Source organism: Centroberyx affinis, unplaced genomic scaffold (assembly GCF_046629955.1).
Source record: "Centroberyx affinis isolate AG114_WGS23_722 - 3 ecotype Tasmania unplaced genomic scaffold, CSIRO-AGI_Caff_v1 ptg003169l_1, whole genome shotgun sequence".
Taxonomy (NCBI): Eukaryota; Metazoa; Chordata; class Actinopteri; order Beryciformes; family Berycidae; genus Centroberyx; species Centroberyx affinis.
The window spans coordinates 7,745-151,923 of NW_027281222.1; the positions used below are offsets into that span (position 1 = coordinate 7,745).

Sequence of the window (144,179 nt, forward strand, 5' to 3'; positions counted from 1 at the left end):
ATATAACAATGTGTGTAGAGTCTCTGTACTGTACATGATCTATTCAGCTGCAAGGCCGCTTAAGTATTTGAGCAGGCTCTTTTCCTGCTGTTTGAAACTGAAACAGGCTTAGAGGAGATTTAGGGATCAAGGTGTGTTTATGTGAAATCCTAAACCTTCTCAAATGTGGGCTATTTTGCCAAATTCCCCTGAATACTAGCTCGTGTGGCGGAGCCCTTTTGACTCTGAGTGGAATGTTGATCTGAGAGGAAGGGGGAGACAGGTGAGAGGTGAGGGCAGGAAATCGATTTAGTCCTGTGTTGCCTGAATAATGAATAAGATACTGTGTCCAATGATTGGAGGGCCATAGTTGGACGGCGTGAGGAGGAGAGAGAGATTTGCAGAAATGTGTGTGTTTTGTGTGCACAGCACATGGAGTTGAGCATGCGTTGTGTGTGTTGTTGTGGAACGCTGGTCATAGTCAGGATTACATGACCTCTCTAGCGCAGTGCCTCAGGGACCAGCGTAAAACTCAGCATCCTCTCAGAGTGGGCTATACCCCCCCATCCCCCAACCCCCCAACCCTTACCCTCAGCCTGCAGTGCCGACCCCCAGCCCTCACCTTACTCCACCCTGCCCGGTATGCCTCGCTTAGAGGCTCAGCTCGCTTTTGAAGCTGGACACAGCGGCCACATGCTGCCCACTGGATGAGCTTTCTGTGTCCCCCATTCAACCACTCCAGTATCAGTTAACAGCTCCCAGAGATTTTATATTCTGTTTTATTCTGTGCAAAAGCTTGGCGAGGCGTCATGGGGGCTGATGGAAGTGGTGCTGGTGGGGGGGTGGGGGGGTGGGGTGGAGTGGGGAAGTGCCAGACAAGAGAACAGAGGGCTTTGGGGAGAGTGAGCTCCACAAGCCTGCAACGTTCTGCAACCTTAACTGTCACTGCAGAAAGAGCAAGAACTTATTCTGTACCCAAAATACTTACCATTAAGTCCCTCTGAACCTCTGGGAGCTCTCTGCTGTCACCGCCGCCCTTGGCTGGCTTTTAGGGGGTGTTTTGCTTGGATGTTTTATTGACATCTGGGTGAAAAAGTGGCACATTCTGTGGCGCTGGTGAATTGTAACAGATTTGAACTTCTGACACTGTCAGGGAGTGTGATGGGAGCAGACACTGGGCAGCGTGGGGAGAGTAAGGGAGCGGGGACTTTCAGATGGGTGGGGTCACCAGCATGCTTTAGTCACGCCACTGTACGGGATGAGATCAGCTCCTTAGACTCACAGCCTCGCCACCACCCACCTTACCTCTCCCACATTATGCCCTTTGAGAGGCTGCAAACACACTACAGATATTTATATACATCACTTTCAAACGCTTTTTTCCAGCCTCAAAGAAAACACAACATGCAGAAATGGAAAGGAGGGGGGGCTATACTTGAGTAATGCCCTGTGAGTGACCTTCTCTCCCTTTTCACAGCTACATACACATGCCTCTGTCACTATTACTTTCACATCAACACACACCACACACCACACACCACACACACACACACACACACACACACACACACACACACACGCACACATGCATGTACACGTACATGATCATGAGGATGTTCCCCGCATCTGCAGTGTTGTTTGTATGTGTGCGTGTGTGTGTGTGTGTGTGTGTGTGTGTGTGTGTGGCTTTGTGTATGTGTGATAGTGATGGGGTGACAAAGACAGGGCTAATATTGGCTGTTAATATTTGATGTGCTGAGAGGAGCTTAGTGTGTGTTTTTCATCAGGATATTCCTCACCCTGTCTCTCTCCCTCTCTCCCTCCATCTCTTGCTGTGTGTCGGGTCAGAGATTGTAAAGAGAATTTAGATTGCTTAAAGAAATGGATGGTGCCGTGTAATCTATTTATACCATTGATTCATCTTTTTTTTATTCAATTGTGTTTCCTTTTGAAACAGTACACCAAGCTATATCTCTTCTCAGAGAGGAGCAGCAGCTCCTTCAATGTTTATCGACATCTTCAATTAATATACAGTAGGTATGGTAGGACAGCTATCACAATGAGTTTCATTGTTTGCTTTGTTTGAATCTGCAGTTAGGGTTCCCTTTTCATGGAAAGTTGTACAAAATCCAAAGATATTTTTTTCTTTCAAAGATCCCAGAAGACACCGTATTTGATGTCATTGTTTGTTACAGAAAGGAAAGCAGTGTGTGCTGTAGCCCAAATAATTGGTGGAGGATTCTCAGCAGGGGAAGGTAAACTGACAGCGACACCAGGGGTGGAAAGCTCGGCATGGTGCCGTATTCCTTTCAGCACTCCAACTAAAACTACATACCGTCTGCAGTTCCACAGAGCACGAGTGAGAGCTCCCTGACTAGAGGAGCAGAGAGCCATTGGCAAACCCAAACGCTGATTCCCCCTCTACTCCCATTAATCTTTTATATCCAGGGCTAAATATGAGCTGAGCTGATGTGACGCTGTGTCTGTGTCAGGGGCAGACTGAGTAGTGGGGAGGCCTGTTGAGGTTAAGTGCTCTGGTGTCTGCTACTCAGGGGACAGGAGGAGGAGAAGGAGGGAGGGGAAGGTTCTGGGGGAAAATCAAGGGCGGGAGGAGAGGAGACGGGGGATATGTGAAAGATCATCCCAACGGAGAGACCTCAAAGCAGGGGCAATAGGTTTTATGAGTTTGGCCTCGGTACCACACGTGTGCATACTTACACAGATACATGCACACACACGCACACATACAGGTGGTGTGTCTCAAACAAAGGCTTTCCTAATCCAGACAGCTCTCGTGTTTCTGTCTTCAAAGATCCCCGGGCTCCTCTCAGAAGGGGGTAGGGATATTATGCTGGCTATTGAAATCCAAGAGAAGTTTGTATATTTTTTAAATTCTTACAGCAGAGGTTTTGATTTCTGGGCTACTGCAGATCTTCAGGGGGTACTGCTACAGTGCTACAGCTTTTTCAAAGGGTTGTATGATTCTATTGTTGGTGAAATTTTGAAGGGAGTGCTGGGGATGCAGTGGAGCGTACAGTAACTCTCTCTCTGTCTCTCTCTCTCTCTCTCTCTCTGTGTCTCACTCCACACACACACACACACACACACACACACACACACAGACACACTCATGAAAGACTTAGCAAAAAGTCCCTGCTGTGATGTTAGATTTTGCGTTACGGGATGCAGATGAACCTTGTGCGTGTGTGTGTGTGTATGTGTGTGTGTTTACAGAGCTGAATACAACACAGTAGAACATATCCTGATCATCATATCAAACAATAATGAGAAGGAAAGGCAACAATGTTCTCTGCCACGCTCCATTAACAAAAGCAAAATCCATAATCGTATTCATTTTCCAGCAGCTTTATTTAATAAAGTGGAATAGGGCCTGGTACCTCCATTACCATAATGCTACTTAACATTAATCTTGGTCATTAAAGAAGTCTGCTGCACAATCCTCAGACATCCAAGTTGTAGGAATTAGGGATGAACTAAAGAAAGTGAGGTGCTTGAAAAGATAATATTGAGTCTGGGCCCCATAGAGTGTTTCTCAAGTAGGGGGACTATCTGCGGAGAGATGAAATCCAAGCCCTCAAGTATCTGGGAGCATTGATGCTGCCAAGTGTATCTTGCTGTTGGAGGTGAGGTTTTGATCTGGCACTGCAGATGTAAATAACTCATTAGGAAGGGAGCAGGATGCCTGCTGACTGGCAGGGACAGCAGGGGTGCTGGGGATAGCTGGGAACATGTTAACACACTCCCCTGCTCCAGCTCTATCTCTCTTGCTTAGTCTCCTACTCCTCTTTAATCCGCTCATCAGCCACCAGAGGCTTACTTTGGAGATGTTAGGGGTATCACTGTGTCTTTCTCACACTACCGACTCATTCTTCCACTGTCTTCTTTACCCGCTGATTGAGTCTGAACCCGCTTTCAACTCCCCTTGTTGCTCCTCTCCTTTCCGTTTTAGTCGTCCTTTTCATCCTATACCTTCTCACCTCTTTACCTTTTTTCTCTCCGTCTCTTCTTCACTCTGTCTCTCGTCGTGCTAACTTCTCTCACACGTTCTTCCCCTCTTAATCAATCCCCCCTTCAGCTGCTTCTCCACATTCTGCATTTCCTTTTACACTCTGTGTCTCGTTCTTTCCTTTGAAGAGGATGTCAGACGGTGCTTCCTCATACGGAGCCATTTCCATTCACCACCATCACTCTGGGGAGGCGACCTCTCCGTGTACCTCCTTTTTCCTCTCTACCTATCTTTGTATCTGTCTGTTACCTCAGGAATCCCCATTGCTTCACATCTCCTTCTTCCCAGCTACATAACAAAGGAATGGGCCTGCTCATTCAATTTCCATGTCCAGTCCAAGGATCAGTAAACAACTATTATTTGAGGCTTTGATTATGGTGACAGTGTGGAAAGACTATGAATTGTGAATTGTGCAGTATAGTTCAGAATACAGCGCGATGCATCACATGCTGCCCTTGAGCAAATGCATTTGACCTTAGCCGCCTAAGAAATATAGACACTTCATGAATATTGCTGCAGGTTTCAATGCTTACTACGAACACGACTATGAGTCATAAGGTGCTTTAGCTGAAGAGGGGGGAGTCACAGATCCATTTTTACTTCCGTTGTGATCAATAATTAGTGCTCTCACCAAGCAGAAAGAGTTGCCATTGGTGATTTATTGATTAGAGGTAATAGTTCATGCATGCTAATGAGTGGTGTGATCCATAAAAGTGGAGTTTTACAGTGATCATCTTCAATACTGATATCTGGGCAGCCTGAGGACGACATGAGGTAGAACATAATAAGGTTTTCTCTCTGATCCCACCAAGCAATTTTGTGTTTACCCCTAGAGTTTCATCAGTGCAGCAGTTATTTTTTTGAGGATAGAATCATCTGCATTTTTTAAATATTGACTGATGAATTTTAGGAAGCAAAATCTTTCCAAAATGGATATGTAGCGTTTTGAAATGAAACCCTTCAAATAAGCGAGCTATTTTCCACTGAGCTATTTTCCACTGAAGTCAGTAACGGGGAAAACCATTCTCTTCAAGTGAAAGAGTCTGTCAGAGAGGATGTGTATCTATATCTTTTATTACATTCATCTTTGCTGTTCATATGATTTCTACTTTGACTTGCTTTTTTATCAGCCCTCTAGACCCAATTTATATTCAGCAGAAAATTCAGTTGAGGTGTCTTCTCTGCTCCCTACTTCCAGTCAGTCAGTCGGTTGAGCTGGGATTAGTGTCTCTTTGTCCCCCTGACTGGCAGACCAGAGTCCGTGACAGACCTGAGAGGCACCGGAGCCCCGTCAGATCAACCACACTAATTAACTTGTTTAAACAAACTGGGAGAGAGAGGAAGGAGAAAAGCTTTCAGAGTCCCCTTTAAAAAGCCATTACCAGGGAACTGGGAGGAGAAGTAGGGGACACATGGGGGTGGTGTGCACTTTTATCGATGGGCTGGAACCTGTGTCTTTTGTGCGCGTGTGTGTGTGTGTGTGTGTCCCTGTGTGTGTGTAGGGGCCAGATGGGGAAGATTATGGGGCTGCGTATGTGGCGCAGGCCTGTCAGGAATGAGGAGCTCTCTGAAGAATCCCAGACGTGAACAACTTAACCTTTAACCCCTGTATACCAGACCTAATCAAAGATCACAAACACAGATTCTACAAAGAAAGAATACAGACAATAGAAGGAGTATAAAAGAGACAAAAAACAAACACGCCTAAAGGGAAAGTCCTTGACCACAGCATACCAGCTTTGTATTTAGCTGTATTTCGCTCGGTGACTGACTTGTCACTGTTGCCTCTTCATTCAAACGCAGTGAATCAGCCTTTCTGCTGCTGCTCCCAGACCGCCGAATAAATGAACCTTTATTTCTTGAGGCTGCGCGCACGATGATAAAATGTCAGTGTCACCTACCAAGCTGTTTCTACCGCAGTCATCGGTTTTGCAATAGTGATCAGCTCTGTAGTATCTGATTTAGTTCCTTTACAGTGATACTGTGCAGTCAACCACCTCATTATAAAGTCTCATCCACGTTGTTATCACCGGCGCTAATGAGCCCAGCTTCTACCAATACGCCGACAAACTCTCCTCTCCCACAACAAACACAGACCTTCGCTGGGATGAGTATTTGATGGGTGTCACCTGTTCCTGTACCTCTCCTCTTTGCTTTGCTGTGTGTGTGTGAGTGTGTGTGTGTGTGTGTGTGTTAGCCGGCATTGTAATTAGAGGAAGGGCTATTATCCTGTAAAGATGTTTTCCTTCACAGACCAGCGGAACACTCGCCTTGAGGATTTTGCGGAGTTAATAATAGAAACGTTCAGGTTGAATAGAAGCGGCATTTCCACAGGGCTTCGTTCAAGTAATAAAAAAGCCCCCGTCAGTATGCAGTGGACGATCACACACACACACACACACACACACGGACACAGAACATAGCATACACTGTCAGAAAATATGGTACAAAGTTGTATCTTTGGCACTGGGGCTCTACCTTTTACAGATCGAAGGGACAAAAGGTACAAATCTGTACCTTATTTTCTGAGTGTACAGACAAACACAAAAACACATTGACATGTAAAATCAACTCTTCCTTAAGTGTTATAATTTCTTTGTTTTAAAAAAAACTCCTCCACTCTGTTCTAAATATTTTTTGTTATAATTGGTCACAAAGTTATATTTTTCACCATATACTGTTAATGGTCATATGGTATTATTACTGCGTAGCATTGAGTGGCAAACACAACCCATAACACATGTACACACGCACACACACACACACACACACACACACACACACAGACACACACACAGATGCACAGACGCAGACAGGAGACAAAGCCATGTTGAGTCTCGGGGATGCCTCAGTGTGATGTATGATCTTCATTTCCCCCCTGTGGGCCGTCTCCAGCTCAGCATCAGCCATAAGACAGACAGAGGAAATGAACGTTGGGGAATTTATCTCCCATGCTGGCATTGTTTCTGCCTTGTGAGCTCCGAATTAACACATTTATTAAAGCGCTGGGTTGAGACCTCCACTTATTACCGGGCAAAACTGCTGAGCAGGGATTGTGTGTTATGTGTTTCGTGAAAGCTCAAATTGAAATGAAAGCTGTAGATTAGTGAATTAAAAGGTTGGAAAATTAAAAGCAGGCTATCATCGCTGCCATCATCCTCAGATTTACACTGATGGTCACAAAGAACACTGGAACACACACACACAAATTACGTGTGAATTTGAATATATACTGTAGATATATATCTGTGTGTAATACTAGTCATAAAATAAATATAAATTAAGCTTCAGCTTTTCTGTGTCATACAGGAATTCAATGCTGTCATCATTTGTCACCTCAAAGCCAGTCAGAGTAAAAGACACATTCTAGGGTTCAGCCAAGGTCTTAGCTTTCAGAACTGTCTCTCCCTGGAGTATTTTGTGTCATTTTCTGCGTTTTGTGTCTGTGTTTTCGTATGGGAGTGTGTTTCCCAACTTGACGATGGTTTGGTCGAGTTCCATATGGAATTGTCACATCATTGTAAATTTTGGCAGGAACACATGTGCTACATGAGGGAACGATAAAGCATCCGGAAAGTCAGTCGGTGCAGTGTGTGTGTGTGTGACATAATGAGTGTGTGTTGGATGACGTGGAGTCCCAGCAGGTCAGTGTGTATCTCTCTGAGTCTATTGGAACTATTGGAACAAACTGAAGGCCACACCGAGCCAGAGAACAGTTGTTGTCGAGAAAGCAGTAGCTCGCACAGAGGAACTGTGAATATGACTATAGCCTCATGGGTGCAGTTATGACCCCCTCACACACCCTGGGCAATTGCAATCACCCCTACACACAGGCAGCCAATCACGTCATCCCTGACAGAATGTTAAGTAAGTGGCAACAGTCAATTTTATAAACAATCTTAGCGAGACTGGAGAACCTCTCAGTAGCTCCATATCACGCAAACATCAGCACCACCTCCAATCAAGGTTTAGAAAGGGAGCAGAGCAGGAAATACTGCTGATTAATGATTGGATGGGCTCATAAACTCAGAGAGCAGATTTTGCCAGCAGTTGAATACCAGTGGATTCATTCTTGATCAGACTCAGATGTGCTGGCTGTTTAGCTGCTCTGAAGGTACAGGCCCCGTTGTTCGAGAGGCTTTCTAAGTCTCTCTCTCATTTCCTGTGGTGCTTCCTGTGCCTTGCCTAGCGACTGCGCCGCCTTTATCTTGGGGCTGTATGATGAAGCAGTGGCTTTGATTTGACGCCTGAGCAGCAGTCTTTAACTTTGCCCTCCAGCCCTCTTCTCTCCTCCACCCTGGCCCGATGTCCCAGGGGCTCCTCATCTCCTGTCTCTCACTCCGTCTTCCACCCTGCCTCCATCTCTACCCTACGGCTGCTGTAGTCAGCCAGGCTAATGGAGCAACTTACTGGCCCTTTAAATCTTAACGGCGCTGGTTAACCCTTTATTGATGTTCCCAGACCCCTCAGCTGCCTGCAGGCTGGCCAGACTGTAAATCTACTACCTGGGCTTGATCAGCTGCTCGCAGAGGGGCTTTGACTGAAGACAGGCTTGGTCATTAGACAAAACAAAAAAGAAAAAAAGAAAGTAACCATTGTCATTTGTCACAAATTGAACAGTACGGATGTGTTTTTCTCTGCCAGTCCTTTGTTCTGCTTTACAGCTGTTGCTTTCTGATGTCTGCCACTTTAGGAGCTGAGACACGCTAATAATTATATGGTTTGCTGGTACAGACAATGACAGAAGTAGAAATGAAAGTGAAGTAAAAGTGCTGTACACAACTGGAGTGTCCTCAAATCTATATCTCATTGGTTTTAAGTTGTTTTTTTTGTTTTTGTTTTTTGCGAAATATTATATATATGTATATTTTTTAAAGATTTATTTTAGGCATTATTGATAGAGACAGTAAGTTATGGGAGAGAGCGAGGGGTGGACATGCAGCAAATTACCACGGGCTGGATTTGAACCTTGGTAGCTGCGGGAAGGACTGAGCCTTATGGTACGTGCTCTACTCGGTGAGCCACCGGGGGCACCCAGGGGGCACCCAGGGGGCACCCAGGGGGCACCCAGGGGGCACCCAGGGGGCACCCAGGGGGCACCCAGGGGGCACCCTGAGGGCACCCTGAGGGCACACTTATTATATTTAAGAGGAGGGTACGCCTCAAATGAACCATGACCTTTGTGTCCACCACATTACAGTAGATGGATGAATGGTCTTGGCAGTCTTGTCCGTACATACCTTATGGACATCACTGGAAGTACATGCTTTCAGTTTCTCTACATCACAGTACATAACTGGATCAGCCTAAAGCTGAGGTGTGTACACATCGGTTGTAACCTTATGACACCCATTCACTACCATATGAGTGAGGGACGGACAGAAATGGACAGAAGAGGAGGGAGAAGAAAGAAAGAATGTGTCAAAGAAGGTTGGTTGCGACTGAAAGATGACAGGATCGTAGATCATATGTCTCGGATCATTTCCCCTTCCAAATTGGAGTTTATGGTTTGTAGATTCTACTGTAGTGAAGTACTTATTTTCTCAAGCAGATGTTAGCAACTGATTGATTTCTTCTTTCTCCACAGAACATCTCACAGATGCTCACTCTGTGCTCCTCCACTGTTTGTAATACGGAGACAGACTAAAGCCTTAAAACCATAGGCAGATCTCCCCTGAGGCACGTAGAGCTTTATGTAGTCTGGAGCGCTTGTCCAAATATCTAATATCCCATCTCTGGTCTTTAGGGTACATCCCACCCCGCTTCCCTCTCACAGATGGGATATCTCCTTTCCCCCCGAGGCCCTGGACCAAAGGAAATGTGTTTACCCAGAAGAAAATATGCTGGGTCAAATGCAATATTGCCGCTGACCCACCCCCATCGGTGTACATGTACCCACAAAGTCCATCTACACGACAGGTGGCCTCATCTGTGGCCCCGCAATAAAGCCCACAAGACTGCTACTTCTTTTCCTTTTTTTTCTCCCGCTTTGCAGCCTTTTCTCCAGTCCCAAGGCCAGCCGTATCCTTTCACCTCAGGCGAAGGAGGTCTGATGGTCTGGGACATGTTAGCCAGCTGCCAAATGAAAGGGGATAAATCAGGCAAATGAAAACAAATAGAGCCAGGTCTGCTTGACTCTAATTAAACCCGGTTCCCCAACTCTGTAAACTCTACTATGTTCTACCTACGTGACTGTGCTCCTGGAAACATATGTTCCTCCTGAGTTCCTCCATCTCTGAAACAGAGCCACGTGCGTGCGGCTGCACAGGTTGATAGGGGGCAGAGGCATGACTGTCTCTGGGGGGCTCTCACTGTGCAATTCACATCGATACTTGATTCTATATCCTCTATCAATCAGCGATGAAATTGATGTGTCAAGTGAGGCATACTGTGGCAGTATTGATCAATACATTGAGAAGAAACCAACAATTCAGTTGACTTTAGACACATTTGTACTCACCCAGTGTTCCCAGTAATGGTTTCTTTGGAATCCCTGCTTTCACAAGCCACTTCAGTACTGTTAGGAGAGGATGTACTACATTTTGTTTGTATGCACTGCGAGAAGTTATACTTGTGCTAATTTATGTCTGTTTATGTCTCTCTCTCTCTCTCTCTCTCTCTCTCTCTCTCTTTCCTATGTTTGTTGGATCTGGTGCCTTTCATTGATTCCTCTGCGTAAAGGTAAGAAAAAAAAAATATGTTTTTTGCCTGCATAAAACTTCAGATCTATATTATTAGTAACATCTGGAATATCTGGAACAATCCCTGGTGTTACTTAGAGGGGGAAAGGGGAAACAAAAAGCTGCACAACTCCAGTATGAATTATACATGCACCCAAAACCATTGGCTTGGAGATGGAACTTACATCATTGGAGAGCGAGACCAATGAGCAATGGCTGGCAACTAACGTAATGGGCTGTAGGCACTGGCTTACATGAACCTAATGCCTCCACCGGCTCATCTATAAACTGAATGAGCCCTTACATGGCATGTGTCACTCTGCATCACTCACACTTTCTCATTTATATTATAACGTCTGTAACAGGCACAATTTCATCTATAATGGGTCTATTTAGGAAGATGGGGCTCTGGGTGGTGCATATTTGTGTATGTGTTTGAGCAAAAAATCAAACATTACAATATTGAAATAGAAAAATTTCCAATTTCCTTATTCAGCTAATGTGAAAGTGACATAAATGAACCTATGTGGATCTGGGTTTATGAGAAGAAGGTAGTGGATTAGAGTTCTTCAGAAACAGCTTAGATAGACCTCTGTTTCCACAGAACATCCGTATCTGTAGCCCACTGGTTAGCTGAAAGAAAATAATAAGTTGCCAATCCCCAGTAATCCTAGTCATCACAGGGCTCAGGGGTTCCTCTCTAGTTTAATACCAGAGAGTAGCTCAGTTGTCCTACAGTGGGAAATAGAGGTGCCCTCCAGCAATAAAGGTTTCCACTCTGCCAGAATGTATCTGTACACTGCTGCACAGGGAAAACAGGAAGGCTCACTGACCCATGGACCAGTTCAATTAGCATTCGCCAACGACACCTGCTCTCACCACCACCCCACAGTTCTACGGAGTGCGTTCAAGCATAGTGTGTGTGTGTGTGTGTGTGTGTGTGTGTGTGTGTGTGTTTTGTCGGTGTTACTGCACATCTCCATGAAATATTAAAACATAAGGCTGGGGTGTGTGAGTGCACTGGGGTTAGACCTCCCGTTCCCCTCTCTCATCAAAAATAAAAGAGGAGGACGGCAACTGTGAAGTATTGGGAAGATGGAGAGATGAGAGAGGAGGTGGGAGGAGAGGATTTCAGAATGGATAGAGGAAGAGGGCAGGAGAGGACAACACTAGTAGACCAAGTGGACTAAAGATTGAAGTAATTAGGAAATTAATTGAATGAAAGTAAACACATTTAGGACAAACTTTGTGAGTTAGGAGTTTTCTCTAGCTGAGAGTATGTGTTTTTGAGTTTTAGAATATGAGCTGTAAACCTTGTAACACTTGCTGCCATACCAGGTTCGTTTTAACTTGAAGTGCTGAGAAGAGAAGACAGATAGAGTGTAGTGGAGTGAAGGGTAAAGGTCAGAAAGTGGAGCCACCCAGCTCGTAATGGCTTTAACCTCTGACTCCTAGCCATGTCCTGAGTCGTCTCTTAATGCAGCATGACTGACAGCTATGCAGCTCCTCACATTCTTCATGTCTCTTTCTCTGGCAAACAGAGGAGACACTGAAATACAATTCATGCCCAAAATATGTAAATTAAAGTTACAGATTTAAACAGCTATGGTTTTAAACAGCTATACAAGGCCACAGCATTCTAATTTTACTTTTTCTTTTTGATGACTCACAGTCTCCCGGAATCCTGAGATTTAAATTGCACTGTAACCCTCATTGCTAAGTTTGGAAAGTGTATTTCCAGGAAGCCCCCTATTGTAGTGTGACATTTGTGCTCCCTGGGAGCCCTGTGATCATCCAATCCCAGCTAACTCCCTAATGGAGCAGAGGACTTCAAAGGAGACTAATTGTTATCTATTTGTTTGTTAATGTGCCTCTTGTTTGGTGCTGTTGGGAACAGATGTGGCTGATGAGCTTTGTGAAGTAGCGGAGATATGCAGCGGGATGAGCCCAATCAGTAGCGCAATTATAACTTCTGGAGTACATCATCTGCCTGAGCTGAGAAAAGAAAATCAAGTTGTTGTTGTTTCTGATTTGCTGCGGATGGCGCACCTTGAGTGCGCCTTCTTCACAGTTTGAGAGCTGCAGAGTTTTCAATAGAAGAGACTTACTCATTGGGCCCACTTCAGCAGAGGAAACATTAAGGATGATTGAGGATGGGAGCATGTGTGTATTAGGGAACATCTGGCCTATAGCCTGCCCAGCCTGTAAGAAACTGAGAGGAGAGGAATGGATGGAAGAAGGGAGGTATGTAGTGAAGTGTGGGACTGAAATGTGGATGGATTTGTTGCTGAGGGATGAGGGGAGGAGAAGTACTCCTGACCTCCTACCTGACCCTGCGTGGTGATGCCTGGGGGCTTCTATAAAGGCCATGACCCCAGAACTCACTGTGGTAGCTGCCTGTGTTTACGCTTAGCCTTTGAATCATTCTAAAAGGGCTTCTTCTGATTCTTAAAAAAAAAAATGCTTTGCAGATATGTTATCTTAGTGTAGTCACTACACTAAGATAACATATCTGCAAAGCATTTTTTTTTTCTTACACACTACACTGTAGTGTGTAAGAAAAAAAAAAAAAAAAATCAACTGCAGAGGCCCAAATTTTGTATCCCAAGTTCTTAGTCAATTCTCTGGAAAAGTTGTTACAGCATATAAACCTGGTCTTTGTAGATAATTATCAAGTAAAATAATTACACATTTATTTTGTGTCACACCCTTTCAAATGAACTTCTTTCTGGGTGACTTCACTTTAGCCTTCAAGATAAATTATTTCTTTTTTTTTTTTTTGGGGGGGGGAAATACACTATGCATAAATGCATTCTTCTCCACTAAAATAAGTGTGGGATAGCCTGATGAAGCTGTATGTAAATCCCGTAGCTCATGCCGATCATCCATAAAGATCCATTTTTGCATTTGAGTCCATAGTCCTGGGCCTTGTGTGTGCAGTTACAACAAGTTTTTCGCTTTAGCTTTGATGACCTCCTTGCAGTCTCCAGCACCTCGTGACCTTTAGTATATGCTGTTCACAAAGCTTTATCCTTTTTTTTTTTAGAAATGTGCCCTATGTTTAGACAACTTTGTCACAGCAGATTGCAGAGGTGCTCACACTATGCATGGGGAAGCAACGCATAGAGTGTCGTTCAGAAGAGGACTCCTGTCGAGCGGAGAGTCATCGCAGCAATTTTCTCTCTGAGTAGTGTGTGTGGCCTTTGGCACAATGCGGTTTGGCATCAGATCCTGGATGGCACCCGAGTGCACAGGGTCTTGAGGTTATGTTAAAGCGCCACACAGCTTGGCAGCAGAGGACACAAGCTCCTCTGCCACGGCTGCAGCACAGAAACATATTAGACTGTAGTGTAGTCTAAAATACAACACATATTCAAGTTGATACAGTCACCAAGGCTTGACAAACATATATCTCCCTGGAAGCATTCTGTGGGGATGTTTGGGCGGAGTTGCATTATTAACCTAACATGAAATGCTTGTTCTTTGCTCAATTCATGCCCCAGTGAATTTATTATGCTTCTGTTTATTCTTAAAAAGAGTTAAATACACGTTATTCTCCCCATGTTATATTTCAGTCCCTGAGTAGGCTCTCATTATACAGTGAATGCTGATTTGCTTTTTAAGTGATGACTCTCCTTACAAATGTAATACCGTGAGGCAAAGCAGCCAGGATTTATGTGGATTTATTTAGTACTGTATCTTTCCTGAGAATCCTTTCTTTGCTTTGCCTCCTCCTCCACCTCCCTTCTCGCTGGCTCATGTTTTGTCACACTCTCCCTCCATTCATACTTCCTTATCCCCCATTATGCTCTGCGTCTACTTCTCCCTCCCTCCTCCCTCCCTACCTCCCTCAATCACTCTCTCCCTCCCTCAGTCAGTCAGTCAGTCAGTCAGTCCTTATCATGTAGTAAAGTGACGGTCTATGCGAAAGGATAGGGTGCACGCTCTCCCTCTCCCTTCCCTGATTACAGTCATGGAAACCCCCAGCTGAACCTCAGCAGAGACCCAATCCAGAATCCTCCAATGAAACACAAATCTCTACAGGCTGTCTGGAAGAGGCACACATCTAAATTGCATTTTTACTGCACAACACATTGGAGCCCAACACACTTCACACCTCTGCCGTGCTCTGAATGGAGAATGGGCCCTCTACCATATGTGGTGATGCGTGCGTGTGTGTGTGTGCTTGCTTGTATGTGTGTGTGTGTGTATCACGCTTGTCTGTTTATGTATGCAAGTTTGTGTGCGTTCATACCCCTGCATCACTGTGTGTACAGTGTGTGTGTGTTTGTTTGCATGTCTGCATAGTGTGAAAAGCCCTAGTTTGTGGAGTGCAATGTGCTGAGTGTGTCCTCTCCAGTGTGTAGGAGATAATGGCGGCAGGGAGAGAGGCTAATGTACAGTCCTATAAACAGTAATGGATCCTGTGGGGATAGAGGGCTGATATGAGGCTTGTAGGCGACTCTCATGGTATATTGCCTTTAATATGATGGCATTGACACACAGCACAGCACATGATAGGCAAGAATGTTTAGAGGAACAGCAGGAATATGACATGACTATATTAAAAAGACATTAGGAAAATATGACCCGAGCTCTGTGACAGCCTCGGTGCCGAGCCACAGTTCCCTTGTCAGCACATGGAATGACAGAAGATCGCTTTTGGATTCTAATAGCTTTCGGGCGATTCCAGTGTGCAGGAGATACAGTGTAATGTGATGGTAATTGTATCAGTGTCTTCTCCCCAGGACTGTGCCGTTAATCTGGATGTACATTTTTCTACCTAAAACATCGGCAAAAGCACAAGGCCTCCGGTACGTGTCCTCCTCTCGGGTGCTGCATTAGAGGGCACCGGGCACAAGTCCCCCTCTCGGCTCTCAATAGTCCCAGTGATTAGAGCAGAAAAGTTATGATAATGTTTAGGGTAGTCAGGGGCGGCGGTGCTCGCATGAGCGGATACACCATTAATCATGCTGTCTAGAGCGGAGGGAGGCAGGGATGATGGGGGGGGTTCGGAGGGGGTCGGTGTTGGGGGCAATGACAGTTTGGCAAGGTGATGTGAGCCGAACTACTGGCCTGTGGAGTCCTCCTGCCCCCATTTTCTTCCATCTCACCCCATCTCTCCCTCTGTATCTCTCTGTTTTCTTTTTATTATCTCTCGCTCTCTCTCTGTGTCTGTCCGTCTGTCTCTCTCTCTCTCTATCTCTGTCTCTCTGTCTCCCTCTCTCTCCCCCCTTCTCTCTGTTTTTCCAGGCATATTTTCATCCCCTCTATTAAGGCACTGTGTTTACCCCCTGGTGTGTGTCTCCTGGGCCTGTCTGTCACTCACACTACTGAGTGTTAGGCCCCACATGTCATGAGGAGACAGGATATATTGAATTTAGAGGTGTGTGTGTGTGTGTGTGTGTGTGTGTGTGTGTGTGTGTGTGTGTGTGTGTGTGTGTGTGTGTGTGTGTGTGTGTGTGAGAGAGAGAGAGAGAGAGAGTGTGTATGTGTGTTTATGTGTGTCTGTACATGTATGTCTATGTGTACAGTGTGTGCATGTGTGTTTATGTGTATGTGCACCTGTGTGTTTGTTGCTGTATGCTGTGCATGCCTCAGTCATGAGTTAATTGTAATAAGATCACTGTGTAGTCAGACTCAGAATGAAGACTGGCACCTTAGAGCAGACGTTTCTTGTGATGGTCAGCACTTTTTCTGCGATTACTGACTAATATGATCCTACAGTGGCTGTCATCATAGCAGTCTCTCATCATGCATATCCTTGCTGTCGGTTGAAAACCATGAAAGGGGATTTTCATTTCTTAACTTCAACTGAAGGATTCCATGCTTCTGCATGGGTTGAGAAAATTCTATGACCCTTGGGTTTATTTAACCTTTTCAAAACCAATTAGATGAACTCAAAAATGCATGGTCTTCAAGGTGAGAAGTCGACATTTTGGAGATACAAGCTTTTGACCTGACAACAGTGATATATTTTATATATATTTATCTTGCATTAGTACTGGAGTGGACACTGTTAGTGCACATAAACACATAACTCATGTCTCATACGTGACTGGTTGCTATGTAATTACTTACACCTTCTGACAGCAGTACAAAATTCATTTTTCTAAATTATTTCGTTCTTGGGTGAAGTGACTTTGAATGTCAAGCGCACTGTGCTGCATGTAGCGCATGTGCTAAAAACATCAATTATGGTTGCATCTGTGGAAAACTGATATTAACCGGAAACAGCTCTGGTCATTCCATTTATACAGCCGCAGGGATGATTGGTTTTTAGGAAAACATCCTTCACCAGGTTTTCAAACGTTCTGAAAAGTTCATCCCTCTATGTCTGCTCTTTCATCTGTCAGCCTGATTTCTCTGTGAAGTTTCTCCCTTTTTTTGTATGTGTGCATTAGTGTGCGTAAATGTGTATATGTGAGCCATTGTGTATACATGCGTGTGGGAGTGCGTGCGTGCGTGCGTGCGTGTGTGTCTGTGTGCGTGTGTGTGTTTATATCTCATGACTGAGGGCCATGTGTGTAGGAGTGTGTCACAGTGACATCAAGGGCTTGCCATAGACACGGAAACCCCAGGGGGTTGCATCAGCATGGCAGCCAGACACCCTGGTATCTGATGTGATTGTCATATTTAATGTTATTTAACCTTTGAGCCTGGCCTATTTTAAATAATCAAAGATCTAAAATGCCCACAGAGGTGTAATTAGAACATGCAGTAGTCATGTCTGAAAAATTACAAGCATTTTTCAGATTTGAAATTCTTTATCTCTTGGACATTTTATTTTGTCTTTTTTTCTCTCTATCTCTGCATATTTCCCTCTCTCTCTTTCTCTCTCTCTGTCTCTCTCTCCCTCTTTCTTTTTCTCTCTGGTTTACTAGGGAGGCTTCTCTGTCAGTCGTGTTTTAAACACCTGCTTTGAAAACAGAGATCAGTCGTGTGGAAAAGCCCAACAGAAGCCTTCAAGGGCTGCGGATCACAGGCAAAGTCAAATATTTGGGTATGGAGCGGCAGGGAGGTGCGGAGAAGAAATCTTTTCATCCCTCCCTCCCAGATGAGGATTTCTGCAGCTGTCAGAATGCATCTCAGGGTTTTGGGAAATGAGTCCCGGCAGGTGACAGGGAGAGATACACACACCAAAGAGGCTGATTACAATATCCCTCTGTTAGGCCACGCGGCTCACCATTGTTGTCTTAAAGGGAAATATCACTGAATTTTAGGCTTCAACTATAGTGCTCCCACTGTATAACCGCAGACAGTTTGGTCTGTATCAGTGAATATCTCTCTGTCTGTTATTGCCTGAAAGATGAAAGAAATTGTCCCACCACACCAATATCACACAGATCTACAGCTGCATAGAAAATGAACGGGAAAAGATCGTAAATAGGCAGCTGTGAAAGTACCAAAGATTTTTCTATGGGGATGTGGAGACATTAATAATGAGGCTACAAACAAATAGCCTTTCCATAATTTAAAGCCGATTTGGATGCAAGTGAGATCTCTAGAAAGACCTCATTACAGTAAAACATCTGTAAAGTCTGAAAACTGTAAAAAGTACCGAATTAACACTGTAGCCAGCACAGAATAATGGTGTTTGAAGGCTGTTAGACAATCCAATTGCTTGCTTTGTCCTTTTACAGTACTTTAAGTTCTTTTACAGCACATAAATAATACCACTGCTAGTATGCTTTGTACTCAAATCCACATTACAGGTTTATATGTTAGGTATTATTGCACTGTTAATCAAGCCTTGCTGGAGCACCAACTCCTTTCTGTTTCATCTTTTACAGTCTTTACATTCCTCTGTGAAACCACAAACCTCTCTTCTCTCTGCAAAGTGTTAGTCTCTCTGTTTGAGCTCACTGATAAGACTATAGGCCTCGGATTAAAGTCTTAACGAGGGAGACAGCGAAGAGGAGAGAGACTAGTTTAGAAATATCCCGCTGATTTACTCTGTCTAAAAATTTGAGGGAGGAGAAAGTAGAAGGACTCAGCCGCAGAGATGGAAGGAGGTTGGAAAGACATGAATGACATGGAGCCGCAAGATTAGTGTCTTCTGTTTAAGTGTAGCATTTAATTTATTTTTAACAATTATCACAGTGCATGTTAAATGCTGACAAACAGATATAAAAGAGGACAATCTGCATTGCCAGGCGAGGTTCTGAAAGAAAATAGTTTGGATAATTGGCTGAGTTTCTTTCAGTTTGTCTCTTGCCTGCTGTCATCTCTCTGCTCCAGTATCTTAGATATCTGCCACTGGGGAGTGTCACAGAGAGATATGCGGAGCAGATGAGAAGGGTCAGCCTCCGCTTTGCAGACTGGAGCTATCGCTATCAGTGGCTATTTATCTGTGTTTCCCTGTGGCTGACAGGGAATGTGGCTGAGCCTGGCTCTGGCTGGACTCCGTCCTTGGGAGTGGGTGAGCGGACAAGCTGGGAGTCAGACAGATGCCCTCAGCTCACCACAGATCATTAATGCATGAGGGAGATGGAGATGGGCAGTATCCTCTTCCACTGGAGAAAAGGTCACAGCCAGTGGAGACTGCAGAGGAAAGAGAACATGAGTTGGGAGTGCAGGGGGATGCGAGGGATGAAAGATAAAGAAAAGAGAGGGAGGACAGAAAGCAGGACTGTGGGGAAGAATTGCGGAGCGTGTTGATGGTATGTCTTTGCACACGTGTGTTTCTGTGTGTGTGCGGGCGTGCTTGTGTGTGCATGTTTGTCAGCAGTGCAGCCTCCACCCCAACCTTCATCACAGTCACCTTTGTTCTCCTCTTCCATCTCTACGACACCGATAAACCATTTGCACTAACAAGCAGTTACGCACAATCTCAACTACTACATTTTCCCATTTGCCCCGCCGCTTATTTAGTTTGCCGGACATTAACATTTTAAGCCGTCGGTGAAAATTTGTGTGCATGTGTTGTGAGTGTGCACATTCCACATCAGATGCTGGAATCCGCTCTGCTCAAGCGTGGCAGTGTAAATGGCTGTTGTGGCTGGGAGGTCGGCGTGTTGTGGCTGGCTGTGCCTCCCTCTGCTCAGCCAGCCTCCGTGTGTCCATGGGGGGCCATCACTTGCTTTCTGTGGCCGGATGGCTGAGGTGCAGGGTGGAGGGTGGGGTGAGGAGGTAGGAGGGTGGGTGGGTGGGTGGGTGGGGGGGGGGCACACATACTTGCTCCTCGTTGCCCTTCCATTATATGTGGTTGACCTATTTCACCAGTGAGCGGCAGAGGAGAGGAGGGAGCTGGGAGGGGTACGGGGCAAAATCACAGGCTGACAGAAGTCCCCCGGTGACTATAGCTGGGTGTGTGATTCCCTAATGCAGTGAAACCCCCCCCACACACACACACACACACAACAAACACAGGCACGCACACACACATACACTTCCCTCCATCCCACCAAGTGTCATTCCCACTTAACCGGTCCATTAACACAGAAGGTGTGAGGTCTGTTTTTGTGTGTGTGTGTGTGTGTGTGCCTTCATACTCGTGTATTTGTGTTTTCTACAGTATTCTCAACAGATACACATACAATCCATGTTTTTTCAGTGCTTCATCCAGCGCTCTCCACAGTAAGTAAAGAATTAACATGTTGTACAACAGCAGGCTTGTGTAACAGTATTAAGATTTTAACAGCATTAAAGCCATATCTAACACTTGAGCTGTTGGGCTCAAAGCAGCATAATAAATTGCTGTAAAAGCGGATAGAGTTTGTGTTGCGTGTGTGTGGGGGGAAGGGTTAGAGTGTGTGTGTATGTCTGTGGTGGCATGCATGTGTGTGTGTGTGTGTGTGTGTGTGTGAATGTCATAACCCTGAGGGCCAGATATAGAGTCATGTCTATTAGCTGGCTATTGCGGCTGTGGTCTTGTTTTTATTATCAGCATCATAACGCTGGTGTGTGCTCCCTTTAATATATCACCTCCTGCTCTCTCTCCACTGATCCTGGGGCTAAGATTTATGATTCTACATTACATCTGCCTTGTCACATTAATTTAGCCATCACACGCGCACACGCACAGACACACACACACACACACACACACCATCAAAGCCTGCATTAGGGCCTACACCCATATATGACAAGGGATATTATGCGGGCACGGTGTATTAAGGCATACAGTAAATCCTGAGCCTCTCATTTCCCATCACATCTCATCTGAGGTCTTTAGTAGATGGCCGCAGGTATATTCAGCTCAGCAGCAGGGACGGGGACACAGGAGAGGATAACAGGCTTTTTAGCCTTCTATACTAGAGAGGGAGAGAGAAAATATAAGGAAAAAAAGGGAATTTCTTAAAGCACTGTATGCCTTTTCATGGTTTCTCACCCAGCAATCTGATTGATTGAGGGAGGGAACAGGATTTAGGGGGTTGACGTGTACGTGGAGGCTGTGTGTGTGTGTGTGTGTGTGTGTGTGTGTCTCAGGGGAATAAGCAGGCAGCCAGCCTCAGTGACAGACATGGAGAATAGACTGTGCTCTGGGGACTGTGTCTCACACATTCTGACACACTTCCAGTCTTTAGTGTCCTTCAGCTAAAGTGCTGCCAGGCATTTTGTGTGAGGAGGCTTGGACATTTGAGTGCTTTAGGATGTTTCTGTGTGAGGTGTGCATGTGTGTGTGTGTGTGTGTGTGTGTGTATCAGTGTGAATTTATGTGTGAAGTGTATTTTTGGTGTGTGTGGGGTGGTATATATACTCTCCTGTATAATGTCAGTCTACTTTGTATTGAGTGAATAACACCGACTATGAAGGATTGACTGGGTAATTGCCCTGTCTTGCTGTTGTTTGGTTTGGCAATTATCATAGTCATCATCTATTCATCTATTCATCATCATGCCTCCATGTTTAATAGGTGTAGAAAATGCCCTCTACAGCTTTGTCTTTGTGTACGAGAATTGGAGAGTTGGGGGTGGGGGGTGCGTTTATAGAGACTGAATCGACTGGAAGAGATCGGCAAGATTTGGTAGGCTGGTGAATGTGTGTGTGCGTGTGTGTGTGTGTGTGTGTGTGTATATGTAAATACATGTGATTCTGCCTCTGTCGGTGTCACTACTTTGTGCAGCCTTGTGTAAGTAAGGCCGATAAGCGGATAAGCAGCTGTGTTCCACTGACTCTCGTGTCCTCGCGGGGTCGTTATTGATGCAGAGAGTGAATTGGTCATCGTTAATTTTCTGTGATATTTAGCCCTCCTCTGATTTGCAAATTGGGTGCAGTGGTGGTGAATACTAAAGAAGAAACGGCACGAGGACAAGAGGGGGGAGATTTTTCCCTCTCTCTCTCTCTCTAAATCTTTTTCTCTTTGCCTGTTGCTCTTTTTTTTGGGCTGTTTTAGATCAGAGACGGTAATATAAATAGTTTAATTAGAGCACTCAAACTACACACTGAGATTCATCAAAAAGAGTGAGTCAACAGTCCTGGTAAACCATTTTTTAGGCTTTTTTCACAGGAGAAATACAATGCTTCCTCTCTGAGGACATTCAGTTTCATTTTCCCCCAGCGAGATGTCATTTTGATCTCATTGTTAGATTTCAAGGAACTTATCTCAAGGAGTGTCTTTTTTTGGGACTTTTGTTCTCTTGCCAAGTATGAAACAAATGTTGAAATATTCCTATTGAGCGTGTCAGATATACCTACTGATGAATGCAACACATTGTAATGATTAGCAGCACACCAGCAAGTTTCAAGAGTTTATATGTGTAATACTTTATAGTGGAGTATTTGATTATAATCTTAACTTTAGGAAAACATTGTCCTCCGTCCTTATTGTTGTCTTTCTCTGTGTCTGTGTATGTTTGGTATTCCAGTCCTTTGGCCTTTCCTGGGTGGCAGAACAGGGCTGCCCGCTGCTCTGGGCCAATTAGCCAAAGTAGAGGCACTGCATCATGCTATTGGGCACAGTGAGGGGTCAGAGAGTACGACATGTCTCCTCTGACAGGCACTGCTCCGCTCCATAGCCCATGGTCAGTGTGGGGTAGGGTGATGGCCCTGTCTGGCATTGGGCACCCAGGGGTGTGACGTGTGACAAGTGAACAGGCATGCCAGTTTGTGCAAAAAGGACCAGTCATTATGACAGCTAAAGTGAACTCAGGCAGGGGCTTCTGTATGCAGTGGATGCAATTGCTTTAAAACAGTGTTAAAGTGTTTGTGCATCAGTGAGTATATCTGTGTGTGTACTTGGCGGGTGGTGGATGGGCGAGAGGGCATGGGAGCATGACATATTCATATTGACACCTGTCACTGAGGCCATGAAGCAGAAAGGTAGCATCAAACCTGCATCAAGGCCCATAGTTAATTGGGCTTTATATTGGTATTCTCTGTGTTTGAACCCCTGTTGTATCTCTCTGGAAGGTGTTACGTCGGCCCCCCGGTGCTTCCTCGCTCCCCTCTCCCCTCTCGTCTTTCCCCTGGACTCTCTCTCACCCTGCTCACACAGCGATGTCGGTGCCGCACCGCACCACACCGTAAATTAGTCCCGGGTGGTGACATGGTGCTTGCTGGGTAATTTGGACAATGGGGCGTTTGACAGCTCACCCATCACAGCTACAGCGCCCCAGGGAGCCACTACTCCTCCTGAGCTTTTCTCTCTCCTCACACTCTCCTCTCCTCCCTCAGCACTGATGGAGTGACTCTCTAAGTAGCAGCATCATTCTCCAATCAACCACCAAAATGGCTTTTCATCCAGGAGGCAGAAATGGGAGGGGATGGGGGAGAGAATGGGAATATACAGGGAGAATGGAGCTAAAGTGGAGCTGCTGGAGACTGGAGTAGAAAAACAGGGAGAAATACTGTAGGAAATAAATAGATTAAAAGCACACCCATGTGAATAAGAATAGAGATAAAAGAGTGATTTCCGATAAAAGAGCATCTGTTCCTTTTCCATACATCTAAAAGCTTTTTATTGGTTATCTGAAGCTATCTATTACCCACCCCAGTAACTCACAACTAACCAATTCACACACACACAACACGCACTCACAACCCCCCCCCAAAACCCAGCTAAATGCTTTGTAACTGATGATAAATAGTTCCTGTGCACCAAAACAATGTGAAATTCCTTGGTCTGAGCTGAAGAGCTTATACATCCCTCTTTGAACATACCTACAAAGAATTTTATAGAAAACGTATAATGGCATTTTTCCATCTCTTGCTTTTTGTTCACAAGCTTTCTTTTTCTACTACTCAGTGACACTGTTTCCATGGCACCCTGGGAATTAATTTTTCATTTCTGCAGACTTAGATGTTAAATCCCATGGCAATAAGAATATAACGCATGGCCTTGCGCTATCTCCTGGTGCTAAATGTAGATTTTAACCAGTTGAATAGGTTTTTCATATCTTGACTGTACTTCCTTCAAACATTGCAGGTAGTTAATCAAGCATCTTTCTGTCCTCATTATGCCCAAGTGGGGCCCGTAATGACATGGAAGAGCAGCAGTGTCGATTTCCACCCCGCTTTGTCCTCCTGTCTCCGTCTGTGTGCCTTTTAGGAAGATCACTCAGCTATCTCTTTAGTTGTCACAAACACTCTCTATCGAATTCTCTCTCTCTCCCTCTCTCTCTCTCTCTCTCTCTCTCTGCCTCTCTCTGCCAGTCATGGACTAAATAAGGTCTATGTTCACTTCTGGTTAGCCCATTATCACACTGCAGTGACCTTGCCGTTGCTGGCACTGTGATGTGACTGGACAGACCGTGGCCAAGGCCTAGCATGACCCTGGCATCCACCAGCCGCCCCCCTGCCAGATTTCGGCCAGAGAGGGCGGAGTGAAGGTCAGGGTCAAGGACCAGAGCGAACGTGCAAACACCTTCTATCAGAAAGAGATGAAAGAGATGAGTGGTGCAAACAGCAGAAGAGTAAAAACCGCAAGAAAAATGGGGTTGTGCTCTGAGCTTGATTACACAACTTGCTGACCACTTTTATTGAGTAGATTTTCCTCGTTTCTGTGTACAGAATAACCTCAGGGCATCGGGGAGAGAGATGGAGGAAAGGGGAGAGAGGCAGAAGCAGGGAGAGGTTTATCTCCTCAATGTCCATTTCTCATTAGGTAGATTTTAAAATGCTTATCTCCAGGCCCACCACTCCACAGTACCACTCCTGCTCTCTGTTCAGCCGCCTGCTCACGCCTTACCGCAGTGGGCTAAATCAATTTGTGCAGATTCATTTTTCCAATTACATCATTTACCCTGGTAAAGATAAGACACATGAATTGGACTTCTCCAGAATGCCCCGATTGAATTATTCATTTGGTTTATTTGACTCGGTGTGTACACTCTCTCCAGGTCGTTGCGAGGCAGGCCTGTAATGGGATGACTAGGAGCTGTGAACTGATTGGACGGTGCCGCCTGTTAACAGCAGAGTTTTGGAGATTTTTCGTATGGTTTGCTTTTCTTGACTTCTCGCCCCCTCCTAGTCTGTGTGATGGCAGGACTTCCTAGAGATGAAATATGAGTGTGTTTAGCGCTCCTCAACAGAGAGGCCCAGATAGGACAAGACAGGGGAGGGGTCACTGGCCCCTAACACTAATCAATAAATACCTGCTGCAGCCAAGCGTTAGAGGGGCCCCGCAGACAAAGTGTGTAGACACATTAGTGTATACAGAGCATCGAGCTGGAAATAGACAGGAGAATGGAGGGAAGCCTGCACTCATTTGGTCTGTTTTGTTTAAGGTGAGCTTCTAAAGGATTCTGCATTTAAAACAATAGCCATACATATCGATTTGAGCCAGTGGGGTCTATGGGTCTTTACTTAATCCAATACTAACAAGTATTGACTGGTGAGAGCCTTTACCATTGATTTATGTTGACTCAATATAATGGGGAGGTGTGTTCCCAGCTCATTTATAGGTATATCTGATTGGCAGTCTATTTATCCTGCTTCAATTGACATAACAGCTGAGTGGTTTGTTATTCTGCTTGACCACTCAGCTGTAAACCACCTCACGTCCCTCCCCACTGTGGCATAGCAAAACATTGCTTAGTAAAACTCCCCGTTGTCCATCTCTCCAGCCCACCACTTATCATCCTCTCTCTGCATCTGGGAGAGAAACGGACAGACTGGACGACGACAAGGATGAGAGGAGAGAATTGAGGGAAAAGTGAATGGGAGAGGGCAAGGAAGGGATGAGAGGAGGGAGAATGTTAATAGGGATGGAGAGAAGAGGACGATTGGGAATAAACAGGAGAAATGAAGAGGGAAAAGATTTATGCCAGCGCTCATGCTTGTTCATGCTTGACTCTCCCCTGACGGAAGGGAAACATTGGCCCCGTTGATACAGTGCTTTCCTTGGGACAATAAATCTGCTTGAGCACAGATTGATAGAAAAGAGCTTATCTTGCACAGTGGTGTCAGAGCCCAGCATTCACTAGCTGTTATCACACACACAGGCAATATATGATATAAGAAATACAGTCTCACAAACAGCCCCACATACAGAAAGACAGGCATATAGTGTACTGAATATATACAGCATAATGCATATATCTTTATGAGACTATTTCTTATATGTATCGTATCGTATTGTTTTTTTTGGCAAACCAAAATAGATTTTCAGTTGAACATAAGTCAAACTGTATGCCGTAGAATACATTTTTTTCTTTCTTCAGATTGATGACTCAAGACAAATCCATTGCACATACTGGTTTTCATTTTCACATTGGTACATTCTGAATTTTATGCAAAACCTATTTTTCGCTGTTTCTCCCACAAAGCTCCCACAAAGGCGAAGACATGCAAACAGGATGTGAGGCATAATTCCTAAATGCTTGATGTTAAAGCAACCAAGCTGCTGTGAGGACATATTTGGCCTATGGGCTTGGACCCTGCTAATGGCCGCTTGTGGATATATTTTGATCTTTTTCTGCTGGGTTATGTTGGATGAATAGGATACAGTTTCCAAAAACAATGCTGACATTTCAGTGCCATAACTATGATCCAGATAGTGCCAACATTAACAGCCAAATACAACATAGATTCACAGAAAAGCTGCCTAATAATTTGTGTTCTCATCAGATAGTATTGTCTGTGTTCTGCCCATGTTTTTCACTTGCTTGAATAGTCTGGCAACTAACAATGATGATTATTTGTAAAAATGTTTACTTAAAAGTATAAAAAAAAACAGTGTAAATTTAGTAACAATGTAAATCGTGGGATTTGTTTGAGTTCATGTAGGCTAAAAGAGTTAATTGATATACTTGGATATAGGTAACGTGATGAAAGAGAACCTCTGAACAAAATATTTAATTCATGCATTGACTTACATACAGTTAGAAAATGACCAAGCTACTTCCTGGTATGTGGATGTACAGCCTACCAAACTCGAGTTGGTTGATGCTTGTTTGATTCTACCGTACTGCCTGGTGTACAAGCGCACATTGGATTTCTCTTGCAGGGCTTTCAGGCCTCTGCACTGCATAAACAGCACATGCCATGATTTCCCTAAGCACTGCGCATGGCAAAAAGCGTTACGCACACATGAATGTACAAAGAAAGAAAGAAAAAAGAAAGAAAGAAGCAAACAAACAAACAAACAAACAAACGCATGAAGGCACACACAGAGCCCGGCTTTTACAGAGGTGCTCCTCCTGCAGCACCTAATAACTGCACATGTTGCTGTAAGCCACTTGTCTGGTGATGGGAATTATTATTGTTCTGTTTGCCAGTAAGCTCCTCCACACTCTTGTGGAAAGCAATGTTATGATCTTGCTTCACTACATTACTATAAATGCTAGTTAAATGTACTGCTTTCAACTGTTGATTCTGACTCAAACAGGACTGTGAATCATGAAGAGTCCAGTCAGAGAGGAGCAGCTGAACTCATCCCAGCCTGCCTCTGGTCTGGATTTCTAATGTACTGTAGATGAGGCAGTCATCAGATCCAGTGTTCCCAATATACAATATAAGTCATTCATGTCAATATGATTCCTGTAAGATTAGCTGTATACTGATTCTGCAGCGGTAAGGAGTAACTAGTAGCTCTTCAGAGGGTATTAGCTTATTATCAAAGTATATTTGTGCTGCATTTACTGTACAGCACTGCACCTGGCCAGCCAGCACTCCTCTCTTACAGCTAGTCATCGTGCCCCTGTTGTGTCTTAGATTTACTGAGGTGATATTCCACCTCCTCACCTAGACCGCATTAAAGGAAAATATTGGCGATATAAGCCTGCAGGAGAAACAAGGCACATAGGAAACCCTGGCTAATTGGACAGATCAGTTGGATTTAGGCAATAAGCACGCTGTATACCAGAGAGGTTTGTCCTGTGTGAACCAACCCCATATGTTTGATGTAAGTTTGTGGTGTGTGTCTTGGGTGGGATGGGGTGGTTGTCTGCCTGCCTGTGTAGCAGTTTGTGTATTTATGGAAAGCTGAGGGTCGTTTTTTGATGTGAAAAGGCAAATGTATTTTGCCTGGCCTCTGTGTGTGCGTTTATATTAGAACCTGGGATATGTTTTATATCTGAGTGTGTACTTTAATATTGACCTGTCTTTCAATAACTTTCAGTGCTGAAGTGACTTGAGCATATTCAAGCTATCATAGGAAAATAGTGAAAACAAAATATACAAAAAACTTTTTTGTTCATGCCATTGATTTAACGTTGTTAAATGTTAAATCAATGGCATGAAATCAAAATGATTAAGATATTGTTTTATGCATTTAATTGGACAGTTTTTGTTGATTAACAGTATGATCATGCTAGCAAATGAATTTTAAGTGGCTTAATTTCCTCTTTTCTGATTGTTGTATAACAATTAACCAATATGAAACTTAGACAGTGAGGCAGAATTGAGGCAGGAACCAAAACATATGAGTAACAATCTATTTTCCATCATTAGGCAATATAAAATTGAGGCAGGTCTGTATATACTTTAGCATTTCACAAAATTAGGAAATGGAAAAAGTTTGGATAAATATTTGGTTGTTCACATTTAGTGCATAGAGCCTGACTCTCTGTCTCTCTGTCTCTCTCTCTCTCTCTCTCTCTCTCTCTCTCTCTCTCAAACACACACACACACACACACACACACACACACACACACACACAGATACCACTTAGCTGATAACAATTTTCTTGGAGTCAGACCATTATTTAGTTTTTAACTTTGGTCCGAAGTTAAAAACTTTTTTGTCTCACTTGCACCTCATTTTGAAGCAGCAGTTTAAAGTTTTGTGTATCTCACTGAACACTGCTTGTTGCTTTGACTTGACGTCTTCTGCATAGTTCATCTGCATAGAGTGCATACAACAGCACTCATGGCCGCCGCCCTGCTGGTTGGAGTACCATATAGCAACCGATAATAGAACATGGGAAAATCTAATTGAAAACGGCTCTAAAACTCATTTTACAGCTTGTTTTCAGTTCTGGCAGCTTTTGTGCTCACCAATTATGCTTTGCGGCCGGCCAAAAAAAACTCTATGCAGGAAAAACCCTGCCTGTCCCAGTGTTATGAGCCTGGTCTGGCTTTTATTTGGTCCTGTCCCAACTGTAACCAACCCTTCTTACTGCTCCACTCACACAGCCCTGGTGTCTACTCACCTAAGAGGGGCTGGCTGCTAAGAAGCTGACTCCTCTCACCCTGATATGCACACTCACTTCTGTATGAAATGAGCTATACTGTCCTTGGATTCATTCTAAGTATTCTTTTAAATTGCTTTTCTTGCAGAACATGCAGTACACTGTGGCTATTTAGATTCCACATTTATAACCTGATGCATTCGTTGACAATGAGACAAATTCATTCATTCATTCATTCATTCTATTTCTGGGGCAATATGCAGCCCATTTTTCTTCAAAACTTTTTTATAGTTGGGATGTGGAGCTGATATAAAATTCAGCTAATATTCAATTTGAGTCTTAAAATATTCAGTAATAAGACTTACAATATGAATTAGGAAAACTCACCCCAATTACAGAGCAAAATACAATTTGAATAAAAGTGCTGCGAGGACATATTTCATTAAAATTTAAACACTCAATATGGTGGCAATTTAGAAAATTTCTGATTAAAATCAAACCATAGAATTACAAATGCTTGGGAAAATCCATATTGCATATCAAACAGAGGAGGCATATGCTGTATTAATGTGCCTATTAAAGGAATATAATGACACTAAATAAGAGTGGAAGAATAACTTAGATTTCAAAGCATATTTCTTCAAACTGAAGAAGTGTTAGAGGATCAGATTAGTGAGTGTCTATGTGTAAACAGCTGTGTGTTTCCACCATAACCCCGTCACCTTGAACACAGGCATGCTGAGACCCCTGAACTATTTTATAATGAACCGTTTTCTATGATAGCCATTCTGCAGTGGTGAGAGTGATGACATCTTTCACTGTCTTCCTGATGCATATGAATGGAGGGAGAGAGACAGAGAAATAGGGAGGGGGAGCAGAGAAAAAGTCGTGTTTCTCTTTGAGCTTTGAGCTTCTTGTTGCTCAATATTCCATTCACCAGAGGGAGGGGGGAGGTAATGGGGGGTAGTGGGTGGGTGGGTGTGGGGGGGTGGGGGGGGTGATTGGTACGAGTCAGGGTCTTTCATTTTGTCATGTGGTTTCTTTTTTCATTTCTGGGCTGATTTTCACTGGAGGGCTAGTTCCATTCTCTTGAATTTATTATTTCTTGCACTGAGGAAGTTGATGAATTCGAATATCTGTAAGTGAGTTTGTGTGCGCTTGTGTGCATTAATGTGTGCGCGAGTGCATGTGTGTGTCTGTGTGTGTGTGTGTGTGAGTGTGTGTGAGTGAGTGTGTGTTTCTGTGTGTAAGGGAGCCATGCTTTCATGCCTGTTTCAGATCTCTCTGCCTCACAGTTCGACAGAGCGAGGGAGCCAGGAGGGAGGGAGAGATGGAGAGATAATGGGAATGCAGGGTGAAAGAAGGCTAACACAATCTTTAATGAGTTTCCTTGGCTGTCTTTGCCTGTTTCTGGGTCAGGGTCCCTGGGCGTGGGTGGACTGAGGACTATGGAGCAGAGCAGAACAGACTATGCCAAGGTCTGCAGGAACATATTTCTGCGTTAAAGAGTCATCACCTGCATAAACAGAGAAGCAAAAGCTCTAAAATTTTATTTCGTGTTTAGGCGGCAAGACATAAATTGGATCAAAAAAGCAAAGAGCTGTGCTCTTCATGATGCGTTATGACCCTTCATTACACACACACACACACACACACGCTCACACACACACACGTGCCGAAGGGAGGTCACTCTTAAAAGGTCAGAGGTCACTGGAGCTTTTACTGCCTCTACTCAATTAGCAGCAGATTAGGAGCTGAGGAAAGAGAGGGGCAAATTTGAACTCATTCTGATGAAAAGCAGTTACTCTCCTGGACACACACACACACACACACACACACACACACACACACACACATACACACAAACATACACATATATACTGCAAGAGCACACACCAGACATACACACATTTTTATACACCCGCCCACACATACATTTTCATAAGCAAGTGAACATAGTACACAGAAAATCCCTCCTCCCCCACGGTGAGGATGGCTTTGGTCATTTTTCTGATGGAGTCTCCCCACCCCTTTTATTTCCTAGCGATCAACTTCAATCTGTGGCAGGTATGGATGGAAGAAGAGATAACATTAGAGAGACATCACGGGGGAGATATGCCCCAAGCCAAGGCATTATTTACTGCTCCCACAGCATCTAGGAGACAACCTCTGTCAGACAACAAGGCTCCAGCGTGTCCACACAGGGGAGGGAGACGGGAGATAGAAGGACATGGAGGAATTACTGATGGACTGATAAACTCTTTTGTTATCTGAATGGCCTGCCTTCCTATTTCTGTCCTCCTGTGTTCTGTTTCTGTCTGTCTGCCCACCTCCATTTAGTTGTCTCAATCTCTGTCTGTCTGGCTTAATGTCTGTCTCTCCTTCTCTCTCTCTCTCTCTCTCTCTCTCTCTCTCTCTCTCTCTCTCTCTCTCTCTCTCTCTCTCTCTTTCTCTCTCTCGCCTCACCTTCTGTTTCCCACTGTATCTCTGTCTCTATTACTCTTGGTTCTTTCTTTCACACTTGTGAATAATTGATGTCTACCGGTTCGATGGTAAGAATAGAACAGTTCTGGAGGTGACAAATGGGGTGGCGAATAGGCTTCATCCTCCTCTCTTCAAAGAGTTAGAAAGTTAACTGTGCTTGCTTGTGGGCGTGTATGCCCATTCATTTGTGTGCTTGTGATCTTTTGCCTCTGTGAGCATTTGTGTGTACATATGTGTGTGCGTGTGCGTGTGTGTCTGTTTGTGTGTGTGTGTGTGTATGTGTGTGTGTGTGTGTGTGTGTGTGTGCGCGTATGCTCACAGTTGTGTGTATGTGATTTAAGACAGGGAGATGAAAGGGAGTTGTAATTACAGGGAAGCGTATCTGTCTACTGCAGAAGTATCCGAGGAATGGCACAAACTGGGCCAAAAGCCTGAGGTCATTAGATCTGCTGCATGTGTGTGTGCATGCGTGTCTGTGTGTGTATTTTAGTGTGAGAGAGAGAGAGAGAGACAGAGAGAGAGAGAGAGAGAGAGAGAGAGAGGGAGTATGGGAGACAGAGAGAGATCAGCTTATAACTTCAGCTCCTCAGAGTCAACCTCTGAACTCTGCTTCTCATTATTGGCTTCCCCTCTCTCTCGTTTCTCAGCAGTAGCTGGCTGTGGTTAGACCAAGTAGGGCCCGGTTTCTGTAAATCCATCCTGCCTTACTGCCCGAGAGGAATCCCAGAATTTCCTGAGCTCTAAAATACACTTGTGTAAACATTCCAAAATATCAAATGATAGGGATTTCACTGTGTGCTATGCGAATGGATAATCCCATGAAAAGACCTTGGTTATAATACACTGTCCCACTGTCTCTTGTCTGCTTTCCTTTCTCTCCCAACCCATCCTTCCCTTCTCTCTATATATTTCTGGGACTTTCTGTCTCTATTCTCAACTTCTCTCTCCCTTTTTTTATTTCTTCTGTTTCTCTCTCTCCCCCTGCTTCCATCTTGTTGCCATCTCTCTCTTCCCAGTTGACGATGACTTCCTGGGACTCGGCGAGCTGCCGGAAACCTTCCCTTCGGACCCCCCGGAGCCGCTGCCCGTGTTCCTGATGGAGCCAGAGGAGGCCTACATAGTGAAGAACAAGCCGGTCAACCTGTACTGTAAGGCCACGCCCGCCACCCAGATCTACTTCAAGTGCAACAGTGAGTGGGTTCACCAGAAGGAACATACTGTGGAGGAGAGGGTTGACGAGAACTCAGGTCAGTGACTGAATTAGCTATGTACACATTCAAGAAGTGTGCACCCACACACACACACACACACACACACACACACACACACACAAGATAAGAGTCATTGGACCACAGCTGCTTATCTGCTTACCAGCCTTACTTACACAAAGCACAAAGCACTGAGAGAGGAGGAATCACATGTATTTACATACATGCGCGCACGGACACAACCACACACACACACACACAAACACACACACACACACACACACACACACACACACACACTAGTCTAGTAAGGTTACATGCATGGGATTACCCCCTTGTTTTGAAAAAATAAATCGAGATCATGAATTATTCAAGAAATTATTTTCTGATTTTATGCCCCTTTCCACTTTCCCTGAAAAAATAAACCCATACACGGTCATAATAAGGATGGGGCTTCTTCTTTACATAGACATTTATTCCATACTTAACAAAGGCCCAAAGGATTGGCTGGTTGACAAGAGCAAAAAGCTCAGTAGTGTCACAGGATTGGCTGTCATTGTGAATAGAGACCGTTCATCATTAGGACTGAATAATAAATAATGATTCATTTCTCCATCTCACTGTCTCAGACTTTCCCTGTTCCTTTCCCTCTCTACTCTGGGAGAGTGCAAATGCGGTTATAACCTGTGTTATGCAAGCAGACAGGATCAGTGTGAGGCAAACTTTGGTCTGGCAAGAGAGCAAGGCCAGCCGAATATGCTTGATCATAAAGTGGTGACATCCCCATACATGCAGGAAAGTCCTGGCTCAGAGCATCTGGACCTAGGCAGGTTTTTCCTTTCTGTTGGCTGTAGCTCTGTGGGATACTAGAACTGCCACTTGTGTGGTGTGTGTGTATGTCTTGGTGTGTTTGTGTATGTGTATGCATGTCTGTGTGTGTGTGTGTTTCTCTGCGCGTCTGTGAGCATCGAGAGGCTGAAGTGAAGCTCCAGCAGCTGTTTCTAACAGAATTCAGCCCCTGCAGGCACCAGAGCCATTACACACAACAACCCAGCACTGATTGGCTGCATTCAGCTGCCGTACTTGGAAATTGAGTTCTTTCTGTTGCCCACAGGTACCAATCACACCACATTTACCCTTTTTATCCTACTGCTTTGCCACACACATCTGCACGCTCACACACAGGCACACTGACAGTTGCACGCTCACTTTAATGTGAACATTTAAGCACACAGGCATGCACACACATATGCACACACACACACAAGGATTATAATAGGCACACTAAGAATTGGAAAGCATTCTCCCTTGCATTTTGTGCCTGAGACACTAAGCTAACAGCACACACAGAGCATGAATGAACTTTCAAAACCTCAGCATTACAGAAACAGCAACCTGCACAGATACAAAAGGAGTGTTGCTAAACAACATAAATTCCAAACAACTTCCAAAAACCTTTCTTGTTTGACCTACTGTACTTTAAGAGGAGGGGCACTGAGTTGTTTTATAGCGGTTCTGAGGATGTGTTTTGTAGCTTTGACTACGGAAAAGAAGAGATTAAAAGGTAGCAGTAGCTCTTAGCCTTAATGTCAGAAGGTTTTGTGCTAAAAGCATCAACATGGAAAACATCCCACACATCATGCACACACCTACTCTACAGAGCTGCATCCAGAGGCTATCTACTGCATATACTGTATATTCATTCATGTGTGCACATGCACCACACACACACACACACACACACACACACACACACACACACACACACACACACACACACACACCACTAGAGCCCACTGCTTGTGTGTTGCCTCTCTCTGCCCACTCTATTCCTCTCTAATTTCCCCAGATTGACAGAAAAGGAACCCAGATAGAAACTGGCCTGCCTGGTCAATACTACTGATAGTACAGCCGGAGGAAATATGATCTGATACTCTCTCTCACTCTCTTTCTCTCTCTCTCTCTCTCTCTCTCTCTCTCTCTCTCTCTCTCTCTCTCTCTCCTTCATGTTGGAGAGAAACGCATATGAACGTATGAGAGATGGTGAGATTAGGAGAGTGAGAGAGAGACAGACAGAAACTGGGAGTGATGGTGTTCATTCTAGACAGCAGGCTCCATCCATGGCTTCTTTATCCAGATCTGTTTGATGCACTCATAGTGATATGGAGACACTGAAACTGGGCTGCTATTCAGCATAAGTCTAAACCCACTTTTGAACTGTTGTGCAGTTTAATTGAACCATTCATCATGGCGATCATGCCAAGCTTAAGTCATTATATGACAAATGCATTTCTATTGGAACAAGGAGATTCCACTGCACATCAGCTTCTTTGGAAGAAACCAGGCATTCAGGTGCCTCTCAGGCGCAGGACATGACAACAAAAATGAATTCACTGGAGCACACAGACAGTTTGGCCCTTTATTGAAGGTGCAATGATTAACGTTTCAATGTTACTGCATGGTCATCAGAAGTAATCACGTAATCGCGTAATCACTATCGACAACACAATTTTCAGTTTTTGTAACTCAACGCATTGTAATTTGAAAAAAAAAAAAATCATAATTCAAAAAAATACAAGTGACACAAAAAATATCACAAACGTGTAAAACTGATTACCACTTGAAGTGGTGTAATCGGTTGTAATCAGGAGAATACATTCAGAAAATAATAGACCATTTCACTGCATGTGATTATCCTTTGAACAGCAGCTATTTACCACAATAAAATGACAGGGAACAGACACGTTTGTAAAAAATTGATGATTTTTATTGTTGACAGAATGAATGTCTTGTCACCTGAGGTAAATACTTGTCATTAAAAGTTCAATTCATAAAAGTTCAATGTATCTTGGTGGCTCAGTGGTCTAAGGCATGTATCATGTAACCATGACCTCCTGGTTTTGAATCTGACTCAGGACCTTTTATGCATGTCATCCTCTCTTTCCCAATTTTTCTTGTCTCTCTCTCTACTTTGAACTATCTAATAAAGGCAAAAATGCAAAAATACAATCTTTAAAGTTCAATTATGAAGCAGCTGGAAACAAGATTTATTCAAGATGTGACCATGAACCACCTTGATATGAACTGAGACCTGTTCTGCTCATAGATTCAGATCAGGAGATCAGGATTCAGATCGAGAGTTCAAAGTGTTACTTAACAGGAGGTAAGGAATGGAAAGTTGGTGGGGAGGAACAAGGCATCTTGCTTGGCAATTTTTAACAAAGGGTCTTCCCTTTTTTGTGTGGTATTAAAAATATTGATCATTTTAAATATCAAAGGCCAGTGAACAGTTAGCTTTAGATACTCAACCCTCATCTGAACACTGTAGTATTTACCTCCTAGTGTTGAGGGCAGGTTACGGTCTCCTGTGAGCAGAGGGGCATTGATCTGAGCAAACGAGCAGCAAATTAATTATAAGTAGGCGCAGCTAGCGTAATACACACTGGAGACAGCTTGTCACTCTCTCTGAGTTATGAGTGAGAAGATCAAACAGGAGTGCTCTTCATCTGGCCAGATAATCAGAGCACTTACCCCCTCCCTCCCTGCCTTATGACTCTTGCCCCCTCTGCCTGACTGGTCTGATCAATAAAGCTAGCTAGTGCTAACACTAAGGAGCTAGCCTAGCTCACGTTAATGACCACATTAATAATGAATCATCTCCAATGAGGCGCCCTACACCACCCAGCTATTAATGGGACATATTGTAGAATCATTTCTACTGCTAATGGCCACTTTGAGAGGGTGTGAAGTAGTCCCTCATCGCTGGCCCTGATACGGTCCACACAGGGAAGGCCGCTTGCTTTGCACCTCGAGTGGAATTTTTCCTCTGTTTTGGTTTGTGTTATCATTGTAATGCTATACACGGTATACTTAGATTAGCTAGCTGAGCAAACATATAAGATCATTGGATGAGGTCAGCAAGCTTATTTCAGAGCTCTGCTCTTCTGATGGCGTGATCTCTGCCCCTCCTGATCTGTTTGAAGTACAATACATCGGGAAAAGACTTTAATCCCCCTTTAGTAATGGTCATGAAGTCATGAATGACTCTTAAAGAAGACTTACAGTTAGAAGTCATCATCACTTAATGCCGGTTTACGGTAGAGACGTCCTGCTCTTACAAGAGCCCCTAACTACATCTGACACATATTTCACCGCTATAGAACCGTCTTCAGAAACAGTCAGAGAGAAAAATTTAACTGAATCTGGCACGCTTTTATACCCAGAGAGAATTCATATCTTCTTATTGTTACCACTATTGATTTTCCCTCTGCTACTTTGTGTGATGTTCTCCCAACATGACTTCCATTTTTGATGTGTTCTCAAACTTACACATGCTCACACACATTCACAAGGATCCTCACACACACAGGCAGAGACCCCCTCCACACCTCTCCTACGCTTTCCACACACACACACACACACACACACACACACACACACACACACACACACAAAACACTCACTCAGATATACACATAAACACACACACTCACTCAGGCCTACACGTACACAGACACACACACTTGCACACACACACACACAAAAACACTCACTCTGACATACACACAAACACACACATACACTCGCTCAAACCTCCACAGACAAACACACATACACACTTGCACACACATTTACACACACACACACACACACACACACACACTCACTCACACACACACGCACGCACGCACGCATACACAATAGCCGTAGTTGTTCCTCTGCCTGTCGGCACACAGTGTAAATTTTGCATGAGCGCTAAGCTGGTGTGTGGGATGTCACTGTGCTTGGTGTCTGTGCCAGAACAAGGAGGCTGTGTAAATGCACTGAACCTGAAGTAAAATGGCATGTGTATTTTTTAAGCTTCCATTCTCTCCTAAAACACCTTTGCATCTTCGCATAAACTAGGAATTCAGACACCTATCCACCTACTCTGCCGACAGTAGAATACATCCTTGTCTCTCTGTACCCTGTGGCAATTGTGGCCATCTAGAAGAAGAAGAAGAGTGAGAAATTATAATTAAAATACACAAAAGTATACTGACAAAAATTCACAGCTCGAATGCTGTTATCACATTTAGCGAGAAGGAAAGTGCTCGAACAATTATTGTACATAATAGTGCATTTGGCTTATTTCTAGTTGTTTCATTCTAGTCATATCTACCATAGCAGCTACAAGCAAAATTCCAAAATGTTATTCATATAGCATTTGTATGCTTCATGATATCTTCTATGTCACAATATGTCTGTCACATTCACTACAACACATGACAGGGAAGATTGGATGCATTCATGCCTCACTTGATATAGCATTTATAGAATGAAATGTTCAGGAAAACTGTATTTAAGCCTTAACGGAACATATCTCTTTAACAGTGTGGGTGCAGTAATTGTGTTTTGCAGTTAACAAACCATAACAGTCTCTAATAGATCGATTTGTTATTGTTGCTTGAAAATCAATACAATTCTCTCTATAAACATCAGTATTCCAAAATCCTTTCCTAACATAATTGTACTCCGATACTCAATAACCATCCTGATACAGTAATATCCGTAGAAATAAATTTTTTGGTTGTGACATTCGCTAGTAAGCCAAGAGAAATCATACAGTTGACAAATGGGAAAATAAGCAGGGTGAGATAGGGGTGTGGGGTGGAGAGAAGAGAGTTGTCTTTTGATACCAAATAGAGCTATACTCAGTGGCCACTTTATTAGGTAGACTCCCTGTTTATGCAAACATCTTGCGTGTCTATATAGTGAGTCACATGGCTGTGACTCAGTATATAAAGCATGCAGACAGGGTTGAGAGGCTCAGTTACTGTTTGACTAAAGGTTGGAACAAGCTGATTGTCGATTGTTTAACGAAAACTAATTGTTGATGCCAGTTCTGCTCCACTTCCAACATGTTTGGATTTTTGTGTCTAGAGTTTACCAAGAATTGTGCAGTGAACAAAAGTAGCAGCGCTGTGGGCGAAAACGTCTTGTTGATGCGAGAGGTCAGAGGAAAATCAGGGGAAAAGACTCATTCAAAGATTCAACCTAATAGAGCACCTTTGAGATGAGGTGGAATACGATGTTTGCAGCATGAATGTGCTGCTGAAAAATCTGCAGGAACTGAGTGACGCTATTGAGTTAGCATGAACACCAAGATCCCTGTGGAGCGTTTCCAGCACCTCATTGAATCCATGCCTCAGAATTCAGGCCGTTCTAGAAGCAAAAGGGAGTCCCACCTGGCACTAGCTAGGTGTACCTAATAAAGTGCCACTGGGTGTATATTTAAGGTGCCCCTGATTAACTCCACAAGCTTAGGACATATTGAATAATTCACGCTTACTACCATCACCCCTGTTCACTTTACGTAGGGGAAAACGACCTTGATAGATATAGAGTGAGATGACATCAGACATATGAAGGGAACAAAAGAGGAGAGATTAAAAGAAGTGTAAAAGGAGGCAGAGGACCATGTTAGCATGGAGTATGAGAGGGACTTTGGCTCAGCATACCATCTGTCCTCCCACTTTATTACCACATAGAAGATACACCTAGGACTCCATTCGCCTGCCCATGACCGATGATATAGACTGAATGGAAGTGTTAAGTCTTAACACACACATTAATGTATAATGTGTGTGTGTATGTGTCCTTTTTACTATAGTCTTGTTATGTTACTGGCATTATTCTCTCTCTCTCTCTCTCTCTCACTCTCTCTATCTATTGCACTGCATGGTCATACCACCTCCATCCTGACAAATCTTTATAATTCAGTAAGTGATAAAAGGATGAAGGATTGACAAAGGAAATAAGTCAACATAATATTGAGTGACAAGCAGCCATACCTGCATAACAACAAATACAAACATGCGTGCGATCAAATCGTACGCTCACACGCGCACATACACATATACAGACGTGCACAGACATACACACACTGTAGCAGCGGCGTAATCTGTGCTAGAGGGGCAGCTGTGGGTAGAGGCATTTGTGTAGGGGATGATTTGTTTGTTTGGGTCCTGGCACCCGGATGAGCAGTAATCAGAGGAGTTAGCAAACAGGATTGTGTTAGCCATGACGCCGAGAATCCTCCCCCACAGGGCCCCGACCCAAACAGCTCAATGCTCCGGCACCAGAATCTGGGCTAGACTGGCACACACACACACACACACACACACACACACACACAAACACACACAGACACACACAGACACAAATACCCATTGCCAAAGAATGTGATGTGAATGTTACTGATCTGTTTGCCTGGATAGACAGTAGCACCATCATCTCTCCCAGGTGTGAGAATATAACACTGAGATGTTGTGTAGATTGTGTGGGGGAGGCATGTGGGCAACATGTGTGATTTTATGATTTTGGCCCTGCTTGTTCACTCCGTCCGATGCCCTCTTCTCCCCGGGGCTGAGTCTGAGATGGGACAACATCCATTCCACTTTATTAAGCGATCAATTGACTCAAATGGGTCTGTTTTGGCCCCACATCCCCCACTGTTGTCTGTGTGTCCTGTGTTGATGCGTACTGACTTGATCTCTCTCTCTCTCTCTCTCTCTCTCTCTCATTGTCTTTCTCTCACTGTCTCTTTCACTCTCTCCCTCCTCTTCACTCATTCTCTTTCTGTCCTCGGTCATGAATACTCTCTCTCTGTCTGTCGTTCCCATCCTTGGCCTCTCTCCTTCTCGTGCTCTTTCTGCTTCACCCTCCCTTTTCGATCCTTTTATCATTCCTCCCAGGCCTGGTAGTGAGAGAGGCCAGTATAGAGATCACTCGGCAGCAGGTGGAGGAACTTTTCGGGCCGGAGGACTTCTGGTGTCAGTGTGTGGCCTGGAGCTCCGCTGGGACCACCAAGAGCCGCAAGGCCCATGTCCGCATTGCCTGTGAGTATTCTTCCCTCCCTCCCTCTGTTCCTTCGTCCCACCATTCAAATCTTTATCCTCTCTCCTCCTTGCATTCCTCTCTCTCTCTCTCAACAGCCAAAGCAAATCTCATGACTGATATAGACTGAGGAGATGCGTCTCACTTTGCGTAGGACTTTGTATATGACATCTGATTTATAAATACTGGAGATAGTAGTAGTCAAACAAGGGTTTAACTAACATGGGACTCAAGTGTCCTTTTGAACTTGATTTGGTTAAAAGCCTGCAGAATCTGAATCAGTTTCCTTGTGTACAGTATAAACTTGGAGAAACAGTGCGGGGGAAGGGGAGAGCTGCAGAGTATACACAGCACAAAGGCTAAGAAACATGTTTATGTCAGTGTTTCCTCTTTTTCCTGTAGGTGGTCCTCATTTGCTCTCTGCCTGTGTTTGTACTCCTACCGAAAAACATACACAATTGTTTTCAAGTAATGAGAAACATTCTGTTGCCTCTAAAGTTTGGACTCGTTTTTTAGCGGTTCCCCCAAAGGACATGCCAATCAAAATGTGAAAGGTAATGAAAACCCAGAGGAAAATCCAGCGAGGAAAGCAGAGCTGTAAGAGTTTTTTTTGCGTGACATTAAGGCAACACAGCTGCAACACAACGCGTATTATGTAACACAGCTGCTTACCCATTGTTGTCAAGATTTCACCTGAAGGGAGTTCTTTTATAATATCAACAAGATAGGCGCACATTCAACTCCTGCTTGTCGAAATCATTTCAAGGCATTGTGACTGACGTGTCCCGCCCAGCTTTGCCATCTCTGCTTTGTCTCGTGGCACATGGAGCAAAAGCTACATTCTGCTGCAGTATGCATTGCACTGTGCCTCAATACACTGTGCTGGATAGGGGTGACACTTGGGCTTAGTGTTTGGTTGGCAACCCAGTGCCAGTGTCAGAATGATCTCATCTTCAATAATACCACATAAGGTACAGCACAGTACAGTACAGTGCAGTCAATAACCTGACCCCACCTTATCTACTCCACTTAGAGCCGCACCAAGGTCTGCAGCAATCATATACCTGTCCCTCTCTATCTTTAGCTCACCTAATTCTCGCTGTTTCTTTCTCCACACCCTCCTATTGCTATCTGTCTCCATCTCTACATTTCTTTCCCTCTCTCTGTCCCTCTCTGTCTCTATTTTCCTCTCTTTTCACGTACGGTTCTCTCTGTATTCCCTATATATGTATTCCCTCTCTTTCAAACACCAATTGCTCTCTCTCTATCCTACTTCTGCTACTATGCCAGCCTGGTGAATCACACACAGGCATGTCTCTCAGTCTCCCACAGAGCCCACTCCTGCTGCTCCACCCCCTATAATCATCCATGATGAGCAGCCTGCCAGCACTAACCTATCCCTCAAATCACAATGGACCCCTCTTCCCCTCCCATTAGCTTCTGCTGAATGGATTAGCTCCTCTACTGGGCTCCCTCTCCAGGCGGGCTACTTGTCAGAGCCAGACTCTATCCCCTCAGACTAATGGAAACTGGGCTTGTTTTCCTCTCCTCTCCCATCATCTAAACATATATGGTTTAATCAGAGGCTGAGTCAGAGCCAGCGCTGGTGAGTTAAGAGGTTGCGTTGTTGCCGAACAGTGATCAGTGCAGGCTTGCAGACTAGCAAAGGCAGTGCACTCTGGTCTAGGTAAGGGTATTGTCTAATTGGAAGAGTAGCTGTGTGTGTCTGTGTGTGTGTGTCTGTGTATGTGTGTAAAGAGTCTGTTGCAGCAAGAGATAATATGTCTGGATTCCTTGTGATAGCCTTTCCTTGATGTGACCTCCACAAAGAGGTTTTGTTTGGCCTTCATTCTTGGGGTACAGTAATTGCTTACCACAGAGAGCCAATAAAACTATGCATACAGAAGCAAATGAAATAAATGAATCGAACCAACCAAAAATACCTGTCAAAAGATTAGAGGAACTCATCGTTTTAATGGGGAAGCTGGAAGTGGAATTCCTTGTGTGTTTGTGGCCTTGTATGGTTTTTCACGAACTAGTAAAAACTCAAATTCACCTTGGTAAGTCTGTTGTTGCCATTCCTGGTTTACGTTTGCATCATTGCTTAATGGTTTATTAAGAGAGGGGGAAAACGTATCCAAACTGTGAGGCTGGTGTCATTTAGCATGACAAGTAGCCAAACGCATCCACTTAAGGTAATGGTTGTCAGATGTGCATCTATCTGGGGCCCAGGAGGCTGGAGGTATTTGTGTGCTGAGGAGGGAATGGTGTGACTCCCACAGGAATGTCTACTGGGCCGGTCCCACACCCTACTGTGCTCCACAGCCTTACAGCAGCCCAGATAGGGTTATGAGGAGGGAGGAAGGGAGAGAGACAGAGAGGAAACAGCTTAAAACCAAATCCAGCAGTAATGTAAGGTTCAAAATCATCACTTGAATGCCACTTTTTTCTCTTTTTTCATCTATCTCTTTCTCCCTCTGTCTCTCTTCAATTCAAATTCAAATTCAAAGAAAAATTAAGAATAATGCCAAAGCATTTACAGTTTACAATACACAATGATGAACACAAAACAGAGAAAAGGCGAGGCTATTAATTAATTTTATTATTGTCACTGTACTTCAGCCTATGGCATGCTGACATACTGTGTACATGGCAGCAAGGCCAATGGTTCCCTCCCTTAAGGAGGATTTGTATTCTCTCCTACTATCTTAACAGTCATTTATTTTTTTAATTGGACTTAAGCATATTTAAGTGTGTCACACTGTAATAGAAAGTGTGCCTGATTCTCTTTCTCACCTGTCATACTATGACTACATATTATTTTATCTCTTGAAAGCAATATTTACTAGTAAGGGTCAGCAACAGTAGGATGACATATCTGTCTGTCTGACTGTCCTGCCTGTCTGTCTGTCTGTCTGTCTATACAGGGTCAGCCTATCTCAGCCTATTACAAATTAAAGTTGTAAATAATAGCAATACTACTACTACTACTACTTCAAATAATAATTAGAAGAAGAAAAATGAGAATAACAAGAATTATTCAACTTAATTAGTTGCTTTTGAGTATTATTTTGATATTGTTCAAAGTTTTAAACATATTTTTGTGAAAAAATACTATTTCATCCATGCCATTGCCCATTTATGCTATCTCCTTCTACATAACTTTACATTAGAACCATTCAACTTGGAGAACGGTAAACACTGTGCATGTATGTGCAGTATAAACATTGTTTACTCAAACAAATAACATCACTTATTTCAGTTACAATTTATCAGTTGGAAATATAAATAAATCTTAGAGAAAACAGAATTTCTCAAAAAAAACTTGCAATTATCACAACCAACAATAGGTGATTTTAGTGCCCATTGATTTTGCACAATATACACTTGATCAAGTTTGCTTTTGCATATCAGCAGATATTTTTTAACTTTCACGCAGTCTTCAGTTAGATTCTTACTTACTCTTAACGTGTTGCCAGTTTTGTCCTCTTGTGCTGAAATCACATTGATTGTTTTTTTCAGTGAGATGTTGTGGAATAATTTGTGGAGTAAGAACGCATCAAAAAGGGACTTGCTCTCTAGACTTTTTAAAGGTCGCCACTGGATTTATTATCTGGCCTGAATCGTTTTCCAGTATCTTTATTGTATTTACAGACAAGCAGGTCAACTAACATAACTAACAACTAACAGAAAGAAATGTAGAAAAAGAAAGAATAATTGAGATTCCTTTTCAATTGGCGAGGCAGGTGTGCATGTCACATCCATATTTATAAAGGAAGGTCTATGTAAAATATAAACCATAATGACTCTTATTTGAAATCTTTGTTTTTCAAAATAAGCAAATCTTCATGATAGTCATACCTGCTTTGAACGATTTGTGCTTGTTGCTTTCAGCTTGTTTTTAGAGCTCTGGACACATGACATCTGTTAGAGATGTGGTAATTAATTGGTGTGATTTTGTTTTTTTTTGTTTTATTTTGGTTTCCTTTCCTTTCCTTAAACATTTATAAATTCATGTAACTGCTTGGGATGCGAAGATGAATATTGAAATCTGGTAACTTGAAAGTACTATCTTATTTTAACATCATCATTTCTCTCTCTCTCTCTCTCTCTCTCTCTCAAACTGTTTGTCCTTGGATCAGATTCCCTAAAGCTATGTCATGGAATATGTCTTTCCAATCATTCTGTACACTGTTCCATCTTTTAATTTCATAGCAGACCTTTATGGAAATTTCTTTCAATGCAAGACTCACCATTTCAGCTTTTATAATGCATTGAAATTTTGAGTTATTACGGCATATTCCCCCGAAGACACACATACTCTTGGGTGGAATTGGGCCAGGGATTCTCATTGAATTTGTTATTTTCAAGGTTCATTTTTTAAAATAAGAAATTAACCTTAAAATGACTGTAGGTATTCTTCGGGGCTTCTTGGTGTAGCCTGATGATGTATTCTGTAATAGGAACACTAGCTTCTCCTGTAGGGGATTTGGAACAGTTAGCTGAACAATGAAATACCTCTATTTCAGTACAGCATCTCCTTCTGTGATAGCGTTTGAACACAAATAGAGGAGGTGATAAAATCAGTCGAAGTTTAACCTCAATCCTGGATCAGGTTTTAGAGGCTGTCAGTCTCTTTATTGCAGGTATTGAAGCCTACTTAGGGAAATGAAAGTAGTGTAAAATATATCGCTTGACTTGAGCTCTAGAAGGAGCTGCTCCATCATCTCTCCCAGGTCCAATTTTGCCTCCTCCATACCATATCCATACATATGCATACTTCAGACTCTCTCTTGCTCTCTGTCAGCAGTAGACACTGAGGAACAGTTATTCTCTATGATAGATATGGTCATGGCCTATCACACTTAAAACACCCACTGTACTCTTAGAGCATCAGGCATATTTTGCCCTGACTGCTTCGACCTTTTAAGAACAACTTTGGATGAACATTTTGTGGTTCTGCCATAACATCCGCTTCACTGCCCATCTGTTGCTGCTTCGAGGTTTGATCCACATGCAAAACTAGGCTTTTACCACCCCAATTCAAAAACAAAATACGACTTTAAATCCATCTAAAATCATGAATCTCAGGTTTATGCTAGCACATAATGTCAATACTGCAATACTATATTTGTAGCATTCCATTATTGCTTTAAGGAGAATGTGCCAAATTCTTTCTACAAATTGAATCCCTGAACCGGGGTTGTTTCTGGGGTCGTTTCCATGGACACAGCAAGTTGTCATGAAAAAAAACCTGATGTTCAGGTGTGCCATCTGATCCTCCAGAGATTAGGGAGGAGAGAGTCTCTCCACTTCTGTTGCTATCTTTGATTTATTAACTGATCCTCTTTTCTCTTATTCTCTGCACAGCAATACATTTCTTTCCATCTTGCTTCCTCTCTCGTTACTCTCTCCATGTTCTCTGTCTCTCTCTCTCTCTCTCTCTGTCTTGCCTTTATTAGAGCTGTCTGAAATGTCATCTGGTTGCAAAAAATAATAGCGCTTTATATCACACTGTGTTTGACTGTGTGTACTTTCTCGTTCAGTTCAAGTCTATGGATTGGAACTTGACTTTAGAGTTCACAATGAAACCCCTTGGCTCAACGTACTCAAAGCACAGATATAATTTTCAGCTTGGTTTGTCTTTCTCTTCAATCATTCTTGCCTTTGTTAGCAGGACCGGTTCATGCTGGTTTAACAGGGATAGGCAGAGTTGCAGAGTTGGGTTCGTGTCAGATTATTTCTTCCCTTCTTGCAGATTACAGACTATGACAGAGAACTAATGCTGTAGCAAGCCATGACTCTCATCCTGCATGTTTGTGTATGTATGTGTGCTTGTCTCTATACACCATGGACATTTAATATATTATATTATATTATATTATTTTATTCTACTTATGAAGAGAAACAAAAGTAAATACAAATGCAAGCAGACTTGCTGTACAGACAACAATATATATTTTAGCGTATGCTGTGGTGAATGAAGTTACTGGTTTTGATTAACTGTATACTAGTCACTAAAAGGGCTAAAGAGTATGCTAGGGGTATCGCTTAGGCTGTGGAAATGCTGTCACTGGAGTTTGGGTGTATGATTGTATATTTGATGCTTCAGTGACTCCAATGTTCCCCAGCAGTACTGTAACCTCTTTTCTCCTCAACTTCATGCCCCCACCCCCTTCCACATACACACGCACACACAGACACACGCACACAACACACACACACGCCCACTTGCGCATTCATTCCCTCCAGAGTACCCTCATTTTCTCCTCTCCTCTCCTCTCCTCTCCTCTCCTCTCCTCTCCTCTCCTCTCCTCTCCTCTCCTCTCCTCTCCTCTCCTCTCCTCTCCCCTCTGTTGTGTGTGATGCCCGTTGCCCCTCTGTCAATCTGTGCAGCAGCAGGTGAAGATATATGTCTAATGAGCTTGGGGTTCCAGTGTAGCATGACACCCTTAGTAATCCTGCCCCGTCAGCTCTGCTGTCCCTGCCCTGCCCTACTCCATCAGGCTCTCACACCACAAAAATATTGGCTTTTTATTGGAGAGAGAGTGATCCCCTTCTTCCTCTCTCCCTGCCATCCACTTCACGCAATTTATCTGTACACTGAAGGTAAGGGAGGGAGAAAAAAGTGGCAAGTGGAAGTCTCAGTTTCTATTTCTAGCATTTAAATTGGACAATATTCCATACTCTGTACATAGGATGCTTCTTTTTTAGTACCCTCCTTCTTTATTTTGATTAATCATTGTGTATAAAATGGAGTGCCCATTTTGGTTGCCTTGGCATTTGATATCAAAATACCTCTCCAAAGTATGCCCTCATATAAACCTTGTCAATGAGATGTTATGTAAACACTGATATATGGTATATGGTGTGTTTGCATGTGTTCACTGCAGACTTGAGGAAGACGTTTGACCAGGAGCCTCTTGGGAAGGAAGTGTCACTGGAACAGGAGGTGTTGCTCCAGTGTCGCCCACCTGAAGGCATCCCAGCTGCTGAGGTGAGGTTCAGTAGTCATTTCAGTGGACCAGCATACTGTAGTTGTTATGGGAATTAGATTCTTTGTTTGAATGGTTTGATTTCAGCGAGGAAAAAGGTAAGTTTCATATGCACTTATCAAAGTATAGCATAGAAAATTGCTGTGATTACCAGTCCAGCCAAAAGCCTTCGCCTCACAATGCCATGGATGGAGTATGGGACACTGTCTTAGCCAAGCTGTGCTCCTCCTTAATGGCTATCAACCTTCCCCCTCACTTCTTGGTTTTACAAATATAGCTGCATCCTCCTCCAAGATGACAAAGCAATAAGACTTATAACTTGTGACAACAGGCTCACTGTGTCCACAGCATTCATGCAGTTAGAGGAAATCCTTTACCTTCCTGGGGGGAAGATTAATCAAATGAATTGGCCGTTGTGAAAAGAGGTTTAGATGCAGAGCTGCAGGGACTCTTTGAGCTGGTTTCTTCTCACAGCATTATTACCATCATTCCTGGTGTGATACAGAGAACGTTACCATGGCACTACAATCCTGGCATCAGTTTTTTTTCATGTGTTTACAGGCACATGGTGAAAAGGGAAAGAAAGTGTAAATGAATAGCTAGCATGTCCAAATCCTACTAAGTTTTGTATCTAGCATATGAACTTATTAGCATGCATTACATAATCTGGTACTACCAGTAATTAGTTCTGTTCTCTTTTGTGGTGAATGAAACGTGAGCATTGTGTGTCAATTGTAGAAACTGCCACAGTTTTAAACTCGTCTGCTTGTCTCAGGAGAACTAATGCAATAACATTGAATAACTCTGTACAGTCCAATGAAGAGATAAGGACATTTTTCCACTGCTGGCTGGGCTTTTTAAGCTGTTTGGGTATTTCCTGAAGGTTGGCTAGTCACCAGAATTTGGTCAAGGGAGAGAAATTTGTAATTATCTGCACAGGGAGAAAATAATAAAACCAGTAGTCCCTGTGTTACCTTCCCTCAGCCAAGTTCTCCTTCCTGCCCCGCATCCTCCCTGTCCTACACTGGAACATTGTTATGGCTGCATTTCAAAAGGCTCAGTTGAGATTGCAGGAACATAAATAGAGGATGAAAGGGTGGATTGGTGGGCGGGGGGCTTTGGTGTTTTTGGGGGGACTGAACTCTGTAAAGGCCTGCGATTGACCTGGAAAAGCCGAGTTAAGTGAGTGGAACTGCACTGCATTTATCCCTGCTGAAAGTGCTGACAGGCTAAATGGAGGAAAGTTTGCGACCCGCTCTCTGCAAACTCTGCTTTCCAAGCCCAGGCTTCACTCTGATACTGTTGCTGTTATAGCCGTGTAGTAATAGTGATTCTGCCGCTTGTTAGAAGTCTGTCTATCAAACCCTGATTGGCCCAGTGCAGCGATTAAAGACTCAGCTGGGGGCCAATCACAGCACACCTATGCTTCCTGGGATACGAGGTTGCTGTGGCAACTCCGCTGTGCGCTGAGGGGTAAATAGGAGAGTTGTCGACATTAATAGCTGAAAGCAGAAATCCGCCGACTGGGTGACTTCGGTATCCAGTCCCGGTAACGGTATGCATTGGTGTTTAGTGTAGTGGAATGAGTAATGTTTTAAAGTAGTTACCCTTCACCTAAACGGCTGTTCCATAACCCCGTATTCAACAAATGCGATGAGTTTGGCTCAGTTCTAGAAGGCACAGTGAGAAGTTTAATCATTTCTAGTCAGAACATGATAGGCATAGTGGCGTTTCACCACCTCCAACCAAAAATATTGACCAGATCATTTTAAATTCTCCCTGCAAGCATCATACCCCTAACTCTGACTGGGTATGGTGATACTGCTCACTGCTTACTTTTCCTTCTATGGCTGTAGTCGACTTTTGCCTGTGGACAGAGGCACACATTCAACTTCATTAATTACCCACACTTACCTCATGGCTACGAAAAAAGACAACAGTTCCAGTCCACAAGTTATTTTTCTTCTTTTCTGAACTCAAACACAGCTGTCTCAGTGGGGGAAAAAAAGACAAAGCTGAATGCTGTTTTTTCATCTGTTTGTCAGACCTTTTCTCACACGGGCTCGGCAGAGAAAGAGACTGGGAAAAAGCAGATGGGCTAAGTCTGTGGTTGCATATGCATCTGCAGAAATATGTAGCAGTCATGAAGGAGAGATCTGTTGTGTTTTACCCACTCTGAGACAAAAAAGAGAGAGGAAGAGAAGAAAGCATAAGGAGAAGAGCTACTGAGGTTTGTCGGAGTTGGATGCAGTGGGTTGTTGTCAGCTTTCCAGTGGGCTGTCACTTCGCTCTGTGGCTCTTTTACAGGCCTTTGCCCAGTGAGGGAGAGGCTGGCAGGCTGCGGCTGGCAGGCTGCGGCTGTGCCACAATACCCATACTCTTACAGCGCTTTTGTTAAATCATGTGGATGGAGTTTGATGGATATAGTGCTCTGTGGCACGGCTCTAAAGCTGTTCTTTCATTAAAGAACGCACAGCACGTACTCACATATGAGGACTGTGCATGTACTGTATGGTCACACAACTGCATCTACATTCCCACGGCGGAGCATAAACATAAACACGCTTGCATGCACAGGCACACATGACAATACACTGTCGTCAACTGAACTGGACACCGGAAGTGCGTTCATCTTCTACAGAGATGAGCAACCAAAAGAAGCTCAGCCAAAGTGATGGTGTCCGACCATCTTTTTGAAGAAATCAGATTTCTGTGCTTCCTGTTTCCAGACCAAAGGGAAATAGCTTTGTGAAAAAAATATCTTGTTCCATTCAAGATAGATGAGTTAATCACAGCTGTCCAAGGCTTTACAATTTAGACTTGAAAGTATACTGCAGCGCATGAAAAACAAAACCCAGAGAACTATTGCATCTATTGTTCTGGTCGATGGAATTGAATTCATGTTCAGAGAAATTATGTTCACTGGCAGAATAGCTAACTAGCTAACATCACAGTTACAACAAAGTTGCTGCAAGCAATGACAAATGCATGTTGTGTTGTACTAGTGCAGGATTAATAGGGTTAATATTTTACTTCAGTATTCAGAAATGTATTCTGTTAAGATTTTTTTTATTATGCCAGCTACAGTACATGAGACCAGATAGAAGTTACCACTGGGACTATCCTGTCCATCCAATAGATTTTGGAACTGGGCAACTCAACAACCAAGTTTATAATGGTGTGTGGGAGAGTTACACCCCCCTCCCTCCCACTCACAGACCTGTGAAGGCCTTTTTGTTCCTGTATTCTTTTCTCTTTTTTTTAACAGTGATCTAGTGTTGTCTGACTAAACTTCAGTATTCCACACAGTTTGAATGGAATCCATTAATTTTCAATACAAATTATACTTATATATACTGTATATAATACAGCCATTTTACAATCTCAATATTCTATAGCAGTAGATGCTCTCTACTGAAGAATTGTTCCAACAAGGTGTCAGAGGGAGATTATCATGTCATCTCCAGTAAGACCTCTGCACCTATTCTGCTCAATCAAGGTAAATCAGTCATAATTACAGCTATGATAATCTGGGATTACAAAGTGGTGCCTCACTATTTGACCTTGTCTAATATCAATCCTTTGCTCCTGTCAGTCCTGTGTGGTTCCTTTATCTTTCCACTTTGCAAATGATTTACATTCTGTATTAATGTAGCAAGTAATCCTAGACAGGTTGTCATAATGGTTTAGCTCAATAATCTTGTCTAATGATAATATAGTGTTAAGGTGTTTTAGTTGTCTTTTTGTGTGGGCTGTTGCTCAGAAAACTGAACATTATGCTGAATAATCAGGATTGCTGCTAAGATGCTGCAGCATGCTTTCTTCTTATAAAGGAAGAATATATGAGACTGTCTCGATCACATATGTCAGGTGATTCTCATGAGCTGAGATTGTGGCATCGTTGCCCTTATATTTGACAGCTCATTCACACTAGATGCAACACATTAATTCTCTTTAGTGCCGATAGTCTCTCGGTAGCAGAATACACACACACACATACACACACACACACACACAAAGAAAACAAGCAGCAGGCATTTATTTTGGCCGTCCTTACCACCATTACCAATGGAACTTTGGCCTGGAAGGGCTGAAATACTGAGTGAGGTTTCTGAAATAGCAAAGGGATTTAGTCATCTGAATGAGTTGTATGCTCTGAATATATTAGACACTAGCCAGCCTGCCCAAAAGTCATTGTTACATATGTTTCCATCCCCATGCATATTTGATATATACTAAATCAAGAGCAGGGGAAAATGTAATTGAAGAGGCTATTCTAGGAAGTAAGGGAGAGGGGTGAAGTGGAGGAAAAGGCCTTCTGCACTGTTTCTGTGTTACATAGGCTTACTGAACTCTGCCTATAGAGAGAGCAATAAAGATATAGATAGGGAGGGAGAACTTTCCATCAGCCCAACGTGGGACCTTCCCTTTCATTACCTCCATGAAGCTCTTTCATCAAAACCCCAAAGGGCCCCTGCACAAGTGACAGACAGTCGCCTCTTTTCATACCCAAGAATATGCAGCAAGCTCATAAAATGGACTTAAATCTGCTTTGTGTAAGAATGCAGCTTTATTGTGCCTCTCTCTCTTTTCTTCTGCCATGCCCTCCATCTCTGTCTCCACTTCAGAGCACTTGTCACAGCCCTGAGAGAAAGACAGGGTTCAGAGGTGATGCAGCACCGTGAGCTGCTGAGCCTGTTTCCATGGAAGCGGGATTTTAATTCAGGCATCTCCTCAGTCGGCCGGGGTCCTGCCGTGTTATCATGGGTAACGAGTCATTGGCGCTCTGCGGGGAAGGGGCCCCGCTGCCGTGATTAAGTCCGTTGGCTTTACTGAGAAAAAAGGGACCACAAAGATCCTTACTTCACAATCTCTCATCCAGAGAAGAAGGAAAAAGTTAGATGAATTTAGATAGTTGAAGAATAGAATTTGAGAGTTTCACATGCAGTTTTACGGATTCTGCAGGGGGCCTCTTCACAGTAAATTGTGGCTATTAAGCTCAAAGTATGTTTCCTTGCAAATTGTTCAAGTTGTTTATTATTTATGAAATGAGTTTATACCGATAATGACTTTCACCATTTAGCATTATGTAATAAAATCTAACTTTTAGAAGCTTGAATGTCTTCACTGTAGCACATTACGAACATCCAGCTTCCATATTTTCTATCACACCGTGTAAATGTCAACGGCTGCAGTTGATTTTTAGGCCCAGTTCCACTTAACAAGGGAGGTTAAGGCATAAAGTACACAGCGGCTCGTCAGGTCACCTTGTCAGGAAATAGCCGAGTGCTTCCTCCCAGTCAACCTGGCGAGTGGGGGAGTGGAGCTGGGAGGGGGGCAGGGATGTCAAGAGTAAAAGCACTTCAGAGTGCCCAGTGAAACAGGAAGTGTTTGTTCATTAAGGCTACCCATGGGAGAGAAGGTGTCAGGAGGCCAGACCCAATCCCTGTGGCAACCAACCAAAGATTGCCCTTCAGGCACTCACCTGTCAATCACTGCCGCTTTCCTCTGCAAAGACTGTGATTTACTCTAATAGCACTACATTTTCTAACTCCTCTGTCCTCTGCTACTCGCTGCCCTTACTCTGTCTCTTTCTACTCTTAGAGCAATTGAGGCAGGCCTGAACAAACATCGGAATGTGAAGTTTCACACCGGGAGACGATTTTCGTTGCACATCTCTTTTTCAGACCACCTATGAGCAAGTCTAAATTTAAATCCTGAAAATGTTATTAATTCTTTCTTGAATAATTTTCTTGCTTAAAGGACCAGTTCACCTGAAAATGAAAATTCAACACAGCTCTCTCCCAAACAAGTGAAGTAAACAGGGCCTATTTGTTTACAGTTCCAAAAAAGGGCATAAAATGACATCACAATTTCTCCAAGCAACCAGGCCCGTTCACTTCAACTGTTTGGGAGAAAGCTATATGGAGCAGTAGGGGGGTAATTTTCTGTGTGTTGGATGGTCATATGAACTTCAGTGGAGTTTTGACTGAAATGGGGGTGAGCAGATAACAAGAGAGTCTTCAGTTATGAACTTGAGTTTTGCACTGAGCTTGTGAATTGGTTCCAACATTCTTGTCCTTGCTCCTGAAGGTTGTGTTGTACACTCAGAGAGCGTTTGACTCTATCACCGCATAAAAACCCACCCCACTGCTAGAGTGACCATCTAAGCCTCTCTAAAGGCCAGAGGAAAACCATCTCAGAAAAAAACTAGGGCAGAATTCTCGACCTTCTCCAACCTGCAAAGCTGCAGCCTTCGTAACGGTTTATGTTTATTGTTTGTTAGCAGGTTTGATTTTCTGACAGAGTAGCACATGCAGCCGTCTTTTAAGTCATGGATGTTGGGCTTTCCCTCCAGCACATGAATGCAGTATAATAGTTCTGGCTAAAGAACAGAAATTGTGTAATGGCAGAAATCCCGGATCTGGATCACCACCAGAATCTAATCAATTGAATTGAAAATTTCAGATAAATCTGTTGGTAACTTTTTGAGATATCTTGCTAACAAACAGACAGACAGGGTTGAAAACACAACCTCCTTCCAACTTTGTTGGCGGAGGTAATTATGGTAAAGTTGATATGGTCACATCACTCACATGGGCTGACGAGTGATTCTAGATGTGAAATCATTTTCATGAGCCCCCGCAATGAGTTGGTAGCACTCCTGAAGTGGCTTGCTGTCCTTGGAGCTAGTTGAGGAAATGGCTGTTCTCCTCCTGCAGGCTGAATAAAGCTCTGGGCAGGACTCAGCTGAAGGAGGTCATTACTCCTGGCTGGAGTCACGGTGATCTGTCTTCCCTCTGGACACCTGGTAACCACTCACACTCCACCTCTGTCACCTAGACTCACCCCCCCTCTATTCTCCCCCTCCCACCCCACTCTAACTTCTCAACACTCTTACACACACACACTTATGCGTGTATACACATGCACTCACACACACACACACACACCAACATCTACAACAACAAAAAGACCATAACATGTTAGCAACAAGCAAACTTATTTTCATGGGTTGGGCTGTGCAATTGCTTCAGTCATACAGTAGCATGTTAAATTGGCTTGTATATGGCATGAATAACATTATTCATTTAAAAAAAAAAAAAAAAAACATATAAAAATAGGCATATAATGAAGAGTATAGTCCATCATCCCCAACTTGTCACATGATATTCTCTCATCATATACTGTACTCCTGTCAAAGACTTTGACCCCAGTATTAAAATATTTGACATCGCAGCTATATCTTAATACTGTGATATTTTGCTGTCTATGCGCTTCTGTGCATTTCGGCGTGTTAATATTTATACAGCGTACATTTCCATATTCGTAGGCCTGGCAGATGCAGAGCATATGGCTTGTTGTCTCGCAGTGAATGATTGAATAATCATTTTGTAACCTTTTGTGGCTCGTTCTCCAGGTGTGTCATTCAAGCCCGGAGCGGATATGTGCTGTAAAAAAAAAAAGGAAATGAATAAATTACACCGGAAAGATAGTTAGACTTCACGTGGAGAAGCAGCAGACCTGATAATGACTTCTCTGTAGAAGATTCTCTCACATTTCTGTGGAACATTTTTTTTTCCTCCCCTTTCCTTCTCTTCACACCCCCTATCCACCCCCACACTCTGCTGCATGTTCTATTTCTGACAGCGATGTGTAATGAACGGTTTTGCTTTGCGCTGGTTCTTAACAAGTGAGTGTATTGTATACAGTGTGTTATGTATATTGGGCTAATTAGTGTCGTACCAACACACCCCGGCTGAGTGTTGCGGCACCCCACTCAACAGTTACCCAAACGTCCCCCCGCTGCAGCCAGCTCTGCAGCCTGCTATTGCGGCCGGGAGGCAGGACAGCTCAGTCTGGGCGGAAGACTGGCAGTGCCACCCAGAAGTCATTACAGCGAGAGACAAGCCGCTGTGACACTCACCGACCTCCGCTGTCTCCTTGACCTCCTTCACTAATGAGGACATCTGTGCACGATCTCTGTCTCCGATGTGCTCTAAACCACACCTACACCGCGGGTACACACACACACAGACACACAGCGGCATTGATTCGTCACCGTCAGCGGCATCGATTTTCCTCCTCCGTATCGTACAGCGCTTCCCTTGACGCGTCTCTTTCTCCGTCTCGTCTTTTGTTCTTTTTCTCTAAATCTTGTTCCGTATGATATATCCAGGTCTGTACAGTGCTGACACCCTGAGTAGGGTGTCTCTCTATTTGGTGGACCTCTCCCTCTGTCCTCCCTTCTTCCCTTTCTCTTTTCCTCTCTTCTTCTCACTCATTCAGAGTCATCACTCCTACAGAACTTAGTTACCTCTTTATAATCTTCTCCTGCTGTTTTCCTCCGCCCATCCATCTTTATTCCTATTCTTCCTCGTCTTTCCTCCCTGTTGATGTATCCTGTATATATTTTGGCCTGCTAGTGACTGTCTTCCTGTCCATCTCCTCTCTCTCTCTCTCTCTCTCTCTCTCTCTCTCTCTCTCTCTCTCTCTCTCTCTCTCTCTCTCTCTGTCTGTCTGTCTGTCTCTCTCTTTGTCTGCCTGTCCCTTTCTCTCTTTCTCAGTTTACGTCTGTCTGTCTCTCTTTCCCTCTCGCTGTTTCTCTCACTGTGTTTCCCTCTGTCTCTCCCTTTCTCTGTCACTTGGCTGTCTCCACTTGACAGGAAGACTCCCTCTCTTTATGACAGCTGACATGTGGCAATTTCTCTCTGTTAATGACAAGAAATGTGCCAATTACCTCCCCGGATGTTCCACTGCCAATCAGACGCTAACGAGCTCTCTCTCTCTCTCTCTCTCTGTGTGTGTGTGTGTGTGTGTGACTTTGTGCATCTGTACATATCTATGAATGCATGTTTTTGTGTTATTTGGCATGAGAGGGAGTTGGACAAGTATAAGATAGAGAGCTTTTTGTAACATTTTTATCATTTGTGTCTTTTCATGAAAGAGGTATAGAGGTTGGCTTAACTTTTTATCTGTCCTGTATTAATTAATCTTCATCATGTAAATATGGAATAAACAGCGAGTGAAGGATTGCTCACTTTCGCTCTCTCTCTCTCTCTCTCTTTCTCTCTCTCTCTCTCTCTCCCTCACACACACACACACACACTTTCCTTATTTATTTTTCTGACATGAGTTTCTTCCCCTTTCTATCCCTCCTCACACTTTCTCCCTCCCATCCCTCCATCTGGGCTGAAAAGCGCTTTTGTTCAATTTTTAATTACCTTCTCATATAAAAGTGCTCTTGACATCTGAACGCAGCACGTTTAGAGAGGCTGCCTCTGTGATTGGTGAAAATTGGATAACCACCTCTTTGTGTCAACTGTCAATCCCCATTCCAAGAACAGACCTTTCACTTCCTAAAGCCCCGCGCTCTATATGCACTGAAGTGAGTGCTGCGAGACATATTCATCATGTCCATGAAATCCATCATTTCTTTGCCACTCTTTCTCTTGTTTGCGTCGTGTTCATTTGCTTAATTGGAGTTGTGTTCCCTCATTTTTGTCAATCTTTCAGCATGAGGTAAAGAACAAGGAACACACAAAATAGTAATCGGAGCACTGTCAAGTCTTTGTTTCTCTCTAAATACAGGGGTCCGTCTCTCTGCTCTAGCTTGTCACATTTGTCAGCCTCATTCTGTATTAAAGACTGATGGTGATTGTCTTTATTGTAACCTAAGTAAAACACTCACACACACACACACAAACACACACACACACACACACACACACACACACACACCAGCTGTTTGCGTATTTTGAGTACCCTTTTTCGATACATAAAGTGATGAATGCAGTATAATCAGTGTAGCCTGCCGCCCTGTGGATCTGTGGCTTTATTTGTAATCTATTTTGATTTACAGTGGTAAGATTTGATAATTACCAAGGGCATTACTGCTGTCATCACAGTGATTATAGTTTTGAGATGGATTTAATGGAGTCATTCACCTTTATTGGCATGCAAACACAGGAAATTGCTATAAGACTATTCGCTGTGTTGAAAGTTCACCACATGTGAAACCTCGGGGGGAAAGAGTCTTTGTTGCTAGAAGCTTTGGGTCAATGAGTTACTGTCGAATTTTTTGGGCTCCCTCATCCTGATAATTGAAGTCATGACAGGTGTCTAACAGCCACTTCAGCAGATGCCAAGACAGATTAACTGTAATCAAAGTAAAACGAAAGCCAAACCAACTGCACGGCACTAAAACTGCCCAAATAATATACCCATCGTATATGGCCATGCTTTGCTGTAAATTTTTTTGAGTAATCTTAGTAACAATACCCTATGCTCTTAACCTGACCTTGGTCAAATATAATTTGCAAAACCATTAGCATGTGTTTTTGCCTATATAGGTGGCAGATTTGTGGGGCTCCTGGCACTCATTGTAGGACAATACAGTCATTGCCAGAAACGTTTACACAATCACAAGAATATTTATATATTTATATGAATATTTGACAGTCAGTTCTGTGTAATTTTCTCACAATGACAACTTTCCTCACTGGCTAAATTGTCCTAATGCAGTATCCCCCATACTATTTGACCAAGGTCTGTTATTAACATAGGTTAGATTTTTCTCCTGTGGTTCATGATGCAGCTCGCATTGACTTCTGTAATGATCTGCCGCTTTCATTAAGCATCCAGGCATAAATAAAATCTAATCATCTTTGGTTAATGTAAAAACATGCTTTTCCTTTTGTGCAATGAGAGGAGATGTTCATAGTGCTGTAGCATCAAGTTGAGGAATGAAGATGATATCTAAAAGGAGTCTCTGAGTGATAGAGGGGGACTTGTGTGTCTGCGTATGCGCGTGTGTGTGTGTGTGTGTGTGTGTGTGTGTCCTCATCTCCTATGCATTATGACCTGCGTCGAGCTGCACTTTATTGCATTGGGCTAGTGTGAGAGAGAGGTTTAATTTCAGCGAGGAGACGGCTAGAGAGGGAATCCTATCCTTCCTGGCTCCATGCGATTGATTTAGCTGATAAATGTTTATGGAGGAAAACACTCATAAGCACCAAATCAGCAGAGAATATACATCAAGCTTACAGGGTTTTTACTATTAAGCTCTGCTCATATTGTGTTTGCAGCCAGTGTCTCTTCAGATGAAAATTTGTCATAGGGAATAGGTGTCTTATGAGTAGTATGAGGTGTGTGTTGGATGCATCGAGTTGGATGGGGGGGTTAAGTGTGAGATAATTGTGAACTGGAATATTGAAAATATTTTCTTCTCAGCCTCTCCAGTGTGTTTCCTCGGGATAGGAGAGCAGGCAGCCTTGCTCAGGTGTGACGCTGACGGCATCGTTGCTATCTGTCATCTCTAGACAGCACAGATGCTAGTGACGCTAGCGATGCATATAACCCAAGACACATCACAATCTGTCCATCTTTTCTTGTGAGAGTTGACACAGTGCTGGTGTTATAACAATGGCCAACGTGGCATACGTCTTCGTACCCGTACACGTCTATTTTCCTTGTAGTTGTTGTTTCCCGAGCAATCCAATAACAGCAGTGAGTTGTAGGCTAGCCCCCAGATTATTTTGTCTTGGCAAGGATCAGATCGGGTTGTTGCCCCACTTCTTTGAGGTGTAGTTCATCCCTCATGAGAGAGAGGTCCTTTACAATGACCAGCAAAACATCCCACTTATCTTTGCCTGCACCGCTCCTCTGTGTCTTATCTCACATCAGGCCCTGCTCCTCACCAGATACCACAATGCACGGGAAGTAAACTGTTTGCCAGGCCTCCTCACCACTGAACAGCCTTTTAAAGAAAACCAGACAAGTGGGTGCAGACTGCGAGGGGACATGTGATACTCTATTTGAAACCCCCCAACCTTTACACCCCCTAAGGTGAAAATGGATCTTGGTGATTTACAGCCAAATAAAGGCTCTGAATGTTCCCCTGTTCTGTGATATTGCCAGGAGTTCAATATCGGAATCATTTAGAGAAAGGAAACTCATAAGAAAAGGTCAGAGAGCCTCTCAGCTTCAGGAATAGCAGTTTCTTTTCTCCCCTGTCTGACAATACTGCTGTTACTGTACAGCTTTGTTCTAGGGGGAGAATAAAAAGAACATGATAGCTATTGACTTTTTATAGCAGGACCTCAGAGACATAAACAGTTGTGCTCTAATCCTGGCACTGACTGTTATTGGAGAGGGTAGGCGGAGACAGGGAAAAGTATAGCTGTTTCAACACATTGCTGTCATTTTTATTCAAGGAAATGAGGTTAACCTGTCTAATGACACCACAGTTTGATGTCTCCTCTCACTGTTTCTGTTTGACGCACTTTTTATTGTCTCTGAACTCAAGGTCTTTTCTCTGTCTTGTTATTTTTGTTTTTTTTTGTTTTTTTGTTCGTCTCATTTTCAATTCTCCTCTTTCTCTCAGGTGGAATGGTTAAAGAATGAGGAGATTATTGATCCTGCAGATGACAGAAACTTCTACATCACCATCGACCACAACCTGATCATCAAACAGGCCCGCCTCTCTGACACAGCCAATTACACCTGCGTGGCAAAGAACATTGTAGCCAAGAGACGCAGCACCACTGCCACAGTTATCGTCTATGGTAAGCAACTCTCTCACAACTCTCACACAACACCCCGCAGCCACTGAGATCAAATGTTTCCCCTCAAATCTCTCATATTCCTGACCTGCAGACACTGATCCCACAGTAACTTATGGATCTTGCAATTTTCTGTTGTTTACTTTGGATTGAACACCGGCCACATGAGAGAGCGGTGGAATCGGACACTAGCAGAGCGGAAAAGTGATGGGTTCCACTGAGAAGTCAGCTCACCTCAAAATAAAACAAACTTTAAAGTCACTCTGCATAAAGGAAATCTCTCTCGCTCCTACTGTGTGTAACACTCTCCCATTTTGTTCCTGCCCGAAGGTGTGCAAGGTACGGGAGATGTTTGATTTTCTGAAGTGAGAGTGAGGCGCTGATGTGGCTGAGCCATAACAACACTTAAAAGAGACCCCCGCTGTGGTTTCACATAGACTCACCCACTTTCTCCCTAACATCTTCTAGGACTGTTATTGCACAGTGCTATTGTGAAGTTAAACTTCAGCAGCTGCTGGAGGCTACTGAAGACAGCAGAGATGAAAAATGAAGAAAATGTGTTTTTTTTTAACCTGTGACAAAGTTTTTTCTATTATGTTACAGTGGAGCCACTATTGGGTTCATAGGTATTTTATCTGAGGCCATCAGATGTGGTTCTGTGCTTGAGCAGGTGTGTCGTCTTGATCCTCCTGATTCATCCCTGGGGAACAACCGAACCTGCCTGTTCCACACAAACATTCACACACACACACACACACACACACACACTCAAGAAGAAGAAGAAAATTCCTTCCACAAACTCATATACACATACGTTTTTGTGCAAATCTCAAATTTAGAACCACAATGCATATTCAGTAAGAGCTGAATATGCATTGCACTGTGGTTCATCACACCAGGGTGGCAGCAGTGCAAATAAGTTAACGTATTCAGCTTTTTGGCATAAACACATGATTATGATTCTGCATCACACGATGCCTCTTCACAGTCACAGTTATGTACCACTGAGTGCTCAAATCAGACTAAAGTGATGCTTCAAGGTTCTCAGCCTGCATTTTGAAATCAAATGTTCTATTTGATTTAGATCTTTATTAAACACTTTTGTTATCTGTTGTGTTGGTAAAATGAAACATGGTCAAAGTGATTTTAATCCTCATCCTCAAATTACTCAGATTAGTAAATCCCAAACTCAAGCAAGGCATGCATTTTTTATATGTACCATTACAACCCCCCTCTCTCGCACTCACACACACACACATATACACACACACACACAAACGCACACACACACACACGTACGTGCGCCAAAAGTGGGCAGAGGCTTGAAGGAACTGATAATATCACCGAGGTTAAGTTTCAAAACTGTCTCTTCAGCATCACATCCCATCTCTCTCTGGGCAGCTTTCCTAAATCACAGCAATTGTGGATTAGAGGGAGGGGAGGTATGGCATTGTTAGCATCTGTTAGTTGTTTTATTTATCTTCTTTACTTTACGTTAGTGATGAGTAAAAGTAGAGAGCAGTGTGGTTAGTGGCAGACCAGTAGGAGGGGGATGTAGAAACACAGATTGTGAAGCTGACAGAGCAGACTTCAGGGACAGGGGTCTCTGTCCCTGCTAGGCTTTCCTGTCACTAATGCAGTCTAGGAGGACTGAGTGTCGGAAAACTGCTTTGATGTCAGATCATCCTTGAGAGAATGTACCACAAGCCCCTGTCTCTGCCTGGGCTGTGCCTCTCCTCCCTTCCCCATCCCCCTTTCCAAACTGGGATACTAACAAATTTATGCACAATTGTGCCAGAGTGTATGTAAAAGCAGACATACACACACACACGTGCACGCACACACACACACACACACACACAGAGCACACAGCAGTCTGAGAAACCCAAAGGATAGGGGGAGAGAACTGTGTCTGACACTAGTGATGAAAGAGTAAGAAGGAGAAAGACTACATTTTTAGATGGCTTTTGTCATTAACAGAGGAGAGCAGCCCAGTGATTTCCAACCCAGCCCACAACAAGGACACTGGGAACAAAATGGGAGCACAAGTTGGCAACAAGAGAGAGAGAGAGAGGGAGAGGGAGAGAGAGAGAGAGAGGGAGAGAGAGAGAGAGAGAGAGAGAGAGAGAGACAGACAGGGAGAGAGAGAAGGGATAGCCATAATCCCTGGAGGAAAGAAAGTAGACAGTAAAGAAATGCAGGGCTTTGGCGGTCTTCCCCTAGAGTGCCATACTTTGGGCTTCACTCACAAGCATGTCACATTTGAAAGTCGGAGGCTCCAAGGGGCCCGGTTCCACCATCTCAAATGCCACAGACTTGTTCTCAGCCACAAGCCCTGGTGACACTCTGCACTGGGTTTACCCGCTGACAGAGATGGAGGAGAGGGGGAAGAAAGGCATTAGAGGGAATCACTGAATGGAAAATGTAGCAATCCGACCAGAATATACTGTCTGGCTGTACAGCAGACTAATGACTAGAGATTCCAGGGTCAAAACACACAAACTGTACACACACGTTTCATAATGGACACATATGACCAGCATTGACCTGTGTAAGACTCTCATGAGGTTTCGCTTAATACTGCACAGGCAGGTCAAGTCAAGCGTTCATTCCTGAGCAATGTCTGATGAAGCCATCTAGAAGACGGGTTCACAAAGCCAAATTGAGCCAGTTGGAGTGATGTTCTAACGTGTCTTTTTTACCATATTTTTTTTCCAGTGAACGGCGGATGGTCGACGTGGACGGAGTGGTCGGTGTGTAACAGTCGCTGTGGCCGCGGTTACCAAAAACGCACACGCAGCTGCACCAATCCAGCGCCACTCAATGGGGGCGCGATCTGCGAGGGGCAAGGCATCCAGAAGCTGGCGTGTAACCCTCTCTGCCCAGGTACAGCATGATATTACAGTACGCCCACTTATTAGTGGATGGGAAGGGTTTAGGTGCACAAAACTATACATACATAAAATATCATGATGTAACGCTCTGTTTGCATATTTCACTCTGTTTGTACCTCCACCCTTGTGTGTGTCTCCACATATCCCTCTCTCTCTCTCTCTCTCTCTCTCTCTCTCTCATTCACACATCCATTCGCCCACTCATGCACTTGTACACCTTCATCTCCCCGTTTCCCATTCCGTTCACTCTGCCCTTGTCTGTCGTGTCTGTGTGTGGTAGTGGATGGCCTGTGGACAGAGTGGAGTAAGTGGTCTACCTGTGGGACAGAGTGCACTCACTGGAGGAGGAGGGAATGCAGCGCCCCAGCACCCAAAAACGGGGGAAAAGACTGTGAGGGCATGGTGCTCCAGTCCAAGAACTGCACCGATGGGCTGTGCATGCAGAGTGAGTACCTGGCTAATCCTCTGCTACTCTCTCTGACCTGCACTGAAGTACATTTCTCTGCCCTGTGACCATGAGTTTCACTCTTCCATCCTGTGTTTCATATCCCCACCATAGCACTCTGACCCTCTCTCTCACTCATTCTCTGTTTCACCCCAATCATACATAAACAATGAGACACACTAAAACCTCTTTCTCTCTGACTCTGTCTTCCACACTTGATCTGTTTCTCTTTCTTGCACATACTGTACATATTACACAAAAACTATTAGACAAAAGAGACAAAAAAACAGGAAGCAATGCACATCATTTTCTGTGTGTCAGCTCTGGCACAAATATAGTATACAGTGTAAGTATAGGTTAAAAAAAGGACATGACCACACAGGGAAGGACTCCAAGTAATTATCCTTGTCACAGGCTAGGCATTCAGGAGTTATATTTAAAATAATGATAAGTGATTATAATGTACTTAAATAAGGGGTCATAATTACCAAGCTGCTCTGATTGCTACCCTAATTTAAAAAGCACTGGATTCCATAGGTCCAATGGGAGGAAAAATGAGGCCACAAAGTGGCACAAGTGTAGACACGCTCTGTTCCTGAGCTGGCAATTATATGTGTTGACACGTGAGCAAGTATTGTACATCACCCTTTACTCTTAAAAAGATTTCTAACTATAGGAAAGGCACCAGCATTTCCTTGTAGTACATTACAATTCCCCCATTGATTTTATTGTTTTGCTCCAAAACAAAAAAGGGCCAAAGCTAGTTTGTGGTGCGGCCAGATATTTTCCGCAGGCAGAGAATTGTTTTCTGCTTCTCTTTCTTCCAGCAAGCAAAAAAAACCACACAGTTCAGTTGAGCCAACAATCCTGCTCCCTCTCCCTTATAATACATTCACAGAGATTGGAACCATGCTGCAGTTGTTCTGATCTATGTGAGTGTGTTTGCCTGTGTGTGTATTTGTGTGTCAGTGTGTATGTACTGTATGTGTCTGTGTGTGTGTCCATGTTTGCCTGTGTGTGTGTGTGTGTGTGTGTGTGTCTGTGTGCATATTGCAGTGTTAAAAAATTGCAGGACAAACTTTTTTTCTACTCTAAACTTCATCTACTAAGACAGTGTTTGCCCTCCATTCCCTGTCAACAAACATAGTGGGAGAGAGAAAGGAGGAGAGAGAGAGAGAGAGAGAAAGAGAAAGAGGGAGCTGCAGTGAGCGCATGGTAACTGAGTTAAATGCAGTGTTTAGCTTAATGAAGTTTCTCTCTAATAAAGCCTTTAAGGGTGTTAGGCCCACACAGTGTCACAGATGCCTCCATCATGCGTGTAACCTACTGCAGATGGCGACTGTGACACTAATATAACACATGTTCAGTTGCTCGATGTCATGAATTTGATACAGCTGGCCCTTAATGTGAGCAAGTGATCTGAGCTGCTGCTGCACCATGTGTGTGTAAACAGAGCTACCTGCAGTGTGGTATTGATATGATGTACCATGGGTTCCTGATGACATCACGGTATAGACCCTGGCTGATGTAACTCTATGCGTCTGTCCAAAGAAAATGCATCAGCCCAACTTTCTGAGGACTGACTGGAAATATGACTTAAAGTGCAAAGCCCTATTATGATCAGAAGCATGCATTAGCTGATTTTATACTTAAATTTATAGTGTAGGTTATGTGTGTGTAGTGTCCAGAAACATCAGGGAGCAATCTAAGAGAAGCTTTAAGACAGACCCCTCACCCCCCCCCCCCCCCCCCCCCCCCCCAACACCACCCACCTTTCCCCCTACACACACACACACCCTCTACGACCCAGCCCATCTCAGAAGCATTAGTTCTCGGTTAGATTGATGGCCAGTTTGCAGAGAATATAAAGCCGTAATGATATAGATTTAGGATCATTTCAGGGATTGATTTTTTTGGAAGCTAAGAGGGTGAAGCCACTTATGTCAATGCTAATGACCATTTCCACTAGCATTTAGGAGAACGGCCCATTATCTAAAAGCTCACATTATGGCAAATATGATTGGGAATGGAAGTTGTGTGCAATCTGAACTCACCTCGGACCACTGATCTCCTCCCTCCAGTGCAAGGCCGGGATCTGAGCAAACACGTGTCTGTGGATTCCATTGCAGCCTGATCTTATTTTCTGTTGTTTGAATTTATTTAAAACATTACAATTGTAATCCATCACAGAAATTTGGCAAAGAAATTTGATACGACAGGAGTCAGAAGTAGAGGTTACGATGCTCAACTCCCATTGCTTTGCATTGCAAAAACACAACTGGCCCCAGTCAAAAAGGAAGGAGTTGTGTTATAATATCCTTTGTAGCTTGTTTATCACATTTAGTCTGTCAGAGAGTTCGGGGGTTGAATTTAACAAAGTTAAGTATCTACAGATTGATGTAGAGAGGTTGCACTCTGCCTGTTGAGATAGCGCTGCCCCCCTCTAACACTTCTGAGTAGACGTTCCACAGTTCACTGAAGTTGACCTGTCTAGATCTCTGTTTTGTGCTCCCTCTGTGGCCTGTCTTCCTTGATTCTGATGTTGTTTTCCAAGGCTCTGGTAACTCGCCTCTCAGACATGACATTTTCTTGACATATCGATCTACAGAAAGGGTGGAGCATACTCCAGCAAGGGCTTTATTGCTATCAAATGCCCAAGACTGTGGAAAATCATGACTTTATGTAAGATGTACTTCTGCGCTCTAAGCAAATGAAATTATGTAGGTTTTTTTCCAACTCTTTGGTTGGAAAGATTCGATGATAGCTAAACAAATACTTTTGGGCATATAATCACCATTTGTAGCTAACACAGACTTACCGCTAATTAGCAGCGAAACACTCCGAAAGGTGGTAAACAGCAGTTTTTGGTAATGAAACTTATGCTTGGATATTCAAATGATGAGATTAATCTTGCCAGACTACAATATCCTTTCCTGTGGTTGGAAAGCTGCCATATTCAGGGAAGGAGCAGTTTGCTGATTAATGGCTGAAACACAGACAATGATTTCCTGTAGCAGGACTTCCCCCTTCCTCCCCAGCTCTGTGTCATGTGTAAAGAATAGTCCATGTAGTCTGGGAGTCTATACCATCGGTTTCCTTTAGAGCCTGCCCATGAAAGCATGCCTTTACACTGGCTATACTGTAGACTCACTCAGCATGAATATAAAGTCTACAGGATGGGTTCAAATGGGCCATCAGTTAGCCTGACCCTGACAGTCACCTCCCCCTGCTCCAGCCCTGCCCCCCCTGCCTGATTACATGTATGCACCAGCCCCATCTATCAAGCCATTGATTTTCCTGTCGGTCCACTTGTCTGCCTATGGCTCTCTCCCTCTCCATAAGGACTTCATTGTTTAGCTAGTTGTTTATGGATGTCCCACGGTGACTGAATATTGTGTGTACTCTCCCTGCAACCCTCATGATATGTGCGTTTTTTTGCTAATGTGTTTGTTAGGCTGCCTTCTATCCAACTGTTCCTCAGTGTACTCTTCACTTCTACACATAGCCTGGCCACATCTGAACCAACAAAAACCCCAGTTGGGCCAACACCCACCTATGTTACAGGATTTATCCTCTAAATCTTTGTCCATCAACCTTCCTCCACCTCCTACTTTCCTAACATAATCATCCCTTTATCCTTAGCAGCACCCTCCACCTCTTGCGACTCTTCTTGCAGTCTTCCAGTGACAGACGCAAGGCTGTTGGTGCTATTGACTCTTATAGCCCACACTTTATCAGCCCCTCCATTCCCCTCACCTGCCAGCCTCAGCCCTAGTGCTGCTGAAGCACTAAGCCTAGCTGATGGATCACACCACTCCCTTACAGGACCTCCATGTTCCCGGCTCTTCTCATCCATCTCCATACTCGCTACACAGATCTAGAGAGGAGGGGGCCAAATCAAGAAAGATCACTTTCCTGTGTCATCACTCCTACTCATGAGTTTGTTGCTGTCTCATTTGTTGAGTTTGTTTTTCTGTTGGCTTTAAATTTGATTTTCCTCATCACTCTCCCTTCGTCTCCCACCCTCCCTCCCCCTCCCTCCCCCTTTCTCTCTCCTATGAACAATCCCTTCCTCCCCTCAAGGTTCCTTATATCAGAAGTCCTCTGAGCCCAAAGACAAGAGTGATTTGGGAAATCCATGTGAGTTATTGTTTTTTGTTTTTTTTGTTGTTGTTGTTGGGGTTTTTTTTACGTTATTTTCACATTCAGTCTCATGTCTCTGTTTTGTTATAGCAAGGACTTAATTGGCAGGATGTGCATAAGGTATTTACAGCATTTGTAAATACTGTTTCATATTGCAGTATCCGCATCAGAAAATCGTAGTACAGATGCTCCAGACATTTTGGAAACATTGCTTTTTTGCAACCATCAACTTTCCAGAAGTGGTGTTTTGCACTGAAAAAACAAAAATGAAACAACAATACTATTAATGGACAATGCATTATGAAAAAAGTATTGCTCATGTTTGCCATTGTCCTTTCCCATATCCACCCACTTTCCATCATCTGCCTTTCAGTTTTTCCCTAACACACAGCCTCCTCAGGGCGCTTCCTTTTTTTGATTTGTGCTCTGTCCTCTCTCACAGTGTGTCTGTGCTGGCCGGCTGCCTGTTCACAGCCATGTTGCCGTTCTGTTACCCAGAGCTGGCACTGCCCTTTACCCTGTTGATCCTCGCTAACTTCAGCCTGACACTCTCTCTGCCTTGCCCAAAGGGAACAACAGCTCAGACGCTGAGTCTGGTAGAGAAGTTAAACCACTCTGTCTTTCACTCTGTATATCTCTCAATATTTTTCCCTCTCTGTATCTCTCTCCCTCCCTCTAAATTTCTGCCTCCACCCAGAGAATGGAGAGTGTTCAATAATCCCTTTCATTTCCATTTCTTGTACTTTTCCCCTTCCGACAATTGCTCATGTTCAAAGGGATGTATTAATCTAAGTGATACATTTTAATGCGTACACTTAGCAGGTTGCTGCCTTTATCATCAAAGTGTGGATGGAAGATTGTTCGACTGAGGGGATATATGTTAAATAACTGCAGGGGAGCTCGGCAGAGGGAGCACAGTGAAATTACATTTTCAGACTTTCATCATTGGCTCCCTGCTTTGTTCTCCAACCATGTCTGCTCTTGAGGAGAGATTAGAGGCCTAACATATATGAGGATATACTGGACCCTCCCCTTTAATGTGATGTCTATGTTAAGACTTGATAGAGAGGGTCAGGCCACACATCTTTCTGGGGACTGATTGGGGTTGAGAGAGTTGAAGTCTTGGAAATGCCTACACTCTTATATCAGAGGAAAGGAGGCCGTACTCCTTTCCTTAATGGTGGTCATACATCTTAACTTAAAGAAACTTTATCTCCTTGTTTGATTGTTTAATCCCCATGATTGTATGGCATTGTGCAGTGCCACATAAATAACCTCTCTAGCTACAGAAGTCATACAGATTGTGACAGAATGCTGAATAAAGCCCTGTCAAACAGTTTCAGCCCATTGTTCATTTTTCTTCTTCAAAGAAAAGCCCAAGTTAGTCAGATTCAGTTTATATTGGAGGGATCGCCCAGCTGAAGGCCATTTCATTTCAGTGGTGATTCTGTAAGACCATGAACTATAATGTATTTGAATGTAACTAAATGTTAATTACAACATTTGTTTAATTAAGTTGTATTTATATGGAACATCAGACCATAACCAGAGAAAAAGAAACTATGCTCCTTCACTGTTACAGTAGATTATAATGTGATAAAAATGACAGACCTTAATTTATGTACTTCAGTTGTCACACAAGCACTGTCTCCTCTTTTGCTTTTATTCCTTCTATTCATTTTATTCTCATTTTTGCATGGGAACACAGGAGACACAGATTGAGTGCCATCTGTATCACTGAGAGACATGAGGCCAATTTACGTAAACGCTCAGCCATCATGCATACCCTGAAACTGTGGTGAATGGATCTATGGCTGATGCTGCCATCTACTGGTGCAGCGTCTGTGCTATTTGCATAATCAAATTATCTATCTTATCAAAATGCATTTATTTTCTACATTTCACTTATTGTGTATTTATTTGCTTTTTTCTTGGTCTTTTTGTACGTCCTCCTTACATGTACTGTATACACACATACATGCAGCAATACACCATGCACACACAAACACACAGGCACATGCATGCACACAAACACACCTGCATACAGACGCACTCACTAAATGGCATAATGACACTTTTTGCCCCTGGCATTTAGATACCTATAAAGAAGGCTTTTTTTTCCATTTGTCAGCTCGGTGACAGTGAAGGGCATTCTTTACCAAACAGCACAGAGAGCTCTGACTGTTTCAATAGACATCCATCAAAAAGGTCTGATCTGTAATGAGTGCCTGTCTCAGTCTGTGTTTCTTACAGCCATCATATCCATTGCCAGGCCTACTAATCACAGAGGTTTGTCCAGCTGGAAACTGGACAGAAAGACCCTGGGAGGGAGACAGAGATGAAAGAGAAGTTGAGAAATAGAAGCTATTTCTAGATCTTATCTGCAGTGTCTAAGAACAAAGGCAGATATGTGGGAGGGAGAGGAATACTCTGAACTCCATCACAGAGTACTGTAATTTGAAGATGAAAACATATATATCACCATGTTCAGAACTTTTGATCTGGCTTGTGCGCCTGCTTGTTAGGACTATGTGTCATCGGGTTGCACTGTAGCACCCTTTTTATTAATTGCACAGTGGAGCACAGAGTTTGTTTGTTGTTGTCATGCATGTTATACAGCCCGCTCCCACACACATAATGCACAATGTCTTCTGGCAAGAAATATCAATCTGTGACTTTGTGTGTCACACTGGTCATTATTAACTTGGGGCACACAAGTCAAGACTGCTCATATAGGTGTGGCAAAGCGATACATGTGTGGTGATAGATATGTCACTGTGTGTATATGTGTGTGTGTGTGTGTGTGCGTGCACATTTGCGCACATGTGTGTGCTTGTGTATGTTGTGCATCCTTGCTTTCATACGCATTTAAAGCTTATTTGTGACTAAGAGGTGTTTGTGTGTCCTTTACATCACCAGTCAATGTGAGTGTTATATGGCAAAGCTGTGATGTGAAGCATTGGCACAGGTTTGCATTAGCAACCCATAGCATTAACCTAGTAAGACAGGTTTGACTCAGCTGCCCTGGCAACGGATGGTTGTCAGTGTTGATGTGAATATAAATGGGCTCAGCAATTAAATAATTAACATTTGTGACCTTCAAAAGCCCCACTGTTGTGTGTCAATCTCAGCACATGCACAATTATCATGTTTAAATGGTAGTCCTTACCAATTGTGACAATTGAGCAGTGCATTTTATTGTCATTTCATCAACACCCACACTATTTCCCACAGTTGGTCATCATTAAACACAATGAAAAATTTACTTAGGGGACATAGTGTATGTATTAATTTCCCAATAGATGTGTCTGTGGTTATTAATATCCAGCTCAATCTTAAAGCAGGATATTAGTCTGCTGATAATGTCTACATCACAGCACACCTGCGGCCTATCAAAAAAGGTTAATGCTGTTAATATGCACTTATAAGAGATCTTAAGAGACTATTTTTTCTTCTCTCTCTCTTCTCCCTCCTCCCCATAACCCCCTTCCAGTGGCCCCCAGTACAGATGACGTAGCGCTGTATGTGGGCATTGTCATAGCGGTGATCATGTGCCTGGTTATCTCCGTTGTCGTGGCGCTCTTCGTCTACAGGAAGAACCACCGGGACTTTGACTCTGACATCATGGATTCCTCTGCCCTTAATGGAGGCTTCCAGCCAGTCAGCATCAAGACTGCCCGCAAAGGTATGTGTGGTGATGGATTTTTGTGTTTATGTCTATGTGTGTGTGTTGGTTCTTGTTTTCATACTCGTACTAGTATGTAGTACTAGTAGTACTTGTATGATTCTCTGTGTGTGAGAGGTATTCGAGTGTCATTTACATCGCCAGTCGGAAGTGAGTGTCAGATGGCACACCGGTATTACGAAGCATTGGCAAAGCCTGGCATTAGCAACCCATAGCATTAACCTGGTGAGATATGTTTGACTCAGCTGCCCTGGCAACGCATGTGTGTCAGTGATGATGTGAATGTAAATGTGCCCTTTTGACTGCAGATGAGCAGGGAACTGGTGAGAGAAAGACAGACGGCTGCCAGGATGTTTGTGTGGGCGAGTTGATGAAACTATTAAAATGCTTGTTGTTGTGATGGGAGGCCAATCTATGCACCATCATTAAGGCATAATAAAGCCTTTCTATGTGGCATCTTCACCGGTAATTAAATTTGGGCTGGTGAGGCAGGACGTAAAAGAAGCATTGGAGGAATGAGGACAGGTGGCTGTGAGCTGGACTAAAAGACGGAAGGGAGGTAGACGGATCAGAGTAATTGGGCTGCAAATAGTCAGGCGGAGGTGTTGGTGAGAGGAGTAAGGGAAAAGGGAAAAGGAGATAACAGCAGAGACGGGGAAGTGAAATTTGAAAAGAGAATTGAGAGGGATAGCTTCCACAAACAACTTCTATGGTAGCAAATACCCAGCTGCTACTTAAAAGATAGAGACAAATACTTCATCATGTGTGTTCTCTCTACCTTTGTTCCTGTCACTGTCAGACCTCACACACATCAAATGTATCTGCCAGAATCCAGCACATAACACATGAAGAAACATTTGCAAGCAAAAGACATTTAGAATCTAAAGTCTAAATCTAAACACACACTGTTAGAGAATGATGTAGTCCTACTACCACTACTACTACTATTACTACTGCTACTAATGATGATAATAATAATTACTGCTGATCACAACGCAAATGTGCAGCAACAATAATTATAAGAACACCATAGGTTTGAAAATCTACTTAACAACTCAGCAATCTTAAAATACAACTTCAAATTGAAGCCAAATGGACTAAAAATACCGCTTGCTCATGAATGCACAGTGACTAATATCACACGCCCAACAAACAAATTAAAAATACTATTATAACACAATGAGAGCAATAGCAAGAGCAAGTTTGTATACTGGGGACATGATGAGGAATTCATATGAGATACAATCTGTAAAGGTGTTTGTGCTGATATTAGCTCAAAAGAACCTTAAGAAACTCTAAACTGGGGAATAGCAGTCAAATCACGATCACATGGTATAATCTTCTCATGGTCTTAATTTTGTTGATGAAGAAAATCGAAAAACTCATTCTTCAGGAGAGTGTTCATTATTGCTAATCATTGAAGCATTAAAGGAATAGTTCACCTGAAAATGAAAAATTCACTCATTATCTACTCGCCCTCATGTCAGTTGAAACTCCACTGAAGTTTGTAGGACCAACACACAGCGAGTTAGCCCCTCATCTTTTCCCAAACTACTGAAGTTAACGGAGCCATCTTTTTACAGCTCCAAAAGAAGCATAAAGTGTCCATCAAATTTCTCCAAACAGCTCGTGCAGCATAATCCCAGTGTTTTTTAGTCAAATGATTGCACTGTAGGCCCAAAAGTCCAATATTTACCTCATCATCTCCTGTATCCAATTCTGGACAATATATGACCAAAAATTCATAACCAGTAACAAATACAATTCATCCTCTGCTGTTTTCACTTAAGTTTCTCATAAAGAAATCATGTTCCGTTCTTTTTTAACCCTTGTGCGGTGTTCGGGTCTGTTTACTAAAGAAAAATGATAAAATGACTTATTTTTCAACCTGAGACTGAGAACATGTAAAAGAACACATTTTCATTGAGTGCACACTGTGCCCCCCCTACACATTTTATTACATATGTGCTGTCCGGGTCCACTGGACCCCGAGGGTAATAAGAGTGTGGAAACTGTGTGTGTGTAGGTGAAAACAAGTAAAAATGTTTGCTGTGTGCCTTCACTCTGTCTTCCTCCTACCTGGACCTGCTGTTTCAACATAGCACCAAGAACCTGTCCTGCTCCCACTTTTCCCACACTCTTTACCTTCTGTAGTGTGTGAAACTACACACATCTTGCACAATGTTATTTCGAAACATTGTAAACATTCAGTATTTTCCCACACTCTACCCCAGCAGGTGCAAATTGGGGAGACACACAACACATAAATAGCTTTGCGTGTGGTGGCTCCTTACCACAATTGATCAGTATGGCAAATAGAATCTCTGCCAGAGGGCCTTGAAATCATTTTTGCAGAGAGAGAAGCTAGTGTGGAAGGAGCGTCTTTCACTTTGGAAGATGAAGAATTTTCCGAATATGAGGATCATGTCTCTGTAAATTCGGAGTCTGACATTGAATACATAACATTATGCATGAAAGGTAAACACCCATACTGCCTATGCCTATGTGTAGCCTAGTTGACCTTTTACATAATAATAACAAACAACAACAATTCTAATACTACTACTGCTACTAGTACTACTACTACTAATTATTATAATAATAGAAATAACAACAATAATGATAATACATTATTATTCCTGCCGCATTTGTTTGTCTTATCTGAACAACTAATGCTTATGTGACTTAAATCAGCCAACTTTCATTGATATTTGTGTCATTTAGTTGTACTGTTGGGAGAGCAGAGAAGGAGGAGAGGCAGTGGAGGAGTGTGAGGACAGAGAGCTCCCACTGGCCTTGCTCCACCCACTCAGCCCAGCTATTGAACATTCATCCTTGTACCTGTTGGGTAAAGTGAGTGTTAGCGATGCCATCTGCTGCTCGTGAATCACAGCTGAGCCTCTAAGTTCTCTCACTGAGTAATATTTCATGGTGCTGAAGTGGACTTCCTATATGAATGACAAACACAGCTCACTGCAAATTAGCAGAGTGAGGCAGTAGTCTTGCTGATTGCTGCCAACACTGTGTTTTGCCGGGGGTTATTGTGGGTTCAAGTTGGTTCCTAACCAGTTCTCCACATCCATAGTTGGAATGTTGAGATGTGCCTATGATGATCACACTACTTTTCCTCTCTTATTGTTCTTGACTGATGTCACTTCCTTGCCTCTTCCAGCAGACCTCCTAACAGCGCCCCCTGACCTGACCTCAGCGGCAGCCATGTACCGTGGCCCAGTCTATGCCCTCCACGATGTGGCCGACAAGATCCCCATGACCAATTCCCCTCTATTGGACCCACTTCCCAACCTGAAGATCAAGGTGTACAACTCCTCAGGCTTGGTCACCCCACAGGATGACCTAGGAGGGGACTTTTCTTCTAAGCTGTCACCTAAGCTTCCCCACTGCCTCCTGGACAACAGTGACAGCACCATGGGCAGGCGCACCCAGACCCAGACCTTGCTCCGTACCAGAGATCCGTCCTGCACCGCCCTGGGCTCCTTCAACTCCCAGGGGGGGCACCTCATCGTGCCCAACTCAGGTACCATAACACGGGCTGGGAGGGAGTGTTTTCACCTTTGTGTGTTTTGATGTTTGTTTCAGCGCATGTTCATATGTTTAACCAGGCAAAATCTGTTGTGTGTTTCAGAATACACAGAAGTCACAGATAGTGTAATGAAAGAATAGATGAGTTCTGATTCATGGAAGAGAAATAAGCTAGTTCCAGCATATTCTGTCTTAGTCTTTGTAAAATTAATTAGCGGTCTGCGTAATTCTTGTATTTGTTGATTGGAGCTCTATGTTTTCTTCCACTGAGTGGCTCTCCTTTGAGGTGCTTTATCAGCTCTCCCTCTGGTAAAGGTTTACAGAACAGCAGCATTCAGGACTTCCTTTGGTGTGTGTGTGTGTGTGTGTGTGTGTGTGTGTGTGTGTGTGTGTGTGTGTGTGTGTGTGTGAGTGTGTGTGTGTGTGTGTGTGTGTGTGTGTGAAAGGATTAACACCTCTCTTGAGTATAGCATGACATTGAGAGGAAATCATCTATCAGCCCTTCTCTCTACATCCCAAAGGGACTGGTCTTCATTCATTCATAATGGGCTGGAGATGATGTTCTCAGCCCAAAACTCTCAGCCCTTACAGTGAAAATCCACCTTAACACAGAACTCGCATAATGTGATTCCTTTGATCGTTGGAAAGTTTAGTGTCGAAAAATCTCTCACAATACTAGACTCAAGAGAAACCAGGCTCTAATCTGTGTTGAAATTCAGAAACACTTTATAGACCATGAGGACAATGAATGGTGGACATATGCTCAGAGCCTAACAATACAGAGCTCTACAATAAACTGAAAAAACTATTTTGGGTATCAAACCTCAAACAAACATGTAGCTGCTCCATCTCTTTAAGTCACAATGAAATGAAAAATGACTTTTTCAACTTTTGAACCGTGTCATTATATACCCTTTTTAACAATAAATGCTAGAAAAATTTACAGCAATTTTATTTTTGTATATTCTTATATCAAAATCTCATTGCTTTTACTTGCTGGAAAATTGTGTATCTTTAGTTGTTATCTCATGGTGTACCAGTAGGCTTACATAAAAATTACAGATTTTTGAACAATCCTGTCCCTCTGCCCCTCCCATTAAATAAAACTGCCTTTGTTTCCCCAATTGATATCCTATTGTTCCTTTTCACTCAGGCATCACCCTCTAACAGGGCTCTATTGGCTTCGCCACTCATCTGGTTGCCTCAGCGCATTGAAATATGTGCTGTCGACCAGCTACAGCCAGCTAGGCAAGGGAAGAGCAGGCTGTTCAAAATAAAAACTCGCTTTCCAGCCCGCCTGCTCTGTAGACGTCAGTGCACATGTGGACATTATTGAGAGCAGGTCGGTGGCAAGACCGACGGTTTTCCACACAGCAATTGCCAATTGGTCTGTGCATTACCGGCCCTTTCAAATTCAGCCACATTCTGCCCTCGCTGGTCACCTTGCAAGTGAACATAACCGCTCTAAAAAAAGGGAAAGAAAGAGCTGCCCGCACTCGGTCATCTCTTTGCACAAGAGACAAGTCCCCACTCCACCAGCCACATAGGCTGTTGAGTACAGCAAGGTCTCACAGAGGACCCATTCCTGCTGCCTTCTAGGCCAGCGGGTGAAGGCGAGGAACCAGCTTGTTTGAGGGGGAAATCCCGCTGCCATCCTCGAAAAGCCGGCCCAGCTGAGACTGAAGCCGGCAGGTCTCGTTTTTAGTCAACCTCCCTCCCGGTTACAGCCGGCTACAGTCGGTAGGTCTATTGTGGTTCACGAGTTGTAGAGGGGACTGGCGCATTCTACACTTCAAATGTGATATGTTCTGCCACAACACAGTGGGAATTGCCTTTGACGACACTGCTGGCATTGACGTTGGAGAGTGATTGATCTGTGCACACTGTATGTCCACCCCAGTTGTTTACTGGTGAGAGGGGATTTGGGTGGCGCTACACTCAGACAAACCCTGTCCGTTACCCCTAAGAACATCAAAAGTTCTTTTAGATCCAGAACGATTCAGCTGGATGCATTTTACCCTTCTCCTCATGCTGAAGAGAGGGGGGAGAGTCTGTGTGTGGAGCACATAGATACACTAAGACGCACACAACAATTGCCTGTGTGGTATGGGGACAGGGTGGCCAGCAAGCCCCTGTCAAAAGAGAGGCTTGCTCACTGGCTTTTTGATGGCATTTCACAAGCTTATGTGTCAGTGGGCAGAGACACTCCAGTGGCTACACATGCGCATTCTACATGGAGCGTAGCAGCGTCAATAGCATTATTCAGTGGAATAAGTGTAGAGGAGATTTGCACAGTGGCGTCATGGTTGACACCGTGCCAGTTCATCAGATTTTATCTTTTGGATGTGTCAGGGTCTTTCTCGGGGTCTGTGCTCACCTCTGGGACACAGAACCTGTGATGAGGAGCACTTATTGTGATGGTGTCTTATAATGTTGTGATATTGGTAAGACTAATTACTAAGCTGGTCATGCTGTAGACCCATGTGTGAAACACTGAGGGGCATACCATGGGGTTTGTTCCCTTACCACTGCCTAATGTGTAAGAGAGCGACATGACTGTTATACTTGTTTGCACAATTGCAGTCAATCAGGCTTCTGATACGGCATGTTGTCGGCATGTTAGTGTCACAGCAGGGGGCGGAGTAGACTGGTTTCGCCCCCTCCCCATTAGAGGGCAAAGCCTGTGTGAAATAGAACAGTAGTTACTCATGGTAACTACTGTTCTATGATCGAGTCACCCTGCTAAGCAGCAGGGTACGCTTGCCTTATATAGACTGAGAAGCCTTAGGGTTGAGTAGGCTCATCCTGATTGGCTGAGTATTTGCATGCAAATTTAAGTGCACTGAGGCAACTAGACGAGTGGCTAAGCCAATAGACCACTGTTAGAAGGCTCCGCCTGTGATCACAGAACTAGAGTTAACCATGTGTAACTACTGGTTTACACCATCGGCCACTTTTGAATGATCCTTCCCCACATTATGTCCCACCCCAACATCCTGTTTTAAGAAAGACGTCCAATTACGGAGGTTAGAAGCCCTCAAAATGGCGTTTCAGTGTGACTTTAATGGCATCACAGATTAGTGATAATTTTGATATATTTGTTTCTAGCTTTAGGAGAGTGTTGTTAACCTTTCACAAATACTGATTAAACTGCCCAAGATCATTGGAATATAATAGTATATATAATGCTATTTGTGAATGTGTTCTATCTGTGCTCCTCCGCCTGCACCGCTCCTGACTCCACACACCATGTGGACTACCTTACCTTGATACACACACAGATGTGGCTTTGAAACAATATGCTAAACCATATGCAGTCTATCAGAGTATGGCTTACACACACAGTGTGACAGGCGTTGATGGATACCTGGGTGTGTGTGTATTAGAAGAGCTGAAGCCAAGGTGTACTGTTTCAGGCCGCTTACATTAGCTATGCTGTCCTCACATCAAACACATGTGGGCTGTTTGTAACATGCCACAGATGCATGTTGACAGGCATAGAAAAACAGGCTGAGACATTAAAGGATACACCAGCTTCTCAAGTTACTTTAGTTTTTTGGGGGGAAAAATGCCTTCAGCCGCTGGTAGTGCTTAGCCACCTCATCATGTTACATAGGCAGAGGGAGAGGAAAGAGCACATTTGTCATTTGATCTGTTCGTGTGTCTGGGTAATGAAATATTTTGTGGCACTGACAGTCTGGCTGTTTGGTATTTTGCATCCTAAAATGCATTTCCCATCTCTTTGAAGCCTTAGTGTGAGGGAGAGTAGCAGTGTGGTAGATGTCCCTGTGGTAGAATTGTGATTGCCTTGCTAGCTAGCAAGAGGAGCTGTCTGTCACCTTTTGAAAAGTTCAGTACAAGGACATGGGAAATCAATGAGCTATCTGAGAAACCCAAGAGAGAGAGAGAGAGATAGAGAGATAGATATAGAGAGAGAGTTTGTGTGTGTGTGTGTGGGGGGGGGGGTCCTAAAAAAAACACATTGGACAGAGCATCACATCAAATCAATCTGAGATGGAAAAATGTAAATCATCCAGGCTCCAGTTCCAGCACGGCAATATGAGAATGTTATGAAGAGTAGAGAGATCATTGATTTTAGAAATGAAATGTCACATCATTTTCCTATGCCATAGGAGAAGGCGGTAAAGTGCCATAGTTTTTATATTTGGGACTGAGGGGAAGTAGTATGATTATAGCTCTCCCAGAAAAATAATTATAGCTTTCACCGGGGCTTTAACTCCTCATTACTAGTGCAGTATTGTATTAAGATATGATATATGACCATTATCTGTAAAATAGTTAATTTGTCAGCTTTTCTATAGAAAGAACAAATATTAAGGATTTTAATTTTCATTGCTATACCTCAGAGGGTGTGTTTCTGACATTCATACCTTGAAAAAAAAAGATACCTAGGCTGTATCATACAGCTTTTCTCAGCCTTTGGTTGTGCCGGCCTCCTGTCCCTCTCTGTGCCCTCACTGCCTTTGGCACTTAGCAAAAGAAACATAGTAAACACAATCATGATAGGCATTGACAGGACAAATAGCTGTAAGGACTCCTCTGGTGTACATGGCAACTCACAAATCTTATGTATGCTTGTATCTATGTGTGTCTGTGTGTGTCTCTGTGTTCTCCAGGGGTAAGTCTGCTGATTCCAGCGGGGGCCATTCCTCAGGGCAGAGTGTATGAGATGTATGTGACGGTTCAGAGGAAGGACAACATGAGGTACGCAGAGCTGTCTGCCACAGCAACAACCCAGAGCTGTTTACCCCTGTCAGCACCGCCATGTCTCACATACACTGAGACTCCTATCATATCACTACTAAACAGCATGTGTATGTGTGTGCACGTGTGTGTGTGTGTGTGTGTGTTTTCTCTGTGCACCTCCAGGCCATCAGTGGAAGACGGCCAAACAGTGCTGAGCCCAGTGGTGAGCTGTGGGCCCCCTGGGGCCTTGCTGACCCGGCCCGTCATCATCACCATGCACCACTGTGCCGTGTCTGACAGCCAGCAGGATTGGCTGATCCAGCTCAAGAGCCAATCACAGCAGACCCAGTGGGAGGTGAGCTGTGCGATGCTCAAGGAAAACACTGTGGGGTGGTAGATTATAATGTCTATCATGGTGGTTGAGTTTGCAAGTGTGTTTTTGACAGTTGGAACCAAATCAGCATAATGTTATTTTGAGGTAGCGGGGACTATTGAATAGATGTGGTTGCCCCCTAAAAAGGAGGCAGAGGCATAATGTGTCCACTAGATAATGTATGTTGGTTGACTGAAAAATTCTACTCAACATTAAAAAACAGACTACAAGAGTGAAAGGAAAGAGAAAAGGGCTTGTGGAAAACAAAATGTTGAGTTGGCATGGGACAATAGCTAGAATGTAAGAAGGGGGTTGAAAGGATGAAGGGGGTTAACTTCCCCTACCAGGTTTGTGAGGCTCAACACACACAGAGAAAAATCCTATTACAGACAGGTGCTGAAAAAGTAAACCTCTGATAGCAGGAAACGGCCTGGGACTGTTTTTTCCCCAGACTGTTCCTTGTACTTTAATAAATGCCTATTTGTGTTTGTGTGTGTGTGTGTGTGTGTGTGTGTGTGTGTGTGTGTGTGTGCGTGCGCACGTATTTGTGTTTTTGGCACTCCTGTGCCTGCAGGCTCCATCATTAACAGTGCTGATGATGATAAGTTGGGTTGCTGTGTGAATGCCTTCTGCCTATCTTCTCTCTCTCTCTCTTTTTTGCTCAGTTTGCTCCCTTTTTCTCTCTCTCTCTGTCTCTCTCTCTCCCTCTCTCTCTCTCTCTCTCTCTCTCTCTCTCTCCCTGTCTCTCTCCCTCTCTCTCTCTCTCTCACTCTCTCTCTCACACACACACACACACACACACACACACACACCAGTCTAATTACCAAAAGGAGATAAAATGTAGAGAAACTATGCATCTGCCATAACAGAAACTGCTTAGAACTGGTTAGCAATGGTCCAGTTGTCATCTCTCTCTCCATAGCTGTAGATTTCAAATATTTGTATCTACAGTACACCTAACATAATAAGAAGATGAAACTTCCCATAGGCAGTTATAAGTATTTCCCTCTCACCTGTGAAGAAGGCATGTGTTACATTTCAGTAATAAGAATTTCTTTATGACCTTTGTTCCATGTGTCTTCCAGAGGCTACTAGCCATCACAGGCCTGGCTAGTTGATTTTCTTCCCACTCTTATAGCCAAGACACTATTATTGGAATCCAGCTACTTAGCAACTGCCTAGATACAATATATGGCCTTCTGTCAGTTCATCATTGAATAGTGGCTTGAATAGCATCCTTTTCAGGAACTCTTTGCACAATTTCTACCACTGATGTAATGCTATGGCATGTATACCAGAAGAAAAACTGCCAGAATAGCCCACATGTCGTTGTGACTTTGATGAATTGCCTGGGAGCAGCCAATAAAGCTCAGTGTAAGCTGAGTATTTTAGGGCAGAAATAACTATTGATTATATCTCTTGCCTGTCAGAAATGCGGATGGTAATATCCAGGGTGACGGCAACTTGCTTTATATGAGCTTCTCTACCCACTGTGACCAACACCAAGGCATATGTGTGCTAGTGTGAAATATTGCTTCATATGACATGCTCTGTCAAGATATGTATTCATCATCACAGTAGAAGCAGGAGCGAGAGAGGAGGGGAGTCAGACACTTGTTTGGAGAAACTTATAATGTGCAAATATTTGTTTATATTATTATCACCCAGCGTGAATAGTCATCAATTCCACTGGAATGCTTCCAGACATTCATGACCCCCCCGCCCCCAACCCCCACCCCCACCCTACCCCTGCACCACCCACACACACACACACACACGCAGCGCCATAGAGGAAACATGGTTGTGTGATGATGATAAAGACAGCAGGTCATAATGAGGGACATGTGGGGCTTTCTGCATCAGTAATTCTCTTACAAAGATTTATCCTCCTACGCCACTAAGAAATCTCCACTGATGAATGCAGTGAGAAATTTGTGAATAAATTATAGTGTGTGTTTGTTTGTGTGTGTGTGTATGTGTGTGCGTGCGCGTGCATGTGCTTACATGTTTGATTGTGTGTGCTCGCACACGTGTGTATTAAGCCGAAGCCTACTTTTCCACTGTATGTTCTAATTATCCCCCCAATAAGGAGCCCTAGTGCCATCCCCCAGGAGCAGTTAAAGAGTCTAATGATCAGCCATAATACTGCTGTTAAACGGCCTAGCTCACAATAAAATACTGTAATTCCTCTTCTGTCTCTCATAATGGGCTGAATTAATGCCAATGTGCTGCTCACAGGAGCGTTAGGATTAGAGAGAGAGAGAGAGAGACAAAGACACACATAGAGAGAGAGAGAGCAAGATGAAGAGAGATCAAGAGAGAGGGTGAATATATATATATATATATATATATATATATAGGGAGAGAGAGAGAGAGAGAGAAAGATGACGGAGAGAGAGACAGACAGACAGAAGAGAGAGAGAGAAAGACAGAGAATCAAAGGGAGAGAGCAGCCCAGGCCTCCTCAGCCCAGACACCCATAATGAAAGAGAAATATGCCCTGGCATGAGCACTATTACAGGGGTCAACTACAAATGGTCTGGATACTCACTCTCCCATTAGCTCACATACACAATGGTGGAGTGTCAGACATTACTAAGGCCATGACACATAGGATGCGTTTTTCTGCTGCTCAAACGCAAGGCGCAGCTGTGAGCGTCGCCAGTAACAGAGAGAGCAAGAGCTCAAACGGTTCAAGGAGTATGGCTGTAACATTTCTTAGCATGACCGGATTCACATTACAGATATCTGTCATTCATTAACGACTAGTTAAAATGCTAATTTAAGATATCACTAATTTTGACTAGTCAAAATGTATTCATAGATATCTTGAATTATCAATCTGACTAGTCAAAATGCAATTGTAGATATCAAAAAGATGTGTCATTTTCACTTCAGACAATCCGTACGTGCTCTTCAGTCCAAGAAGTGGAGTACTTATTGAAGAGAAACATGCACAAACATGAGCATAACAACAACCAATGACCAATTGTGTCTGCTGTTGAAAAGAGGTTAAGTATTTCATTTCAGACTGGAAATTAATTTAATCTTGTACTAGTTTATGGCTTAGTTTGCAAGACCAATATCCATTGTGAAGCCTCACATCAGTCACGTCATGCACAACAGATTTGTATATATAATAATTCTAACTGAGAGGTCTGAAAATCATTTTGACTAGTCAAAACAGAATTACAGATATCTCCGGTTATCATTCTGTATGTGTGACGAGTCAATTGAAGATATCTGTGACGTCATTATCTTAAAAGATATTTTGACTAATCAAAATGGAATTACAGATATCTTTAATTATCATTCTTACTAGTCAGATCGTAATTGCAGATATCTTGAATTACCATTCTGACTGGTCACAGTCAGAGGAGTCAAATTGCATTTGTAGATATCTATAATGTAATTATGGATAGTCAAGCCCAACCATTTTATGTTAAAACGGCTTGCCATACATGGAGCGTTACATTATTCTGGTTGCCATACGACTATCTATGTAAGCTAACCTTAAGTAAAAAATGGGATAATGTTGAAATGGACAAGAAAGTTAGAGATAGCTCTGCTTTTGTTTGAGGAAGAGAATGATGAACTATTCGATACTGAGGATGTAGTTAAAGTTGGGATGTAGTTATAGTTAAACGTTACTCACAGGGAAAAAGTATACATCCCTCTATGCGTGGCTATTTTTGTCTCTCTGTCTGACACTGATGTAGTGTGCGATGTGGATAAAGTTGAGACATGTTCAGTGTGCCCAGGACAGCGCCTGAAAACACACCGTGTTCAAAACGTGAGGTGCATAGTTTGGAGGAGTAGGGCGCCTACTGCAACCAAACCATTGAAAATAACTGATAAAAGGCACAGGCATGTTCAAAAATGCATCCTATGTGAAAGCCTAATATATACACACCAAGTGTACATTTCTAAAGGACACAGCTTGTATTCACACACACACACACACGCACGCACACGCTTTATTTCTGACTTTGACTCTCTATTTTAAGTTCAGATGGCAGATTATAAAGACCGCCTCATTGACTTGTTTGAATGTGATTGGTGATGAGAGTCATCTGTTGGATAGGACAGCTGATAGCCAATCAGCTGATAGCCAATCAGCTGATAGCGTGCACGACTTCAGTGTTTGCCAGAACTAACACCATGCTCCATTTGTGTGTGTGTGCAGCTATAATGTGAGTTGTGTAGTTTATATTTGGAACTGGTATATATTGACAATTGCACAGCGTTGGTGGAGGTATGCGCTCTACTAAGTGCCAGTGAGTTCATGCTTTGGTCTGAGTACTTCACAGTACCTCACAGATATTTGATTTGCCTCCAGGTTGAATAATCTAGATGTGAATTGTAATTTTCTATATTCCAGAACCACACATACTTCAAGTATCATTTGAGAATGACAAGCGAGTGTTGATTGAGCAGGAGTGACTAATACCGTAAACTCTATTTCGGCATCCTGGCTAAGTTCTGATACCCTGCAGGGGGGCAGTTCCCATAACCAGTTTTCTAGTAATTTCAACAGTGATGAGTGAAGCTTTTCAGGCTCAATGTTGTTACACACACATAACACACTCACACCTGGATCAACTAAACGCTTGTGTGGGCGCTAAACCTTTTGTGCTCGTCAAAGTGAAAGAATCTTATCTACTATTCAGTTGAACAAGAATTTAAAATAGGGAAGGAACAGTGACACAGACTTTTTGTGATTTTTACCGATTTGATATGCATACTGGGGGTTGTCAGGTAGTATGTGCCAAAATTGAGGAGGAGATTATTCAAATGACTTACTGCATCTGATGTACTAAACCAGAAAGCATTAATTTCAAGTTGAATTGTGTATGTCTAAAGAATGCATGCCTCACCTTTTCATTATACACCAACTTGGCCTACTGTGGACTGCTGAGCTGCTCCTAGGGCTGAAAAGAATGGACGGATGGATAGCACCTCTCTCAGATCAGGGCCTCAGTACCTACATGCAGCCTTCATTTTGTGTAACTGTCACGCAGATGAGGACACGCACAAATCCTTTGACTCTTTCTTCCTTTCTTTCCCTGTCTCCCACACTTAAAGTTATTTCCCGTTTTTCCCTCTTCCTCTCCACACTCAAGGATGTGGTGGTGGTAGGAGAAGAGAATTTCACCACACCATGCTATATCCAAATGGATGATGAGGCCTGCCACATCCTGACAGAGACCCTAGGGACCTACTGCCTTGTGGGCCAATCTCTCAGCGCTGCCACCACCAAGCGCCTCAAACTAGCCATCTTTGGCCCTGTCACCTGTCCTGCCATGGAGTACCACATAAGAGTCTACTGCCTGGATGACACGCAGGATGCACTCAAGGTAAGCACCGCGGGCTGCGTTTATGTGACTGAATTTATGTGTGTGTGTGTGTGTGTGTGTGTGTGTGTGTGCATTTATCCATCCATTTGTGAATGAGTTAAAGGTTATGTAGCAGAAAGAAATTGTGTTTGTAAGCATTAATAATGTTTTTGAGTTTGTCTTTTTGACTGAGTTGTTAGTGTGAATGTGTGTGTGTGTGTGTGTGTGTGTGTGTGTGTGTAGGCGTAGCCAGCAGATGACGTGTGGGAGGCAGAATGGGAAGTCTTTGTGTTGGTATGCCGCAATAAGGGGAGAAAGGCGCATGCATTTGAATAGAATCTCCATTGCCAATTCCTCGAGAACTGTAGCTGCTGTGCCATCAAATAAAAAAACATATTTATCCCCCTTGCTCCACTGTTGTCTCCTCACCTCAACTTTGTTTAATACCTCCATCCACCTACATGGAGGAGCGATAAGGAAGGATTATTATATTGGGGAGGAATATTGTACACGGTTATTAGGTTTGAGAGTGGGTAATGAGAAGTGATAGCGATCTAGCTGGATGGACATTCAAGACGGTTTCAGATGGCTGGTCTAGACTCACTTCATAAAGCCTGCAAAGAATGCCTTGAATTTACTACGCAAAACTGGTACATTTGATTTGTAAATTTCCACTGAAGCAGCTCTAGCAAATTGCACAACTGGCTATGGCAACACTTTTTTTTAGAAGCAAAGTAAATGAAAGAGAGAGTAAAAAGGAAGCTGCAGCACTTTCAAACCCCTCCCCTGAGGTCAGTAGACATGGTGTTATATTATCTTTTGGTACGCATTAATCTTGATGAGTGTGTGTTTGTATATTTAGGAAGTCCTGCAGATGGAGAAGCAGATGGGCGGGAAGTTGCTGGATGAACCAAAGACCCTCAGCTTTAAAGATAGCACCCACAACCTGAGACTTTCCATCCACGATGTCCCCCACACTCTGTGGAAGAGTAAGCTACTAGCCAAGTACCAGGTAATCTAGTCATATACCCTCGCAGAAGAACCACATCATGCAAATACACAGTGTGGCAGGCTACTTTCTGACAAGTCGAGTAACCCATATGCCCTCCTCACTTATCTCACTTTCTCTGCAGGAGCTTTCCTTTCAGCAAGTGTGGAGTGGGTCTCAGAGGAACCTCCACTGTAGCTTTACCCTGGAGCGGTTCTGTCCCAGCACTGTGGACCTGGCCTGTAAGCTGTGTGTGCGCCAGGTGGAGGGTGAAGGACAGATTTTTCAGCTGGACACCACACTCTCAGAGGTACAGTAGGGTCACATATATTCTTGGCTAAATCTAGCTCAAACGCCAAGTTTAATTTATAATAGCATAAAGTAATGATTCACCTTGTCAGGATATGTGCAACATGGGAATGTTCTGAATTTCGATAGAAATCTTTAATGTTCTGAAGATGACTTTTAAGCCCCTTTTTTCAGATTGTTTGCATTCAGGGATAATGCAAAGCACTGTTCATCTGATGTGGAGCTAATACATTTCCTCCTCTACTTTACTCGCCCTATCGCTCTATTGTGTGAGGGGCTGGAATGAGTTTACTCTTTTTCCCATTTCCTCTGCTTCTTATTGATATGTTCACATGGACAGATAGGACAGGGAGTCTTGACCCTACAGCCTTCATCTAGTCTTGCCTATCATAGGCCCATGCAGAGCACAGTGGAGCAGAGGGGGAATAATCACCCTTCAGTTGCGCTGTGGTTGCTTCACAAAGGCCAGCTGGCCTAGAGAATAGAGCTTGAGGGATGGAGAAGCACTCAGGCTTTGTGCTCAGTAATGAGATGAATTACAGTACATGCACTGAGAGCTGTGTCCCTGCCTGGCCTTGGTTCATCTGTCTCTGTGTCTTCCCTTTGTTTCTGTAGCCAAACCTAGAACACTAGTTCCTTCAGATGTAATATACTTGAAAAGTTCTGAACTTGCTGCAATAAATGAATGGCAATCAAATTAATGAATTTTCATTGAACATGTACCAGAAACGTTCTGTGCTAGAAATCCATTTTAGCTAAATTTGAACAGACCAACCATGACTGACGGCTAAAGACACAAGGAAGGTGTATTAGCTGTGGAGATGATGTGAGATCATGTTCAATTACTGTATGTCCATCCAGCCCACAGCCTGGAAAAAGTCATGTTCCAACCATGACTACATCCAGCCATCGCTATATCCTCTGGTGCTAACTTAAGTGTGTCTCTCCTCCTCCCTCCCTCCCTTTCCAGGACACCCAGAGTATTGACACGTCTCTGCTGGACCCAGCCAGTAACATCACCACCCTGGTGGGGCCCAATGCCTTCCGCATCCCCGTCTCCATTAGACAGAAGTTGTGTGGCAGCCTGGATGCACCACAGACCAGAGGCAATGACTGGAGGATGCTGGCCCACAAACTCAACCTTGACAGGTGTGTATGGGAATAGGGCAGGTGTATGTTATTCATTATTCATCATCCACCAATATCACCTTAGAGATTCTGTATTACAGCAATCACTGTCACTGTCCTGTTAGCCTGTGGACATACATACAGACAGACCAGGACAGAATAAATAAAACAGACAGAGAGAGAGAGGGAGAGGGAGAGAGACAGTGACTGAGAATGAGTCCTTTGTGGTCATAACTTGTCCGTATAAAGGCCATCATTAGGTTGTGCTAATGTTGTCATCAAAGGGAGATGTATGAGATTAGAGGAGATGAGATGACGAAATAAGTGACTTACTTACTTAAGTGACAAAATAAAACATACTATGAGCTGTGTAAAAAGAAGATTTTGTGGGCAACATGACTGCATAAGGAATAACACTAGTTAACTAATCTGTTCATATTTGATACTGATTGTTCTGTAGTGAATGTAATTCATTTGTTAACCTTCTGCTTCGTCCATGTATGGAAACCCTGTGTCATGCCAATAGAACATCCACTGAATTTAACCGAATTGAATTGAATTGACAGAGACAAAAAGATAGAGAGAAGCTCCTCTTTTCTATCCTTCTTTCCTCATGTCTTTGACTGTCTGTGATGGGGGCGTGTGTCCATTTATAAGGTCCCAGCTCAGCGGGGCAGCCTTATCACAGGCAGCAGCTGCAGATAGACGAGACCACTGACAGAGTACGGAGTGAAGGGAGGAGAGTATCAGGGGGGGACTTGAACCAAACCCTCACTCACACACTCACACTTACACTGAAACACACACATACACACACATCAGTCCTCACACAGCAAACACACAAAAAAACACAATTTCTTCTTACATTCATGTCATCTCCACATTGAACAGAAAGGTATTGGCCACAGAGGTTTGATAAAATTGAGGGAGAGGAAAATAGAGAAATATTTGAGTTAGAAGATAGCTATACAGATGAAAAACTGAAAAATGTTTAAATAAATCATTTTTCAAATATGGCAGCACACCAACTGAGTCTTCTGTACCAACCCAAGTAAACCAATTCCTCTCGTTACCTCCTCTTTACAATCCTTTCCACCCCTTTTTTTTTCTACAATCATTCACTCAGGTATCTGAACTACTTTGCCACCAAGTCCAGTCCCACGGGAGTGATCCTGGACTTGTGGGAGGCACAGCATTTTCCTGATGGCAACCTCAGCCGTCTGGCCCAAGTACTGGAGGAGATGGGACGTCATGACAGCCTTGTTCCTGCAGTCACTGAGCACTGACATCTGCCCACCAGGCAGTGTGACATTCCAGGGAGGAAGAAGACATAAAAAGATCGAAAGAGAGAGGGAGGCCCAAAAGGAGGAGACTCACTTGGCACCACAATGACAAATGCACGTACACACTCACAGATATGTGCGCGTGCACACACATACACACACACACAAACACACACACACACACACACACAGAAGGAAGAGGACAGAAGGAGTAAGAGACTGCACAAACACAGCTAGGTCTATGCAGCTATGACCCACTTAAACATTGGCAAAAAAGGGTGTAAAAACTTGGAGGGTAAACAAGAATCCCTGCCAGTCATTTTTCTCTGGCTGTTCCACTCTCTCTGGTACCTCTTGATATTTTTGGCTCCAGTTTCCTTGGAAACAGCTGTCCAGATATTTGGATGGGTATGGACTGTCTGGATATTTGGATGATGCCCTCACCATGGACAACAGTCTCAACAGTGACGGACTACCAGAGGTCACGGGATCAAGGTGCAAGGCTTGAATCAGAGGAAGCATCTCTCACTCTCCCTGCCCCATATCAATCTCCATGGCAACCCCATGGATGAGTATGTGTTGAAGTTCTGTGATAACATAGTATTTAATAATACACCTATTTATACATAAATATCTCTCTTTTTTTGTATTTTATGCTGCCTGTTATGGAATACTTTGCATTATTACTGCAATGTGTCCTCACAATTTTTTTCTCTCATTACTTTGGACTGTGTCATAGCACCTCCTAGTGGACTCTTGCAGTAATGATTCATTCTGTCAGCCACAAAATATTACATGTACATAAGCAGAACATTGAAGATGTAATCATTTTACAGTTTTAGTATTGCTGTCATAACTACTATTAATGCTTTTCATTCATGTTATGTGTTATTATTGTTTTACAATTATGCGTGCTTTTCTTACATAATGTATTTTATAATTCTTTAGAATATTTTTGCTAGATTGCATTGGGTATGTTTTTTTTTTCTTTTTATGTTTTTATGTGTGTATTTATAGGGTTAATTGGCTGATTAGAGCAGTCCATCACCCCTGTATGGAGGGAGATCAATAATTTTCCAAAATAATGAATAAAATTCATGACTGATGTTGATGATTTATGTTTCCTTAAAGATGATGTCATCCACATGAAAGAGATCAGGCAAAGAGGAGAGAGAGATACGGCAGGAAAGGGAAGATGTATGTGGTTTGTTAATATAAGTATATTTTTGTAGGACCAATACAACTGAATACAATTGCCTTTTACCAAATAATAAACATACAGTGTATGACGTTAAATTTAATACAGAAGTTGATCATCAAAATATCAAGTGTCATTTCTTGTGTTCAGAACTGAATGGGATATTCATCTTTGACTTTTGGAGGAGAATGAAGATATTACATCAGATTTCTGTGTTTATTGATTAACGTTCATGGCAGAAACCATCAACAGTATGATGACATTGACTCTGTGCATAGTAATTAATGATAATTGTAAATGCAACATTCCTTTGACACAGCAGCACTTGTGGTTATTCAAGTGTTCTCGGTTGATCTGATTTTTTCATCACGGTTGTACCAGTTTTCGTAAAGCCGTCTATGCAAACTTTGCATCCTTTCAAAACAATCTGTCCATTCTCAATGCGCTAGCCTTTGCAATCCATAGTTCTTAAGCTTCATGGTTATTATTGTGTATAGTGAGAATGTAGCCTGTCCGTTTCTGGCACTCTCATGATGTTCCTGGCAATTGCTTGCATTTCATCTGTCAAGTTATTGTACAAAGTGTAAGAAAGAATTTTTAAGACTAATAATAAATTATATTTATATGCAACACTGAATATGGAGCCTCCTTGTTTGTCTTGCCTTTGAGATTAAACAATCCGTCGGCTGTGTCCCACAAAAACAGATGAGCCTTGAAGACATAAAGTCATTTTATTGGGGAATGTTATCCGCATCCACTCACGCACTCTCATAATCACATATGTACAGATTAAATAAGGCACATGCCATAGTGGTGGGGTGGATGGGGACTTATTCTGTACACAAGTTACAGACAAATCATCAAAAACACATATTTAACATTAGCATCAAGGCAAGTCAATAATTATCAATAGATTTGAGCTTAAATATGTACACTTGAATTGTGAGGGGAAAGGAGAGACTATGAGGGAGACCTACGAAGACAGGAAGTACAAGGTCTCAGTCCCAGCTCTGGAGGCCTGAAGAACACACCAAAGTTCACAAATCCATCTCTCTTCAGAACCACAATAAGGACATAACAACTGCAGTACCCAAAGAGCTTATTGAAGTAATATGTATCTTGAAATATTATAGGAAAAAGAGAACCTGTTATCCACAGACATGTGTCTGTGAGTTCTGTTCTGATTCTGTTGGACTAATGGGTTTTCCTTTTTTTAAATTTCTCTAACCCTAATCTTATTCTGTAAGATTGTCTGTCCTTCCTGAATAACAATAATAATAATAGTAATAATAATAATAATAATAATAATAATAATAATAATAATAATATAAAACTGTATTTGTATTTGACATAGAGGTCACTGAGCATGAATTAGAAAGATGTTTCTTTGGATGACTGAAGGGCACCATGGAGTTTAACAGCGAACCCTCATGGGTTTGTACAGAAAGAATAAGCAAACGCTTTGGCTGACAAGGTGGGCTCCAGTTTCTCCAGAGTCTGCTGTGACATTGCAGTACACAGCGTCTGATAAAAAAACATGAAGACAGCTGTTACAGTACAAAAGGCTGTACATAAAATACTGCTATATGGCTTTAGAAGGGCAGAGCAGGAGCTTCCCCTGTCTAGAACTGATCAGAGAGATTTCGTCCTCCTCTCCTGCAAGGGTCACTGTCTGCCTGCCTACCTGGATCACAGACACAGACAGACTGGACTGGAGGACCACTCCGCTTTCACAGAAAGCACAGCCTGAACAGGCCACTTGTTCTGGGACAGAGGTGGCTCAGGCAAGGGGAGAGTAGATCTGGCCCTGACATAATATATCTTTTGCTTCTCCTTTTCGCTGGCTCTCTATCTACCCCTCTCTTCCATTATCTTCATTATTCATTCTCCCTGTCAGTTTCCTTTGCCCTATCATTCACAGTCTCTTTTTTTTTTCATACATTCCCTTTCTGCTATTGGCCAGTGTAAGTGGCGCTGTGCCAGTGGCAGTAGTGACAAGTCTCTAGGTGATGAGAGAATCTCTCTTGTCTCTCTGTCACAGTTTGATGTCTTGGGACTCCAACATTTTCGCCAGGGTCTTCCTCACCCTCAGGGCTGTGAGGCGAGACGCAGGGCTATGAGCCCAGCACTCCGACATCAGTTTTCCCATCTGTCGCAGACACTAGAGAGACACACATAGATCCGAATTAAACAATACTGCTATACGGCTCTGTGTGTTCCGAATATTGATCTTAAAAAAATAAAAAATAAAAAAAGCTATATCATAAAAAACGTATACCTCATCACTGCTCCAGCGGTTAGCAAACGAGGGCCTCTGTCTCTTGATGCACACCACCTCTCTCATGTCCTCATAGGAAGGATCAGTGGGCACGAGGTCATGATAGGGCAGCTGATACTCCTCCACAATGCCTGTAGGAAAAGCAAGTTTGTGGATGAAACCGTAGCATAACTAAATAAAGGTCAAGACATACACAGCAGCACGGGAGACAACACATTGACATTCACATTTGAGTTACATAAAATGGTTGAGACTAGGGAGATATTGTGCTGTGTTGTTTCTGACCTCCAGAGATGCAGCGCCGCGCAATCTCCCAAAGGATGAGGCCAAAGCTATACATGTCAGCCATTATAAAGGACTGGAAGTAGTTCCTATTCAGGGTCTCATCCAGCACTTCAGGTGGCATGTAGCGCTTGGTGCCAACCCGCAGGTTGGGAGGGATGTCCACCTCGTTAGTATCACTGAGATAGGGAGGAGAGAGAGATACAAAGTCCGGAGAGGTTAGTTGTTGTCCAAGGTAAGATTGTGCTCTTGAGGATTAAAGATATTTAAAATCTGGTGCATGTTTCAGAGAGAGTTCAGTTCCCCTTCATCCAGATGTACTGTATGTGATGATGCAGAGAAACCTCTTTTTCTCTTACCTGTTAAACTTGACAGCAAGCCCCAGGTCTGCTATACAGCAGGCTCCATTCTTTTTCACCAGGATGTTCTTACTCTTCAAGTCTCTGTGGGCGATGGCGGGTTTGCCCTGTGTGCCGTAGATCTCAGTGTGCAGGTGGCACAGGCCTGATATAGAGGAGTAGGACAGTCTGAGCAGGGCCTTGATATCTAAGGTGTTGGACTTGAGGTAGTCGTATAAAGACCCATTCTCATGGTAGTCTGTGATCAGGTAGAGCTGGGTCCACGAGCCAGTTCCCTTGATGTCTGCTGCTATGAATCCTGGAGGTTGGGACAGGAGAGGACAGGGATGAGCGATGTGCACAACAAGCAAACACACACACACACACACACACACACACTCAAACTCTTCATTTTTATCACTTTGTTTCATGCTCCATTCATATCCCTTACCCAGTATGTTGTCATGTCTCATCAGGAAAGTCTGATAGATTTCAGTCTCTCTGAACCAGCTGTCCTCCTCGGTGGTGAAGAAGACTTTGACTGCCACTCTCTCTCCCCTCCACTTGCCCATCCACACCTCTCCGTAGCGCCCCTTTCCAATCTGCTTAACCATCTGAATCTGCTTGGCTATGGTGCGCTGCACCTGGCAACAGGACCGCATAAAGATTTCTATCATCACTGTCATTGTTTTTATGGCCATCATCATTACAGTCACTATCAAACTTGTGCATCAACTTTCATTTCCACGACCTTTTGTGTCATTTGGTTGGCTGCCCTGGAAGACACTTAGAATTGATATTTTATGTTAACTACCTCTTCCCTCTGAAGTGCAGAACTGCAGTCAAACCAATCAGTTAAACTCTGAGAAAATGCAGTACTATTATTTTATGTTTTATGGGCTCCAGCTGTTTGCGCAGATGTGCACTGATTATTTCTTACCAGTAGAGGGAGTCCTGACCCAGACCCAGACCCAATGCTGCGGGAATGCTCTATGAGGTCCTTCAGAGACTCTCCAGGGGGGATGTAGGTCTCATCCTGCTCAAGATCGATACTGTAGCGTGGCCGCGACTCCTGCCGCTTATATCTGGCACAGAACAGTGGAGCAATGTTTAGTGACAATGGGTTGGGAAGTGTGAGAGGGTGACACTTGTATGAATTATCTGAACTGTTTGCTTGTAAAATGCACAATATGCATGTTTCTTACCTGTAGTAGCAGAAGACAAGGACGAGGCCTAGGATGATGCTGCAGACTGTGACTGAAATGAAGAGAGCCATTTGGTGGATGCTGCTGTCCACATAATCTACAGGAAGGGGGATGTGCAAATATTACTTATCATCACAAAATATTACTTTTATCATCAGTAAACATGAATAATCCTCTGTCCTGAGAGAGACAGAGAGAGAGATAGAGAGTCAGTTTAGGTGGTGACAATAGTTAGTACTCTATCATCAACACCATTCTAAATTTAATTTGCAGTGACAAGCTCTTTTTTCCCTTCCTCCCTCTAATCCTGCCCTGCTCCCCCCTTCTCCCAGTATGTGATCGATCTCATCCCCTTCCTGAATCCCACAGATCAGGTGTCGCACTGACATCGCTACAGCGACCCCAGAGGCCCGGAGCAGCTCTGGGGCTCTAGCCTTTCTGCCATGCTCCTGTCAATCAAGCACACACACAAATGCATGCACACAGGGGATGGTTCATAGTGTGCAAAGCAACACACACCCACAGCATGTGCAAGTGTGCACAAAACAGCACTAGCAGACACATTTATAAGCCACACATGAAGTGCATAGTGTCCAAATGTAGTAAAGAATTCTTTTTTTTCTTCTTTTTTTCAGTAATTCGCAGTTGACTTGGCAAATCAGTTTGTTGCTGACTGTTTGCTTTGAAGGTCAACGCAAAGCCAATTGTGTGAGACTGTGAGTAAGTGTAAGCGTGAGTGTGTGTGTGTGTGTGTGTGTGTGTTTGACGGAGAGAGTGACTGAGAAAAAGTTAGAGAGAGAGAGAAAGGACAGAGACAGAGGGACAGAGAGAGAGGGACAGAGAGAAAGAGAGACAGTGAGAGAGAGAGAGAGAGAGAGAGAGAGAGAGAGAGAGAGAGAGAGAGAGAGAGTGTTGGTGTCCTGCAGAGTGACAGATGGACAGATATCTCACATCCGTGCCGGGGCAGGAAACTCAAGCAGGCCCTGGGGAGAGGCTGTCCTTTTCATTAGAGGGTGAGAGAACAAGCCAAGCCTGCAGGCTCTGTTTCACCTGCCTCCCTCTCTCTTTCCCAGTGTCTCCCCCCTCTCCCCCCTCTCTCCCCCTGCCCCCAGAGCAGCATGTGCCACTTCACTCCAGCACCACACTGTGGTTTGTAACAGTTTAAACTGTCACTACCCATCACAACCCAGCACGGCCTGAGTGAGCCCATTCTAAAAGCCACTCATGCTATAAAGGGGGGCAGGATTTCAAGTGTGTCTGAATCTGTGTGAACGAATATGTGTGCATGTGTGTGTGCGTGTGTGTGTGTGTGTGTGTGTGTGACCGTGTGTGTGCAACAGAGACACTTGTGTATCTTACCGGATGTCCTAAGTGGTGGTAGAGTAGGATGCAAGTCTCTGTTGCAATAGTCCTGATCTGTACAACACTCCAGAGATCTCCTCAGACGTGCATTCCACGTGTCCTGTCACACACACACACACACACACACACACACACACACACGCACACACACACACACACACGCACACACATATAAGTCACACAGTCAGATCTACATAAGGCTAATGAACATACAAGAATAACAACTATTTACAATGGCACTTATTTCTAATAAGGATGTTTTACAATATACCAAAGGCTGATCACATGTTTTTCCATTGTGTGTAAAGATAGTGGGTTGGAGGAGTCTGATTTTAATAGGTCACATAAAGAGCTGTAGTGAGTCAGAGAGCTTATAAAGACTTACAAGGGCTCATGAAGCAGGGCACACATACACAGGCATGTGAAAGAAACACGCACACACACACACACGCACACACACACAAAGCTAACTTACTCTGCATTGGAACTCGGAGCCGGCCAGCCCCAAACATCCTGCAGTGAGTACAGCCAGACCGCCCTCTTCCTCCTCCACCATGGTGAAGCAGTAACCGTCAGTCCTACCAAAATACAGTCACCCCCATTGCCATTATAATCACCATCATCTAGCATTTAGTCATCATCATCATCACCATCAGTGTTATCATCATTATCATCAACATTTTGCAATACTACTGACTGATTTATCCCAAAATAAAGCAAATATATGAGAATATTTATTTACATCATATATTTTTGCCACATTTGCCAACACATCATGCCAACACATGGCATATAATACTTAGAGATTTAATTTGTGTTGTTTGTAAGAATCCTGGTAGTACATGTGTTAATATGCTGTGCCTGAGGAAGGCTCCAAGGATTTCATAAAAGGATGTAAACATCTTTGTTCTTGTGTTCAGCTAATTACAGGTCTGTAGGATAATTACTTTGGATAATTATTTGTGTTGTGTGTTAATAGCCCTGAGACAGGGAGTTAATTTTATAGCTGGTTGTTTGTTTGAGTGTGTGTGTGTATGTGTGTGAGAGAGCATATGCGTGTGTGCATACGTGCAGGTGTGCATTTGTACAGCATGTGCATGTGTTTATGTGCATACATGCAAGTGTTGTTGATGGAGCCGTCAGGACAGTGGTGGTAGCAGTGACACCTAAGCATGCTCTGGGCCGAAATTGTAGCTGTGCTGCTGCTCTCATCTGCCCTCCGCGGCGATCCCCCCTTCCATCCGTTCTTCAGCAGCATGGTGTCCAACACATTAGCTGTGAAGTGGACAGAAAGAGAGAGGGGGGGGAGAGAGAGAGAGAGAGAGAGAAAGACTAGGCTTAGCACCAGTGCAGACCAAAACAATTATCTGGACACTGTATCATTCCACTGGCTGTGGCTAAGGCTGAGTAAAACTTAAGTACACATAACTAAGGAAAATTAAAGGTGGAATAAATCAAATGATCCAAACAACATTTGTGCTAATTTCAAATGGGTCTTTTGAAAAATGGCATAAGGTTCTGCCTGTCCTGGCAATGTTACCATGGCAATGCTATCAACAGAAAGTGTGAATGTGTGTTGTTGAAAGCAACCCCGCTGTTCTGGACCGGACTCAATGTACCTGCATGGAGTCTGGAACCAGAATAACACTACTTACTAGAAAGAACTCTTTGTGCTGTGTGTGTGTGTGTGTGTGTGTGTGTGTGTGTGTGTCTGTGTCTGTGTGTGCGCACGTGCGCACATGTGAATGTGCATTTGTGTGCACATGTGTGCACAGTGGTTTCTTAAAAGAAATTCTGGAAAGAGTGTGTGGCAAATTGCTGCAATATTCAACATAATCTATCTAACACTAACAACTGAGTTTACCATTCACTATATTCCTTCATGTTTATCACTATATTATATACTTACATACAATAAAAACTAGCATGCTCCTATTACCAGTGAATCTTGCCTTTTTCCACCTCTTACTTTTGATCAACTCTGCCTACACAACAGTATTGAAAGGCACAGAAAGACAAACAGTAAGTAGAACCTGTAGGTCAATGTATGAGGATGTATAGCTGAAATAATTCTTTATGTTCTGAGAGGAGGAATAAAATTTCCAGCAGGTCATACTTACTGCAAACTAACTGTACCATAACATTCCTAGAACAACATACACAATCGATTCAAGCCAAGTAGCCATGCAGTACAGGTGCATTCACTTACACCAGGAGCAGGATAAATATTGTGTTCTGCACTCACTCAACCCTGAAAGTGTTAACAGAACAACTTATGCAGTTGCAGCTGCTTCTGAACAATATCTATTCAATCCAAGGTTATGCTTTTCATGAAAAGTAAATTCCACTTTTTAGTTACTTGTGTAAATGATCGTGATCCAGGGGTAATGCCCAGTTTACTGATCACAGTCTTACTGAGTCAAATTTCATAAAGAGATCTGCTGCATGCAAGTTCAGAATAAAGGGATAATGGATTTGGGACATTTGCGTTTCATTTCATCAGCTTGTTGGAACTGCTGAAATGACTCTGCATAAGGTAACACTTTTTAACAATCCAATGTTGAATTTATCATTTCTTAACAATGTGGGTGTGAGTGTTTTTGTGTTGAAAGGGTGTGTTTTAATCCTTTTTTTGGGTTGAACGGGTGGAGATTATGTTGGCCCTGTGTGTGTGTGTGTGTGTGTGTGTGTGTGTGTGTGTGTGTGTATTGTAGAGCTGCGCTCCCTGTGAACTTGAGGTAAAGTAAAGTTCTACAGTGAAGTAAGTGATGAAATTTTGAACACAATCAATTGTCATGATTGCAAAAACTAGGAAAATAAGGGCCAGGTTGAAAATAACCTGAATTATCCTTTAAGTATTGCAATTGGATCCTGTGGTTTAACTCAGATTTTCTTTCGTTTGATCACAGTAAAAAACTGAAATAATATCCCTAAGGGAAACAAAGTGTTAAAATCAATTATACTTCAGAGTCAAAAGTCATAAAGCAATTACTAGATAAAATTCAAGGCCTCTTAGACTTTCAAGCTGTCAACTTTTTTCCATTTTACAGTTGCTGTGATGACTTTTTTAATCACATTTCTTCATCTCCCAGTCTGTTATCTATGGTGCAGCATTGCAAGACTTAAACTTTATTCATAAACACAATTCTGATATAGGCACCAGAACAAAAATCTTCCAAAGATCATTTAAAGACCATATAATAGGGGCCAATAATAGGGGCCAAAATAGTGTGCATTCATTCTTTACAAGCCATTAATTAAAGCCCCTAAGTGTATATTTACCTCAATCTATCATTCTCAAATACATTTTGATAGCATACTAACATATAACAGCTTTAGAAATATTAGACCATCAAGGTGTAAATTAGTTAATTCTATGTGCTTTCTATGTGTTTATTCTATATGTTGGTGGGTGCGAAATATGCAAGATTGACTTACGGCACAAGGGAGGAGCCTCAACCAAAACAGGACTGACTTACTCTACTTGATTGTAGGCAAACAAATATACAGACAGGTACGGATGCTGTACAGTCCCACAGCACCTAGCTAGTTGTTCAACATCAACTGTTGCTGTGGTTGAAGTTATAATAATAATCAGCATAACCGCATCATTCAACAATGTATTGTCAAGAAGAATAGATGCTCCAGTAGGTAGCTGTCTTTCCGTATCACAGCAGCCTGTTGGCCAAAAAGTTTTGTTAGCTTTGCCCCAATGACAGAAATTCCACAACTATTAAGCAATAAACTGCTCTCAATCTAGTTGTCAAATATTCACCAGCAAAATATTTTTACACGCCTAGATTATCCACCGCAGTTACAAACACACATTAGGAACTATCAAAACAAGTAAGTAAAGGTGCATCCAAGATATCAGTGGAGAATGAAACCAGTTTTGACAGCAGCTCGCCCCTGAAGACCGCTGTGGTCAGAGAACGGAACAGTGTCGTGCCGCACTACAGTCCAGATGGATGTCCTGCTTTCTCTCTCTCTCTCTCTCTCTCTCTCTCTCTCTGATACAATTCCAACAGCAACTTTTTCAAGAACAATAAGACCAAGTTACTTAATTATCCATTTGCATTACCCCGTATAGGCTATTACCCCAGTAAAATGTAATAAAATGAATGCTACGGTCTCAGACAAATGCTGGCATGGCTGCGGTAAAAGAGGCACCCTGATGCACTGTCTGTGGGAATGCCCCCTGGTCAGTGGTAACAAATGCCCTCACAGAGATCCTCCAGGTTGATGTTTCTAAATGTCCTATACTGTGAATACTAGGAGACAAATGAGATTTGTAACATTGGGTTGTCTTGCTGCTAAACAGAAAATTGTTATGAATTGGAAGATAAGAACTCCAACCTGTTTTTGCTTGAGCAGTTGGTTGGAAGAGTTTATAGACTTAATAGGGGTGGAAAGAGCTGCCGCCACACTAAGGCACCTTGATCTGGGCCTAGAGGGATTGTGGGATACAATAAGGTCATATTGAACTCCTTACCGGATTATGTTTAATGGTGTATAATATGATGAGCTACAACAAGATTTTCAAGAATCTTTTGTTAAAAAAAAACAAAAAACAGCTAAGTAAGTAAACATTAAGTATTTATTGATGCCCCCCCCCCCCCCCCTCATATTCCTTTGTTTGCTTTTGTGCACATATGTTGTTCTGTGTTTTTTGTTGTGTCATTTGTGTATGCATTGTTTATGTACTGTATGTAATGTATGTGTTTAATGTCCAGTCTGTAAAATAAAAGGAAAAATTATTTTTAAAAAAAAAAATATATATATATACTGCCTGTAAAGAGAACATTCACAAGCAGCTGCACATTAAGAAAGTCAACACCTCCATCAAGGATGCCCAGGTCCATCTATCAGTCAAAACCCAGTAAAACCTTCTTCTACTCGGATTTCGTAATGGAATCATGATAAGTAAAGTGAGGAGTATGTGTGATATAAGTAAATATGATGAGTATGTAAGTACGGTAAGTAACAGACTGAAAACCAAGTCTGGCCACTAAGAATGGGACATGCATAATCCTCTGGAGGACTAACTAATGAGGGAGTGCTCTCAATTGTGTGTGTATGTGTATGCCTGTGTGTATGTGTGTGTGTGTGGGTGTGTGTGTATGATAGGTGACTGCTGAATCAGACACACAGAGTGTTCTTGTGGTACACTCTGTCCGTGTGTCCATCCAGCATAATCTGTGTTTTCTGTCAGAGAGGAAGTGTGTGGAGGTGTTCTGATCCTCCCTGACGATGGCCTTGGGTTCTTCATTACACTTTCCCTTTCATCTCACCATCTGCTGTGCAAGTGTGGAAAACATTCGAGAAGGGAACCTTTTATGTATTTGTCAGGCTCTGCAGATTAATTCTATCTGAATCAGTGTTGTTTTATTGAAGCTAAGGCAATAAGTGAGCATAAAAGACAGGAACACCTTTTGCCAGAGAGCAATGCAAGAGGAAAGCTCTTTCCATTCCAAATGACTGTTCTCATTTGTCTTGTAAGAGAAGAGGAACCCCACTTTGGAGCAGAAGAGGGAAAATCCCAGTATGCACAGCCAAAGGCATGATGTAAATCTGCAGGCTTGGAGAACTGGGAGGGCTCACGCTAAAGTCAGTTAGAACACACACTACCTTGGAAGTAGAGATTCACACCAGAAAATGGGGTTCAGGATCCTATGATTCCCCATCCAGATTATCTCCATCTTCCTCTTGGTGTATGCTATCAGTCCATTTTGCAAATAAAAAAGCTGATGAAACAAAGTAAAGGCAAAAATGCACTTACTCTGGTTCCTCTCATGTTAAACTTGTTCAAACCATGATGCCACACAATACGCACAGCAGTGGCCAAGATTTGATTGCACAACACACAACAGGTCTACAGTATGTTCAACACCCACACATAAGAATTTAATGTTGTACTCACACACAGTGCATTTTTGAAATTCTCTCACGCTTCTTGTGCAGTCTGCACCTTGCCACTGTAGGCTATGTCTTATTTGCTGGTGGTAAGGTGATTCTCTGTATTTAACTGCACTTTAACACCGCTCTCTTTACCAGCTGCCCCTTCATAGACACTACAAAGGGAACATTTGCCTAAATGAAACAAATGTCAAAGACCTTGCTATAGCAAAGTATTTTTTACAGACTGATTATTTCTTCAACCACCTAACTTACTATATTTTATTTGGCCATTATGAAATATCAATATCAATCAGCATTTTGCTTGCCATAATTGGTTTTGGTATGTGTGAATTATTTCTTTCTATAATAGGCCTAGAGATGTTATTTAATTGATGTCCTTAATAGTCTTAACAATCCATGTTGCCTAAACACATGCTGGCACGTAGCCTACTGAATAAAAGCAACAATCAACTTTGATGAATAAACAACAAAAATATATATATATATACTGAAAGCGAGCATAGAGAAAAGAGAGCATGAATGTTTGATTATGAAGGTTCATAATCTGACAAATAATACAAACACACACTTTAATGTAAGCTCATGGAAGCAGTAAGATGAAAACGAAATGCAATGCACTCTCTGTCCAGACAGTCATTGGTTTAGTAATGTGATCTTGATTAATAGAATATCCAAATGGCATATTATAAAAACAGGGCATTAGCTGTATTATTTTGGTTTTCCAGCTCATGCAGATCTGGCACTTCTTAATGTATTTCTGTCAAGAAGAAGAGTGCAAATCGTAGCCGTCTAACCTTGGCGTGATGGGCTTGGGGCAGTAAGTCAATAACTATTATAAAGGCTTGGTATCAGTAGTGGATTTGTGTTAAAAACGTCTGGTCATTTCTCTGGGACTTTGGGTAAGATAAGCCTGTGTTACAGTCAAAGAGGGGTTTGTGTGTGGGGGGAGGGTTTCTCATGCATGGTGTGTAAGGGCAGGTTTACTACAGAGTTGCTGTGTGTTCGACAGACTATTAAAGAAGCTATGGGATGTAAACCCAGCGGGAGTCTGAGGGAGACTCCATCTCTGTTACATCAAGCCGTGGTTAATACATGCTCCACTAACAAAGAGCTTTTCTTTCCAGACTAAAACACCGCTCTTGTTGGCAAAAATCATTCAAGTTTAAAATCGCACAGTTTAATTAGATTCTAACACTGAAAAAACGTGCTGTGTTTCTATTTCTTGCACAATTTTTACCTGCAAGTAAATAACGGAATAGATTACTTACACTTGCACATAACTATACACACACACACACACACACACACACACACACACACACACACACACCCCCCCACACAACAAACAGACTTTTGCTGCGTCAGCCCCGGGGCGCTCCCAAGGTCACCCCGAAATCTGATCCGCATCCCCCACACATTCCAGAGGCTGTTCCTCTAACTAGATACACACACATAGTAACAGTTAGGGTATTACTCACCTCAATATCACACACACACCTACACACACACACACACTTTGGCAAGCAATTGGAAGTTTATATAGTTTATCACTCCAGCTAGAGCAACTTCAATCACAGCAACCAATTTAGGAGGTTGAGACTCAGGAGAGGCTCAGGTGCCTGGTTGGGTCTAAAGTGGGAGTGGGGCGGTGCATATTTCTTGCACCCCCCCAACCTGTCCCCCACCCCTACCAACCGGACCCGCCCCAGCCACCACAAAAACAAAAGCACAAAAGCAAAAACAAGGAAGCAAGCTACCATAACATAATGCATTTAATTGATTTTGACATAGAAGAATGACAGGGAGACGAGAAATGTCAATCGCAAACAAGTATTATCAACCTCTTTAATATGCCCAATCCCACGTTACACCTTCAAGCACTGCCCCTACATGCATTATAGGCCTACATGATGTATAGGCCATTCAATATAGTTTTGTGTCATGACCATCAAATGTGAAGTCTGACGCAATCCAATGTGAAAGTGTGGCCTTAACTTGATCAGTTGTCTCTCTGGTGAACAGAAATCTTACATGATATTAAAAATGATATAGAATGTTTTGTTCATCTGAATTGGATATCAGTGTTTAAGTGAAGTTCTATTTAATCTTCTTAATCTGCACACTGGACAGACTAGAGGAAGCATGCAGATGCCACTCCAGTCAAGGAATACTGAATTATATATTCTTACCTTTTTTGACTCTTCTGTAGCACTTATAAAGCCAGATCAACACATTAATTGACTGAATAAGGTTTTTCATTCACTTTATACTGTGAGCAGAAAACACTAGAGGTGACAGATGGCAAATGATTTGCTTGTCTTGTTTATGTCTAAAGTGGTTCCACTAGTAGAAAAAATAGATTCTTGTGTCATTTAAATTTTTTCATGGCAGTACAGCTGAGTTTGTATCACATGTTATAGATAGCAAAGCAAAGCAAAGCAAATTTTAATTTGATATGTTCGGGTCATGATGATTGTTTTAAATAAGACGGAATGCCCCTGTCCTATTTCCAATCACAGTGTAAGAAGCAGGCTATGGCTTTGGCAAGTTACAAAGATGTTTTTAAAATACATCTATGCAGATTTCATTGAATAATTCTCCTCCTCCATACAATAATCAGGCTTGCACAGTTGTCTAAAGCAAGGTGTACATGTCAGGAAGATCAGTGTGTAATGATGACTATCACACAAATGTAATGCTAAAAGTGATGAGAGAAGAATATAAGAAGTTGTGATGTTGGAAATGAAACCTATGCAAACAAAACTGTTCTAGCATTATCTAAGAATGTCAAAAGATTCAGAGAAGACGGTTGGGCATTTCAAGGTTGTGAGTTTGATAGTTTTGAAGTTGCAGCTATTGCCAAGCTGGGAGGTTCCTTTCATCTGTGGCTTTAATATCGATGCTGTGTGTTGATGTGCATTGTGGACATGCTCATTTGAAAATTGGGTTACCCTACACCCCTGATGAACAATAACAAATTTATTTGACTATGGCATATGGCTGGTACACACTGCTGAAAATAATCGCTGTAAAACGTTGTCCAATCAACATGGTTGATTCATGAAAGCTTACTACACAGCACTAGTTATTTAATCTGTGGGCTGAGGCCTTCACACAGACTCTTTTATCACAGGCAGCCAAAGAAGAGAGGAGCAAGAGAGAGAATAGGGAGATAAGTTACTCCAGGTGGTCATGATAAATCACCTCCTCAAAGGAGACATCTTCCTCAGTGTCTCCTCAGTGCACTCTGACCCTGAGGGGGTCACCGCCGAGCTGCAGTGGGGCCATACATCTTCCCCCATCCTACCACCGCACCCTAACCCCTCTTAACCCCTGTAGGCTTCAAAGGCCTCTGCCACACGAGACACACACACATATACACCCACACATGCATATGCACACACACACACACACACACACACACATGCATGTTGTAGAACGTCTCTGAAAAACGCACATTCTGATCTCTCTTTTCCACTGCGACACCTACAGCAGGTCATCTGTTTCCACAATGCAGCTTCCACCAACCTGTTCTGGGTTTTCTGGCCGTGACCAGAATGCTTTTATGGAGGACCCAGAGGGATAGTTTGGGGCTCCCACCACCCGCAGAACTAATGCCACAACAAATTTATGGAAGGAGCCCCCTCTAACTCCCCCTCCCATAGATCCATGGTCCACACTGTCACCCCAGAAAAGCCCCAATGGCAGCCCCGCTCACCCCAACTCCTACTGTCAGGGGTTCACACCAGTTACAGAGAGAAAATGTTCCACATGGGTGTGAATACAGCAGACTTCTGCTATATCCACAACAAATGACTATTCACACACAGACAGACACACAGACTTGCGGCTTGAGGAAATAGTTGTGGTGTACTAAGACTTATTGAACTTACTGAATAATACAATATCTTGGATATGGCTGTGTATAATATTTTACCATATTATAAGGTTAGAAAAACATCTATAAATTGAGGGCTATATTCCTCTGAACTTTGGTGGGGGAAATATACAAATATGCATACATACATATAAACTCAGCTCTGTATAAAATCCTGCTTTCTCCAGCATTCCAGCGAAACTGAAAAACACACCGTTCTCTTATCACACACAACACCTGTGGCCAGAGGCTTGGAACACACAGAAATAGAGATGACTGGTGTGATGAAAAGCCAATATATGATAAGCAGAGTCTAGCCTCCAGTTTGTCAGTGACAGGAGTTTATATTTGATTAATCCTGAATCTCAAGGCAACTATCCTCACCCATCAAAAAAAAATCTTCTTTGAGCTGAAGCATGGTCTGATTTAGGATGAGGAAGCCAATGTGGTGAGTTCATTACTATGAGACTTGAAGTTTACCTACTATGTGTGTTTAGTAAATGTGAACCGACAGGTGTGTGCACGTGTGCGTGTGTGTGTGTTTGAGAGAAAGAGAGAGAGAGAGAGGGAGAGAGAGAGAGAGAGAGAGAGAAAGAAGGAGATTTTATTTTAACATCAAACCCAATAAGTGAGATTAATGTTTGATGTCATAATAATGATAAAAAAATACCACAATATGCATCATTTTTAACTACTCATATATTACACTGTGCAGCTGGACATGCTAAATGGGACACTGCACAATTCACCTTTTATACACACACACACACACACACACACACACGCACGCACGCACACACACACGCACACAGACACACACACACACACACACACACACAGGCTGATAGACACAGAACAGGTGTTGTGCTGGAATGTTATGAAACCAGGGGCTTTGTCTTGACCACAGAGAGTGCGTGCGTGTGTGTGTGTGTGTGTGTGTGTGTGTCTATATATTTGTTAGGCTCATATCCACACTATATCTCAATCCTTGTATCTTCTCTTATTTATTCTAACTTTATTACTTCCACCAGCGGAGTTGGATGGGGGTTTTGTTTTCGACACATTCCGTCTGTTTGTTTGTTTGTTTGTTTGTCTGTTGTGGTAGAAGGGCATCCCTAATGGCCACTGAACAAATATAGTACTGATTGGCCATGTGGTGAAAACTTTTGGTGAAAATCTGACTTGTGGAACTGGCATATCTTGACAACTGCATAATTTTGGCAAGAGGTATGTGCTGAGTGCCATCTAGTTGAACCAAAATCAAGTAAAATCGAACACACACATCCGGTTCCACAGATTCAATCGACCAACAATGTCCATTCCATGATGCCCATTCTGTCTTTGTATCTCCCTGCTCATCTATCTAACCAGCTGGTCTGGATTTACTGATCAAAGCCAAAGGCCACTGATCGGTGCTGGTCTCCATTACATTCATACTGAGAGATTACAGCCCCAGCACCACCACAGTGTGCCACTTCGTCTTATAGTGAAGTTAGAAGGAGGTTATCTTTTCACCCCTGTCTATTAGCAAGATATCTCCAAATATTATCAACGGATTTGTTTAAAATTTTGTGGACAGATAGCCTTTGGCAAGGATCTGTGGATTCGATTTTGATTCGGATCTGGGATTTCCACCTTTATTTTTGTTCTTTAGCCAGAAGTATTATGCTGCGTTCATTTCATTCTGCATTCATTACCCAATTTCCCCTCGGGGATCAATAAAGTATTTCTGATTCTGATTCTGATGTGCTGGTGGGAAATTCCAAGTTCCAAGTCGGCTGCTAAACAGCATTGCATTTACGTGCTATTTTATCGGAAAATCAAATGATAAACAAACAGAAACCGTCATGGGGGCTGCAGCTTTGCAGGTTGGAGAATTGCTCAGTATTTGGTGGAGGTTTGGCCTCTACAGACTCCCTTCTCGTGCTTCCTCTGAAATCACAAGGCCAGTCTTGAGATTCCGACTCTCGTAAGGCACACACACTTGCATGGTACACATTAACACTATTACACACACACACACACACACACACACACACACACACACACACACACACACACACACACACAAACATGCTGGCTGTGCTCCCATGCCTGACCACTGGAGCAGCACATCTGCCCAGGGATCAAGTTCTGTGTGGGGAACCCTATCCACATCCTGACAGGAAGCAGCACACAGAAGGCTGCAGGAGGCTGGGAGGCCTGGGACCAACTGCTGATGTTTTGTACTGCTGGACGCCCGGACCCTACGCAACTCTGACCTTCCACAACACGCAGCTCCATACTCATGTCTTCTAGAGCAGTGATTCTCAACCTTTTTCATATCAAGGACCCCTAATGTAGTCCATATTAGGGCAACAGATCCCCATTTGACCCAAATCTGAGAATATTTTTATTGTTAGATATGATATTGTCCAGAATTCCATGACTGTCTGCATTGTAGGTAGAGAGATAACAGTGAAACTATGATCAAAATCATCTTTTCTTCTACATTCTCCGTTTGTGTTGACTTCTTGTAAATGAAATAATGGTTAAGTTGATCAGTTTGCTGGGGACCACCTGGAACCCCCTCAAGGACCCCTGGTGGTCCACGGACCCCACGTTGAGAACCACTCTTCTAGAGGATTTAAGCATGGTCATTGTTACTAATTACTTTTTGGAAAACATGGTCCATATAGTGCATTAGAAACTAGATTAGATTTGGATTGAAGTCTATGGTGTTCTTTAAAGGTCTAAAATCATTAAATAGCAAATAAAATGACCCTTACGGTACTTCAAATTCTACTGTTATTCCCTCTCCTAAATTCCAACTGAACGATTATCATGGTTCAAAGTAGAGACAGTCTTTAACAAAGATCGGTAAAAAAAAGTTAAAACTCCTTCAAACTCACACACCACACATTAAAGTAGAGCTACAGAAACACAATACAAAAACTAATAGATCCTCTAAACTCCTAGGATGCTCCTCCAAAAAAACTCAGCGGATGATTATGGTATGGTAAGTGAACTTTTTGTTGGCCTTCTACATTTCTCGCTCTAGGGTTGAGAGATAGAAAAAGACATTATTTTTAAACAGCTCCCATCTGTTTGTATGTCTGTCTGTCTCCTGGCTGGCGCTTAGCACGCGCCATCTCGCCTTCTCAAATGATATAGAATGTTTTGTTCATCTGAATTGGATATCAGTGTTTTAAGTGATGGCCGACTGTGGTTGTGGCTTTCTCCTTGACTGGCGGTAGTCATATCATCACCCATGGCGCCAGCACACTGAGACTTCATGGTCACTCAGCAGCTATGTCTTACAAACATGGGACAACGTGAAATCAAAATGGGGGTAGGGGAAAAAAGTCTATACAAGGAAAAATAGATTTGTAATGTATCCATATAAGTGGAAAGTGGACCAGTTTATTATGATGTATGACAGGTATTATTATCATATCAGTAATATCACTGCAGTGGTTAGTCTATTCTCTGTGAACCTCATCAGCCTGCAGAAACAGGTGGCAAATTGACCATGCCACTTAGATTTATGAGCAACCTCCCATGTGTTTTATTCATTTGGGAGACCTTTGGAAGATCATTCCCAGGATCACAGAAGAAAACATGGTCTAAGAAAGTGGACAGAAGGAGCAAAGTAGTGAAATTGAGGAAGACCAACACCGCCGAAAGAGGTTCAGTATGAAGTCTCTCTGAGCAAGCGCACATTTTAACTTCTGCCACTACAAAGCAGTTTGCGTCGGCAGTCTGTGCAGAAAGGCAAAAAGAAGCCACCTTGCCTCCAAGCTTTATCGGCCTGCTTGTCCTTGGGTACAGGAGAGCAAGAACCAATGCTACTAGCGTTCTCCATAGATGTGATTCTATATGAATTTGGATATTAATCCACCTTGCCACCTCCCTTAGATACCTGTATGGATACTGACCAACAGACTCACTGGCCTAATGCTGGATGAGAAGTTAAAAAGTTAGCTCAGTCTCCACAGACAACAGTAGAGGAAATTCTCTGAATACACATCCAAGTATTTCAAGACCAACTGTGAAAATTACAGCTAGCTCTGAACCAGAGTCATTCTGTATGGGCTTTTATGGCTGGTCTTGATTATAACCACTATTTCACAATTTAGCATTTTTTCATACCATGCTTCATAACAAAATCACAACATCAACACAGTATTCCAATTTGAAGTTGATGATATATTTGCCATTTGAGGGCAAAACAGAACATTTCATGATTACAAAACCGGCCTATTTCTTGTTATTATTATTTATCTTATTTTCAAAGCCTTCCAATATAATTATATTTTTTCAAAGAATTCTGAATAATATTTCGGTAAATATACTGTTACAGCTTCAGTCTGAGCTGTTGAATCATTTTCTTACTGTATGAGAAAATAGAAAATTCAATGGCATATTCACCAATCTTTAGTAAATGATTATTACATGCATATATACATATATTTACTATATGTGTGTTTATTCTAAAGTATCAACATTAAAAGAGGATCAACAAGAGAAGAAGGCCATGGCAGCATAGGAGAGTATAGGCTGCTAAATGAAAGAAGTGACAGGCCTTCTATCATCTGAGGGAAATCCCATGACAGCTAAAAGTCAGACGTTGAAATTTTGCAGACCACCTCTTAACAGCAGTATTTATAAAACAAACTCAATGTAATGAGACTGTCATAGCTAGTGGGTAGGTGAATAAATGTGTGTGTGTGTTTGTGCATGCACGTGCATCCAAAGGGAGATTGGTTTTACAGCTTGACACCCAACTGTGAGCATGGTGAGTTAATGTGTTTGACAACTGAGCATTTCTGCTCAGCTCAAGCCTGTCTACATCCAGCAAAAAAAGCAATGACGGCACAACTGTGTGGATTATTTTAGCAAAAGGACTTGACGGAAATTGTTTTATCAGTGTTTCAACAAACATAAAAGTAGCATATCCCAAAGGATTTACAGCTTGACACTTGTTGCCCGAACCAATACTCATATTGATATCTAACTTCTTTCTCTTATAAATCAGAAACAGAACAAATACAAAAGCATCTTCTTCTTGGGCTGCGAGCCTGTCGACCCCCCTCTGCCTGTCACAAAGCTTATGGGACACCATGACACTGGCGACATTCATCGTAAAAGACAACTGGCTGTCCATCTTCAAACAATTCAAAACATGAGCAGGGGGGTTGGGGAAAGGAGAGGACAGGGCAGATAAATGCACACCCGCTCTCATGCTAGCCCCTGTGGAGATCATAATAGCTTTTGCCCATCATAAATACCAGAGGGCAAAAAATAGACAGCTAACCTCATAGCTAGCACTATCAACTTCTCACCCAACAATACTCTCATTAAACGTGTGATAACTTTGTTAAAACTTGCCTCTGCTCTATAAAAGAGGTGGAACAGACATTACTTTAGAGCACAAAACTAAGTACTAAAAATGTTACAGCTGCTTACTAATAACCTATCTGGAAACACAAATACAGAAACCAAACCATAGCAGTCGCTGAAAAAAACAATCCCACAAAAATGCATAAATAAAATATACTTTTTAAATTAAATGAAAAAAGAAATGAAAAAGAAACATTCTGTATCACATGGAGGCCTCAGCCCCCACCATCCTCAGAGTGACACAGGACAGGAGATAACAGCGGTGGGACAGTGAAAACAAGAAGAGACAGGAGATCCGCTATTATAGCAGGGAGAGAGAGCCGGTGTCCCGGGGGAGTACTCACCGTCAGACCCGGGGCTCAGCGTTGCCAGTCCAGCCACCAGGAGAACAGCCTGCCAGGCCCATTCCTGGGGCAGCCACACCACCACCATCATGCCAGCACCGACCCAGTTGCCCGCCTCCATCAAATCCTGAGATGCAGCCACAACAAACACACCCGTGCAAAGAGGGGGTGTGAGAGTGCGTCTATGTCTCTCTGTGAATGAGCGAGCCAGTCCTCTCTCTGTCTCTCTCTCTCTCTGCTCACTGTGCTCTGTGTATGTCTCTCTCTCTCTCTCTCTCTCTCTCTGTGTGAGTGACTGCCAGTCCCCTCAGTCTTTCTCTTCGCCGCACTCTCAGAACTCCCCACAGCACACAGCCACCCTGCAGCCTCCAGCACTAGTCCACACTGACAGCCTGGGAGAGAAAGACAGAGAGAAAGAGAGGGAGAGAGAGAGAGAGAGAGAAGGGGGGGGGGGGGGAGGAGGGTGTTATTTAGTTGCTCTCTCACTGTGCTATTTGGCCAGCCCTTTCGCTGACCAGTTCGTGGGGCAAACAACAGAGGAACAGCTGAGTTTATCTGAATCTGCACACGGTCTCTCTCTCTCTCTCTCTCTCTCTCTCTCTCTCTCTCTCTCTCTCTCTCTCTCTCTCTCTCTCTCTCTCTCTCAAGCACACACACACACACACACACACACACACATACACAATACACAATACAGATTCTCACATCACTCATATAAAGAAAGGGGGGCAGAATGGAAGGGGGCAACACGGGCTGAAATGGGGCAGTGGATGTGAGTGGGGGCCGACTGGGGTGTGAAAGGCCACAGTGAACGCATTATGAACCATAGCCACTGGCATACAAACGCACAGCATGCCAAGAGGGAGAGGGAAAACTCAAGAGTAGCTTTTTAACTTGAGCATAAACTTAAGCTGAGGATGTGTGCATATTATACCTTGGCATATCCTGCGTCTTGTCATCTGGTGTCAGAGCTCATTATTGAGTGTTTCCGAAGCATAGTGGAAAAGGGTGAAAACGCAAACAAGTTACAAACAGGGATCAGCCCATCACACGTCAGGTGATTAGAGGTGATTAGAGCTCACACCTCCAGGCACCGCCACAACTTTGCAACTTCACACTAATCCAACACACACAGACAGACAGACAGACACACACACACACACAAACACGCAATGCCAGAAAAAACTGATAACAATAGGGACACATTCCACCAGTGAAAGATTTATGTGGGTTACAAGTTAAGAGGATTAACTAAGCTATTAGCCAGATTACATCAAGTCTACTAGAGCACCCACACATATCACCAAACACCAGAGAGATGGTTGAACTTCCCGCAATCACACATGTAAGACCCCTAATGAGCATGAGCAACTGTTCTGCTGAAGAGTTTGGTGGCTGCATGTTTATTCATTCCAAATGGTCGGTGTTGGTGGGGGAGAAGAAAAGAAAAGCTGTTCTGATGGTGTTAAAGCACTAATGGAGGAGGGCAAAACAACAACAAGCTGACAGGAGAGTGTCTCACCAAATGGGCTTCTCCACCCCACACCTGTCCCCTCTTGAGGGCTGACTGGGTGGGAACAACAGTTCCCAGAAGCCACTTCTTCCCTTCCACTAGTCCTATAGCTGTCACTCCTGATTTGTGCACTTCTATGAATTACATGTGATAAGTCAGCCTATTCTGGAGCACGAGTGCATGGGGAGCGATGTGAATGGGTCAGTGCACCTCACACACCCTTCTGCGCTCCATCAAACGCCCAGCGTGGAGCCACCCTGTATTCTCAGACAGCCTTCTCAGCCCACAGAGATGGGGGGTCCAGGGGAACGAGGAGCTCCGTAGGTGGGGGTCACTCCACCACATAAAGGGGTTGAAAGTGGAGCAGACCGGTTGGACGACTTGCTTTCAGTTAAATTAACTATTCCCTTACCTTCCCTTCCCTATCTTGGTTACAGTTTCAAACTGTATGACACGTCTGTCATCACACACATAGTTATCTGATGATTAATACTGCCGTGAAAGACATTCTGTCAACACCTCGATCATTTCGTAAAACCACAGTTTGTTGCTGCTCAACAAACTGGAATTAGAAAAAGTGACACGTGACATGCAAGCACCAGAACAAAATTTAAGATGGTTTGTAATAATCCCACTCACAAACACTGTCTTATGAAATAGAAGCCTTATATTAATATTAATACTAGTAGTAGTGTTACAATGCACCATGAAAATTAGCCATGTTTTTTTCTTTCAGAAAAGGGCTTTAGAGGAGCAGTCTGAGGCAAATACACCTTTCATCGCACAGCAAGAGGAACGGGATGGATGACTGTGAAAAATCACCGCTAACCTGTGAAACAAAAAGCCATGGCGGAACCCAGATGATGAAATTACAATGGGCAGAGATGGAATGCGTATCATGAGCGATGTTCCACCCCGGGCCAAACTGACCCTCAGCTCTGTGAAATTAAGGGGATTTTCAGCAGCTCAGTGTTAAACCTGCTGTCATAGAATCCTGGAAAGCAGTTTATTACCGTGGCAACACAGCTGTCTGCGGCAAATGGTCCAATCAGGGTGCAAGAGTCGAGAAAGCGTGACATCATCTTCATCCTCCAGCCAGACAAAGGTTGCTTGCTTCCTCTCTCCATTGAGTGGTAATCAACTTCATCCTTATTTCTCATAGGAAACACTGACATCTTCCTTACTGTGGACCTACACCCATCGCACATTTTCAAGGCCCTGGCTACAACTAGCCATGTGAAATACTCTTGCCCTATACAAGTGAATCATTTGCATTGTGTATGTATTAATTTGTACATGTTCACGTTTACATCAACAATAGAGAAAGAGAAAGAGGAAAGTAGAGTAGATATGTACTCAACAGTTAGGGGTGAAGTGTACTGGAGGGTATGAACCCATCTAAAACTGGACAGCCAAGTACACACTATCCATCCAGCAATATCTATATCCATCACTGTTAATGTGGGATGGCTACATAGTGTGAGATCCCTGCAGATCCCCTGCATTGTAGGCCAGTGCTCCCACATCACCTCTGCTCCCCAGCAGAGTCTCAGCCCTCCGAGAGAAGAAAGACCCTGATGAATATTCAAGATTCACACAATAGGAGGGCCAAATCACTCTGCTGAGATTGACGCTTTGAAGTCCAAAAGAATGCTGAGCGGGAAGAAAACCTTCATTCACAAGGAATAAAAAGGCTGTCACAGCAAGATTCTCCTCTCTTTCCCTCTCTCTGTCTGTCACTCTCTCTCTCTCTCTCATTCTCTCACTCGGTCTGTCTCGCTGTCTCTTTCTCTCATGACGCGTAGATGTGGGGAGACACTGAAAGCACAGAAACACAATCGCTTCAACTGCTGGCGACAATGGATTATTCTTCTCCAAGATATGTTAATGTTGTTAGCCAGTCTCACTTCTGAGAACGTGCACGAGAGAGAAAGAATAAACTGATCAGGAGAAAATGGTAATGGAGAGGAAACCTCAAATGGAAACAAAAGCATGAGCTCTGTCGATTTTGGAGGATGATGTTATGATTGTACATGGCCGATCAGTCCTCAGAGGGGAAATAGGTCTTCATGTAAACTCTCAGAAACAAAAACTGTGCTAAGTGCTCCTATAAGAATATCTCATCTATCACTGTGTAATCCAGGAACTGACTTGTCTGATAGAAGAAAGCAATACCTACAACCTTGGACTCATAACCCCCCTGTGTTCCAGACAATGTGACTGAGAGTACATGGTGTATCCACATACTTGAACTGACAGCTATCATACATGTATAAAGATACATAGTGTGTAAGTAATAATTAAGTTTGTGCCAGCTCGGGCGTTGAATAACTCTAGCCCACACAGTTACTGTGAGCTGGATGCCTGCTTAAGGCAGTAAATGTCATGACGTTTGTGATGCTCGTAAACATTTCACCTGAACACAGCTTCTAGCCAGGCAAGTTCCTTCAACACCAAACTCAGCTTTCACATAAAAACCACACACAAAACAAACAATACTCATTTTACAAGACCAGAGAGATTCCATCAGAATTTGCTTAGAAATATACAATACAGAAAATGCGATATACATGTATATCCAATATTTTTTTTTTTAAATCAAATTTATCAAATCAACTCTCAAAGGGTGGTGCCTTGAGGTAGGTTTAAAACAATTTGTGGCCTTAGGTAATTTGCCTTGCTTCTTTTAATCTAAACACTAAACAACAGTTGGTTAAAGTGCGGTTGAAGAGATCACACTCTGAGGAGCACAGGGAGGGGAAGTGCCTGGGCAAGACACTGAGTCAGCCCCCTGTAGGCTTACTGCAGTCAGCAGGGTAAGTGGTGTACACTAATTGGGCAATCCCTGCAGTTGTAAACTGTGAAAACAGGCTTTGGCGTGGCTCAGACTACTGAAAACTATGACACACTATGTCTGAGAGCATTTTACTGTACAGGCCTTGTTTCACTTTACTGGCTCTCAACAGTGTCCCTCACTGCTTCATGGTGATATTTTAAGAAAAGGTCAGATGGACTCTTTACCTTGCATTCACTCTATACAGAGGATGAGATGTTGTTGAATTGTAATATGACTCGAGTGTGGACTATTTTGAAAGATAGTCAGTAACAACACACACATATAGAACTTTAGGAACTAACATTTCCCCTTTGTAACAAATGGAGCAATAACCAAATGACGTGTGTGTGTTTGGGAGTGAAGTATTTCCCATATCTGATGGTGAAAATTCAGACATTACAGTCATTCTGGCTACCACAAATACTGACTAAGGACATTACACATTCCGCCATTAACATTCATTTCTTAATCATCATATATTGCTTAATATATAAGGTCATAAGACTATGTATGTGTTGTCACAAGTTCAGTGATTTCATTCAAACCTGCAGTGAACTTTTAACCTAACCCTACTTGTGTTGACCACACAACAGCTGTGGTCTATCACAGCACAAAGTGTAAGCTGAAATTTCAGGTTAGCTGCAAAGAACCTAAGTCTTAGCACTATCAGATTTCCACATAAAATGTCTGTCTTTATGTTGCTAAGCCACTGGACCCTCCTCCAAGAACCTGTCCGGATAACACCAAAAAGGTGTAACTTCTTTACAAGAATGTTATCAAATCGCCAGACGAGACAAACAAACATGTTGTAATGTCTTATATCATGCTTAATTAACACTGAGGCTCACTGAAAGGCTGTTGTTCTAGCAGTGCACAAGGTCCTTTCTCTGGACCAACTAGTGCCTGCACCTGAAACACACCTGAGGCTCAGATTTCACCCATGGGCACAGTGGTTACAAAACAGCCACACAACCTTAGAGATGGATTTCATGTAAAAAGTGTCTCTGTTTGGCAGTTTGCTGCACTGAAGGTGCCATGAAGAAAGCGTTCTGTGATTTTCCATGGCCAAGGCAACAACATGCACCGGCCAAGAACAGCATAAATGAAATCCTTCTCCCTCTCTCTCTCTTTTCTTTTTCACTCTCCCACACCCACTTTCTCTCTTTTCTTTCTCTCTTTTCTTTCTCTCTCTCTATTACCTCTTGCTTTCTCTCTCTCTCTCTCTCTCTCTCTCTCTCTCTCTCTCTCTCCCCATCTCTCTCTCTCCCTCTTTCTCTCGCCCAGTGAAGGTCAGTAGGCCAGGTCTTGCTTGATCTCTAATGAGTAAGCCTCCTTGTTTGTGTCAGCAGGCCTGGCTGCCAGTGAGCCATACTTCAGTTTCCTCACAGCTCTGCTCCCATTCATTCTCTGGCCACCTGATCACTTTGCTCTGGCACCTTGCATAATAGCAAAGGTAGAGATCTACTCACATTGCAGAAATACAATAACCAAAGGCAACATTTTGTTGTATTAACACTATGCAGCAATGGGTAAAATCTCAATATTTAACTTTGAGAAATTAGGATTTAGCAATGGTAAATATGGGATTTCTGAGGAGAAATACTATGTTCATCAGAACAAGTGTGATAGAGAATGTCAAAGTACTGTCTGGCAGCACTAATATGCCCATGCTCCTTGCAGTGATTCAGTATGCGATTCAACTCTACTGCCTATTTTCATGGAACAGAAAATCATCTTAGACATGGGCAAAGTGTCCAGACACAAAGCACAATCAATATATGACGATAAACTAATCAGCACAAAAATTTCAATTGAAACAGAAGATGTAAAAGGGCTAAAAACCCTGGGTCGATATGATGATCATATTGTAACTAAATTCACACTTCCACTTAAATTGAAACCTGAAGTTGTTATTCAACATGATTCCCATCTAGAAAAAATACTGCAGAACAAATAATCATTGCAGCAATCAAAACTTGCTTTGCATATTTCACTTTCAAACCAGCCACAGAAACTTGGCTGGTGAATCAGAATACTTTGCTAAACAGGAGAGACATTTTAAACAGTCATTTTAGCAGTAAAAGGAAAGCGCCCAGACAAGCTTTGTGTACATAAATATTTGGACTGACTGTAGCTAGGAACAGGTGCTCTCAATTCAAAGTGAAAAAAAGAGATTTTCTTTACATGGCCTTGGTGCAGCAGGGAATTGGGAAACTAAGGCTCTTCTTGCCAAGTCAACCAGGAGCATTTAATGAAGGGATTGTTACTCAGTGTCTGCTGGGCTGCGTCGGGTGGACATTGCAAACCAAAGGGTCTAATTAAGGGGTTCCTCTGACGGTCAGACAAAGCAGACAGCAGGGGTCAAGATGCTGGCCCACAAACTGGCTGTGACCCTCACACCTGCCTGGTTGCATTATATCGCAACATGTCTGAGCACAGTGGACACCCTCACACTGACACATCGCTGCAGAACTGGTACCTTACCACACACACACACACACACACACACACACACACACACACACACTGGACCTATAGGCTGCATATTACTATACACAAAGGTTGAGGTTATACTTCACACGTACATGCAACTTTTTAGCCTTATGATTATGCCAGGATGCATTGCTATCAGTTACTCCAGGCCTGGTTTTGAGGTTCAACGTGCAAATGGGCAATATAAAGAAATAGAGAGGATGAATGTGTTGTGCACACAAATAGATAAATAAATAAATATAGCCATAGTAGATGCATTTTTAGGCCATGTGCCAATGCAGAGCAGCAGTATCATCTCACAACTTAACATCTTTATGATCACATCTGAAAATGAGATTGAACTGGCAAGTGTAACAAGGGTTTATGTGACAGGCTCACTTCCTTCTCAAAGTGAAAGCTATGGCCAGTAAGAACTTGTAATCGTAGTTGACATTCTTGTCTACTGACCTAAAAAAAAAGTATGAATACCCAGAATTTCTTATTTTTTCCTCACACCTGAATGGATATCGTACACCACCAAGGTACATTCATAGAGAGAGATGTTTTGACGTACTTATTGGTGTTGCACTGCTGCTAATACCGAGAGCCTTGGCACTCGTCACAATAACAGGAGCCTGGTGCAGGCTGCTGAGGGGCCCCATGAGTGAGTGCGTCAAAAGTTCATGCCCTCCTTCCAGTGTTCACGCTGCAAAAACAAAGCGATCACCTAGTGTGAGCAAGCCCTGCCACTAACAAGGCTGATTGCTACAGAGTGGCGCCACCTGTCTCTTGCTCCAATTAGTCCTTCCAACAACTGAGGTGCTAAATAACCAACAGAGAGGGTAGTGAGGGGGTGAGGAACTGCAATAGGATCAAAGAGATGGAAAAATGCCCACCAAGTAAAAAAGGAAGGAGTGAGTGTGTGTGTGTGTGTGCGTGTGTGTGTGTGTGTGTGTGTGTGTGGTTTTAGAAAAGAGGAGGAAATATGAAGTTGAGGGGAAAATAGACAACATGTCCAGGAAGAGCTGGTTTAGAGCTCTTAGACACGAAACAAGGCACCCAGAGCAGTTGGGTCCTCTAGGGTTCACAGAAGCTGTAATTATGGGAAAAATAGTGGCGTATTTACTATATCACATGCTCTTTAACAAGCGCTAATTGTGTGTGTGCACTGAGCGCGTGCAGGAATGTATTAGCAAAGCCAGGGTGCAGGACAAGTTCAATGAAGAGTGCTGCATGGACGAAGTGGTTTGTGTCAAACCTGTCAAAAACGATATAAACTGGAAAATGTGGGCCTGAGGTAATTGGGACAGCCTGAGAAATGAATGAGGGTGCATCTACATCATATACAGCCCTATGTCTTCCAAATATAAGGATCAGACGCTTTGAAAGACTGACGTTCTGCTAGTACATCGATTTGTGTGTTTGTACGTGCGTGTGTGTATATGTGAGGATTATTTTCAGCTTGAACACATTTTACTGTAAAATGAATATTGTTGTTACATTTTATAAGGTCAAATAACATAATTTATTTTATTAAATTAAGTTAATAACTAGCACAAATCCAGAGATAAGACAAACATAAGACATACATTGCAGTAGAAGCCCTAATAAGGGCAAATGGCTCCTCTAGCCCAGTACTGAAGGTACTTTTGGAAGAATAAAGAAGCCTGTATTTTATTCATTAGGGTTTTCTGTACACCATTTTACAGCACAGTAGATCCTTTAACCCGCTCCCTGGCCGCAGTCCTTATAAATGAATAAAGTCGTAGCCTTGGAACAGCTACTGCACTACATCTATGTGCCTCTCTGTGGACTACTTGACACAGACAGGTGGGGTTTAAATAGCAAATTAACTGCCCATAGACACCCCCAGAAAGGATCTGTTCATAAAAATAGATGCTTCTAGCCATTGTGATTAATGGTGTTTTAATAAATTTAGTTTTACTGCGCTATAATTCAGTAGGAATTAATAGAAGGGCCTGGTCCGTTGCCTCTGGCCAAGGTATAACTGGACTACCTGCTCTATGTTGGAGTATGATTGAGAGGGAGAGCAGAGGGAAAGCAGAGGGAGAGCAGAGGGAGGGAGTCTTCTGTGCATATTTTCCATACGCACCCACACCCCTCCCTTGGCTATAGCGCTGAAAGCTCTTTTGTGTGGTTGTGAGTGGTGTAAAGGCTACAGTGATACCCATACACCTCAGTCCCTTGACTGCATGCTCACTAGCAACATTTTAATGGCACACATACAGTATGTGTTCCCTTTAGCTGCTACTCTGTCTGTCTAGAGGAGGATTTGAGAATGGAGGTTTCAAACCATGATGGAGCTTTGAAATTGTGTGTGTCATTCCAGGAGTACGCCCCTAGATCCTTTAAAAGACCTGAGATTTTCTTTCTTAGATCCGCCAAGTACAGGAACATGTGAATATGCGTCATATCGTCATAAAAGCGATTCTCCTTTGTCCCAGTGCTTCGTAATGACTTTCAGCTTCCCACTACTCCCAAACAAACCCACCATCTACTTTCAGCCTCCGTGTCAGTCACGACAGTTCCAACACTAAGATGAGAAAATTCAGCCTCTATAAAGGTGATGAGGTCAGAGTGAGACGCTGAATGCACCCACAGAGGCAGGCGGGTGGACAGCAACCGAGGACAAAGGGAAAGAGAGAGATGAAAAAGACAAACTTACTTATAGCCCCCTCCACTGCGCATGACTGCCCACTATTTAGAGTAAGTTATGTTCCATGATGTGCTAGCTTGTTTTCTACGCAGAGTAAGATACACAGTAGTTGTAGTGTGTGAATCTCACAGCTGTTGTTACTTAGGCTCAGAAACAACCATACACTATCACAGTCCATCATTCACCATGTCATTCCAGCCCACTCTTTCCACTTTCTCTTCCTCTTCATGGCCTTGTATCCCTTATTGTTAAGCCTCTCTGTCTCTGGATGCTTCCAATAATAAATAGAGATGGCTTAAATCTTATGACTGATGTCTCTGGTGTTCCTGTCAGCAGGAACATACACACACACACACACACACACTCACTCACTTGCATGCACGCACACACACACGCACACGCTCACACACACACACACACACACACACACACACACACACACACACACACACACACACACACACACACACACACACACACACATATCTCCATCACACTTCTTACTGAGCCCCAACAGCCTCCAGGTTTTCAGCCTCTTCCCTAACTCTCCCTCCCAGCAGAGCAGATACTGTGTGGTTTCCTGTTAGAGAGTTACAGGCTAGAATATGCCAGCAAAGATATCTACTTAGCATCCCATGTTCAGCTGTTACTCTACTCAACTTAGAGTGAATGAAAATCACCATCAACATGGACTGACACTGACAACTTGGCCATGCCCAGCCCACAGTGCAATGAGCTCAGACTGGCAAGAGCAGATATGGATGTTTGGATGCTCTTCCCTACAACAGATATGAAGGAAGGAATAATATCAAACCAGGTGACTGTCATTAATCCACCAGAGATGCTCACAAGTCACTTAATGCAATCCAAGTCAAGTCTCAGGTCTTTGAGGCCTTAGTCAAGTGTCAAGTCTTTGGTCACGAGTCTGAGTTAAGTCTCCAACCGTCTGCATAGTTACCTCTAAGAAATTTACAGCCATCTGAATACAGTGTGTCAATATCGGGCACTGGTTAAATAAAATGATAATGTAACATAAATTAAGCTATAGATAGGAACCACAAGTATGCATAGTCACATTATACTATTCTGCAATAGAAAAAAAACAAAACAACGAAAACTCAGCTTTCTATAGCTATAGGTTTGTTTTTTGGTTTTACTTCACTCTTTCCTTTTAACCCTCCTACCTTCCCCTCCTCCGGTACATAGGCTGGGTGTCGAGGTCCTAACTCTTACTCATCTGCTCTCAGTCAGTGATGACACATGTAAACACTGTCTACAATACTGCAGGTATTGTTCTAAAACTGGCCTATCCAGGAGTGACGTTGTTGATCCAGCTTCCTTTACTGTGATACTGCAGGCTTTGCAAATTGCGGTCCTTTCAGCTGATGCCATGCTGCTGCTATCATTTGTCAGTTTGTCCAGCACAGTGACTTTTAGATACGTCATAGTCATGCACAACCTACAATGCATCAATGCCAATCTTTTACAGATGCTCATTGTTCACAAGTAACCAATCTAGAGTCCAAATCAAGTCTGAAGTCAATTTGTATGTTACTTAAGTACGACTTCCCTGAATCCCTGTCCCTGTTATGCATCTGGTCCATTGGCTCTGAAATTAGGGAATTACTGCATGAGCAAATAAAACAAAAACAACACCAGCATACCACAGCTTACTTGGTGTCCAGTATTCCACTTGTTGTTTAGCTTCTTTTTACTCTAGTGGCTGCCCACAGTAATCCCTCAGGCCTTGTAAAAGCAGGTGAGACTTCCCTGTTTCCCTCTAGGAATGTCTGAGTGTTAAACCATCTGCTCCAGTGGCTGATGGGAAGCACAGGGGCCTTGCAGTCTTGGCAGGGAAACCCTGTCTCTGGTTGGCTGGCTGACCTAGAGCTCATTTGTCAATCAGGCGCCTTTTTCCTTAATTAGGAGAAACACTCCAACAGTTTGTGTTGAGCCTCAGCAGCAACACGTAACTCAGTGGAAAAGCTGGTTTACAACTTTCTGTTTCTCTGTCTGTCACTGTCTGCCTGTCTATCTCTCTCTTGATCCCCCTCATTTATCTAGCCCTGCACAATGGACACATGGTGGAAAAACAGACACCTATTTTCCAGCGTGTTAATAAAATGGTATCAGCAGCTTTGGAACAAATGTTTGGCAGCAATTACAACAATAACCTTTTGATGATGCATAGTGTATTTACTTTGTGACTAGACAAACACAGAGGGTTTCAAATCACTTCACAGTCTTCAACCACAGATGGAAATAAAGTTGACTGTGGCAGAACGAGGATGATTTTAGGTCCTTGATTTATTTTTGAGGTAAATTATTGCAGAGCTATGCAAAAAATCCTTTAATACGAGCCTGACGTCATTTGAAATAGCGTCTATTCATATCCTCAGCATAAGAAAAACAAAGACATGCTTGATGTTTGTGATGGACTGTCTATAAGGGAGTAGTGTGCCACATGAGTTGTACAATAGTTTGTTTTAGTACTTCACATCTGTCTGAAATTATGGAGCAGTTTGGATATAATTCTTGTTCAGTGGTGTGGAAACTACAATAAGAATGGCAATCACTGAAGTTCAAGCAGGTGTTCCTTCTCTCACAGCAGCCTCTCTTCTCAACTTGTTCTCTTATTTTAACCAACAAATAGATCATGTCATTCAGTAGTATACTTTCTGTATGGGAAACATTTTTTTCTTTTTTTCAGGGGGAACCACAGAGAAATAATTACAGTGCATTTAATTTATTTACACACACTCTACTATACATAAATCAACTATACATATTACATATACATCACATATTCATCCAGAATATGATTAGGTGATTAGTTTACCTCTTAGGTGATACACACACACACACACACACACACACACACACACACACACACACACACACACATTCACCAAACTCTACCTGGAAAAGCTGGAAATGAGACTACGCAGCAAAATTAAGGAGTTTCTCAATGACATTCACTGTGATGCTCCTGAAGATAAAGTGTCTGCTATAAATGGAATGAGAGAAAGCTACTATCATTTGAAACTGGATTTGTTATTTTAATTATTAATTATGAACTATTAGACACGATCAAATCTGAGCCAATAATACTCTTAGGCAATGAACTGGGTGCTCCACCAAACAAAACAAAATCACCAACACCACTCTGTCTTTATGTGTGTGTGGGTGTGCACGCGCATGTGTGTGTGTAGATGTTTATATAGAAGTAATTGTGTTGTGAGAAAGTTCATTGTAAGTATTACTACTCTCATTCTATCAGCAATAGCTTATTCAGTGGCATCCAGACATAGTAGGCCTTCTGGTGCATGTTAATCTCACTCCCTGGGGATCTCAGTGCATTAGATATGAAGCTATCAGTAGCCTTTCCCCCTGACGTTGTTGTTTGCTCTCTTCCAATGATAGCACAATGAAAACACAGGAAGCAGCTTGGAGAGCATCGGGGCTGCGATCGATGCCTCCGTGTCTGACTATAAGCTGGGTGATGTCTTTACTTTTCCCCTCCTCGCTTCCTCAACCCCCTCTCTGCCTCCAACAGGCCGTCAAGTCTCTCTCTCCTACTAATGTATCTGAATGCAGTGTCATCCAGGGCCGCCTCACGGCAGTCGATAAATACTGGAAATGCTATCCATCTCTGAAACATCACTCCTTCACTTACTGTAAGAGCGCATCACTGTGGGCACCAGTCCCCACACTGCTGACAGGGAGGAACACAACACCAGGCGGCCCAAGCTATGACCTAGCATCATCAGATACAACCACAGAGATTATAGTTTTCAATATCAAAATCTCAGAGAACAGACTGTGTGTCTGGATTGGGTTCTCTTTTGTAAAATATGATCCTGCATTTCGCATCATTGTAGGAGTAGAGAACAACCTACAAAAGGCATTCCTCTGGATGGAGAATGATAATATGCATTTTTTTTCTCACATCCTCCTAAAAATGCAACACCTCTTGGGCCTTAGTGTTGGCATTTATTACTCCTTGGCATCTGACTAATCGATCGGAGCCATCCTCTGGCAAGGACCTAATTTTAATCTTCCAAATCTTAATAAGAATCTGACTGGAATATATGTGGATGAGCACCAACTGACAGAAAATCATGCATGCGACCAAGAGCAACACTTCCAAACTCATTAAAATAAAAATCGTAACAAATTCAGAAATTAAAATGAAGAGTTTAATTTTTTATCTGACCAATGTCCTCGATGATTGTGGTGAGTTATGTACAATGACACTAACTCCTGACCTCCTTTTGGACATTTCTCTAACATGGAACAACGCCTCCTCTGTCCTTCCTCTGTCCACCGCTGATTTCAGCTCATTACCTGAAAAACGGCTAATCAATCACATGTCTTCACTATAATTAAATCACTCTGATTTGATTGCTCCTGTCTTGAAAAGCACAAACGTCCTGAGCACAGGGGCTGATAAGTTTGCAGTACAGAACAGTCAGTTTGACTTTTAGTGCTGAAGCACCACTAACATGGGGGAAAAAGTCACTTATCTGTAGACCAGATGTGATCAGTGCTGCATCAGTTGGTTCACTTCTTTTTTTAAATTCCATGTGAATATAATAATATAAATATGTATCAATTACAAATAATCAGTGAATGAATTGCTTATCTTTGTTAATGATTGACAAGAGAGACACATAAAAGCACTTGACATTTTCATATGACAGGAGAGTGAGGCATCTGGTATGTAACTTTTTCAAAATTTAACCAGTTATGATGTCAGAGACCGTGGTTATGTCTCAATTAAGCAGAGCCGAATGGGAGGGAGGGAGGGAGGGACAGAGGGAAATAGGCATGAAGCCCCAGGCCTTTCCAGTTCTCAGTCTGTAGGAAAGCTAGATAAAACAGCTAATAAAACAATAATAAATCCAGACAGCCAAGCTATAAATCTTCTGTGGTTGTTATCAGGTTACTTCTCAACTGTTGCCAATGACTCTCATTACACAGGCTCTATTGTGTTGCTTTGAATTCCTTATGGTAGGAGGAATGGCATGCAAATTTTCGGTTTGGGAGTTATTGTTCTGCTTTGAGACTCTGAGACTTCAATAGGTCTGATTTAATTTGTTTATATTTTCCCACAGTAAGACACCTGACTGTTAACATTGCTTAGTAAAACTGAAGATGAAGTAGCTTGGATGATCAATATTATATTATCTATGCTTAAAAAGCATACAAAGTCATCATGATTCACCAATTTATTAACCTATTTCAAACTCCTTGGTAAGTCTCGTGAAATGTCAGCCCAGTACAGAAACACTTAAAAAAGTGACGTGATCCCCTATTCAGCCTGACCTTATCTCATCTAATCCTCAAACCTATCCATGAAACATGTCCTCCTTTCACCTATATGATCAAGACTGTGGACCAAGTAGCACTTCTCTCACAACAACAGAATGCCTGCAGTCAGCTTACACTAATAAATCCACTCTGACTCCATGGAAAAGTGTTGATTTTCTGTAAATAATTGTATTCTGTTGTTTTCTGCCCTCTTGACTGGGGCTATTGGCTGTGAAGACTGGAAACTTGTTGGCAGGAGCATCTCATTAGTCTCTCTCCACCTCCAAAGCCTCCTGCTCTCTCCATGGTGAAACTACTTCACATAAGATAGTTAGACAACACTACAGTTTTTGAATAAAAGAGCAATTTGTATGTCTCGTTTAGAGTGATCATGGTTGTATAGATAGTAGTTAAGCTATAGGCTACAGCTAGTTCAACAAACTAAATATAAAATCAGTCTATATCAGACTACATGTAAGATCAACGAAGCAGCACTAAGACAAATGGAAACAAAGTGTGGGGAGAAAACTTAACAGAGGTATTAATGAACAAGTCAGTCATGTTGGAGCTGGGTAGAGAGCAAATATTATTGGTGTTTGCATGCAGTTTGCCAAGTTTGGAGCATAAACAATAAAACACAACATTACTTGCAATGCAGGAGTCCAGTTAAGCTTAAAAAATATAAAGTGGAATTTTGTGAATCACCCCTTGATTTGACACCCTTGATATCTGAATCCTGCAGGTTTACATATACAGTATATACTCCAAGGACATCCATTTAGCTCATTAATCCTAAAAATGTATCATGGGGTAGATGGGTACCAGTTAAAATAAGTGTTTCTATTACACAACTTTGTTCTGAATGGCACTGAGTCAAGCAGCTGGGTGTGCTATGTTTGTTTATTCTTGTCCTAAAACTTGTGCTTTGTGTTTTGCCTTATGCAATATAATGAGGTCTTGTTATCCTCCTACCACATGTCAGCATGCACTGCAACACTGTGCAAACAGTCAATATGTCTCAATTGTTATAAATTGCCACAAATGTCCTATACATTTATTACATTTGACAATTAAAGTGTTTGCAGTCTGATTCTTATCTGACCTGACTTCCACTGACAAACACAATAAATTGGTGCATTTTCAAATTATGTTATGCGTTGGCTGCAGCCTCCATAGCCAGTGTAATTAATGGCGCCATGTGTACTATGAGAGTGGGACCAGCTGTGTGTTATGTCTTGTCACCAGTCCTACTCTCTTTGACACCTTCGGCCACATCCCTCTCTTCCTATGCCAAGAATACTGGGGGAGTAGCACTGGGTCTGAGGACTCTTTGTGCCCACCCTCAGAGAACAAACACTGTTAAGACTCGACGACGTGCCCCTCTGCCCATCCCCAGTGTGCAGGCACTGCCAGCACTTGTAACTGGAGAGCAGAGAGGGGCCAAACAGCTGCTCCCAGTCTCTCCTGCATCTGCCACAACTGTGATCTCATGGAACAAAGCTAGAATGCAACCACACGTTTTGACTGGGTGCTCAGTCACACTCCAGCCTTTGTCCTCTCTCTCTCTCTTTTCCCTCACTACCTTCTCTTCTTCCATCTCTCTCTCACACACGGATACACACCAAGACACATAGCGTGGATGTTTATCCAACATTTTCAATCTATCATCAGTCATTGCTCATTTCTATTTTTTCTTTTTCCACACTGCCTCTGTTGCCTTTGTTTTCATATCTTTAACTTTATTGTGTTGTGAGAGCAGGAATCCTACATTCTCACCCTTCATGCATTTCTCCTGTAAACCAGTGGTGCATGCCAGTTGGTCGCCACGGCCACTTGCCGAGTTCCTCCAACTGACCAGTGGGGCTTGTTGCATAACTGCTGTCTTGTAGATGGGTGTTTTGGACAAGCAAGCTGGTTTACTGATGTCTACAGTATATACTACTACTAGTACTACTATACAACTACTGGTGGAGGGGTGGGGTGGGAGTATGCATGGTTGGAGTGAGTTGACTACATTGTCTTTAAAAAAACACCTGTTAACACCAAAGTGCTGTGGTAGCTCAGTGTTGTTGAGGGAATTGGTATAACAAAATATCTCATTAATGCTTTGACTTAACAACTACAGTTAGAAAATCACAGAGCTACTTCCTAGTATGGCATGTAGAGCCTTTGTTGCTGCCCTCTGTGCCAGGAGGTGCTACAGGGATGAGTGAGTGTGACTTCTTGGTATGTGTATGTACCATACACCAACCTAGAGCTGGTTCATGCGTGTTTAACTTCTACCGTGCTGCCTGGTGTACAACTGTATTTCCCATTTGCAGGACTCTTCAGGCTCTGTGCAGCCTAAATAGTGCATACTATTCTTCTAAGCAGTGTGCATTGCAAAAAGTGTTACACATGAGCCAACAAACCAATAAACACACAGAGCCATTAGAGCCAAGAAGCTAATAATAACAATAGCATTTTACATTTTTGTAAAATAAGTTTGATAATAACAGCAATAATTTATTTGTTAAAAAAGTTGTGGATCACAAAATTTTTTGTGCCATTGGTCAATTTTTTTTTTTTAATTGCAATTTATTTACTTATTTATTTGAACTAATAACAGTCTGTTACCTGCTGGCTTGAGCCTGGGGCGTCAAATATTTACACCCTAAGTTATGGAAACATCCAACATCTAACATAATTTCTCACCAAAACATCCAACCCGTTTCTATCTACTTAATTTCTGTGGGCAACTGGAGCTTTACTGATGGCTGACAAGATATTATTTGGTCAATTTTATCCTTTTAAGTGGGATCTGCTGTCACTTTGTCCAGGTGGGCACGGCTCTGCTCAAGGTGAAAAGCATCGTTATCTCCAATGATCTGCGACATTCTCTCCAGGTTGGGAAAGTTTGTCAGCCTCCTGTTCCATAGTTGGGTGGTCCAGACGTTAACCTTGGCCTTGAACGCATTCACACAGCTTATCATGTGTGGGGCAGGTCTCTGTATCTCCCCTGCAGCTCATAGTTGACTGTGTTCAGTTTTGCTGTCAGGTCCATCATAAAAACCACAGGTCCAGTAGCCAGTGCATCAGGAGACAGCTGTTCATGCTACTCATTCCTAGATGACAAAAAAGTCTCTGTAAACAAACCGTTGCAGCACCTTCCGTAACTCAACCACCGGACATCAGCATGGAGGAGAAGGTCCCCATGAGCCGCCTTGGTCTCATCCAATAGCGATTTAAATAAAAGGTATGGAAGTGCTTTTGCCCAAATTGAGTTAACCAATTTAACCACAAGTGTCATTACATGAGAAATGTCCACCACCTTCCCCACCAAGGCCTGTTGATAAATCACACTGTGCCAATTCATAAAGGTCAGGGCCAATAGGCACAGTAATATAAACCAAGTTCGAACACTGTGCATTGCTGGCACACCATCTGTTTATGAATGGGATTGTCTTTTACATGTACATACTGATGGAACTTGTTATAAATATCCTCAGCTCTGGTTTTCTCTTTAAAATGCTTGGTTGTAGAATTCCAGAAAGTCATTCTTACAAACACAACTTCAAGGATTTGCTGAATTATAAGGATTCACAAAGGGATACGTTTTTTTGCACTTGTCAATCCAGGTCCTCTGATAATGCCTTGGCCCTCTTTGTGACTATGGAAGGGCCCAGAGGCACATGACCCAGTGTGGCTTTGATGTTCACTTTGTTCTTGAAATCCTGGAGAGAGTGTCTGCAGCAATAGCCATACCTCCTTGAATAAATCGCTGTCTGTAAAAGGTTTCTTGTGATTTGGCTTGCACCAAATGATGTCTCTGTGGCCGCCTCACTTTGGGTTGTTGCTTTTGTGAAAAGCATCTGGTGAGCCTTTAAACCACAATTTCCACTCCTTCATTTCCTTGCACAAATGGCACTTTTGGGTAGCTCTCCTTCAACCTCTGGTGATTGGTGTTGTGGTGCCACTCCAGATTCCAGCTTTTAGCACTTGAGTTTGGTGGTATAACATATATGCATGATAGTTATCTTTGAATGAGGTGAACAAATATTCTTCATAGTAGGTTTTTCGCCTTGTTTCGTGTAGTTTTGTTAGTTGCTGACAAGCTAGCTAAGCAATGTAGCAACATCAACTTTGTTTCCAAGTAGCCAGTTTTTAAGTTTTATGACAACAGCCTGAGCTTTTTTCCACTGCAAGTCTACTGCTGAACCAGCAATAAGGGGGAAAAGCACAAACAAAAATGACACAGGGAGAATTGGTGTATTTGTGTGATAGTTTTTTCAATTGTTGACAATATGATCTACATGTAATATTGACTGCATTCGACCAGTGTTTGACCACTACAGTAGAACCAAATTAGTGCACAATATAAAGCTCTAGGGTCTCCCAACCAACTAATTACCAGTGTGTTCCTCAATTTCCAATGGCTGAAAACAAGTCCTTTTGGGGATGGATGTCAAAGTACAGCAGTTGTTCAGTAAGCATGCAGTAAAAAGTGGGACAATTGCTACATTTGTAGCTGTACGCTTATCATTACCAGCATTTCTGTCTCTTAAGGTGAACCACTGCCAAATACAGCTGAATTCCTTTCATTCCTACACAGCCAGTCAGATCTTATAGTGTGGGTCTCAATGAAATTACCGCCAAACAGTTCTACCTCAAACTGACTCACTCTAATCCCATTCACAGATCCTCCAGCCCTCCCTGACACTTACTCAACGAGGTGGCGACAGCTGCTTTTGACAGCACACCTGAGTACAGCTCCTGCATGGCTACATCTCTTCACTCCAGAAGAGAGTGAAAGGTATTTGGGAGTCCATTCAGCAGTCTGGCACAAAGCAGGATTGTGGCACTTATACACAGCTCTGGAAAAGAAGTATCAACTGCTGATGCATACTCACACACACCAACTCACACACCAACACACACACACACACACACACACACACACACAAACCCACACACGTATGCCCACCTGCAGCAACAAAATTAATACATGTGTGAGGCCCCCCATCCTAATGGCAGCAGCATTACATAAACACAGTTAGCAAACGTTTTTCAGTTTCTCACCTTCAAGTGTGGATTAACAGCCCCTGCCCAGCACCACATGGATGGAAATGGAACCAGTTGGTTAAAGTATGCAAGTGTGTGTGTGTGTGTGTGTGTGTGTGTGTGTGTGTGTCTGTGTGTGGTAACCTAGTTTAGTTATTTAGTTATTGTATTAAACTTTTTCCAGATATCAGCTTCTTTTCTACAACCATAAAATTCCTCAGGATAGATGAATACAGTGTGTCTGTCAATAACAGAGATGAATACCAGTAACAGGTACATGGCAGATTTATCAGGCTTTTATTGGTATTCTATTTTTTGAGAAGGACATCAAATGGAAAACGTGAAGTTATTAACTAATGAATGCATTGTATTTCCAAAAACTAGGCCAATTAATTTCACTATAATTCATAGGATATAGCCTATTAAGGGTATATTAACAAAATCTATCCCAATTTTTGCAGTTCTCAAACATCTCTTTTTTGAATGTTTAGTCACAAGATGAATTCACATCCATCACCATATTTGCCTCTCTTCAGGAAGCCACTGAAAAACAAAATGGGCAATCCTTGACCCGGCATAACGACTCCACTATGAGCCATTAAATCTGCCACAAATTGGCCTCAACTTGTGTTTGTGCTTCTATAGTTAGATGTGGCGAGGCATGCAGCCAGTGTGTCTGTGTGCCTGTAGGTATGGGAGAATGTCAGTCCACCAGACAAGCTGTGTCTAGGAAGGATCAATACGGGATTAGGGACAAATCCCTCCATTCAGACATTGTTTATGAGTGTCTGCAATCTTCAAGTGTTAAAAGTTTTCCCTCAGGAAGCCAGGTGATTCCATAACTTTCCAGCCTGGCACCTCCTTCCTGGTATTAGGCTGTCAGACATTCCTGGACCAGCGCTGGATCTGCTTCCATCCATCACATTTTCACACAAAACTGAGAGTCAGGAGGAATAAGAATAGTGGATGAAGTCTGTGCTTCCTTGGAGACACTTAAGTTTCTGGTGTGTGTGTGTGTGTCTCAGTGTGTGTGGTGACATCAGCTGAGAATAGGATCTGAGTTGATCTAGCGGCTAACATCATCAGGTGTGCCCATGCAAGGGAATGGAGAGTATAAAAACACAGCTAGAGGCTACAGGGCAAAGCCGGCCCAGGCTGTTTATTTGACATCACAGTGGAAGAGGTTGACTTTGCAGGCTCCAGTGGCTCAGGCTCCTCGCTAAAGCAGATGACTGACACCATGACTGACACTTACTGCGGTGCACTGCTTGGGGAAAATTTGATCTGGCACCAAGAGCAAGGGTATGCATGTGAACAACCCAAGATAAGCTAAAGTATATGGTCTTTATATTTTATAAGGTACTGGGCCATAAGGAGAAGCTATCATATGTATCAGTGTTCTGTGTTTAGCATCCAATTGGGGGTATGAACATCTTAAGTATATATTAATGTACATCAATTATGTACCAGACTGTCAAAGTAAGTGACAGTTCATAATTCCATGACTCAAGATGGTGCTCATCACAGTCCCAGATGTTAGGCCTCAATTCAGAAATGAAATCATGATGAGATACATTCCCAGTGACTCACCATGATGCCGTGGACCCACCCAGACCACTGTTAGCAAGAAATCACACATGGGCCAGGGGTAGAATAGGTGTCGTGTTTCAAAGAATCCCTGCTCCACAAAACAAAGTGGGTCGACAGAGTTGTAAGACACTCTGTAAAACAGCCTCAAAACAAACCTGGGCATTGTCCTGTTCTGCATAGATAAAGCTGTAATACATTTTTAATATGGCTCTGACATGGTTCCAGATCACTGCATTTTTTCATGAGGTTAAACAGAAAATTCAAACCTTACATACACTACTGTAATACATAATGTTATCCATCTCCTGTAGGGGTGTGCTGGGCCCCTCTCATGTAAAATACGGAGGAAATATGAAAAGACACACACACACATACACACACACACACACACACACACAAAGAAATACACACTCAAATGACAGATAGACAAAACAATGTTTCATAGTGGACAAAACAGACTTCTTAAACACACTAACCATCTAACCAGAGTTCTGTGAAGCCTATGAAGTATTGTCTTTACTCAACTCATTCGAGAACTTTTCAACTCCGACCGTAACACCGGCAAACTATCTAGAAGAGAGGACACACATCTGCCTGATCTGTCAACACATCATAACTGAGCCAATAACAAACTCTGGGCTCAGAGTGAGGTGGCAGAGAGGTCAGCCGACTCTGTATGTGTGCATGTGTGTGTGCGTGTGTGTGTGTGTGTGTGTGTGTGTGTGTAGGAGTGTGTTTATGTGTGTGTGTACATGCATATTTGGGTGTGAGTGAGAGAGAGTCAAAGAGAAAGAGACAGAACGCGCAAGTGAGAGTATGTGTGTTTGATTGAGACAGAGGAAAAGAGAAAGTGTCTGTGAGTGAGTAAGTGTGTCTGGGTGTGTGTGTGTGTGTGTGTGTGTGTGAGTGAAAGACAGAGAGAGAAGAAAGAGAGAACGAGTGTCTATTCCCAGCATGGATCTGCTCTGCTCCATTCTCTGCAGGTCTACGCTCGAGCCCCAGACCCCTGGGAACCTAAGCCACAGCGGGCAACATGAAACCCATGATGTCATCCTCAGAGAGCACGGAGCTACCGGCAGTCAGTGAGAAAGTGTACAAAACCCTAAGTCAACATCACACAATAACTGGGGTTAACCCTTTGATGCACAAGCTATGCAAACCCCTTCTAATGCACAACATGGGTCAAAAATGACCCGTATTCATTTCCTATGTTATTTCATGCATGGCTGAGTGTTTCTTTGCTATATCTTTTGAAATCAATGTATTTCATCATTTAATATTCCAAGTATTCATTAAATATCTTGTTTTTGATTACCACAAATCATTATTTTCATTTTTCCTTTCTTACTTTATGAACAAAGATAGTTTTTGTATGACTACATCAAGTTTACACACATGGGTCAAAAATGACCCGTATTCATTTCCTATGTTATTTCATGCATGGCTGAGTGTTTCTTTGCTATATCTTTTGAAATCAATTTATTTCATCATTTAATAATCAAAGTAGTCATTAAATATCTTGTTTTTGATTACCACAAATCATTATTTTCATTTTTCCTTTCTTACTTTATGAACAAAAATAGTTTTTGTATGACTACATCAAGTTTACATACATGGGTCATTTGACCCATGTATGCAAGTGTGATTTAAAAAAAAACATAAAGACATACTATAATAATAATTTTGTTAAAATAATTATTTTAGCAGTGATTTGGACCAAACAATAATACATTTAATATTTTAAATATGTATATTTGTCACTTTGTCACACATAACATTCAGATATCACTGATAACCGATAACACTGATATTGAACTGTAGTGTAACTGTAGTGAACTGTAGTGAACTGTAGTGAACTGTGGTGAATGTGACCGAATGTATGCCTCACAAATGTCACAAATGACAACTACATGTTTGTGCTCCTTGCACACAGGCCTGGTGCACTGGGAACCCCAGCTGACTTTTCTGTCTTTGGCAGCTAGGCAGATCTTGCACCTCTTCCTCTTCACTTGGCCCTCCTGTCTGATGTCCACCTGTGGCTGGGTGGTGGCTGTGTTTTGTTTTTTTATCCCACATCTTCCCATTGCCTCTGTAATATGCTTTTGGAGGTGGAGTGTGCCCTCCATGTGCCTCTTCATATGTGGCATGACATGCTCTTTGCCCAGCTCCTTGATGAAGAGCCGCCGTGCATTGGTCACACCACCCATGTAATCAGGGTGTTGTGCAGTGAAGTTGGTGTAGGCATTGAGGGTGGCAACATCCAGCACATTGTACCAGAGCACCATGGGCCACCAATGGGAAGATGTGGGATAAACAAACAAAACGCAGCCACCGCGCAGCCACAGGTGGACATCAGACAGGAGGGCCAAGTGAAGAGGAAGAGGTGCAAGATCTGCCTAGCTGCCAAAGACAGAAAAGTCAGCTGGTGTTCCCAGTGCACCAGGCCTGTGTGCAAGGAGCACAAACATGTAGTTGTCATTTGTGACATTTGTGAGGCATGTAAGCACTGAGATGGCAATTTTGTGCTTCACTACAGTACATTTTTGACCCATGTATGTAAACTTGATGTAGTCATACAAAAACTTTGTTCATAAAGTAAGAAAGGAAAAATGAAAATAATGATTTGTGGTAATCAAAAACAAGATATTTAATGACTACTTTGATTATTAAATGATGAAATAAATTGATTTCAAAAGATATAGCAAAGAAACACTCAGCCATGCATGAAATAACATAGGAAATGAATACGGGTCATTTTTGACCCATGTGTGTAAACTTGATGTAGTCATACAAAAACTATTTTTGTTCATAAAGTAAGAAAGGAAAAATGAAAATAATGATTTGTGGTAATCAAAAACAAGATATTTAATGAATACTTTGATTATTAAATGATGAAATAAATTGATTTCAAAAGATATAGCAAAGAAACACTCAGCCATGCATGAAATAACATAGGAAATGAATACGGGTCATTTTTGACCCATGTTGTGCATTAGAAGGGTAGTGATACAAAAATGATTTTTATTCAAAAACTGAGAAAGGAAAAATTAAAATAAGGATTTGTGATGATTAAAAACAAGTTAATTGAGGAATACCTGGAGTACTGAATGATGAAATTAATTTATTGCAAAGATATAGACAATTAAAACTCAGCTGGGTCACTTTTGACCCATGTTGTGCATCAAAGGGTTAATTGTATTTACAGTAGAGCAGCTGGGCTGGATTAAGAAGACCACTGATAAAGTATGCTACATGTGTAACCAGAGGTAAGATTGCTAACAGACTTGCTAGTGAGCGGGGGATGTGTGTGAGAGGAAAGTTATGTAGCGGCAGGGCCTTGAGCAAAATTCTACATTGTACAAAAAATTCCACGCTGGCCATTCAGAACAAAATCCCCGGATCTGTGGTGCTTAGCAGGTTAACATATAGACCAAACATCAGGTGATTTCACTGATTTGTTGGTTGGAAAGAAAACACTCTCTGCCCTCCATGACACGTGGATGCCCATCCCTTGATATGAACCGTCATCCTGATTTCTCCTATGTCTTTGTGTATGTTCTATGTGATACTTTATTGATCGCATAAGGAAATTATCATTTCACGGTGCCTCCTCCACGGGGAGAACAGAGCACACGGTAGAGCAGCACCCCTGAACTGGTAGAGATTCACTGTTTTGCTTAAGGACACTTCAGCAGCCTGAACTGAATCAGTATGTTGCTTCAATTCATTCTTGAGTCCAAACACAACCAATGCAAAACCTTGGAAGAAATCAAAGAAGTCTGTGTCTACAATAGTTCATTCTTTGAAACGTAATCTAGCATAACAGTATTGTCCTCCAGTGTTATTCATCTTTCAGTCAGTGGTTGATAGAACCCATTATCTCTCTCTGACCAAAATGGATTTAAGCATAGGCTATTATTGATCTATAATTACTATTGTTAAGTATTTCCTCATGGAGCCACAACAAGAAACGAAGAAATGCTACAGCAGGGCCTGCTTTGCATTGGAAATCTGGATTCTTTTCAACAGTGAAAATCACAGGTTAAGCAAGCCTAAAGTAGTAGTAAGCCTAAAGCTCTAAAGTAATAGCACTGCGGTACCAATGTACAATATCGGCCTACATTAAACAGATTTTAACATGTTCATCAAATCTGTAGTTAATTCCAGTCCAAATCTTAAATGAAAAAACAAGTCAGCCAAAACCTTGCAGTCAAGCAACAGTCTATTTTTGAGTCGTTAAATGCAGCAGTTGAGCCAGATCAATGCATTGATTGAAATGATGAAATGAATGATTTAAATGTCCATTTTGCTACTCTCTATTGCAGATTGACACAACAGTGATTCAGTCTACAGGTACTGTATGTCACTTCATGAAAGCTTTTACATTTGCTGTTCTAAACACCTGGTGTCGGGTTGGTCTTTCCCAGGAAAAATCCTCTGGCACACAAGTGATGCGGTTGATGTTTTCAGCAGTAAAAAAAAACGGTGGTTGGTTTGGAATAAATAGAAGAAGAACCAGCGTGGCTGAACAGACAAGGACAAGACTGCACCAGACACTTAAACTTCTTTGACAGAAAATCCAAAGAAAAAGTACACAGTACTGACAACACTGCTTCATGCAAAATTATCTTTGGGAAGTGAACTGCAAAAAACACCCCACCAATTATCACTTATCACCTAAAGTGAGATATGAAAGCCAGGAATCTCAGCATCTGGTGAAGTAATTGTTGAGTCATTCATATTAACCCTACCAAACCCCCGCAGATATATTATGGTTATTTTGTGCTATGGGACAGTAAGAATTCTTTAAAACCTTTAAAAAATATAGTCTACATTCTAGTCAAATTTAAACTTTAAATACTGTTCAAATAACAGGTGAAATACATGTAGGCCTCCTTAAGATTGTGTTTGCACACTGGAGGTGATAGTTGGTTCACAGTTCAGTATGGCATTCCTCATGCAATTTTGGCTTTGACTTCATGAGAAAGAGAGATTTTGTTACACAAATGGGATAAGGGGGTAATTGTTTTATCCTTTTTATGGAGAGAGAGGCTTGACACAACCCTGTGCACTCTGACAAACTGTTCACTGCTGAGATGCGCCATTTTTGATTTTACCTATACCAGTCACATTGAGATTTAAAATCTTTTTTTCAAGAAATACCTAGCCAAGAAAGCAGGATCATAACCAATTTAAAGTTGTCGACAATCAATATGATAATGTACAAAAGCACAATCAATATGATAATGTACAAAAGCACAATCAATATGTAACTCAAAAGGTGCTCAAAAGGTCAGTACTCCAAGTAGTAGTCCCACATGGGAGACCAAGTTACATCTTTGATTAGTTCACATGCAGACATTTCCTGAAATGAGAATGGGCCTGCTCTGAACAATCTGTTTAAAACACACACCATACTATCTGCTGTCCTACAAAGCTACAGCTAATGCTCAATATAATCTCACAATCTCAAAATCATATTACATATTATATTATATATTCATATGATATAATCATATTACAAATGGTACAAATCATATTATATATGTATTTTACAATGCATTGGAATGAGGACTATCATGTTATGGCTGATGAATGATGAATTTGGAAATCTGGTGTACAACATTTTTCCTGTTGTGCAGGCAAGGGGCAGGTGCATTTACAATAACGTGTACTGATAATGAGTGGTGAAGACTGTATAAAAAAGCCCCTGGCCCATCTAGGTGCCAAAGAAGACTGCTGGTAGTGTGGATAGGACGCAGTGGGCCTTGTGCAAACACGATATCCTTCTTAGATGCATCATTAAGGATGGTTACAAGGACAATGACTCACTTAAACACCTCTGTCTACAACTAATAGGAGTATAACACTAAGAAATCATGATGGGATCATGGGACTAATAGCCCCTTTTCCACAAAGGAACATAGCCCTTAAGTAAACAAAACTAATTTAGAACTTAAACTGACTGCTTATCAGCAAAGATGTCGCCAAAATAAAACTAAAAAACAGATCTACCACTTCAACAGTTAACATTAACTCAAAGGTAAAAATGTATAACAATCTGCAGTTCTCAACAATGCAATGGAGTAGACTCACTCTCTAATGGTCAAAATGATTAATGTGGTTAAATATTGGCAATAGCTAAACCTTCACTCCTCAGATGTTATCCTTCTCTCCAGCCATAATGAACATAACTAACTTAATTGTGTTATCAATATTTAGCATTACAGCAAAAAACACAATTTATTTCAAATATATAAATACATTCGTCTGATTATAATCTATAAACTGGAATGAACACAAAATGAAAAGAAGGTTCTGACACCTGCCCTAATACCAAGCCTGTTTGGAGGATGGGTTGGGGGCAGAATGTACTGTCTAGCATGCAATGTACTGTAATATTACTATAATATGTCCAAAATCATAGAATGTTTTTATTTCATTTTTGAACTATGTTAAAAACAAAGGTAGACCAAAATGTCATCATATAGGCTAAAATATAACTGAATATTTAAAATGTTCAGGAACTCCTGGTACTACAGCCCAATATTACCACACTACTACTTAATAATATCTCAAAATCATCTGATAATGTCTGGATAGGCTATATATATCTTCACTGAGTAGGTCATGCGCCAAGTCCTTATTCTTTCCTCTCCGTGCAAGAGCCACAGTGATTAATGGCACTATATGATGAAACAATGTGATCGTAGGTAAAGTGCTGGCAGCCAGACAGTCCAGGGTCCTAGGCAGGCAGCACATGTGTCTGTGTGCAGAGGGAGGCCACAGGGTCAGACATGTCATCACGTGCAATCTGTGATGGATGCTCGTGTCCTCCCTCTCAGCGAGTTTTTATAGAGGACTCCTGTCCCAGTTCAGTCTTTCCCTGGTGCTACGAGGCTGCTAAGAAAGTCATATGCCCACAATTCTAGGGCATTTTTGGCAGCAGGTTGAGACATGGGGTAGAGACACCGCCTTTCACCTGGACAACCCAGGATCAAGCCTCCATATTGGCAAGCATCCACCCTGCTTAGGTGTCCTTGAGTAAGACTCTAATCCCCTATCAGCTCCATGGGTGCTAGCTAACCCAGTGCTCTGACCGCCACATGGAGGGGGCAAGAGAAAAGACAATTTCCCTACAGGGATCAGTACAGTTTCATCGTATCTGCTACCACTGGCCGCTTTGCAATCCCTTCTATACAGCTACCAAGTCTTTGCTCTGACAGCTCCAACTCCTATTTCTCCTGGCTCTCCAATGGTAGAATGACCTTCCCAGTCAGGACAGCAGACTCACTCACTGCTTTCCATCACAAGCTAAAAGCTCATCTCATCGAGAAATACTTTACATCCCCTTCTCCTCCTTGAGTCACATTCCACCATTTGATATCTTTCTCCTCTATTTGCTCCAATTTGCTCTTTTCTTCAAGTTAAAACAAAAAAACATTTCTTCCTGTCTCAGCTCTTGTTTCTTTTCCTAGCACTTATAGCATTCATGATCATGCTAGGGTTACAGGAATATTCGGTGAGCTTGAAATTGAAGTTTATTCTCCTGTTGCTCTCATGGTAAATCAGTCTACATAAAAACATTAGCTAAATGCCTAAGATGTAAATGTTAAATGTGAAATATGAAACAGTGAACTAGAGAGCAGCCACCAACAGAATGACCCTGACAGGAAAGCCTAATGTGAGCTTTAACCACTTGACTCCACATTCTCCCTCGCCATGCATTATCAATGTGATAGGAAAAATACTAAAAACACATGATGATGAGGAATAAAATTATGTGGACATTGGACAGTGAATGCTATTCTTACTTACATTGGACACTGACTCCTCAAATGTTTTTGGCAGACTTGGAACTGGGTAAAGTGTCAGTGAAATGTCAAAATGATCCCCTACTGTGTGTTTATCATCTTTTACCGGATGCTAATCAGCAGTTATGACTCTCTTATGATTTGTGGAACCCCTATCTGAAGGCTCTATGTGAAGGAATGTAAACAATCATGGCAAGCCGTTATGGTCCCATTACGGCCTTTGCTTGTTAATGAATGTTTCTGTGGTTCTTGGCCTTCAGGACAGAGTCAAAACTTGTTGACTGCCCGGTAAAATATGGTGGATACACAGTACAAGATCATCCTGACATTTGATTGACACTTGACCTGTTTGCAATTTTACAAAAATCACTTGAGGAACAAAGTGCATTGACCTGTGTGATGAGGAATTGCATTCACTGTCCAATGTCCACATCATAAGTTAGGCTACAAAAAGTTTGGAAATTGTTCCTGCCCTTGCATAACATATTAAAAACATAATAAAACTACATACTGACCTGTTTCAGCTCGGCTTAGCGTTCGTCAGGGTCAACATCATAAGTCTTGTGCCTTTATGTCACACACAGCCCATTCTTCAGGACTGGAGGAGTGTCCCCTGCCTGCCTGCCTCCCCACACAGTGTATCAACCCTGCACCCCTCTTTGGACAACCCCAGGATCAAAGCCTGCCAAATCCCTTGGTGATGATTACCCTTTGGGTCCAATGTCAGCATCAGAGACTGGAGCAGGGGAACAGGCTGCTCAGTGAAACAAACCACATTGCACACGTTGGCCACGCCAGATCTATCACATACAGACACATGCGTGCTCATGCAGGCACACATTGGACAAGACAAGGCATAGAGACAGCTGTCCTGTCACCCTGTGTCTAATACAGATGGACAGTGGGTGAAGAAACGATTGGATGCAGTGAGATATCCATTCATCTCATGAAGGGTTGAGAACATCAGGATGATGGTGACCCCACTCTGTACTGGGGCCACAGTATGACCTTGTGTCTGGAGATTGGACAAGAGAAATGCAGCCCACTTGGGTTACTGCAGTAACATATCAAGCGAAACAGTAGAACCAGAAATGTTCAAGAACTGTCTCTTCAAAGTCTGAACACAAGTCTAATTTATGATTTTAAAGGCAGTCTAAAGAATAGGAACAGTATTTGTGTACTGTATATCAACAGTGATTACTCTCTCTTCTTCTTAAACACACGTACACTTTGAGCTTCATATGCAATGCACTTGATAGTACGTCCACACACACACACACAGAGTGTGTCATTCCAGACGTGTTTACACAGACAAAGTTAGATCTCTGAGCAGAAACCCTGGGGGCTTTGGCTTTGCCAGAGGATCCCCCACCCCCTCCTTCTATCCCTCCATCCCTCTATCCCTCCATTCCTCTGGACCCTAGTGAAGGTTCAATTTTAGGGTCTAACTCCAGCTTGGCCCCCCAGGACTGCCTGTCTCTCCTCTGCTTTGCTTGGTTCAAGTCAATTTACTGCCTTCAGTTATACTGTTACCAGTGGGCCATCAAGCCACCATGGGAATATTCCCACAGCACACTCACATAGATGGTATTCACCATCCAAAGCTTACAGTGACATTGGAACCTAATAAAACAATAGTGAGAAGCACCAGCAGACATACTGCTAACAGATCTTATTGACAACTTAAGACCATTGGCTTTACTCTTGTTCTTTATGTTGGTTTGATGCAATGCATCATCATCAGTCAGTCTTGAACGCCTGGGCTGAATCCCATCCAAACCATGATGAAACCAGGCCTAAGGTGCTGTACTCAAGGCTGAGAACACAACCACCACTGGCCCATCCACACACAGAGCGGTGCCAAGGTCTCCGCCTCCTCTCTGTCTCAGCCTGTCAGCAGTGACTGAGGGCCTCCTGTCTGTGATTGATGACCAGGGTTCTGCCCAGCGCTGCATATTTCTGAAGTTGACACGTGCTGGCTCTCGTGGCTGGGAGTTGTCTCTGTTCTATTTAGTTTACATTATTCTTATTATTATTTCTTCAACTAACCCAGCTGTTGCTAACTGCAGTGTGTGTTTGTGTGTGCGTCTGTATGTGTGTGTGTGTGTGTGTGTGTGTGAGTGACTGCGGGTGTGCACATACAGGGAGGGGTTTTTCCATGCTCTCAGTTGTCCAGGTATGTGTAATGAAATCTCGGGTCCTGTTTTGAAAACCCTGGGAGTTCCAGTCATTTTCACATTTGAGGTTTTTCTATCAAACCTCTCCTCTCCCCCCTTCCTCGCCCCCATGCAATCCCCTGAAACAGTCATGGTTACTTACTGCTTAATTTGCAGTTATGTTCAAAAGTAAAATAAACTGAAAAGCGGGGAACACCCACCATCTTGACCTCTTTGTCTCCACGTGCAGAAAACAATCATTGATTGTAGACAAACACCACAAGTAGTGATGTAGATTTATTAGTGTGTGTGTGTGTTTATGTGTTTTAACATGTTTGCAGTGCACGTGTTGTTTGTGTACTGTATATGTATGTGCAGAATACTGGAAATCAAGCATGTTCAACTCAAATGGGAATAAAGAAACCAATAAAGCCACACAATTTTAGCAGTGAAGAAAAAAGTTGCGTAGCCTCCAATTTCCTGCCATTGCGAGTCTCGCGCTCAGAGCTGTGCGATCATTAATTGAACTTGATCTTTAAGAAAAGTACAAGAGAACTACTGTAGTGCTTCTGTGAGCCACAGAACACAGGTGGAGGAAAGAGGGAGCAGCTGTTCATGAACACAAATGCATGCACACTAGCACACAAACACATGCCAACACAGTCTCATAAAATTTTATGAAATGAGCATGAATTCTGAAATGCAGATTACGTGTCGTGGACATGAATAATGTGAGTGAAGATTACATTCTTCCACCACAAACTGGATTATGTGCCAATTGGACATGTCATTTTCTCCCATTCATCATATGAAAAGCTTAGCTAATGGCTAAGTTTAAGCAAATAAAAAAACTTTGGTCAAGGTTAGGGTGGGGTTATAAAAGAAAAACTTCCACTCAAAATTCAAACTTCACCTCACAGCAGAAAGCGTCTTGGCATGAGTTGGGAATCAAACCCGGGTTGAAGGCAGATGTTTACACCCACCCACCACACTAGTTCAATGTCAAACTACAGTCTGTTTCTAGTTGTGTCTCCTTCATGTAATCCTTTTCGTGGTGGGAAAATGAGATTCACTCACTTTTCATACACGGAGTAGGTATTTGCATTTTAAGACATCGTGCTCATTTCACAAAATTTCAGGAGACCAGACTCACACACACTCACACTCTCTCTCTCTCTCACACACACACACACACACACACACACAGCCATTGGAGCCTGGTCTCCAGAAATTTTGTGAGCAAAATGAGCACTATGTCTTAAAATGCAAATACATGCTCTGTGTTATCTCCTGGTCCTGAAGTCCTAACCTTCGTATTCTGGCATGCCCAACGTGTATGTGACCATTCATATGGAACCATCGACTGTGGTTCTACATATGTAGCTAGGTAGAGGTAATTAACAGCTGTGTCTGTCCCTACAAC

General features: G+C 42.8%; 2 protein-coding genes across 2 annotated transcripts; one reads left to right on the top strand and one right to left on the bottom strand.

The window, feature by feature from the left end:
• Nucleotides 1-22,611: 22,611 nt before the first annotated feature.
• On the top strand, nt 22,612-90,956 carry LOC139659947 (netrin receptor UNC5C-like). The gene is made up of 18 exons (XM_071537969.1): nt 22,612-22,652; nt 23,041-23,153; nt 32,702-32,932; nt 40,630-40,773; nt 47,665-47,768; nt 60,152-60,332; nt 63,048-63,215; nt 63,504-63,668; nt 67,752-67,808; nt 71,305-71,496; nt 74,669-75,031; nt 79,674-79,761; nt 79,927-80,098; nt 85,240-85,473; nt 86,315-86,464; nt 86,586-86,750; nt 87,720-87,898; nt 89,004-90,956. Exons 1-18 carry the CDS (start codon nt 22,612-22,614, stop codon nt 89,161-89,163), a joined length of 2,907 nt encoding a protein of 968 aa, XP_071394070.1. The 3' UTR covers nt 89,164-90,956.
• A 662-nt stretch (nt 90,957-91,618) lies between these two features.
• Nucleotides 91,619-111,436, bottom strand: LOC139659950 (bone morphogenetic protein receptor type-1B-like). Its single transcript, XM_071537973.1, has 11 exons — nt 111,346-111,436; nt 96,939-97,098; nt 96,299-96,401; nt 95,821-95,923; nt 94,462-94,558; nt 94,197-94,341; nt 93,708-93,900; nt 93,278-93,575; nt 92,922-93,097; nt 92,637-92,767; nt 91,619-92,519 (listed from the first exon to the last, which is right to left on the bottom strand). The coding sequence occupies exons 1-11, from the start codon at nt 111,434-111,436 to the stop codon at nt 92,394-92,396; spliced, it is 1,623 nt and encodes a 540-aa protein (XP_071394074.1). The 3' UTR covers nt 91,619-92,393.
• Nucleotides 111,437-144,179: the final 32,743 nt, after the last annotated feature.

Excerpts from the sequence above, each read along its gene's own strand:
- LOC139659947 (XM_071537969.1), top strand. The coding sequence starts at position 22,612 with ATGTCTCCTCTGACAGGCACTGCTCCGCTCCATAGCCCATG. Across the intron at positions 79,762-79,926 it reads CAGAGGAAGGACAACATGAG|GCCATCAGTGGAAGACGGCC; the intron begins GTACGCAGAGCT and ends GTGCACCTCCAG. Across the intron at positions 86,751-87,719 it reads TGGACACCACACTCTCAGAG|GACACCCAGAGTATTGACAC; the intron begins GTACAGTAGGGT and ends CTCCCTTTCCAG.
- LOC139659950 (XM_071537973.1), bottom strand. The coding sequence starts at position 111,436 with ATGATGGTGGTGGTGTGGCTGCCCCAGGAATGGGCCTGGCAGGCTGTT. Across the intron at positions 96,402-96,938 it reads TCCATCAACAACACTTGCAT|GACTGACGGTTACTGCTTCA; the intron begins GTATGCACATAA and ends GTATTTTGGTAG. Across the intron at positions 93,098-93,277 it reads CTTGCTGTCAAGTTTAACAG|TGATACTAACGAGGTGGACA; the intron begins GTAAGAGAAAAA and ends TCCCTATCTCAG.